Genomic DNA, 131,884 nt, shown 5'->3' on the forward strand with positions numbered 1-131,884 from the left:
ATTCAGGAATACAATTTTGCTCCACTTTGTCACGGTCTCACAGATATTCACTCTTGTACCATCTGCACAATCCTTTCTTGATGCGATAGCACTCGTGCTTTTGCCCGCCGGCAAAAGCCATGCTACACATAACGCACTTGTACAGCTTTTCACCCGCATGTGAGCGCAAGTGTTGCGTCAGGTTCTTCATCTCTGTGAACTTTGCCGGACAAAATTGGCAGGAGAACGGCAACTCATTTGTGTGCATCTGTTGGTGTTCCACGACGTCGGCCAGTATACTCGAGCGGTACCCGCAGAACCTGCAAGCAAAGCTCAAGGCGCACGGTTGGTCCTGGCCCAGAGAATGCTGTGAACCTCCTGCATACAGAGTTATGGCAGCTTGTCATAATGCTTACCTGCACTGTTATGTATTATGCCCGAGCAGACAAGTGCATGCAATTTTCCTTGTTACCTGAAGTACAACTGCGCCATAGCATAAATGATATCAGCGAACATGTAAGATTTGTTATTACTTATTCCTTGAAATTTCCAGTTATTGTCGTCTCACATTACAGAGACCTTACATACTAAGGGAAACTTACAAATTCGATTGATACTTTCGACACAGTGGAAAGCACTGACTTTAAAATTCTTCTTCAAGCAAGACCACACACTGTATGGGCTGATGACTCCCTTTTATTTTTAGTGAGATTTGTCAATCTGCCACATTAGGGAGTCACAAGAACGAAAACTTCAACAGTAGGTGCTGTCAAAATTGGCCTCTAGTGAATGTCACAGTTTTCTAAATGAACAGTACAAAACATGCAAATCAGATGGCGTCAATGCACAATTCTCAAATAGAGTCGATGACAAAGACTTAGTTCCATGTTCTGCTGCATTTCAAACTTCTCCTCTCCTACAACTACAATGGTTTTTGTTTGAGGCAATATTTCATTTCAACCTGCCATGTGCCGCTTTCATTCATTATTGTTTTAACAATGGACACACAATCTATTCGAAGCAGTGCTTCTTGCTATTCGGAGTGATCGCACAGTAAAGAGCGTATTGTCCTTTAGCAAAGCCTATGCAAATGGCCTTATCCTCTGCTAGTAATACTGAATTGAATTGGATGTATTCCTTGAAACAAGAGGTGACAAAGGCTAAAGGCAAATGAGTTGCAAAGGCCCCTGTCTCAACATATGCAGCAGCTCGGCAAGCACAAACAAAAAAATGTTGCAATAAGAACTAAAGTGCACAAACCTAAATCAATTTATAAAATAAAACAAACTATCCAAATAACTTGTTAGGAACACACAACGTCTTTGCTGAAAAACAATAAGGCAAAATAAGAGCAATGCCGTCGCCATGGAAAAAAAAAGATGTTTAAATGAGATAGAGAAACATTTAATGTTTCAAAGACCTGTATATTTTAAGGCACCCATATTTCCAATTCCAGTTCAACGTAGCCCTTATATAGAGCAATATGCCACTAAAGTAAGATTATATCTTAAATATGAATTTTCATGAAGGAGTATTCTTTATGTTTCTTAAACGCTAAAGGTCTTGGAGAGGTCTACTTTGCTTTCAGTTTTATTCGATAGTTCTTTGCGCTGATGTAGAGAGGTCTGTTTAGCGTATGTTTTTCTCATTAGGGAAGAACAAAATTTTTGTTTTGCAAGGAATATTGGCTTGACTGTTCACTAACAGCTGGCATAGCATACATCTCTCTATTTATCTCTTAAGTTATGATTTCAAGCATCACAGTACATTTCTCTCCTGAGGCATTGAGCCTATGAAAGTTAGGCAGAATGCTACAACTACATTAAAGGTGCCCTGTAACACTTTTCCAAGTAACCGTTGTATGGCCTCACTATTGGAGTTTATTGCCTCTATTGGAGTTTATCGGCTGCCACAAAAATTTTTAGAATCTGTCAAGTACAAGCGGAGTCACAGAGATTTGTCGCACCCTTTAAACGCTTTCTCTTTTTGTCCGAGCGAGCGTGCTGAAAGCCACAAAGGAGGGGATGACCAGGGGACATGAAGCTACGTCCGTACGTCATGACCTTGAGCACATTCTTTTCTTTCTTTCTTTGAATGCACGGCTCACTTTCAGCATGATGATGGGCGCGCTGGTGTAATTCTAGTGTGTAATTCTTGGACTATAGAGTGCAAGAATTAGCACCCCATGGTGGTCATAGTAACTATGCAGCTCATGAAACTCCAACCAGCCAATGGTGGCGTCCGTGAGCATAAGGTGCAGTCGGGATGGAGTCTACGGCATCGTCTGTCGAGACAAGAGTGAGTGATTTCTAGCTGTCCTTGAAACTTAATTGTAGATTCCATGCTGTGTGCTGCGCTATAATGTTCGGATCACATGTTCACGGGAGCCTCTTCTACCAATCAGCAGAATTTTCTGACCATGTTCAAAAAGTGTTGCTTGGCCCCTTTAAGTTGCTGGCAAGTTTCAGCAAAAGGCGAGGCTGTCTATTTCTGTAGCAATTATATTTTTTTATTATACAAGGTGCTCCATTCGATAACATTTACAGTCATGTCATCAACAGTGTGCTGCTGTCTCTCACAAGTAATTTGCTAAATAAACGGATGGTTGTATTAGATGGCTCCAAGGTTAAACATAGCAACAGAAAATGAAGACATGCCATTTCAACACGAAATGATGTATCACACTATAGCTTTCTCACAGCAGTTTTCCTTTGCACTAAGGCAATGTAACAATGGACTGAATGTTCCAACAGCCCCTGCATTAATGTGATCATGCATTAATTCACTGATTAATTAAAAGACACTAACAAACACAAAATCAAAGAGCACAGTGTTAAATGCGACACTTACACAGACTGAACTGGGACATAGGGGCACATATTCAAACAGTATATTTTACCACTACTTTGCATTTTCTTGAAATTAAATTCAATTGTTTAGATGTGGTAGGCAACAATATTTGTTAAAGTTTCACTCTACATGCATATTATGGTTTCAACACACTCTACCCCAATGAATGCTGTAATTAACATAGACAAGTTTCCGCTTAATGTCCAGATCTGCTGTCTCACACGAGTGGCATTCAATGACAGTGATAACCCCGGAAGTCCTCCCACGTTTTCTTGAGACGTTTAAAGCAAATGTGGATATACACAGCATACTAATGTAAGGCAGTGTCTTTTTCTAAGATAAAGGAAGTAGATTTATTCACCTATGAACAAAAATGGGCACTCCTTTTCGATCAACAGTAATCAAACATAGTGATGCAAGACTCGAAGAAACAGCCAACGATTGGAAAACTGGACATGAAGAGAGCCAAGGGTATGTAAGCTCCCAACACAATCAACAATTTACAGGTCACTTAAATATACAAGGCAAGAACATGCTTTGCTATACACTATACATTAAGTTCCAAAGAGCTGAAAAGCTAAGATGTTGTGACATGGCCAGGGATGTGCAGACACACAAATGAAAATAAAATAAATATGAAATAATATGCACACCATGAATGGTGCAGTTTGTGGGGTCACATTCACAAGGAAGGCAAATGTGTTTCACTTTCTTATAAAATGTACATTTGAAATTTAATTACCACTGATCTGTTCCATTTCCACCATAGGCATGCACAGGGTTCTTTATTAGGGCGTTCAAAGTATCACTGCAGAGTCCCCCTCCCCCCTCCGATTGGTTGGGTTCGAAAGAAAACCAGCTTTTCAAATGAAGCAATTATGTGCTTCTCAAAACGGCCTGGCTTAGGTCTCTGGCTTTCTGGGGGTAAAGTGGGGGTTGTAAATCACTCTTAGAATTCAACATCTGGGGTCCTCAGCTGCCATTATTGTCAAAAATCTGCATGGCCATCACCCTGCACTTTAAACATTGACGGGAGAGATCTGACTGAGCAAAGGTATGGGGCAGACTTGCCCCCCCCCCCACCCCTTTTAGATGAATAGTGGGTTGGTTGCCCACCCCTGTGTGCACGCCTATGATTTTCACTCTTTCGTGGCATTTCATGACTAATTAGAAGTTGTCAAATCATGCACCAAGATGGCTATACTCGTGTCTGTCTCGCGTGTAGCCTCTGAAGAAGGCGAGACCGCAGACACGGCACTTGTAAGGCTTTTCTCCTGTATGTGTGCGCACGTGTCGAATCAGGCAAGCCTTTTGAGCAAACCGTGCAGGACAGAGGTGGCAGGTAAACGGTCGTTCCCCTGTGTGGGTGCGCCGATGATTCACCATGACTGCCCATTTTTGTGTACGGTACTCGCAAAAGTTACAGGCAAAGGCCTGCTGGCTTTTCCCACCAGTGTTCTCGCTGCGACGAACAAGAGAGCTTGGAGAGACTCCTGCAGAAAGCAGACAAAAGAAAGAGATCATTTTGTGTGTTATATTTGCAAAGTTTCATAAGAACTCTGATTATTTTGCATAGAAGAACAAGTGCAGCAATACTTCAGTGCAGACTAGTTGGTTAATACTGAACTATTGACATGCTGTGCAAGCAGAAAGAAGGAAGACTGTGTTCTATCCCGGCTTCCTTTTCCTTCCTTCTGCTTGCGCAGCACGTCAACAGTTCAGTAAGAACAAGCATTTTGTGAACAGTAAAACAAACCTACTGCTAAATTTTACACACACACACACACACACACACACACACACACACACACACACACACACACACACACACACACACACACACACACACACACACACACACACACACACACACACACACACACGCACACAACCCTCAACAGGTGGATTTTCGTTACAGATGTGAGTCTAGGGAGTCTCAGTGTACTAGTCATATAAGTTCAATTGCAGAAACTGGCTGACAGGATAACCGGAGATGCAGTAATTTAACTAATATGGGAATGACAGATAGGCCTTTAATAACATGAAAACTGCCATAAAACTTTCAAAGCCTTAAGCATATTAGAGTTAGACATGAACACGCAAGAAACACGAGTTTAACATGAACACGCGACAAAACGCACTTCTGTCACATAGAAACTGAATGGCCACACCCCCTAAAGGGGTACTGACACAAATTTTTCATATTTTCGGATTTTCGCTCTAAATAAAAACACTGGTGTCGAGAACCCTAAACAGAGTATTGTGGTGCCTGGGAATGCATCGAATATATTTTTAATGTCGCTACCTTAAAAAAACACTTTCGGTTTCGATACCGAGAGGGTGGCTTCTTAGTGACCTGTCATCGCAGTGTGATGTCACGGGGAGACAGCAACTCGCGACATACTAGCAGCAGATCAGTCATCTGCTCACGGTGCACGTAAACAACGATGAGCGAACTGTCGTCCAGCGATCCTGATGTTGATTTCTGTGATTTAAGCTACATGCAGGACACAGAGTTCGCAAACTCAGGGGAATTGTGTTGACTTATCAGGATAATGTCCATTGCAGTGGGGCTGGCTTGCAGACGCTCAGCGACGCAAACTTTAAAATCAAAGTAAAATATTTTATACATGCTGTCTGACTCCGTTGTGTGGAGAGAGTTAACATTGCACACCAAGATAATGAAAAAAGTCGCTTTTACGATATCTCAAAATCATGTCAGTACTCCATTAAAAGAATGACGATAGGTAGAGCAACTATTTTGCTACAAAGCACGTTGCTATACACAGTACAGATGGAAGGCAGACAGTACAGGCAGACCTCACTTTGCTGGCTCCACAAAAATGCACTTGCATAGCACTATTTTAGAAAACTGATCTCTTTGTTTGGCTGTCAAACAAGAAGGAAAAATATCTCAAGCTTTCTACATGCTCTCTGACAAGTTAAGTTTGTGCAATGGAACATCAATTATGGCTTTGAGTGCCAGACAAACTTCTGTACTCTCTAATGCACTTGCACTAAAGTCACGTTCTACACCACTAACACTCATGTGATCCTCAAAGCTTAACCAGCACCAGCCAAAATTTAAGGCAGTCGCAATGTTTTTAATTCCTCTTTAGTCCCTTTCTCAGGGCTTGACTGAAGCAGTCAAAAGAAGCTATGTCAATTTTTCGCAATACAGGCTTGCCTTTAGGGCATACTGCTTGATGTGTATGTATTGTATGCATGCTCTTCATCGTTTTTGCTCCTTTCATTTTGCTGCTGTTTTCTTGTCTCCTTTGCATAGCGAAAGTTGTCGGCGTACACGGCGAGCAATTCTCCCAAGTGGTTGATGTTGCTGAGTCATAGTAAGATCAGAACACTTTGGCTGGCGCCAGTGCAGCATCCAGGATCTTCCACTCAGCCATAAAGATTTCTGTCAAAGATGTTTTAATTTAAGACCACACATGACGCATGATTGGAAGAGATTTGATGCCTCCTTTCTTACTGACCCTCCTTTTTGTTTTTTTCTTACCTACTGAGAAGTTTTAACATCCTGTGTTATATGACAACTGCTGTGCTATTCTAGTGCACAGGTGGAATCCTTCAGGCGGTCAATCTGCATTTAACCTTTTCTGTTCCTTAACTATGCCTGTAGCATGCAGTGCAACATATTTATAGGAGGTATGGTGGGCGCATTAATCTGCAGCCATAAGCAGACATGGGGCACTGGATGAGCTACTTGCTGTAGCCACAGTAAAGAAAGGCATCGCAGTTTCTGGATACAAACTGCACCACACATTACCATATTATATTACTGAGTCTCTTTTAAGCTACACCCTGAAAAGTCGGCACAAATTCCAAAAGCAATTATGCTTTTGTTACTTTCATTCTCACATACTAGCATGCTTTCAGCATACAAGCAGATAACTTCTATAAAAGCTTTATTCTGGCTCATGTGAATTATTTCTGTGTTTAAAATGTTTACTGTTGAGGCATTTGTTCTGCTGGGTAAAAAAGCTTGGCATGATTTACACCTTTCGTCGCAAGACAGCTAAAAAGTGAATGCATTTGAGGACAAGTTACACGTAGAAATGTACATTTACATTATAGTAATGGGCCTTCTTAAATGTACGCAGCTGAAGCCTTTTTTTTTTTTTGTACCATCGTTTTCGCTCTTCTTCATGGCAACTGAAAACGCCAAAAAACAATCGCATAACAAGAAAGCAATGCAGGTATTAGTCTCACTCTTGTCGCATTAGACCATTTTTTTCTTAATAGTAGCGTCACTGTTAAATCGGGAAGTGAACATGACACATTTAAAGAAGCGGCAATTCCACCACACGTGATGTGGCATGCGCATGCATAAAAACTGTGATCGAAAAAGAAACAAAGCACAAATATTTGCGACAAGCACACGAGAATAACGATAATCGTCACTGCTTGTCCACCAAGCACAATCACTTCGATATCGCCGCTTTCAAGGTTTCACTTTTTCGCAAGCACAGTCGTAAACGGGAGGCTACGCACGAACGCACGCTCAACACTTTGCTGTCAATGGAGTTTATTTTCTTAGTCCATGCTTCTATCGCTAGCTCAGCGATCACATATTTCAAGGGAACGCAAATTGACAAGACAGCCGTCTACTGCCAAAACCGCCGGCCGCACAACAAAACAACAATGATCTAATCGCGATGGCGATGATGGTTGCTAATGTGACCAATGTTCTCGAGTTTATCTCTCGGCTGAAAAATCTCTTCAACTGACGTTCTGAGTGATTTGGGTGACGGCCGCGAGACATTTTACTTCACTCTACACTCGAACTGCGCGTGGCCCAGTGCAAAATCGCACTGTCTGTTCTCCCGGTCGGTGTTTTCGCTTTTGCAGTCGAAAACAAAAGGGAAACGACCAGTCCACTTCCTAATTTCCAGCTCGCTCGTCGTCCGACAGCGCCATCTATTTTTGTTGCTCCTAGTTCTTGCTCTTCAACTGTGCCATCTTGAGCAAGTAAGTTCCGAAGATTGCTTTCCCGTTTCGTGCCACCGCTTTCGGTAACTTATCATTCGTGGTCACCCGGAGTTAATTGAATATGTGCCTCTGTTGCTCCCCGACGATGTGAGCCCCTCGCAGTCGCGTAAGAGCGCCGTGCTCCTTTCCAGTTACCATGTTAAGCCTAAGCTGAAAACGTGTTGATTTTGTGATTGCTTCCGATCCTCACTCGGCCTCAAATAGAACGCGAGCAAATGTTGCGTTGCTTCGAGAGTGTCGCCAATTTGACAGAAAGGTTTACGGGTTTAGCATTTCGGCTTCGCGAGCGATTGAAACTGCCACAGAGACGTCTCCAGACAGAACCTTCCAGTTCTTTATATTTTTTTCCACCGTGTCGTTGGACGAAAACATCTGTACCTAATTTCTCTCCCCGACGCCCGAGTTTCCCAAACTTCGCTTGCGCGCCTGGCCGACTGCCGTGTAAACTCGTGCGCACCGCACGCAAATGTCGCCGGCTGGTGTGGGCATTCCGCGGTAGTGACCTTTCTCTTCGCCACTCGGATTGAATGACGCCACATCGCGGCTGTGCCGACATTCGGCGGTCGTCGGGCGCTTCCTTTCGGCGTTGAGACGACAAGCTTCGCGAGGAACAGGATTTGCATTCGCACGTTCCGAGCCGTTCTATTCGGCGCAGTTCCATTGCGACAGAGCCAGCAGTCGGACGCTGTTCTGCAGCTTTCTACCACGCCTCTCTCTGGCGCCCTCTTGACGGTAATGTCGCGAGCTCACTCAACAGCACTTCATTGTAGTACAAGAATAGCGTCTCCGTTGTCTCTTTTCTGAAGCGCCGAACTGACACGGCGGAAACGCCTTTCATTAGTGAGCGTTCGCACGTCTCCTTTAGGTTTGAAGATGCATACGAGTACCGTGCTTGATTGCGCAAGCGCAGCTTTCGTTTTCACAGCCGGCACATTGGTTCGCGGAAGTCCCATGCCTGCGTGCTGCTGCATTGACTTAATTTTTTTAATGGCTACGCCGCTAGCCTAGCCACCACTTTTTGAAGATTGGTTTTAATGCGAGCTTGTTGCTACGTGATTCCTTGACTTTTCGAAAACTTCGCTATGAATGAAACCAAGCAAGATAGACACGAACGCAGTCTCCGTTCCAACGTGCACGTGGGCATCCTAGTTCCATATTCGAGACGCCGTTTGCGGACTGTATGGATTATTTTCGTTGTCTCCTGGTGCACTTCACAATTGCAAAATACCTATAGAGCTAGTTGTCACTTGAATAGTGTGTTTCATCGGATTGAGCAAGCGCGTTTTTTTTTTTTTTTTTTTTTTTTCATGGTTTACGTAGTGGACGTCTAGCAACGCACCAGTGTATGTCCAGTCGTCCTCCTAAACAGAGTCCAGTGTTATGGCCGATGCGTGAATGCAATGAGAATTCGCCTGCCGACCTAGGCACATAAGTATAAACAAGTGTAAACTGGTACTTTGGTAGCGGAGTTGGAAAAGCTTGTTAACTAACATTCACTTGTCTTAAACCTCTGCTGGTCAAAATTAATATGGAGCTTCTTGACTGTGGAATCCGCCATGCGGAGCAATCTCCGCAATTCAAAGGTGTTTAAAGCCTGCAATGCTCTATATCAACCTTGGATGACTTGTGCATTTTAAGGTGGAAAATCTGCCGTGTGGTAACATGGTAATCTCTGTGGAATTGATGTCTTTCTGCATCGTAAGGCTGAGCTGCTGGGAAGCAAGCTTATTATTTTAATTGAACCAGTCTTTGTTAAAAAACTGTGATCCTTTCATTCATACGCTAGTTCTTGACATTCATACATACTTTTGATGTACAAATAATATGAAGGAAATTGATACTTATCCAAAGCTGAGCTTGAGATGTGCAATAATATTGCTTTAAGGTACTGGGGGAGAAGCAGCTCATATTCTAGACATCTGGCACTATGCAACAATGGAGATGTGATACATTACTCTGATTAAGTTTTACTTGCCCACTGGGCTTTATACCTTTGATGAATGCTGTGTGCCTTAGCTTAAAGGAGTCCTGACACAAAAATTTTCTCACCGCGTTTTTTTGCTGCAATGTGTTGCTGGGGGCTTGTTAGTCGTAGCACGGCACATCGTTTGCTGCAGCGCACGACAGATAATTACAAGCTCCTCATTACCGACACAGCCTCAGTTTCGGTTTGAAAGAGCTCCAAAAACGACAAGCCGCCGGGTGCAACTATCACCACCTAGCGAGTGAAACACTCGGTCACGTGAGCACGCAGAACAGTGACGCATTTCCGCGTGGTCTGTCGTCGTCGGGCTCATCGTCGTCTGATGGCGATGATTTTCTTGCGGCGGGGATGGAAGGAATTTTCGACGTGGCGAATCACTTCAGGTTTGACCCGATTCGTCGGGAAGCGCGTCAAAACATAAATGGCGGCTACGAAGTCATCATAACTTGTACTGGCTGCAACGGTTACATAGGGGAGGGGGGTCACCTCGGGTCACCTCCAAGGGTGTCAATGCACTAGGTGCGGCCTATAATGCTGGATCGCGCTCGCGAACTTCAAAATTCATATAAAATACCTTCCAAGCTTTATTCGCTGTCGATATTTTGCAGATGGTACATGCACGTACACGGGAATCGATCCAGCAGGCTATCTCGGCCGAGAAATTTTGTGTCAGTACCCCTTTAAACACTAGATTTGCATTGCCTTGTGTGTATTGTCACCTCTTTGCATCTGTAGCAATTTGCCACAGGATTTGTCAAACCCACATTTCCCTTTGATTGCCATCAACTTGTGCGTGAAGTGTCTTTGACAGGCAACACCACTTTTTCTTTCTTTCTCATGCAGGCCGTTATGTCTCTTGGCAGTAACTAGGATGCCCGGCCAACTGCCGTGCCCACGTCACCCGCTGTGCTTTGTCGGTATTGACCTGTAAGCACTCGGCAGCTCCTGCTGAACATTGTCGTAGGCACACAAGACACACACTCACCAAAGAAAGGCACTTCCTGTCAAGTGAGTAGTTGTGGCAAGTCTTTTCCCTATTACTTCTAGGATTTCCTGTTTTGCTTGTTTGTGGAGAGTTAGTTTCTTTGATATGATCATATGAATTTGGCCCTCCGTACCTGTCGTTATACTCCTGTTAAATTCGCACTGGTGTTGCCTGAGGTGTGGCTTTTTTTTGGATAAAAGAACAATGTAATTTGCTTGACTCCAGACACACATTGCCATAGTTAGTGCCTGTTGACTTGAGGCGGACATGCATAAATTATTTTAAGGAGCTTTTTTTTTTTCTGCTTCCATGCATCCATGCACTTTTAAAGGGCCAGTAAACAAACTCGCGGTCAGAAATTTCTAATGGAGAAATAACTGCGCACTTCTACAATCTGAACATGCTGAACTTTGCGAATAAGTGCTGTATTAAGGTAGTTACATGGTATAGAACAACCCGTGTTGGCTGGCTTCGGTTTCTCACTCGTCCTTCCCACCCATCTCTCGCAGCAGAGAGGGGTAGGTGTAGTCCTTTGTCGGGACTATGCCCACTTTGTCAACATAACACGATGTCAGTGACTACAGTGAAACCTCGGTGATACAAATCTCACGGGACAACCAAAAATATTCGTATCATACAAAATTCGTATCACCAGAAAGCATGGCAAATTAGCATGCGATAAAAGAAAGCGGCGTATATTTTCATTTATTGTTTTTCAGGGCCGCAGGAATGTCAAGAAGAACCCTGAATGATTGTCAGTCAAGTTCTTAAGTGTCTGCAATCATACCAGCACTCTTAAATATACGGCCCATACGCGTGTATTTAATTAATGGACCAGGTGCATTGTTACCCGCGACGGCAGTAGCCCCTTTCAAATTTCAGTATGCTTTTCTGCATAACAACAGAGTACTGCAGCGAAAGTAACAAAAGAAGCGCTTTGACAAGATGGATCAAGGCCACAAAATTACAGAACCACGGTCCTGTGTTATGATTTCGTTATTGCGGAGGTGTTGGGAATGTTTTTTGGGAGATTACGGCCATGCCCGCACAAGTGCGACGTCAGAGGTCGCGCAAATTGACCTTGTGAGGCTCGACTCCTTCGCCAAGACCGTCCTTGCCTTCTTTCGTTCCTCCTCCACCTTTCATAGGATGTCTGACGCACGAGGCAGGCACATGTAAACACAGTAAAACGACAGCAGCCCGTGTCGACGCGTTAAAAAAAAAAAGCATGGCGTTCATCTGTAACCTAACCGCGAAGGCACACGGAGGCACATAAGAGCATTAAAGATTCGCGCAGACAATCTCGGAGGCCGTAACGCCTCTCTGAAGGTTTATTCTGACCGTAAGAAAAGTGTTTTGTTACACCGTGATTCTGACAAGTTGGCGGTGCGGCACGCATGCTCACGCTTGCGTTTCCGCGCTCGCACGTGCTTGGCGCGTCTTCCGCGACAGCGCGGACAGCACCTCTTCGTACCTGGGCGGTAGCGTACGTTCGTATCAAATGTCGCTGGGTGAAAATCGGTTCGCAACAACCGCACTCAATTACATTGGAGGCCAATGGGCCTTGGCCGGGACCAACGAAAAATTCGTATCACCCCTAAATTTGTATGAGCTGTGATCATATCACCGAGGTTTCACTGTATGTCATCAGGAGCAGCCAACGACCGACAAGGTTTTCCCCACGTGCGCACGTGTCATAATGGCATGGGGAGGAAGTGTGTTGCGAGGAGTTTGAGGCACTGACGAGGCATGCATCCTTCCCCTAGCAGTAAAGTAGCGAGCTGCCTCGTCATCTTGGAGGCTTCTGGCAATAACATTTGTCCTGGTAGTCTCGAGCTCTACAAAACTTCAGAGGGCAGCACAGGAAAATGAAAATTCGGACTGCGTGGCCGAAACTGCATCACCGCAGGGCCAAGGCCCGTTTCGTAGTGCAAAGGACCAATTGACAAGCTCAGTGGTTCGTCACTGCGCGTACAAGGAGGATTGGACAAGTGTAGGAAAAAGGTGCGGGAATTGTTTTTCGAAATGGAGGGTCTGCGCTGCGCGCAGCACTGTAATATTTGCAAAATGTGATCGCCGTGGTCTAGTGTACGAATTAGCGAGCTTGTTTGGGAGATGTAAAAAAAAGTCGGAGCCTTTTTTTACTGGGCCGTTAAGGTCACATTTACCATGCATTTAGCAGTATAACTGAAACTGACTGAAAGGTGCTTTTCCCACGTTGTGGCAGTTGCACAACATTGGTGGCCAAATCTTGTGATGAACGTGTTCTCCCTGTTTCATCGTTTGTTGATAGAGTCAAGCCTCATTAGTATAACGAATCCCTATAATTAAACCTAATGAAACCAACAGACAATGAAGCTAAGGAAGGTATAGGAAACATTACTTGTAAGTTTTAACTGCAGTTTTCACTAACTTTCATAGTGAAGGCCTCGTTGCGGCAGACTTCATGCCTTAGGTAGCATGCGTGGTTTTATTGGTCCGCTTCCAGCTCATAATAAGATCATGTGCTACGTGGCACCAGCTGGCAACAAAAGGGGGATGCCCACTAGCTGCCGTAGCTGCGAGCGGGGCTGGCCAACACCCCCGGAATTACACAAATATAAATACCCAATAAACTGGATGGGAAAGCGACTGCTGCTGTAGCTCAATTGGTAAAGCAACGGACTCATTATCCGGAGGTTGTAGGTTCACTCCCTACCTTCGGCAAGTTGATTTTTCAACTTTAATTCCTTTTCCATTTATGTGGTAATTATTGTACTGCAGTTAAAACGTACATGTCCCCTATACCTTATGGTTTAGTGAAGTACAGTCAAGGTCCGATTTTTCGGACTCCCTAGGGACCGCGAAAATTGTCTGAAAAATCGGGCAGTCCGAAAAAACGAATTCATGCTTTTTTATTCCGCTCAAGCGGTCAAATCGCCACAGCCACGTCCGAAATAGCTTTAATGCCTCCCAGTACACTTATCAGGCATTTTGGTGCACGCCCAGGCTCCTGCAAATACATTTGGTACCTGCCGCGAACCCCGCTTAGCTATATGCCAACCGCCGCTTGCAAATTTGCGTCTCGTGATTAGCACTGCTGATACCAGCAAAGCACGGAATCGATTACGGCTCTCTCGCATGGAACGCTTGGAAACGATGACGCGGAAAACAAAGACTGTGGTGGAAGAGTGGATGACTTGTCTGGCTTTCCCCGATGCGCACACACATTGCCGAATCTTTGCCAATATGCAGCATTTGCTGCCGTGTGGAGCCGATCGTTTCTAGCTGTGTACAGCACATCGCCAACTAAGCTGACACCGTCACTGTATTGTTGCTGTACCGTACGCACGCATTTGTCATGAAAGGGTTCGTGATGCCCACTGGATCCATTCCTGACCGCACGCGGGCAGGGCAATAGCGAGCTGGTTTCGTTTGCGAAGGCAACGCGTCTGTGCGGCGCACTTAGCGGTCTCGCACAAAGAGGCAGCATGAATGGCGGCGCAGCGCATTTGGGTTCTCGCCAATTAAATGCATGCAGTACGCATGCACTACCAAGCAGTTAACTGAAGACTCTTATCGTAAGGGTCGTCAGCGATTAAGCCACACTGGCGCGTTTGCCACCTGCCGCCATCACGCCTCCGTTCATTTCCACTGCTTATCCGTAAAGACATCGCCGCATGGCGCCGTGATAGCGGCCCCTTTGAATTCCTTGTCTGCTTCACCCCATAACACTCCGACATTGCAGCAAAGCTGACTTTCGGACTCGGCTACTGTCGCAAACAGATCGACTTGCGAAAGCGCTGGTTCGAACCTACTAGATGATAGATGCGGCAGAGGTGGGGGCTTCAATTAATGCCTTTCAGACCTGCAATTTGGGCAGAAAGTTCGAAAAATCGGATGCCAAATAGTTGAAGCGTCCGAAATTTCGGGCGTTCTTATACATTGGCGTCTATGGGGCTGGCGACGGTGCCGCGAAAGCGTCCGAATTTTTGAGCCTATCCGGAAAATCGGGCATCCGAAAAATCGCCAGTTGACTCATTTTTGTGATAATTTTGATTTGACAAAAACCTTGCATGTTGCATACTGGGCTCGGTCCCTCTGTCAAATGAGATTGGTAAGCGTAGAATGGAGGGAATAAAAAAAAAATTTTTTTCAGGCAACCTTGAGGATGCCAGTGTTGCCAGTGGGCGACAAGAAGCATTGTCAAGCAAACCAAATGAAACACACTGCTGCACAATCACTTTTTGTCGCATAGAAGTTAACTGTGCTCTGTTCAACTGGTGGTGTCGTCGACGCCAGGCGGTGTCGCAAAAGATCTGCATTTTCAATAGCTCAGGCTGACTGGCCATTAATTGTGACTTGGCGCAGTGTCTCAACGAATAAGCATTGGAAGTAGTGGCAAAATGCTGAAGCTTTGCATGAGCTTGGGCTTACCCGAAAGCTTAGACCTAGCCCAGTGCGCGAGTCTGTCTGGGCAGGGTAAAGTAGATTTCACAGCAAGCCTATGTTTGAGGTGGCTGGGTTAGATCGGGATGGTGGTGACTAGAAACAGGGTTTCCGCTTCGCTTGACATTCCTAGCTGTTCATGATATAGTCTGGTCAACAAACACTGCTATATTTCTTGCTACCTTTTCTTCTTGAATGGACAGTGGCATTGGTGTGACAGTTTTCACAAACATGAACATCATTCTCTTGCCAAATTTGTGCTATTTTAAGAGCTCACTAAGCGATGTTACTTATAGGGACCAATAAGCTGTAAAGCCACAGGGCAGTGATTGAGGGCCTATTTTGTCTCTGCATTCACTTTAGGGGGAAATAGCAAGGGCATTTAGCAGGCGCAGCTGTTTGTGTAGCTTACTTTGTCTGAAAGCATAAACTTCTGCATGGCATTGTTTAAAATGTAATCTTTCTCACTTGCAGGAAAGGAACAAGGCAGCCTACTCGAAACTACAACACAGCTAGGAAACTAACAACAGCCCAAGGTAGCGCCAAGCAAAAGTGATGGCTGCCAACCATGATAGAAAGAATGATGACTGCTACTTTTACTTTTACTCGACGTGCACCAAGGTGAGCCAATTGCGTAATGCCCGCATTTTCTCAGAAGGCAGTGGGTCTTGCTCGTACCATTGTTTTACGGTGTAGTTTATGTGCTCGCTACAAAAACTGTTTTGGGGGGCATCTGCCCGGCTGGTGTCCATAGCAGTTATTGTTTATGGCAAGAAAAATAAAAGCATCTCAGTTTCTTGTTGGAATTGAACTCAAGGAGGTAGCATGTTGAGCCTATCTTACTGCTGAGCCATGCCATTGGCTTGTATGCATGTTGCTCCACGAGGAGGCCCTTTTAGAGGTGTCCTATAGCACTAGGCATGGCATATGCAGCACATAGCAGTTGCAAAGCAAGATGGCCAGTTGGGCCAGTTGGTTAACGTTCGTGTTTGCACCATATTTTTCAAACATGAGCAGTTACGTAGTATTGCACCAGGTGTCACCAGTTGGCTGGTTGGGTGTAAACTGGCCAGTTCGGTGTGGGTGTGTTCATAGCCTGTTCTTGCCTCCTTTATAGCACTGCTTAGACTTGACTGTGTGTTTTCATTGCATGTTATGGCATCTCAATGTAATTTGTAGACTGCTCCTGAAGAAGCAAAGCTTACAGCTTCGTGCATGGTTGCAATCATGTGATTTTTTTGCTCCATATATCTGTTTGCGAGCCATGCATGCTGTCGAGCAAAGCAGTGTGGCAGCAGTAGTGGTGACAGTGTTGTGCCTCAAGCCTTGGTACAGTTGCTGCTGTAATAACGAGGAGCCTTTTAATAATAATAAGCCTTTATAGAACTTGCTCTGTGGCCACTGCAGCTGTGCGATTGGTGTCTGATAAGTACACATCTGCGGTCGTTGAAGAAACACTGCTGTGGCTTTTTCTTGTTTGGTGGAGTTGTGAATGACTGCTTTTTGGTGTTGTAGGGGGATGACTGTCCCTTCCGGCACTGCGAAGCAGCTCTGGGCACAGAAACGGTGTGCCCAGCCTGGAAGGAAGGCAACTGCATGAAGAAGTCGTGCAAGTTCAGGCACATGGAGAGCAGGGTAAGCATGACGGTGCAGTGCACTGTTCCGATCGGATGATATGCTAGTGTTCCTTTCTTTCTATCTTTATATCCTTTTGCACACATGGCAGGGTACTGAACTTTTCTTCGTGTGGTATGGTTTAACAAAGGGCAGGCTTCAAGGAGCGCATGTCAAACAAAGGTTGTATGTTGTAATAGTAGATTCTGGTTTTAGCCTTGCATTATTTTCTATTTTGTCTTTATTTTTCTATTATGCCTTGTGCATTATTGTATAAGTGTGCCAGTACAAAGGCTTCTAAATAAAATTGAACTGGCATTGGGAAGGTTGTTGCAAAACAAATCGCATGGGGCACTATTCACAACATGGCTGCATACTTGAATCTTAAGTCTGAGCACAGTTCATTGGACTAAATCTTCATCTAGTTCGGATTATTTATTACTGTGCAAGTTCAACAGAGTTTTGAGTCACCTTAAAAGTGAGTCACCCAAGTAGAATGTGATTGAACTTGCTGTTTACAGGATGTTTCAAATGACTTGAAAGAAGTTTGGTGAAATTGTATTACGCTATTGCTTAAGCCGTGCTTTTCATGTGGCAAGTGTGTGTGTCCATATCTCCCTGCTGTTGTTTGTGCTTGCAGAAGAACAGGTCACAAATCCCGTGTTACTGGGAGAACCAGCCATCTGGATGTCGCAAGCCCCACTGCGTTTTCCTGCACAGCCGGCCCCGTGCTGCCATCCCAGATGTGCTAGGCGCCCAGCGGGCACCGGGCTGTAAGTGGCATTATTTTTGTTATTTTCTTATCGCGGTGGTGTTGGGGACATTTTTCAGGATATTTACAGCCATGCCCACACAATCTGGAGGTTTGCTAAAAAATTTGGGAATCTGCCTTGCAAATCTGCGAGTTGACAGGCGTGCATGTCCACAACTATCGTGCATGTTCACGTTGTGAGGCCTAGCTCCTTTGCCAAGACGGTCCGCTTCCTCGTTCGGTCCTTGTCCACCTTTCATAGGACGTTTTATTGCGAGGACATGGCTTGCATCGACGTAGCAGGCACGTGTAAACTCAGCACAAGAATGCTGCCTCGAGCACAGCAGCACGTGTAGACGCACTGAAGAAGAAATAAAAGAAAAAGCGCAATAGCAGCGCCGTTTGTAATCTAAATACGAAGGCGCATTACGGCCTCCAAGGTTCGCGCACACAATCTCGGAGGCTATGACGCGCTGCTGATGCCCTATTTTGACAATCTGGTGGCACAGCACGCATGTCCGCGCTTGAGTTCCCACTCCCGCACGTGATTTTCGCGTGGTAGCGTACGTTTGTATCAAATGTCGCGGGGTGAAAATTGGTTTGCAAGATCCGTACTCCATTACATTAAAGGCTAATGGGCCTTGGCCAGGACCACAGAAAAATTCGCATCACCCCGAAATTCGTACGAGCTGTGATCGTATCACCGAGGCTTTACTGTAATACATTGACGTATTAGACATTGATGTATTGGTGCAGGAAAGGCACACATGCGTTTTGGGGCAGGGCTTTTAAGATAGGACAGCATTTAGAGACTTGTTTCAAAACAGGTGCTTTAGAGCAACACCGCTACTTTGCTCAGACTCTTGCCCAAATCTTGTTAGCTTTGGTGAAATCTTGTTGCTAGGTTTTGCTAGTGCTGTGCAGCAAGGTGCTTTAATGCTGGTTGTGTTGTTGGCGAGATAATTGTGTAGCATGTCGTATTCATCGCAGTTCTGTCAGTGTGTTTCTGCTTAAATACAGTAGAATCTCAGTGATACGAATCTGAAAGGGGAGCAAAAATATTCACATCACCAAAAAACTAGTGATATCCCTTTTCAAACCGCGATACAGTTGCAGACCGTTTACTCAAGCGCTGAAAATGGAGTAGAATCTCAGTGATACGAATCTCAAAGGGGAGCAAAAATATTCACATCACCAAAAACTAGTGATATCCCTTTTCAAACCGCGATACAGTTGCCGACCGTTTACTCAAGCGCTGAAAATGCAGTAGAATCTCAGTGATACGAATCTCAAAGGAGAGCAAAATATTCACATCACCAAAAAACTAGTGCTATCCCTTTTCAAACCGCGATACAGTTGCCGACTGTTTACTCGGATGCTGAAAATTCGGACGTGCTCGTTTGTTCGGACACCTTCACGGCAGCGCCACTCGTCCCATTGAAGTAATGTAAACTCATGACCAAAAATTTGAATGTCCTAAATGGTGCTGTTCAATTTTTCGGACTTCGGCTGGCTGATCGAGTGCGATGTCAAACGTCATGCCATGCCGTCAATGATGGTTACGATTATACAGACATAACTAACTAGTGCAAAAAACAACGGGACGAGGTGAAGGCAACGGACAGGTCTCGGCGCTAAGTCCTGTTTAGCGCCGAGTCCTGTCTGTTGCCTTCACCTTGTCCGTTGTTTTTTGCGCTAGTTAGTTATGTCTGCAGTCGATAGGCACTAACTAGCCCAACTCGCTTCTCTCATGATGTTTACAATATTTTTGCTAGGTTGCCAGCACTGAAAGGTTGCACTGGCTATGGCTGGAGGTCGTGTCAGTGTCAAATCCACACAGAAATTACAATTGCCAATTCCGAAAGCTGCACGTAATGGTTGTCTTTTGGCTTTATCCAGTCAAGTATCTGTTGAATGGGCTACCACGGCCAAACTGCAGGCCAAGGCAAGTCAAGCTGGAATCGTATTGGTTTGATGTTGAACAGTGCTATTGTCGTCCTTCAGCGATGGCCATACACTGGGTGAAATACAGGCCGACTTGGTCGCACTTAGGTGCGCGTGTGTGCAGACGTGCATTGACAAGTTTTGCTGGCCACTGGGCCAATAAAGGTGCTTCTTTTTTCTGGTGAATCCTTTTTTTCGGTCTCGATTATTCGGACTTGTCGGCGTTTCTTGTTGAGTCCGAAAAAACGATCGGTGTGTGCATATGCACAAAATATTTACAGTCGATCCCGGATATATCGAACTCGGATATATCGAATCATTGGCTATATCGAACAGTTGAGAAATCCCCTTGAATTTCCCAAGCAAAAGTATGGGGTTGGTGTGCACGTATATCGAACTCCCGCACAGCGAAACATCCGCTATATCGAACGCTGCCCCGCGCCGAAGCCTAGAAAGTGCATTTTTCCTAACAACTATTGATAATTTTTTGGCCGCGTTCTTATCAATCCCTCGTCGCGCGCAGGTGACGAAATTGTGTTGCTCTAGTTCGTTGCGCAGCGCTTGTCAGTTCACCGGTATATTTGACGCCCGGTCCGCAGGTTTTAACGCATGGGCTAGTGTTTTTCAAAGAGGCTGATTGCCGAGGGCACCAAAATGAGAATTCGAAGTGACTTGGCAGCCTTGTTGTAACGTTTGCATTCCCTTCCTTGTCTCTTCCCGCACGATGGCATGCGGGCCCGCAAAGCATGGCCTTCGAGATCCGCAACCTTGTGACATATTTTTAATGTTTTCGGTTTTAAAATACTGATCTCAGAGGCTACGCTTTTTTCGCATTTCTCGCCAAAGTAGCGGCTGCCTTCTGCATTCTGCAAAGCCACAAGTGCCATCAGTATCGCAAACATGTCGACGGTGGAGGAATGCTTCTTCGTGCAGCGTTGTCTCTTGCAGAATGTGTACTTCGCGCTTTGTTCTTGATAAATCGTCATTCGGGAGTCGAACTAAGCATTGTCCCGCTCGTAGCGATAAAAATGATGACCGGTGCTTGGAACGACGTCAAGTAAACACCGTCGTGCATTGTTTCCTTATGGGCCTTGTGCCAGGTGACGACTTCGGGCGCGTCATGACCGCCGACTACGGCGTACGGTGCGTCAGTGGATTTTGCGACTTAGCGTTTCCGGGCGCCGTATCCGACGGGAGCACAGCGAGTGACTTCATCGGTTTCTTACTGCATCGATGGCGAGGTCATAGCTGACGTTGCCGGTGCTGCGGAAATGGACCCGTGCGGTTTGAAGATGCCAGCCGCCGTTGCCACCGCTAAACCCTTTACCGCGCTACAGAGCTCGCATCAGCATTCATCGTCGATCACCGCTGTTGTGGCGGAAGGTGCTGAATTTACTTATTTGGAAAGCTTCAATAATGTTGACGATGACTTGAATTCACGACGCGCAAGAAGCAAGACAAGTTGAGACTTTTTTCATGCGAAATAAAAGTGCGCTAACTTGCAAAAGAAGTTCTCGCCTTGTTCTTTAGCATATGTGAGCGAATCGTCATGTTGGCGCTTTTTACGATTTCAGAAAACTGTGTCGAGGCCTGCAGTGCTTTAATTAAAGCCTTACATACGCATATTTTGTATTTCGAATTATCGATATATCGAACTATTTCGCGGTCCCCTTCGAGTTCGATATATCCGGGATCGACTGTATTTTCATAGAAAGTACTCGCGTATGTCTTTCTGGGACGCACGCAAACGGATCACTAAGGGACGGCGCAGCTGGCTGCTGCATATATGTGTGTGAAAGCTTCTCTTGAGGTTAACTGAAAACAAAGTGCCGAAGTCCACTCCTCAAAGTCATTGGCAAATGACAGGAACGCTGAAACACTTCGAGCCTTTTTATGACTTCATTGCCTTTAATCTACCGCTGCATTAGCCACGTACCTTTGGAGCTGCGTAGTTGCTATTGACGATTGCGTCGATAGCGACCGCAGTTTTGTGTGCAGCGGTTGCAGCAAATGGTTGTGACATTTTCAATCTGTGCCATCAGAACTGTGTCGCTGCTATCTGTGGTCACGTCTGCCGCAGTTTTGTTTACAGCGTTTGTGGCATGCAGCATCGCCTTGACTCAGTGGGTGTTGAATGCGCGTGTACTTCAGGATTCTTGTCGTTGCCGTGCGTGATCGCGTTGAAGGCGACAGCGGGCTCGTCCACAGCGATTGTGGCAAATGAAAGCACAGTTTTGACTTAGTGTGCTCTGGCCGTGCGTTTTGGAGCTTCCTGCTGGGCTCGACGGCTTTGGTACTTAAGTTTGTATCGTGTTGCAGAAAAGTGTTCGGAACATTAGAATTTTGGCCCATTGGACACAATGGAGTTCGGCCGGCGAATTTTACGAATTCATATCAGTCAGGTTCGTGTCACCGAGATTCTACAGTACACACAAGACAATCACATTACAGTGGCAAACACACACGTCCACATAGGCTCTCTCATTAAGCACATCTCCGTACGCCCTCTGGCCCTAGTCATGGTGGCAATACCATGCAAATCTTCTCTTCATGCCCCCCCCCCCCCCCCCCCTTTTTTTCTTTTTTTAGTGCGCTGCACGAGCCTCGCTTCTATTTTCTTTTCGTCCTCTTGAGGCACTCTGCGCTACTGTCTGCTCTTTTTACTCGCATTTGCAAATACTTCTTCATAGGTGTGTACAGTAAAAGCTCGTTAATTCGGATTTCTAGGGACCGGAAAAAATGTCCGAATTAACCGAATGTCCGAATTATCGAATGGTCGAAATAAACACAATAAATGCAAGTTTTTTCAACATACCTTTACTTTACAAGGTAATCGCGGATGCGTATCTGTTTTCGAGCAGAAATTCGCGTGGACACAATTTTTCTGAGCCCTTCAAGGTGCTCAGCAGCGCGCATGCTGTCTGCAGTGCCAAAACAAAATTCTTTAAGGACGATTCGTCGCCATGCATCACTTCCTTGACGATTTGCTCATCAGTCAGAGAGCCGGCAGTGGCAACGCCATCAATGCCGATATAATCGTCGAGTGTCAATGCATCAGGCATAACACATCCGAATCCTGCCCGTCATCGGCACCGTCGTTCGGCGACACTTCAGCCACTGCGGCATCGCTGGAGTCGGGCACAACAAAGCCACTGTGCCTGAAACAGTCCTTGGCCTCGTACTTGGGCCGCTTCGCCGGCGTTGGCATCGGCGAAGAGTGCGTTCACACGAGAAGTCAACACAAAAGCACCAGCAACGATCAAGCTAAAGGAGCCGTACTGAATTGTTCCTCGATAATACGGCGTTCAACGATGCAGCACACCAACGGAATCAAAGCAACAAAAATGACACCGCGCCACTCCATGCCCACACGCTATCACGCGCGAAGAAAAGGCGTTCAACCAGTCTCAAGTCAAGCCAAGCCGATAATTGATGTCCATGGCGATGCTGCGTTTGAGCTTCACTTTTGTTCCGAATGGTTCTTTTTTCGTTTTCGAGCCTCGCCAGCGGTCCGAAAGTCGCCGAATTATCCGATTTGCGGTCAAATCTGTCCGAAATAACGAGCGCCCAGTCTCATAGAGTGATGCATATATTTACAGGGACCAGATGACGTGTCCGAATTAACCGATTTTCCGAATTAACGACAGTCGAATTAAAGAGCATTTACTGTATTGATGCTGCTGAGGCCAAAAACATTAAGCTTTGCTAGAAGTGTGGTTTGTTTTAAAGAGGTACTGACACAAACTATTGAAAACAAGATAACTTGTGGGATAGGTGTGTGCGGACACACACACATCATCCACAAAATATCAACATATAATATAGCCTAGAATATATTTAAAATCAATTTTAAAGTGCGTGTTGCACCACTGCACTCGAAACGCGCCTTCGGTTTTTGTGTAAACAATCAACCTTGTATCACATTTGTGTTGGCTGCCACGATCCTTGCGAGCGCTCTCTCCTAGCAGACCTTTTCAATGGAAAGAGGGGGCAGACTTAATTGGGAGTACAAAAGCTGATGTCCTAGCTTCGGCAGTGCATTTTTGGGGGGTCATGCATATTTACAACGCCTCAGAGGGAATTATAGCAGCACCCAGGAAACCTTTGTTGAAAAGAGTTGTCAACACGGTGCTCATGTGCACGCGGTTTTGTGTTCTCACGTAGCCAGCAATGTTTGCACAAAAACCCCTCCAGGTCCCGCCTCACTCAGCGTTCTCTGAAACTGAAATTGCAATTGAGTGCTATGAAACCACCTCCAAATAATTAACCGTCGCGTGCTCGAGCAAACGAGCTTTCCAGCATGATGTAGGTCGTTAGCTACCTATTGCAACAGAAGAAAACAAGATGCAAAATTTTTGTGTCGGTGCTCCTTTAAGGTCTGCGTGAAGGAGGCACTTTGCGACACCCCATTTTTTACTATAGGCTAAACCCTGATAAGCCAGCAGATAAAGTGCTATTGAATAGACCTGTAGTTTCACCTCATGAAGTTACTGGAAGCAAATTGGCAAGTGACTTTGTCCGGCAAGACTTGGCTTGGGTGCGGAGAACATTTCTGTTGTGTTTATTTCTGAGACAAGGATGAAGTTAGGTTGTCCATCACACAACACCCTTCTTTTGTTGCTGTGGCGGCCACTACAGTGATCCTGCCGGTGCCTGCGGCCCCTGTGGTAGCCCCCGAAGCAGCTACCCTGGTGGTGGCCCCTGGGGCCAAGCAGCCTGACCTGACCGCCACCCTTCCCCAAGCCATTGAACCGGTGGTCGTCAACTTTGATGAAGGTCAGTAGCCTTGCTTCTCCTTTCAGCTCTGATAGGACTCTGTCATGCTTATAGACTCAGCAGGCTGCTACAGGGTCATGGATGCAAATGCTACAGAAATAAGCAGTGAAGACTCCGTACAACGTGGCAACCACTATGCTATAGGATGCCACTTAGGGGTGGTTGCTTGAACGTCCAGAATTTGTTGGGACCTTTTGGGAATCTGCTGCAGTGACCACAGTGCTTTGCTGCTGGACACCCAGTTACTAGCTTGATTCTTGGCTCTTCCAGGCACACTCTTATGTGTGCTCAATGCGAAAGCGCCGACATACAGGTCAGTCCACTGTTAGTGGGAACGTGCGACCGCATCTGGCACTCCGCTCAGGAGCATGCATAGGAAGCGGCATAAACCAAGTGCATGCACGAAACTATGCAGGGTCAGCACATGCTGCGTGCCGTCTGTGACTGAACCATCCCTTCACATAGCTCGCGCGCGGCCATGCTGTCTTGGCTCTGACGTGCAATTGCACGTCAAGAGGTTAATGGTGACCATGCAGTTCTGGAGGTCTGCAGCAAGAACAAAACTGGCGTTTGCTGCCTCTATGGATGATACCGTAATCGCTGTCGGTGTGAATATAAAGTTCATCCATGTTTTTTTGAGGCACTCGCACAACCTACAGTCATCGATTCAAGAGTAAGCTTCTGCTTGCAACGACCACTGCGAAAAATACCTGGTTCGCTGGTAGAATGATCATTAATGGCCACCACGCTGTTTTGAAGGCAACCGGCCATAGTGCTACAAGCAAAAAGGAAACTGCTGTTTTCTATTGTGGCTGTGGATTTCGAAGTTGCTATCGACATAATCGTAAATGGTCTTCACGCAGCTTTAATGGCACACAGCCAGCACGGTGTCACACTTGGTGGTAAATGCATATGGGTGTCAACATTCTAGCTTTCGTGTCGTTAATGTACTGTTCGGACTGCATCACATTCTTTCAGTTCATTTCAGCACTTCTGTTTCTCTCTTGTGTCGCACATTTATAGTTCTTAGCTCTCTACTTGCCGAGAGGATTGTTTGAATTAACTGGGGTGCAGCGAAGTATGCTTGAATTAACGAGATTTTGATGCCATTAAATAATGCATATGTTCGCTGGGTCAGAGGATGAGTCCGAAGGGTCAAATTAACGAGCCTTTGCGTTGTAACAAGCAGCTTTACTTTTTTTATGTTGTGCCTGTCTTGATAGCAGAGAATTAGGTGACGTAATGAAACTAGGAAAAGTACATGTATAAGGTGATGTCACTTGGTTCAAGGTAAGGGCTGTTGGAGAGTTCTGCGAGAGGTCTTCTTCCTGCATTGCACCGAAAATTGGTTGGTTATGATGATGATGGTGGTACAAACAGATGTGAGACATGAGATCTCATCTCTGAACCCACGTGTATTGCCGTATTATAAATGTAAACATTTTGGCAGAAATCTGTCTGACAGACTGAAAAAATTCCTGATACTGAAATGGAACCAGCCATAGTTTTCAGATGGACCCAACGTTTCGAGACCCATTCGGTTGCTTCCTCAGGTTTTGAATATTGGTTGTAAAAGTGGCATTGTTTCTCTCACCTTGGCTCCTCGTTTCCATTGCTTCACGAATGCCGTACACTTATACAGTGGGCATCATTCTCATTGAGCGGTTAATGTTTCCAGGTGTGTTCTGACTGTGCCAAGACTCGTGTAGAAGCCTCCTTTCTATTTTTCGTTGCGGTGCTTTATCACAAAAGCGCCGTTATTGCGTAATCACGTTTCTTGCAATGCTCGGCAAGAGTGCTGTGCTGCGCTTTCATTCTCCACACGTAGTTCTTGTGTTGACGAGTTCTGTCGTAAAAGCATGTGCTTTCACCTATTTAACTGGCTGGGCACTTGGAACATGACGCTTCGTAAAGAACCCCCCCTGGTATCTTTCTTTGGAAGGTCGATATTTTGGTCATTGCAGCAAGCGAGCGAATGTTGGACATCCGCCATTTCAGTCATCTTGTGTAGCGCCAGAATCATAATGAAATGAACTGTGGAATTGCTGCCTCAAGTTCAATAAAAATAAGGTTTTTGGGTGCCAAATATAATCATAGAGCAATATATGAAACCAAGCGACTTTGGATAATCTAAAGAACTACAGTTCCAGAATGAGAAAAATACGAAAACTTTTTTGCCTCACACTGACATGGGTCCTGGAATTTTTTTTCTAATTCTTTGTCGATTGAGATGAAACTTGTGGAGTTTATGCATATTTGTGTGCAGATTTCAAATATGCAATTATTTTTCTAGTATAACATGTAGTTTTTAAAATATCAAAGATTTCATATGCTTTTTGGGAGCCCCATTTTGCCTAAACTGAGAGAGTTACAAAGTAATTAAGCACATCAGAATGACCTGCAATGAGTACAGAGTGCAAGAAAACAAGAATGGATGTTCTAAACCCATTTGAACAAAAGTTATGGCACGATGAACATTCCAAATTAGTCTACTCCAAGCTGGGATTTCAGCCACAAATATTCAACATGCCACAACTTTTGTTCAAATGGGCTTAGAACATCCATTCTTGTTTTCTTGCACTCTGTACTCATTCCAGGTCATTCTAATGTGCCTAATTACTTTGCAACTCTCTCAGTTTAGGCAAACTGGGGCTCCCAAAATGGCACATGGAATTCAAAAACGACACATTGTACTAGGAAACAAATTGCATATTTGAAATCGGCACACAAATATACATAAACTCTTAAATTGGTAAAGAATTGTAAAAAAAAGTTTTCAGGCGCAGTGTCCCCCCTTAAATGTCACTATAAGTGAATATCAATTTAGCGGAATCCACATTGCAACAAACCATTTTCATTTCCCTAGCTTCATTGAAAACCATCTATTTTTTTCCTAATTTAGTAAAGTAACTTAGTGCCATAGTTTCTATTTAATGAAATCCTTGTGCATGTTATTGTAGGACCTGGTCCCTCTATGACGAATGATGAAAGATTAGTACAGTCGACGTCCGATTTCCCGGACCCTCAAGGGACCGCGAAAACGTCCGGAAAATCGGGCAGTCCGGAAAAACGAATGCACGTGAAAACGCACATTTTTGGTAGGTATTTTTCGCTGACGGAGAGGGTCACAGCCGGAGTACAAGATTCCCATAGCAATTCAGCCAATGCATTGTTTAGGTGGCTCTGAAAAGAGCCGTTTATAAAAAAAAATACGACGTGGCCGGCACTACCTCATAGGTCAGCACTTGGGCGCAAAGAAGTCGCTTATTTTCTTTTGCACGGTCCGCTTGCCCGCGATTATGTCTGCCTCAATTTCAGTCAACGTCATGTTGCCGCTGTACACCAATGACAGTGTCATCAGTGCTCGCGTCAACTCCGTGTTCGTTGGCTGTGTAGGAGCTGGCTCTTCGTTCTCAGTGTCGGCATCGGAATCCTCCGTAACTTGATGAATGATTTTGTCATCGGTCAACTCCGCACATAGCTCGAGGTCTTTGTCAGCGTCGGCAAAGCCCTCAAGGGTTATCTCGGCTGGAATCAACACGCCGCCAGCGCGCAGATCGTCGAAGGCAACGTCCGCGGATGGCAGTTCGTCATCATGAGCCTACGAGGTGGCTTTGTGCGCTTCGAAGGCGCGGACAAAGACGAAGGAGCAGTCGGTGCCATTGCTGTAAACGGCGAATCCGCTCGACGAAAAGCGCAGCACGAAACAGCTAGGAACTCGGTGGATGCTGAAGGTCGGGAAACGTGATCACTGAAGGTAGCGCGCAGCAGCAAACGATCAACCGCAGACATGACCGCAGAGCTGGCACAGCTGACAAAACAACACGTGAACGAACACAGTGAGGTTTGGCTTGGCTAAGCTACGGCTGGCAACGGATTGACACGTGCGGTTTCGAGGTTACGGCAGGCGCGGTGCGGCGTTGCTGCTGATGCGCGGGTTCAAGGATATGAAAATGAAAACAACCAAAATGGCGGCATCGGTGGTGACTTTGGGTCGGCGGTTAACAGTAAAAAGTCCGGGAAATCGGATGGCGAAGGCTATAAGCGTCCGGAATTTCGGACTTTTTAATACATTGACTCTACGGGGAACTTGATGGTGCCACAGATGAGTCCGGGAAATCAGGCATGTCTGGAATTTCGGGCGTCCGGGAAATCGGACGTCGACTGTAAACTTTTTCAGAGAGAATGGATCTTTTAAGGGCTACGTTTTGTGCAAAAACGTCGGTGTGCGGCAAGAAGGGATCGCACTAGGGATGGACGAATATTAGGGCGTTTCGAATATTCAAACGAATATTAAAGTATTCGAATTCGCTTTGATACGAATTTATATTATTCGAAATTTCGAAGTATTCGAAATGAACGAATATGCATGTTTGACTGCACATAACCCCCTGTAAAGGTGGTTTCACTGCAACATTGGGTTGCCGTGCCGTGAAACCACCTTTCAAGGCGGGAAATCTGCACTGCCGCAAAGCCACACTTCAAGGTTAAATGTACATTTTTTTTTAGTTTAAAAGCGTGTTATATGGGCTTATATGCACCAAGTAAAGTAATTTTTAAATTGTAACGTATTGTACCACTAATAACTTGCAGCTGACTGCTATTCAAATCTTGATACTATTCAAGGTTTCTTCCACTTCATTTCAAACCAAAAAAGTGACATTCACTCATACCTAGTTCGAATTCTTAAAAATATTGTGCAAGGGTCATGACGAAAATGCTCATTTTTCTTAATAATATGTGGTGAGTACTATTCGAACTATTAGATTTGAAATTATTCGACCAAATCACTATTCGCTTCGGATTCGCTTCGAACCTCAAATGTACTATTCGCCCATCCCTAGATCGCACCTTCATGTTATCATTTTTTATCGCATACCCTCAGCTCATTGTATGACTGTCGACCAGTCACGGTTACAACTTAGCAAGGTGCCTATACAGATAAACATTGAAACGACAGTGGCCACTAATAAGCATGCGAGTATGAATTATCGCCGACAATCCTACCACAATAAGAGCTTTCAGCTGCCTGTTTGACAGAGCGTATGGCATTGCTTCTCTGAGGTGTAGTGCCCTTGTAAGGTGTACTGCACACTTTTATTAGATAACTCAAATGCGCCGTGCAGTCGTTTGCTGCCACTTCCTTTGCGGCCGTGTTTCAAGTGTGTGTGACCTGCACAAACAAAAGCAGCGAATGCCTTGAATGTGAATCAGCAGGTGTGGACTGAAGGCCCGCCACACTGCAATGCACACTGTCGTCTGCTGCTGGGATGAATTTTTCATAATTTGCCAGACATTTCAGTTGCTTGCTTCTGTTCTGCACTGCTGACCACAAAAAAATACAGTCGAACTCCGCTACAACGAACTCCACTTCAACGAAATTTCCGGTACAACAAATAATTCTCGGTTCCCCGTCAACAGTCCATAGGAGTCAATGCATAAATATGATCGCCACATCGAACACTTTTTCTGCTGCCGTTCCGCTTCAACGAAATTTGACGATGCCATTCCGGGCTCAGAAATTTAATTTACCGTGCAATAAACACAATCTCGGACATTTTGGTGCATTTTAGAACATAAAAATACGAATTCAAAGTCTAAATCATGTGTTGGCACCACCAGAAACCGCCGCTGATAACTGAGCATGGGGGCCGCCATTGCTTGATAGCGACGGCGATGACTGCCCTGCTTTCGCAACTGGCTTGAGTTGCTTCTTAGTCGCAGACAATCCGAAGCCAAAGCTCAGTTGTCCACACTGGAGTACAATCGCGGAACGATTTCTTTTCCGATGCCTTTCCAATGCTTTTCGTGCTTTTCGCGCTTCGCTAGTGGTCAGAGTGACGGTACACCTGCGTTATCAACGCGAGCAGCCCTGGGGTGCAGTGGCGGAACGGTGCCTTTTCCAATGCCAATGCTTTTCGTACTTTTCGCGCTTGGCCAGTGTGACCGTTGGTCAGAGCAACAATTCGTCTGCGTTATCAACGGGATCAGCCAGCCGCGAGTGGTGGATAAGAATAGCATAGAATAAGGCGTAAATCATCGCTCCGCGGTAGCACGCCTGCATCTCGCCGTTGTCGGCAAATAGCTAGTGTTAGCGTATTAGTGCAACTGTGCAGTTCGTGTTGTGCGCCTGTGCCTCTGTTTCGTTCGTCCGCTGAAGTCGTCGTTTCTGCGTTTTTTCCGTGGCTTCGCTATGCATATATGAGAATCGCGTCGTGATGCTGCTGGGGACGCAAAGGAAGCAGCAGACACTTTTTGAATTTTGGAAATAAAAGTTTCTCTGTTCTACTAGCTCATGTCAGCCATATTTTTTTCGATTTCACTATAATGAAATGTTTGCTTGAACGAACATCTTTCTGAGCGCCGTCAATTTCGTTGTAGCGGGGTTTGACTGTACTGGATTTCTAGCTTTAGTTTTTGGGTACAAAACCGCAGGACACAAAAACAACCCAGACTGTTATACCAAATAACGTAAGCACTGTGCAATTGGTACATATAAACCTCTCTGTGGAAAGGTGCAACTACTCCACACTGAGCTCTTTCTGCTTTCACAGTGCCACCAGAACTGCTAGTCTCTGCTTGTGCAGTTCGCTTGCTCTGAAGCGTTTGGGTATGTTGGTGCCGATAGTGTTGGGAAAACAGAGGTGTGTTTGTTGGAATATAAGTGCAAACGTTCGTGCCCTTCCATTCTGACGCACAGCTTCCTTAATCTGTAGAACTAGTTTGGTTGTAGGTTCGACTTACCATAAAATGCAGAGCAAGTGCCCCCCCCCCCCTACAGTGAAGGATAGTCCTACCAGATTTGGAGAGGGGACACTTGCTCGGTCCCGGACCAAAATTCAAGATGGTGGCGGGAGAGCCTCTAAAAATAAAAAATGCCCATCCATGTTTCTAATGAAATGCTTTTTTTATTTACTGGTTTTAATTCCCCCTCGTCATTGTCAAACCATTGAAGCAGCGACCGGTTTGACCAATATACGACCGACCACATGACGACGGAATTTCATAACCAACATTAGATACGCATTCAGTGTATTCAATTTTGGGGTTATCTTTACACAAGCGACGCTAGTCTTGAAAAAAAATGTGGCCGCAGGGGAGGAGGGGAGCGCTTGCTTGGTCACTGGTGCTTATTTCAGATCTCCCGAAAGAGGGAGGGGGCGCTTGCTCGGCATTTTATGGTAATGAGCCATTAAAATACTGGCAGCTCTCGTGAGGCCCGGCCAAGGAGCAGTGATTTGTGCTGAACTAGTGTGACATTTTCTTGTCAAATGCACTTTTGAGCACATAACACTCGTGCTCACATCTTTTTTTTTAACACATAGATGGGAATTTCAGCTGAGTGTGACCGTTCAACTTTCCAGTTTTGTTTGATTGTCCCTCATACTCAGACAACTGGGGTAAACGCTGTAAAGAAACTGCTCTGTTTTTGCCACTGTCTTTTGCGCTGTCGTGTTAATGTTTCATAAAATAATGGAGTTAGGAAACGAGTTTTTGTATTCAATCCATGGTTGCCACTATTTGCAGTTTTTGTAGAGACGGCTCTATTTTCTGTCTAGCTGTCTGTCTTGGCTGGAGTAGACACACATCAAATGCCTTAAATAAGCAGGCACGCAGATATGCACAGACAGTTTTCCACGGAATGTGTGTCCTAACTTCACTTCAGCCAGGATGAGAGCAAACCGTACATTAAAGGCCAACTCCGGCGATATTTTGGCCATGTCAAAGTAGTGGTGCTTTTATGTTCCTGAGACGCTCCTGTTATGGGCCCGATAGCAGAAATACTCAGCAAATTGGAGAATAATTTTAAATAAGCAAAAAACGCGCTACACCGAAACCGAAACCCAACCGCGTGTACTGTCTACGTATGACGTAGACGTTGTTACGAATGAACGGGAAGTCGTGCAAGGCATGCCGGTCACGCCGGTCACGCCGGCGCGGAGTATGAAAACTGACAGCCAGGACGAGCAGGCGCACAGTGGAGAGGTGAGCACATCCCGCATCAGCTGTAATGTCTGCGACTGACAGTGCCACGTCTGATACTGACAGTGTCTCGGCCAGCACAACAGACGCTCGCTGTAGCGGCCGAAGTTAGCGGTGCCCTCGGCTGCATCACTTCCGCCGCCTTCCCAATACTGACGTCACAGACGCAATGTTGCCAATAATTGTGGGAAGCCAGGAGGGCGTTTGCAGACAATATTTAAAATTCATTTACAAACAATCTGCGCATGTCTCAAGCCTGTAATTTGGCATAAATGACGGAAACGTGCAAAGGAACGTACCCAGCGAATTTCATTGAGATCCATAGACCTCGAAAAATCTCCGGAGTTGGCCTTTAAGAGCAAAAAAAGACATCCTCGTGTAATTTTCGGACTGAAGGTACTGTAAAAGCTCGTTAATTCAGATTTCACAGGACCGGAAAAAATGTCCAAATTAACCTAATTCTGAATTATCGAAAGTACCAAGAAAACAATAAACAAATGTCTATTACATCAATACACTTTCATTTTTTTTATGAGTACGTAAATCCTGTACTTAGTTTGCATGAGAGCAGTGTTAAAAGCAGCAATTTTCGCTACTCGCAACTTCGTTCACAATGTGACCACAGCGACCTTCCTGTCCTAACTAACCCGAAATTAACCCGAAACGTTGTTACCGTACGGCTTGCACTGATGGCGATGCAGACTGCGCTACCTCGTTTAGGTTGTCCACCAACGCCGTTTTCGTTTCTTTGCATCGCACATTTGCGGTGCTTCGTGCTCTGCACGCTCCGAGAATCATCCGAATTAACCGGGTTGCAGCCAGATATGACCGAATTAACGAGAGTTTGATGCCACTGAACAATACAGAAGCTTGCCGGGACCAGGGAACACGTCCGAACTATCAGATTTTCCGAATTAACGAGCCTTTACTGTATAACCAGACTGTGTGGCTCAGTGGGTTTTAACGATGTTGCAATGCATGAGGTTGCAGTTTCAATTTCTGGCCTAGGAGACCACATTCTGCTGTATGTTTAAAGTACTCCAAGGGCCCATGACTAGGACAACCACCAGCAGATTATTTGGACAGCTCTGAGGACTGAAATGTATAAGGACTGAAATTTTGGTCACCTTGCAACACGCTGTGCAATAATTGAAGCTCCAGCATCATGACTGCATGCAAATTTTGGCCACGGAGTCTAGCAGAAATAGCAATATCTCGGTTTCGAAATGTGTCCAGCGCCTCTTGAAAACATAACTGCCTGAACTAATCAGTATAGTAACTATGTCCAGGGCACAGCACACGCCAAGCCACTGTTGTAAAAGTTGCATTTGTGCGATTTATCGTGCAAACTTCATTCTGTATATTCCTCATTTTTTCGATTTGTTGAGTAGTCACATGGTCTTCGGCAACTTTTTTCTAGCAGTCTCACTAGGCTTGTGCGAATAGTAAATTTTAAGTCCGAAGCGAATAGTGATTTGGTTGAATAAGTTTGAAGCAAATTTGAATAGTATATATCACATATATTATAAAGAAAAATGAGCATATTTGTCATGACCCAACTAACCTGCACAATATTTTTAAAGTTGGAACAAGGCATATGCAAATGTCATTCTTTTTGGTTCAAAGGGAAGTGGAAGCAACTTTGAGTAGTAGCAGGATTTGACTTCCGGTAGAATGCAAGTGATAACCTGTAAAATGTGTTACGTTTTAAAATTTACTATATTTAGAGCATATAAGCCGATATAACAAGCATTTAAACTTAAAAAATTATGAATCGATGTGAGGGTAATACAGTAAAACCTCATAATTCGAACTCTGTTATTCTGAAATCCTGCATAATTCTAAGGATTCTGCGGTCCCGTATTTTGCAATGTAAATTTGAGTGGATAATTTGAAGCGGCGGTCAGTACCAGCACGGTTAATTCGATAACTTTGGGTGCCATGTGCCGATTCCCAATCCAGATTTTGCCGCATGTACGCAGAAACGATGGCCCTTATGAGCCACAAGGCAATGCGCTGTAGCAATACTAATGAGTGACAAGCGAAGCACCCCAGCCTCCAGGGGCGTAGCCAAGGGGGGGGTTGGGGGGGTTCAGACCCCCCCCGAAATTTTTCAGTTTTGCTTGCGTATATATACAAGCACACATACAAACGCACGTACGAACATACATAAAGTATGGTTGAACCCCCCCCCCCCCCCGAAAAAAATTTCTGGCTACGCCCCTGCCAGCCTCGCAGCTCCCAGCGCCAGAAAAAAAAGAAAAAAAAAAACGATGCTCGTGGTCTGCTAAAATGTGTGCCTGCGGAAAAGAAGACGTGCTGCACTGCAACACAGTGGTGACATGCGGGCAGCATGACGCATGCTCCTCGCAACGTCAGCGCGTCATGATTTACCCATTCTTTCTGGGAAATTAGCGAAATTAATAAAGGGACGGTCTGACGGAATTCGCGATGTATGTGAACCTCCGATTGGCGGTTGTTCCGGCAATTTGCGCACTTGCACTGTTGCCGGAGTACTTGCCTGCAACTCCTACTTCAAGAACTCAGTTCGAAAACTTAAGTGATCATGTTTTCCAGCCAGAATACAACGCGAATTCCGTCACATTGGTCATTATTAAGTTCTTTATTTTACCAGAAAGAATGGTCGAATGGTCACATTATGACACGCTGACGATGCGAGGAGCAGGCAGCATGCTGCCTGCATGTCACCACTGTCTTGCAGTGAATCACGTCTTCTTTTGAGCAGACACTCATTTCAGTTGAACACAAGACTGATTTTTTTTTTTCCTTTCTTTTTTTTCTTACGCTGGCAGCAGCGAGGCCCGCCGTTTCCCCGGTTTAGCAGCAAAATTGGGACTGGGTATTACTGGAAAACATAACCCTTGGAGCCGCAATCTAGAAGGCACAGCAAACGACTACCTCTGGTTACTTTCAGTAATTCAAAGTTCCGTGCATCCCGCTTTTTGTATGTTTGGTTGATTCGAAAACCCACTTAATTAGATGATTTTTCAGTCCCAGTGACTTTGAATTAACAAGGTTTTACTGTATGTTCATTTAACCTTGAAGTGTGGCTATGCGGCAGCGCGGATTTTCCCTGGATAGGTGTATTCACGGTATAGCACCTCTCCACTGCAGTGAAACCACCTTTACAGGGGGTTTTATGCGGTTTATATATGTCTATTCTTTCATTTCGAATACTTCAAAATTTCCTAGAATTGAAATTCGTGTCGAAGCGAATTCGAATACTATAATATTCGTTCAAATAATCAAATTACTCAAATATTCGCACAAGCCTAAGTTTCACACATAGCCAACTCCACCTTGATTGCGATTTCGTAGCGATGCTTTCTGCTCAGTTTGGTGGCAATTTTAGTTAACCACCATTCATGGCCGACTAATCTCATTGATGATGCAACAGGAGTTTTGCTCCGACTGGCAATGAAGAGCAAAAAGCGCGAACGAAGGAAACTTTAAAAAGATGCGTTGCTACAAAACTGCAGTCACAGTGTGCCTAAGCCGTAGGCAAGTGTGTGTGTGTGTGTGTGTGTGTGTGTGTACGTGCGTGCAGCAAGGCGTTGACAAACTTGGGCAACAATTTTTAGTGCATTGTTATGTGCTGACCGTTGAGTCTGTACTTCACGAACTAAGGGGAACGTGGGGCTGCAGGCTATTCTTTATTTTTGTCTACTTTGTGAATGGGGCATTGCAGTCTCACCAACCTTTTTATGGGGGTTGACATCTTCTGCCTGTTGGTAACTGCTAACACTGCTGCACTGGGTTGCTGCACTCTGAGCGCTCATTTGTGTCGGCTTTGCTCAGGGATGTACTGGCAAACTGGCATTCCTCCAGATCTCCATCAGTCGAGCATGGCCTCAGGCAAGTGCGGGTGCTAGTTAGTGCCGCTTTGCTGTGGGCGTCACCGCTGTTCTCAGACCTACTAACACAACCTGTCAGTGCACTGGAAGACAAAAAAAAGCTTCTGCATGTGCAAGCACAGCCTTTGTCTTGCTTTGGGGTGTTAGATCTTGGCAGTCGTCAAATCAACTCGCCCACACATGCAAATATACGTACATCGGGACAACCAGACAAGTTTTGGCCAGTGAGTTGGATAATGGTCTGAAAAGAAGCTCAGGAAAATGCCTCACTTTTTCATGATAGTCCATTGCGATTGGTAGACATTACATGGTCAAATCAAGTGCCCATATTTTAGCAAGGTTAATTTTTGCACGAAATTTACAAACTTTACAACTATGCAAGTTTTCAATAAGGTTTTGAGATAGCATCAATGGTTTTTCTTCAGTAACAATATTTTTTCCACATATATAAGTTAAGAAGAATGGGAAACAATCTCTTTGTGAACTTTGTCACCTACCGTTATGGTTCATACACTCGACAACAGCCATGGAGCCATAAGGACAGGCCAGCTGGTCAGGGTCCAATTCCTGGACAGCTGTGCGTCACACCCATGATTACATGTTGTCATTGCTTGCTTGATAGAATCTAATGGGGTCAGAACTGATTTTGAACCCTTTTTGCTGCTGTATTTCACAATGGCAGTTTATTTTCAAAATCTTTAGCATAATTTTTAGTACATTTCTAGTTCTGTCTGCACCTGGATGAAATGTATCATGTCTTCATTGCTACATTTATTGTTAGCACTGGTCTAGTTCTTGATTATCGATTTAGGAATGCTTTACAAGTGCCTGGCAATCTGTGGTGTACACACACTTGCCACACATTTTAGCCTTTCCAATCGTTGAACCTCCATATATGATTAGCTAGCTTCATAATTGGGCAGACGTTATGCTAAAGGCAGTTATTCCTGCTTGTCTGCCATTTAAGTGAGGGGCTGGAGAGAAACAATTATGTATAATTAAGAGAATGGTAAGATTAGGAAGCATGGAAGAGTTCATATCGTAACTTCAATGAAGAGCAGGTTTGTAGAGAATGATGGATGTACAGGGCTGATAGACAGTTACGTTTATGTAGATACTAAAAGCAAAGAAAACTTCTACAGTGGTGGAATGGCAAGGTAGGATGTGCATCTGGCACGGGGCATTGGCACGTATCGATTGTGAGAGGCCTAGAGGATGTTGCACTTGCTTATCTCTGCTTACTGACCCATAACTCAGTGGGACATGCATTAGTCCTGTAAATGCAGTTGGTAGGGCCACAATATAATTCTTAAGCATATAATCTGGTTGTGCAGGTTCAGTTCAATCTCCAAGATTGTTCCATAAGCATTACTGAAGAATTTTTTGGGTTGGTAAGGGGATCGAGCCATATCTTATTTTGTATAGCTAACTTAATTTCATGGAAACATAAATTGCATGCCTATTGAATGGAAAAGGGTCAGCATGTCCTTCACTGGAATGCCATTTAGTCAAATGCCTGTTCTTGCATGACTGATTTGTCCTTTGGCTTGAAACATTTTGCATGCTAAGCTGTATATGTGCAGTGCATGTTCTTTATCTCTGTTCTCACTACTTGCTTGGCCTGTGCTGCCATTTGGTAGCAGGAATAATGCCGAAAATTAAAATTGATAGGGTGACTGGGTCTCTTTTGCTGCTGCTGCTGCTGCTGCTGCTGCTGCTGCTGCTGCTGCTGCTGCTATTTGTGTTCTGCTAATTTGCATGAGCCTTTTCTTCACTACACTGTGGGCACTGCTGCAGGATTTTTTTTTAACTTATGCCTTGCCTTGCATGCTGTGCATTCTTCCTGGCCTTGTTATGTGGCCAGACATTCCTGTGGGCTGCTCGCATGACATGGCCACAAACTGCTGCTGCTTTACGCAGTTGATGACTTTGTCCATCTTATGTATTGACTTGGGGAAGTCTAGAAAGTGGTGCGAGCTTTTGTTACTTGAGCCGACATTGCTGCATTATTAGGCATGCTGCTGTTTTGCTCTGCCTTTGACTTGTTAGTAAATGTGGCATGTAAACCTCTCAGTTGATTGTGTGTACTGTTTCGTTGGTTGGGCATGTCTTGCTTTAGTTAGTATGGTACTGCTGTAAGAGAATGCTAGATGTAGAACCACATTGGTTACAGCAAGACGATCACTTGCATTTCAGAGCGTCTATCCTGGGGAGAAAAATATTAATCAGCAAGGGCAACTTGAAAGGGTACATTCTGTTTGCTGAGCATGACAGTAACACTTTCAACAGCTTTAAACTGAGGCTAGATTTTTATCTCTAGGTCCTCAATACAAGATTCAACATGTGTCATCACCTGTGTGAAATTGACATGTCAGTGGGGTTTGGTACTTCAGACAACAAATTTAAGGACTATTCAGTTCAGAGGCTGAATAGGCTGAATTGAATGTCCATAATAGCGTGCTTTCAATATTTAAGAATACTGCTCCTGGCTCAAGCACCCTATGCCATGATGGGAATGCATGGGTGTGGGTAAGCAAGGCACATCTCATATGTGGCTTTGCTTTACACGGCCATATCTGCACAAAATAAATATTATTTAGGATGAGATTATGCATGTTTAACTCCAGTAGGTCCTCTCTTCATCATTCTTTATTACCGTATAGTAACAGTAAAGACAGACATGATTGAAACTGATTAACAGTGAAAGTATACCATGTAGCCTTTCTCTAAATTTAGTGGCTGCCAATGCTGTTCATGTTTGAAATAGTGGCACCACCCAGCATGGTTACCTGTAATTAAGGAAAAAGTAGTTTTTCATAATACACTGACATTTTCCTTGCCATTTTAGCAAAAAAAAGAGAGAGAGAGAGAGAGAGAGAGAGAGAAAATAAACCATTGCAGTAGACAACACTGCTAGCCGTACACATTTGTGTTGCAACTTTTCGAGGAGGATGCCAATTTGAAGCCACCACATTCTGATATTCCCATGCATATGGTAGCTCTAGTTATCCTTGTGTCAATGATGCATGGAAGCCTGGATATCAAAGGCACGTTCCGATTAACTCTAATGACTCATCATCATTTCTGTGTTGTTGCAGCGCCCTGCCATTTTTAAGCCATAAAACTTGAGTCACTATGTTTGTGGCCTACCAAAATGTTCAGATTAGTCTCAGCAATTCAGTTTTTTTTTTCTGGTTTCCACTTGTAAAATTAATGTATTGAAGACATGAAAGCATGCTATACACACAGAAAGACATTGCAGACTATTCTTCAGTTTGACTGCAGTTTTCCATTGGTGCTTGTGGAATCGACGAAGTGCCATTGGACGCAAGTGTAACTCAGCATCCACACGCACATGTATTGTAACTTTTAAGCATTAGGTGATGCTTTTGCCACACAGCACTGTGTTTGAGAAGAGTAAACCGATATTGCATTTAGCTGGCTATGTGTGCAGTGGTGGGAAGCCATATGTAAATGCAACCATGGATGGAACATAAAAATGCCTTATGTTGAGTCAAGTCGGATGAGGAAATTGACTAACAAGCTTCTCTCAGTTATTATAGCCCAAATATGTTCGCGCCCATATTTGTAGAAAACCTTTCTTACAACAAGCCTTTGTTGTTTCTTTCTTGCCTCTATCAATATCTTCTGCAGGAATAGTGCATAGCAAACTAGTGTATGTTTACACCTATGGTTATCATTAACCTATATGTATATGTACTGCAAACACACTATCATCAAAACAAGTTTTGTTAACAAGTACCTCTACCAGGCTGGGAACCGCTGCTACAGCATTGTTACATTTTTCAGTGTAGGTTGCGTTGCATAGTTTTATGTCAGGCAGGCACTACCATAGAGCTGACACATTCTGTGATACAGTAAGGGCTCATTCATGCTGGCAACTCATGGAGGTCCTGTGAACTTGGTTGAAAAGAGATTGTTTGCAAATGGCACATTTTGGGTGATTAGGCTTTCCAGTTGTGCAACTGCAGCCGCAAACCTACTGAACCAATCACTTGCACAGGAGCAGGACATATCTATGTGCCAGCTTGTAACTTATGTGGGAATGGCGTTCTTAGACATGAACAGTACCAATTGCGAGACAGTTTAGCGTGGCAACGGTCAAGTCTCTTTCACTGTTGTGTGCATTGGTTGTTGCGAGTCGCACCCTGGTCACAACCAAATGAATCGAACAGACAATTAGGCCAGGGAATGCATAGAGGATGTTAATTGTTGTCTTTAACTGTAGTGTGCTAATCATGATGCAAATTGAACGAGATTCGAAAGTTATGGTTCAGACTCTACTGACTGAAAAGGTGATTTTTCATCCGATTCATTTTGTGTCACAATTAGTACACTACAGTTAAAGAAAACAGTTAATGTCCTCAATGCTTTCCTTGGTCTAATTGTCTGTTCGATTCATTTCGTTGTCTAACATATAAACGAGCCCCCCCAGGAAAAAAAAATTCCCTTGGTTGACAGTTGCACAACCTGTGACAGTTGCCGGTGTGGGTGTTACCTTAGGCCAGGAAAGGGAGAAAGGGAGGAGACAAAATGATGAGAAGAATGTTGCGGGGTCGGGTTGTGGAAGAATATCGGGGGCAAGCTTTCCCAGAAGGGGGTCGCGCTGCGCTGGCTCAAGCCTCTTGTTTCCGGTCTTTGCAGGGGTGTCGACGTCTCGCTATTGCTAGAGGCAGGAAGAGTTAGGTCTTGGGCGCGCATGGTGTGCTTGGCTCCGGGGCCCTCAAGGCTGCCAATACTCCCTCCTCTGGCACCACCATTGCGACACGCCCGGATTGGCATTCTCCTCCTTCGCACTCTGCAGTTGCTACCCCCCTCCTTTATTGTTGTTGTTGTTTTCTCCCCCCTTATCTTTCTACCTGTCTTTATTTTCCCCATCAGTGTTGAACAGTGTAGCACAAGAGCCACAACAAAGACCTCTTTTTCCTCTTCTGTTCCTCCTGCAAGCTTCTCTTTGTTTGAAAGAAAAACACGCGTGGACTTGTGCCAGGCGGTTCTTTCTTGTTTGTTGGATATATTTAACTGTTTGGTTATTTTCCCCACCTTATTTTACCTGCGAACAGCTTGGCTGTTGGCTTGGATTTTGGGAGACAGAGTCAGGAAAATGAATTTATCTTTCATGCAGTTTAGGAGTAGCAGTTGTGTTATCATTAATTTATTGTTTGCGAGTGTGTCAGCTTTGTACAGAAAAAGATATATTGCCAGCTGGGGTGTTTGCTGTTTTGGCGACATGGTGTTGCACGTGTACCTGTGTGATTTTTTAATTTTTTTTTGTCCTTGGCTGGGGATCCTTTCCAGTGATAACAAATGGCTTTTTTTTTCTTTTTAATTTAGTCACATAATGCACTCATTCCGTACACCGCTTAGTCTTTTTTGTTTTCTTTTGTTTTACCAGCTCACGGGTGTGCACAAAAAATCGTGAAACATTTCCTGTTGCTTCTTTACTCTCCTGTGCATTTTGTTTGCCCGCTCCCTGTGACAGGGTCAATGTGTGCATGTCTCGTGTGGTGGTGTTTGGGACAATGCCTTCGTTCTGTTTTTGTTTGAATATTTGTTGCTTGCCAAAAACAGAGGCATATTTATATAATGTTTTCTTTTTCTCTGAGCATCCTGATCAGACTATGTCTGCAGTACTGTTGATAAAAAGAAAAAAAATTCTCGAAATAAATAAAGTTCTTGCACAAGGAAAGATCAAGCATGCATGTGTTGTCTCTTTCACAGTTTTTTTTTTTTCCTGTCTAATATATTTGGTTGCCAGAATCTTTTCTTTGACTGCTTGTTATTGGTTTGGTTTCCCTGCTACTGTCGTTAAGAAACAGCACAGGTAAGTTAATATGGGGGATAAAGCAGCTGCATTGTTGCTAAAAAAAAGGAAAAGACTAATTATATAACGGAGGTATGTCAAGGAGCCATGTACATCAGATGGCTTCTTTCAAATACTTAGTGCCTATGAATGCATCTCTGGCACCTTTTGAAAGGCGTGCGGGATGGTGCCTCTGGCCCTGAAGGTCACGGTGCTTTGGCATTAGTACTCCTTTTCCATGGACAGAAAATACACTTGCGAAGAAGTGATGTTTGAGTATCTTAAAAAACCGGTTGAACTTACAAATTACTTTAAATGTGTTCATTTTCTTTACAGGTATTGCTTTGTAATATTTCCATTTATGTAGCTGGTTCACTTTGAGAACAGACTACTGTGAGTGAGGCAACCTGCATAGTTAGTTGCACTTTGTGCCATTCCTGCTTTTAACTTGCACACATTCACACATACTGGTGACATTGTCCTGTTGCATATTGCTGATGAATGTTGGTACTTTACATATTGCACATACCTGGCTTCTATGAGTATTGCTGCATTCGTAGTACAATGGGGATGATTATGAAAAGCAATATATGGCCATTTAAGGAAAGCATAACAAAGTATATTTAGCATATGGCAATAAATGATTATCCTAGTTACTGTTCTTGATCATTTCCTTTGGCTTCACTGTTTCTCATTTTGCGATACTGTAGACAAAGCTCTTAAAAAAAGGGGGGTAACTCCAGTCAAGGGTCCACCTGCGCTTGCCTTTTAAAGAGAGCAATCTATAATGATATGCATCATTACAAGTAGACACTGTATGACCTTGTATGCAGTTTTGACTATGACCTCGTGAAATCATGAGAAATATTCTGGTGGTTACTTGGAGTCTGTAAAGGATGCATTTTATTAGGTGTTTGCAAATATTCGACTTTCGAATTTGAATAGAGTAATACTTAATCGAACAATTCGATTCGACTTTCGAATAGCTAGTATTCGAACGGTTCGACAAGAAGAATATCTCAAACGTGACAAAGGCCAATGGTGCAACTTGGTCAGGGCGGGGTGGTTAAAACTAATGCTAACATCGTTACAGTAGGCCTTTCGTTGACTTTCACTGATATCCTGGTTCGAAAGCGAGCGCATGCTTACTTTAAAAACGATTTGTGCCATTTCTGCACATAAAAAAACGCATGAGGAAACAGTCAAGCCCTAAAGCGAAGGCACAGACTCCTTGCGTAGTTCGGTCATGTACGCCGCATGCGCCATAAAACGTCCAGATTTTGGCCTGGAAACCCTCGGTGATTGGTTTCACTTGTGCAAAGTTGTTCACGCTGTGCAGTCGCCACTGCTACAGAGCAACACGCATTCAGAAACTCCCATTGTTCTGTGTGCAGTCGAATATTTTTGGGCTGGGAGTACTCATGACGATGAAGCACTACATCGTGGTCAGATGAGCCGTAAACACTAACATCACAGCGAGAGAGCCTGAAGCCATGTCATGTGGACGCAGCTTGTGGCTCTGCATGACAATTTAGGTAGCAGTCACTCACCGCGTTATGTGCTCGAGGGCAGAGCTGATTTCATTTTTTTTTTCTTTCTTTCAAATTTCAATAACATCTTTTGTACTCGATATTCGATATTTTTGGCCATTATTCAGCACTATTTGATTCGAATTCGATTCAAGATAAAATTTCACTATTCACACACCCCTACATTTTATTAGAAATTTATCTGCAATTGTTGTGTGTTCAGCTCTTGTGGTTATAACCACACACATTGGCTGCACCTGGGTCTCTGACACCCTGTTGATAGGAATTTATTTGAAAACCGAACCTACATTAAAAAAGTATGAGTGAGAAAAATGCAGATATCAGGGGACCTTGTGGATTTGTGCCATGTTTCTCAGGGGTGAAGTTTACCAAAACTTATACATATAGACGGCCCTCGCAAATAAGCAACATCATTTTGGTTAATCACAGACTCTGGCAGAGTGTTCTGTTTTCATAAATATATTTGTTCACTTCAAATGTACTATTATGGACAAAAGTGTCCGGGACATCAAATTTGCAGAAAGACTCTGTTCTCACTTAGCTTGAGAACATATTCTTTCATCACCCCCCTGTAAAAGTTCAAGTTCAGCACTCTTCCCAAAATCACAAAATGAACTGTATTTTAGTCTTGTTTGCTTTTGCATGACGCTTAAAGGAACTTATAGGAAGAGAAGCAGTACAGTGTCATTTTTCTACTGATATGGAATATTACATGAATGAAAAACGTGGATTGATGGAACAAAACTTGTTAACCGCTCTTCTGAGTTATTGCAAGCAGTATTGGAAAGCAAAAAAATCTGAAGGCAGCTCAACACAATCAATTTGAAATCCTGCAACAGCACTCTGGAAAGCATAAATATTTGGGGAAATGGGATTGGTATGCACTGCAACACCCATCAACCTCCAGATGGTAGTAATGGTCTTGCAATCACGGAAACTTTGTGGATTTTGTTCATTGTGGTGTTTCATGATGAAAATGAACCTTGAAATGGAGCGTTGGCATACGTAGCTTTACCTCCATCAAGGGCTGTTTTCAAGTGCTACCGAACTAGCCTTCGTGTTGGGATGGTTATCGGTCCACTGCACCAGGGGCGTAGCCCAGGGGGGGCGGGGGTTCAACCCCCCCCTTCCCCGGAATTTCTCAATTTTGCTTGGATATATGTGCACGCACACATACAAACGCATGCACCCCCCCCCTCCCCCCGAAAAAATTTCTGGCTACGCCCCTGCACTGCATGTGTGTGACTTTCAGAGTTGCTCTGTGTGATCGTGCCCAGCAAAGCTTTCTGTAAAAGCCACTGCAGTATGCGTCGGTGCCATATTCGTCAGAAACAATGCTCGAAGTGCCTGGTCTAAAAAGGGTAGGACGTTTGAGTTGGCGAAGGTGTTTTCCTCACAGAGTTCTATTGTGAATTGCTTTGGGTATTTTAATTGCTGTAAATATTTCAAACGTTTGAGCTTCACCAGGCAACAAATGTACAAAAGGCCTAGAGTAGGGATTGTTGCCTTGCGTACTTCAAAGTGCCCGTGCTCTGTTATAGGGTGGTGTCCGAACGCTGAAGTGTCTGTGTGAGTTAGAGATTGGCACACATTTAAGCAGTTTCGGTTGGTCAGACTGTAGACTTGCTTCCTGCTTGTGTTGTAGCTGCATGGGCAATAATGTAATTTAGCGGTCAAGGTATGTTAGGACACCAAGACTTAACAGCACAGTTTTGGGCTATGCATTGTTGCACCTTTTGTTGTGGTGCTAATATCTGAATCATGCATGGGGTAAAATCCTAATTTTATGTGACCGTTCAGGTGTATATTTATGCAGTTTTCATACATGCATGCAAGCGATTGTTATCTGTGCAAACACACCTCATTACTAAGGAGTGGAACTGTAGTGGCAGTAGGCAGCCTTGAATTTTCGTAATGGCTGTATTTGTGGTGAACCTGAGAGCCTGGATGTACGGTACTCATGGATTCAAACGAGACATCAATTTTTTTTTTTCATTATAACGATGGGTATGCACAATTGCTCGCGATAACTACGTCAAGTAGCGACGAATTTCGTCTCTAAAGATAATGTTGGCTGTGATCTACGCGTTCGAATCGAAATTACGTTGATATGACCTGAACTGAAGACGGTGGAAAATATGTGCGTTACTTAACCCTAAATTTTCCTATTTCAATCCATGTGTACTGTACTTGTCATTTGAGTTCCAATGACACTAAACCCATATCTTTAACCGGTTAAGGTGCAAAAACAGATGTTAGAACTAGGCCACATCTGACAAAGGGACAAGTAACAATACAAGTTTCCATTATTAGAAAGTACATTGAAGGTCGAAGTTTCGTTTTGTTTTTAATTTCGCGCCTAAACCTCCAACATAGATATGTGAGTGTGACGTCACTTATTTCATTTGAAAGTATTTGTTCCTATTTTGGCCGCACTGGTTCATTATAAGTTCCCGAAACTCGCTATGTCACTGGCTCTCTTGGAGCAGAAAGTTCACTTTTATGGATAAGGAATTATGTAGGACTTAGCAGGCCCTTCCATAATCGATGGCGTCATGGCTAGCCGATGCGGGCACTTCAAAGTGGCATTGCGATTCTTTTGTTCTAAAATTTTTGCTGTATGTGGCTTGCCAAACATCTTCAAGCAGCAAGAATGTTGTTTGTGTGGGAAGATAAGTGTACTATTGCAAATGAAATTATTCTTTATTTCACGGTCCCTTAAGACTAGGCCACAATCCATAGCAGAAAGATTTCTACTATAACTTTTTTGCTGTGCAAGGTCAACAAGGAGAGCGCTATCATTCAATATTGGTTTCTTGGCTAAGACAGAATTGAGCCTCCGGTGACTTTTTTTTTTTTTTTTCCGAAAAGCAGGTCGCAGTTGAGTTTTTTTAGGGTATGTTGGTGCATGTTGAAGTACATGGTCAGGACCAGAATAAATGTATGCGGTGAAGCATTTGCTTGATGCGGCATTACTGAATGTTGAAATGTGGATGTTGTTGGCATAAATGATTGTTTGTTGGTCTAGAAATGTACCAGTAACCTGGAATCTTTATGGAAGAAACAGACACATGCACCTCTGCATGGCAAAAGGCCTGGTTATGGCGACATTGAACAACTGTTTCTTTGATGCCAGAATATGGGTGTAATCATTGCGAGCACTTGGAAAGTGTGGTGCACTCACACGCATGTATTGTAGCGGCGCCTTGTCACATGGCCCGTGGCTGTAAACATGGCAACGAGGCTGCGGCCAACATGCAATTCATGTAAAGTTTTATCAGTGGCGCACCGAACGCAGCGTCACTTGGAATGAAAATCTGGCCTGGTCATGTCTTCACAGCTGCAACGACTCGCCAGTAATCTGAGCCACAAATTTTGTAATGGCCTCAGACAACTGTGCAAAAGATGGCAGGCCAGTAAGCGTGGATAGACTGCATGACCTGTGGCGACATTTTCGCCTCACTGCATTTCCCCAAAACTTGAATTGATTGATTGATTGATTGAGAACCTCATTGCCATCAAGGCCGAGCGGAGGCTCGTTTTTGTGTCTAGCAGCTGAGTGGCACTAGAAGTAGAGCCAAATGCATATCCGGTTACGGTTTTCGTCTTAGTGCCGGGGAAGTTCTGTTCACTATGGCCAGTTGACACTTTCTTTAGCGCTGCAGGCAAGTTGCGTTTCGCCCTTGTAACGTTGTTTACACGCTTCAAAAAACGGGAGTACCGTTACGCCCGATCTGTCCTTTGTATACTTCTTTGCTTCTGTGTGCTGCGTGTGTGTGTGTGTGTGTGTCTGCATGCGCGTAGCGTGTTCGCGTTCTCATGGGATCGGTGTGTACTTATGCGCGCGCGTGTGCACCCCCGCCCAGGGCGCCACCACGCCGTGTTCCAGGGGTTCCTGCGCCATGGCAGCGTCTACCTGGGTCGACCCGGCTGGCACTGAGCGGAGAAGCCCCGCAGCTGCCAGCTATATTGCTTCTCCTCTCGCCTCTTTTTCCCTCCCTCCTCGTACTTCCCTTCTAACGACGCCCTTTATTTTGTCCTTTCCTTTCTCTCACCTGTCCTTTTTTCTCGTCTTCGAATGATACCAGCGAACGAGCGCGTCAGTCTACAGACGCATCGCGCCCTTCTTTCCCTTCTGCTCCCTGCGGTCGACCAGAGAGTGCCGTTACCAGCTGGCGTGGAGTTCCCTGGTGGTCGGTGTGGTCTGCTACGGCCCGGAGCGCCGCGGTCGACTCGAGAACGTCAGCGGCGGCTGCTGTACAGGGACGTCGGCGCACTCGAGACGTTCTTGAGGCGACATGAGCGCGTGCGCCGATTCTGACCTTGTCGCTCGCCGCTGATGCGTTCCCACTTCAGTGGCTGTCGTTCTGCGGCGACTTCGAGCACGAATGCGCGAGTATGGCACGTTTAGCAGGCTCCGTAGCCGACGATTGACTCTGGTGCGCTCAAGCTCCGAGTGGGTGCGCTTAGCCGTTGCCAACTAGTAGGCCCACTGGCTTGCTGATGAGCGAGGCAGTTTCGACAGCTGCGGTGAAGGTAGCTGCTATAGTGGTGCCAGAGCTCCCGCTTCCAAGGGCGCTGCTTGTGACTGACGTCGAGCTCCGGCCAGAGTGCGGGCTTTTGTGTCCGCTCGCTGCGCTCGAAGAAGACCGTCGTGGAGTGGATGCGGTTGAAATGGAAACGCGTTTCCTGTTGTTTCGGCGAGCAGGAGGCTGCTCTGCCAGCTGTGTTTCGCACATTTTTTTTTCTTGTAGAGTTCCTGACGGAACTCCGAGATGCCTGCCTCGTCTGTTCCTTCCTTTCCCTTTTCTGTGCGCGTTTTCTTCTTTCCCCCGGGACAAGTGAGACGGTCCTTGAACCCGCGGTCGTGGTTGTCGAGAATCTCATGCGCGTTCCTTTCGAGCTTTCAACCAACTGTTATCGACAGCAGCTCTGAACGCTCATGCGGGTCAGCATTCCCCCCGACTAAGCGCCTCTACCTAACCCCGGTGGATGATTCTCGATTTTTTTTGTTTGTGTTGCACAGGCTGTTAGTCTTTTGTATGTTTCTCGTTGGGTCTGTTTTCTTTCGCGGTCCCTACCAACGCCCCGGCCCGACGAGCATCCCGAACAAGCGTCCGAGTTCACTGCTCTGTGCCTCCTCTACCTCCCTCTGCCCTCCCTTCTGTGTCACGTGACCCCTCACACGAAAAGACGCTTGCTATATGCTGGACGTCACTAACAGAACTGAAGAGAATGCAAGCTGTTTGTACATAACAATAAAAAAAAATACAAGATCAGACCATGCCCGTAGTTCATGTGATTCCTGCTGTGGTATGGAGCGCACTGGTGATGAAGCCTGCGGCAAGTATATATGATGAACACGACGGATGCCAAAGCGGCAACTGCGTCCGTAGAACTCTTGACGCTGTTTTCTGAAGTACGGCTTGAAAGTTCACACGGTGTAAACGCTCTCTATTGCGCTAACGGGGCTCTAGCATATCTTTGTCTCACTACCATGGTAACATATTGCTTATCATTAGCTGTTCGCTACCGAGTTTCTCCGAACGCTTTCCGGTATGATTGTCAAGCTGCCATTTTTAGGATGCATCGATGCACTATGGGTGCTGAACTGTTACGGATGGCCACTACTGATACTGGAGTGAAGTATGAAACTAAGCACGTTTTCATCGAAACTTAGGTCCGTTTTTCGACGGATGTTCAACGCAGGATGGCGCGCACTTCACCCAATACACAGCCGGTGTAAAGTCGTGGTCTTGAACCAAACAGCGCTCAAGCAACTAGTAAGTTGAGCGCTGTTTAATACACTAATTAGTTGCATTATTATTGTACATCTTAAGCACGTAGGTCATGCACTCGACTCTTCAGCTTGGTGGCACCGCGTGACACATGAATGTGCTTTCGCTGTTCCTTTCAGTTCGCCCTTTGCACGTCCTGTTTGTGCTGTCGTGGTGCCACCCAAAAGAGAAATCCTAGAATCTTCAGATAATTTGTCAATTTTGGTAATATCTGTGGAGAAACGGAGAACTTCCACCCCGGTTACCTTGAGTTAGGGAAATCTGTGTTTACAGCTGTGGCGAATGCAGTGGTGTTCCAGAAAGAAAGTTTCGTTTTTGATCTTGCCGGACATGTTTGAATACTGCCCACATCACTACGATAGACGTCGCCATCAGCTCGTGGCAGCAATCTGCGGCGTCCGGCATCTTTCAGTGAGAAAATCTTACAAGCCATCTCACAAGTCTTCCGCTGTACAGCACATTTGTCAATGTAAAGAACTAATTCAGTGTGCACTCAGCCCAATCCGCTTGTCCTTGTTCACTATAGGGCAACGCTGCAGAAGCCATTTAAGTATGGGTCATTGAATTTTCGTTCCGCGCAAAGTCGTCATTTACAAAGGTGCAGGCTGAAGCAAACGAGGCACAGAAATTGAGTTCGTCGCTGAAATCGCAAAAATTTGGAAGTGCACTCGTATGGTTCATTACAGCAGTGTACTACCCGTCGAACAAAATGCGGCTGGTACATATAGACGTTTTCAAGATTGCGATAGCAGGAGCACGTGGTGTACCCCAAGAAACTTCCGGTCACCTCATTTATTATTCTGCAACACCGAAGCGTAAAGCGTTTTTTTTTTTTTAAGTAAGGGAATACTCTTTTTTTCAGTTTCACATAAAAGAAAGGCGCTTATAGTTAAAGACTAACTCTTTTAGTGTTGTGTGTAGCTTAGAAGATAATTCAAATATTTTGCTAGACACAGGGAGAAGAGTGTTGAAACTCTACGGGCTACTCGCCAAGGCTTTCGTTCCCCGCCAATTCTGCTAGCCTACGCCAGCGCAGGAAACCGGAAGCGGTCCAGGGCCTGTGTTAGTAAACAGTGAAACCCTCTATAGGACTGTAAAGGTGCGCAACCAAGCGGCGGTGGCGGGGGGGGGGGGGGGTGATGCCTTTGATTCAGGCTACTTTGCATTCCAGCTAGCGAAAGACGAGTGCTGTGGTGGTGAACAGCTGGATGGAGTCGAGTGCAGCAAGCTCGGTTGATAATGCTTACCACTGCGTAAAAGGCAAATAGACGTGGCCAATTCGTGAAACTGTAAATATGAATGACGTTAGTGAGAAGAACACATGCTTAGAAGACGAGTAGTCTTTACCCCCTAAAACCCTGCGCACGCCTATGCCCATAATGCAAAACGTGTGACCTAGGACGTCGCCTTGGATACTGGGGGAGGAATACACGTGTTCTGGCTGTCTTCATTAATTATTTATGCTTGACTTTAATAGTTTTTCAGTTGCGCCTTGTCCGTGGTGGCGTAAAAAACGGAGGCTTCTTGTCTGATCACTTGCTTTATAGTGCCTTACACTTTCGCAATGTAGCAGATCCACTTGCATAGGGGTGTGTGCGTCATTGCAGTACATTTAACCTTAATTGAAGGAGGGGGATCACAACGTGGATACACGATAGAACGAATTGGAAGATTGGAACGCACCTATATGTAATACAAAAAGTGTGAGCTAAACACTGGGGTTGGGATACACGAGCACTGGCTGTCTTCATTAATTATTTAGGCCTGACTTAAATAGCTTTTTGTGCGAACTGGCCGTGGTGGCAATGGAAACGGAGGCTTCTTGTCAGATCACTCGTAGTATAGTTTCCCAATGCTGCATATCCATTTGCATAGGGGTATGTTTCTCATTGCAATAGATTAAGCTTCTTTGAAAAAAGGGTATCGCGCTGGGAGACATGCGCGAATCGCATTGGCCGTATTATGTATTCTGAGAACAACCACGTGTGCATCTGTATTATTTTGTCATTCTTATTTTAAATGTAAGCATTGGAATTCAGCGTCGTGATTTCTGCGTTGAAGTCAGTCGTGAATGAATTCTTACGGAATGTTCGCTCTCTACAGCAACTATTATCTGTACCTCCTAAAGTACAGCGAATACACATTGAAGTATTTTGTGTACTTCTTATGTGTATTTTATGAATTCAAATTGTACAGAGCTAATTGGCAGCTCGCTTGCTGTGTTTCCTTGTTTTTCAGTTCGCTGAAATAGCGCGCGCGTGAAATAATGAACGCAGGGGAGAAATGGTTTCTGTCGTCTAAAATCTGCCTTTTTTTCACGATGCCACGGCGCATCCGCCCTTTCCCAAGCGGAAAAGTCGCGAAACGCCTCTTGATCTCGGAGGCTTTTGTTCAGGCCTCCATGATTCAGGCCATACCGATTGTCCCGGCCTCTACCAAAAGGGCAGAGGGCAGCACAGGAAAATCTAAAAGGCAGATTGCACGCCTCCGTAGAGATACCAACATTCAGTGCCCATAATATTTTCTTACTGCTTCGTTTTTGGATTTGGCACATTGTAACGCTCAAACTGCGCACATTCCTCTCTTATTTAGAGAACAGGAGACTGCTTATTTTTACCGATAATAATGAAAGCAAAATGACGCTATAGATAAGTTAACAAAATATATTGCGAGTCCTTTTTCACCAAGCGGATAAAGTGAAGCGCTTGCACATCAAGCTACATCAATTACCATCATTCTTGAGAATGATGGTAATTGTCAGACAGTACATCCCTTGCCACCCGTCACGCACACACACGCGCACAAACACAAAGAAACGCGCATGTTCTGCCGCAACATGCGCGTTTGGGTCCTGCTTTTGTTTCTTGTTTTGTGTGCACCTGCTCGCGTGTGTCTATATAAGCGTCACGTGCATATGAAAAATAAACATTCCAGTTGAAAGTCAGCGCTGTGTGTGTGTTTGCGTGTTCCTTCTCCGTCCGCGTCCAGTCGCGCTGTAGAAACTAAGCATGAACAACCAACTAGCCCGCCAACGCACTTTAGTCAATTTGAATCCAGAGCAACGATTCTGAAGTAAGTTTATTGAAAAAAAAAATACATGTACATTGTTCGCCTAAAAAATTCCTACACAAATTTCGGCCGCCATACACAACCTTTGCGCCACTTTCGCAATTTCAGAATCCTGAGCTCACCTAGCGAAAAAGCGGTACACTTCCTGGTCACAAGTTCTATTCCCCCCCCCCCCCCCCCAAAAAAAAAAGGGCAAGGAAAATGCAATTTGATGTGTACTTCATTGCCCTTTGCTGTAGAAGGAATTTTCAGAAAAAAAATCACAAACATGGCAAACGGCCCAAAATACCTGTAGGTCAGGAATTTATTGCTGTTGACAAGTTAAACTCAGAAGAATGAAACTCTGTAGATATTGACATTAATGCTTGTGCTTTCCTGTGAGGTAATTTGTCGGGTTTTCCCACTCGCCGTTATACTTCAAAATGGTGCTGAAGCACGTGGGATTTACCGAAAACGCCGAAGCTTTAAGTCTGTTTTTTTAACAACGGCTATTTATATTTTATTTTTATTTTTTTGGAAGTCCCAGGACGTTGTTTGCCATTCTGAATGAAAAAAATAAAAATAAGGTGCATTATTTGAGTTCCTAACATGTTACAATGCGTCAAATGTGTTCAACTCAGCCCAGTGGCCGCGCCATTGATCTTGTGCTACAAATAGGATGCAGGTTGCTTCAAAATAATTGTACACAACATATTACGAAGAAGCTGGTAAAAAAGAACAAATGCATGGTGCGGCAAGCCTTGTCTTGCGAAACTTGAATAGACGATGCGTAGTGGTGGCCCCTAGCAGTTGGCGGGCGCTCACATTATACATCTGTGCTGCTTCATTTTGGAAGCGACGTTCAGACGGTGAATGAGGTAAGGAATGTATCACTGTGATAAGTGAAAAGGCCGTTAATCGCCAACAAGATCCATATTATGCAACAAAAACTATGCCGCTAGACAACGTCCTTGACTCCAGCCATAAAGATGAAAAAAAAAGGCGTTTTTTTTTTTTTAAACTATTTTCGGCCTTTGGCGTTTTCGGCAAACCACATACGTTTTAGGAAAGGTGTGTGGCGGCCGAAATTTGTATAGTTTTTTATGCGAACAAAATTTTCAGTAAACTAACTTAAGGATCGTTGTTCTGGGTACCGCACTTGCGCCGAAAGTAAATATAATCAAAATCGGGAATGGTGACCAGCCAAGCGATTTTCTAAGCTGGTGTTATCCACAGCCAGTTTTACACACAGCCAGCGTCGTAAAAGCCCTTCGTCGCCATTTCAACTTAGGCATGCGAGCTCCCATGTGCTGCATGCAAAATGGTACAACGTTACCCGTCGCTTAGTGCATTTCGTTCTGCATAAAGTGGCAGTTTTGGGTTGCGAGTGGTGCGCACCTTGTCTGCTGCGGGTCTGTGAGTCGCCGCGTAAAGTGCGCGAAAATTAGACCAAAGTGACAAACACAAGCGTTCGCGTTTGTCGCTTCCTTTATCCCGTGTTCACGCAGTTTGCGCTGAGATCGTAATATCAGCAAGCCCACCTAAACACACTTGCTCTGTAAGTCGTATTTACCTAGAAGCATGCGCATATACGGGCTGAAATAGACGTGCTCTCACTTGACAGACAATGGAGGAAACAACACAGAAAATCATTGGCTTGTACAGTTGAACCCCTCAATACCGAAATCCCTCAAGGAAAAAATTCTCGCGGCAAGCGAAGAAATCTGGCGTCCCCGGCGAGCGTCCATAGAGTTCAATGCATTTGCCCGCTCTCGACAGCGAAGAGATAATAATAATATTTGGAGTTTAACGTCCCAAAACCACGATATGATTACGAGAGACGCCGTAGTGGAGGGCTCCGGAAATATCGACCACCTATGGGATTCTTTAACGTGCACCTAAATCTAAGTACACGGGCCTCAAACATTTTCGCCTCCATCGAAAATACAGCCGCCTCGGCCGGGATTCGATCCCGCGACCTTTGGGTCAGCAGTCAAGCGCCATAACCACTAGATCACCGTGGCGGGGCAGAGCGAAGAGATTTTAAAAGCGCTCCCGCAATAACGAAAGTTTCAGGTAGTGATTCGCAACATTTTTTTTTTTTTCAACTCATGAGCTTGTTAAGAGCCCAGAAGTTCGAAAATTGCAGCACCACTCATTCGACAAGCATCGGTGCGACTGTTGCATTCGTGCATTCGGCTGGATGATGATGATGGCAACAACACTTCTTTTTTTCCCTGAGAACAGTTTTTTTTTTCTAGCGCCTCTGTTGGCAACTACGTCGGCACATGACGTTTCAAGTGACGTCACCTAGTTAGTTCTCATTAATATTGCGTCTGACACCCATGAAAGTGACGTCATGCCGACAGACATTCTGTAGATTGCCTAACTGCTTGCGGCCGCGCGTCTCTCCGTGTGCACGCCGAGATCTCCCGCGCCTATGCCCGCGCTTTGCTTAAGTGCAGTGGTGTGTGGCCCATAGGCGTGCGCAGGGTTCCCCATCATGGGGGGGGGGGGGGGGGCGAATGTTCATCGTAGTACCCCCCCCCCCTACTAAGTCAGTGTATGAGGCAAACTTTGCGCCCCCCCCCCCCCTTGTGCGCACGCCTATGGTGTGGTCTTTTGGAAAGATGCCGCCTCCTATTAAAAGGCGCAAGTTTTTGACGCTTCAGGAGAAGTCGGATCATCGCCGAAGCTGCGAAAGGCAGAAAAAAGGCGGATACTGCAGAGGAGTTCGACACAGCAAGATCAGCGACTTCTTTAAATAAATTTTGATTGTGCTAAGTAATTGGTCTGCGTTTCTTTATTATTGTCGCGACAACGAAATTCTCACGAGAATGAACAAAAATCGCTTCCCCGGCAATTTCGTTATTAAGGGGTATGACTGTATCAGCGAATTGGGCAATGCGTGTTTTCTCGTCCCATGAACGTCGATCTTAGAGCGAAAGCTTTGCTACGCTGTCTCCCAAGGTCGTTCATCGCGTCGCAATGACCTTGAACTGCCGGAGCGAAAGTGTGGCAAAGGAATGTTGGATCGAATTATCCAAAGTTCGAAGCATGCGTGATTTAGCATACATGACCACCTTTCCGGATATTTTTATGACCGTCGAATTGTGTTCTTAAAGGCACCAAAAGAAGGCAGAGGATCAGGGGAAAACGGAGCCTTCACATTCCTGAAAAAAAAAAAAAAAATCCCAACGTTTCGACAAGTCAACTTGTCGAAACGTTGCCTCCAGTGACATTCCCTGTCGAACGATTTTTTTACATAATTTGAATGTACCCAGATGTCGTGGTTTGCCTTCGTTAACTGAAAGTTCGCACACCTGTACAATGTTAAGACTATTAGTTCTCCATGAAAAGAAAACAGCTCTGAGACATTAGAGAAACTGTTATTTAACATGTTCTGATCTATTTGCTGGACATGTGCCTCTCCGAAAGCCATGGCGAAATTGTGAAAGCGGGGAATTCGTAATTACAGTCGCCTGGAGTTTGATTGCTGCCCATAAATCATTCATCGAGGGAAGTAAAGCAAACGAGTCGTAAAGTATACGTGGCATTTCTTTGACGCGTCTCTTTCAGAGTCTGACAACGAGAGCACCTTCGGAACGCCACAGAAAAGTCGCACTTCGCCTTCGCCCCTCTGCGGACAAACCGGAGACCGAAGTCCGTGTAGAGGTAAGCATCAAGCACATCGCATGCCTCTCCTGCAGGCACGATGTCTGAATAAGATATGTGTTATGGCTATTGTCAGCAAATGGTGCCCCTTCCGGTTAAATGGACACTAAAGTGAGACAGTGAATCGGTTTAGATTGATAAATTGTACTCTGAGAACTCTAATGTCGTTAATTCACCGTCATAGGCTTATTAATTGAGGAGAAATATCAAGGTCACAGTTTCATTTTTAAATCTCGTGCCGAAATCGCCGCACATGACGTCGCAGATTTCAAAGCTTACTTTTCGTATTTTGATGACATTGGCTCGACGAAATTTCCTGAAACCGGAAGTGTTAAGTCCATGGCCCCTTCAGAGGACTATGTACTTCATTTTTACTGTTAAGGAACTACGTAGGACCTGTAAGATGCCATCAAAATATATAACCTCACGGAGTTTGGTGCAGGAATTTCAAGGTGGCGCCACCTATCCCTCGTCGAAACACATCACCGACTCGCGAGGGGCCTGTCGGAACTGTGAGCTTGAGTGGGCTCCCCCGCTTGCTTAGCGCATACTGCAACCTAGCTGCCGATACCTCGATCCAACTCCGCGTAATCTGGTTTGGGTCCCCGGTCACCAAGGGCTCCAGGGAAACGAACAGGCCGATCAGGCCTCCCGCGCACTCTCTTCACGGGCTACCTCCCTGCATTTGCAAGCCTACTCCCAATCAGACAATTTGGCCCTTTCATTCAGACATCTCCGATTACTACAAGGAGGAGCACCGGCGCTATCCGGACCCTTGTAAGAGACTGGATGGCGCTGACGAGCGCCTCCTTTTAAAGCTTTTCACCAACACTGTACTGTGCCCGGCGGTGCTAAAACATTTCAATTCATCCTTTGATGGCGCGTGTCAGTTCTGTGGCGAGGTGGCTGACACCTTCCACATAGTCTGGGCGTGCCAATCAAACCCATCTATCCTCCCCCCCCCCCCCTCCCCTAACCCCAAATCCACGAGAGAGGACTAGGAGGCGGCCCTGCTCGGCTGTCAGGACCTCAAGGCCCAAAAGGCTCTGGTTCAGCGGACGCGGGCGGCGTTGCTTGCCAATGGAACCCTGGAATAGGGGCTCCACCTAGTACTACTGTGAGAGGAGGAGGCCAATACTTCCCCAACCCAATCACCTCTCTGTAACCATTTAATGGTTAATAAATGTTTTGCCCACCACCACCACCCGTATTTTCTTTTTGTGCGTCTTCTCGCGCCAAGCGTGGTGTTTTGGAATTGTGAAAGAGTAATTTACTAATATGAGAAAAATCGTTTTTCTCTGTAGTGTCCCTTTCATATGCATTCACTGGCATTTTGCTATTCCTTTTAATATTGATCTTGTCGTAATCAGATTTCTCGTGTGGTCTGTACGAATATAAACTTGCCACAGCTCTTGCCATCCGGAGTGGGATATGAAAGATCCGCCCTAAAAATCCGATTACTAGTAATCTTAACTACTTGGCAAAGTTTTTTTTAAGCTAGCCGTAATTTATGTGGCCTGTCAGAAGACTATCATCATCATGAACGAGTATGTGCCACACAAATTTGGCAAATCCCACTACTCACCACTGCTCCACTAAAAATGAAGAAGTCAATAATGAGCCCAAGAAATGGCTGTCGTCACGGGCATGTGCCACAAAAATTGGGCAAATCTCACTACTCACCAATGGTTCATTAAGAGAGAGAGAGAGAGAAAAATTGAGAGAAATAGCGGGAATAAAGACAAAAATATAGAAAGATATAGAAAAAGAAACACAGAGAGAGAAAGAGATAGAAAAAAGCAGAGATAAAGAAAGGGTCGTTCTTCGAGAGATGCGAACGCTCGGTTCTGTAGCTTGGACATCCTTGTCGTGACTAACCTAGCTAAAGACTAGCAACAACCTCGAAGCAACCAGATTAGACTTCAGAATCGTCCAGTTTTGCTGTTTCAAGCCTTGCGCGACTTAGTGCAAGCTTCGCCAATTTTTTTCTTTGTTCTTGACGTTTTTTGTCACCAGCTGTAGAAATAGAGAGGAGGTTTTCACTACAACCAGCAGTTCAGCTTATGCGATTTCCATAGTGTAGGATATAAAAAAAAAACATTTCTCCTTTACACTTCTGAAGATGTTATCAAGTTCAAGGGAAGATGGAGGCTTGCAGTGATGAGAAGTCGAAAAACAGCTGTCGCTGGAGGCAACGTTTCGATTAAGGGACATGTGTTCGTCAGGACAGCGACGGCTTTTCCTAGCATCTTTTCATGCGCGCCTGTGTCACTCTCCCCCACCTTGATTCGGGTGAGGAGGAGGAGAAGGTGTGCACGTCGCGACTTCTCATTAACAGACACAAGCGCGCGTTGTCCGCGAGACAAGCGAAAGAAGCAACGCACCGATAAAACCCGAACGCATGCAAACATTTCTCTAATCCTCGCACACGATTATTGGCCTATTTATATCCAATAAATAAGTTACCCTAAATGGCACCACCGCTACACGTCAGATACCCTGTCCGGCGACTAGATATGTTCCAAGTTGAAGCGCGCACATGATACCCCTGTTCGGGCGAAGCTTCGAGCGGGTGGCAATGAATGTTCCACCCGGATGACTTGACAGTGAAATATGGTCGGCGACAATTAGCATTTCCCGAAAATAATTCTGGCCTTTGTCACCACGACACGACGCTTGTCGTTTCAGGTTGCGAAGACCCGCTGCCGTTTCAAGTCAAGACGCTCGCCCAGATTCGACAAGAAAAGGCCATTGCCCACCCCGCGGTTACAAGCACGGAAGGTGAATGCCATTTATAGAAAACGTGCGTCATCATAATCATCATCCCGAGTGTACGCCCACTGCAGGGCAAAGGCCTCTCCCATGTTCCGCCAATCAACCCGGTCCTGTGCTTGCTGCGGCCGCGTTGTCCCCGCAAACTTCTTCCGCCAACCTCACTTTGTGCCTTCCCCTACCACACGCTTGCCTCCTCTTGGAATCCAGCCAGTCACTCTTAATGACCAGCGGTTATCTTGGCTTCTCGAGCTACATGTCCTGGCCATGCCCGTTTATTCCATTTGATTTCGACCAAGATGTCCTTAACTCACATTCGTCCCCTCTGCTCTTTTCTTGTCCCTTAACGTTACACCTATTATCTTCCCTTCCATGGCTCTCTGCGTCGTCCTCAAATTCGCTGTAAGCCTTTGATTGCCGGCACATGCGTATCATCGTAAGAAAAGGGCGAAAGCACGTGTGCATCAGACTGTCGATGTTTTCTTAATCGTGCACCTTTACGGAATTCGATGATATGGTGCAATTCGAGCGATGTCGATAGTAGTGCCCTAAAACTCAGCATTAAAAAAAAGCCCATATTTATGTGACACGCGCAGGGAAGCTTTGGGGAGTGGAAGCGGCCTTTGATATTGGACACGTGTGTCTGTGCACTAAGATGAAAAAAATCCGTAAACGGGGGGTGGGTGCTCGAGCCGACGTTTCGACAAGTGGACTTGTCTTCTTCAAGGCTGGAACTCTTCTTCGGCTCGAGCACCCACCCCCCGTTTACGGATTTTTTCATCGCAAGCTTCCGTCTTCTCCTTCCTGCCGTTTTGTGCACTGAGAGGCCACGCATAACTGGAGCACTGGTCTCGCACGTCGTGAATTTAGACAACAAACCATATATGTCTTTCATGTTCACGCTGCACTGGGAAAACGTATTATGACAAACCTTCAGCTGCTCATCGCGGAATCTGTACTTCTTTATTAAACCTTTATATCTCAGGTACTCAGTATAGTGGGAAATCTGTTTTAAATCGCCATGAATTGCCACCAAGTATAACTACAACACGCGCGGATTGCTCTTTAGACAGAATGTATACATATGTCTGACAACTTCGATTATTTCACAGAAAAGACGTATACTTGGGAGATTTTTTCCCCTGCACTCAGCTGCAAAGGTACTGTTGTACACTGCTTGGGTAGCTTTGGAGAGCAGTCGTATTCTCAAAGTGGCGACAGTGCTGTGTCGATGAAGTCGGGACAAGCAGCGCATTATAGCTTTTTTTTATTTTTTAGTTATTCAGAGATCGACAGCACATTCTTCCGGGTCGTCGCTGCTTCCGCTTAGTTATTCGTAAATCGCGTTTTGCAGTTTAGGTACAAAAGGGGGCAAAAGTGAGCGAACTAATTTTCATTGAAGGTTAAAACATTGGACTGGGTCGCCTTCATGTTTGTTTGAAAGCGCTAGAAGGCAATCTTCGCGTCGTACGCTGACTTTACAACTTATTTATTTGCGTCGTGCGGCGCTGCTACTCATTTCAGAGCTGTACCTTCCGGTCGCTGTTGATTCAGAGCGATTACAAGAGGAAAGGCTGCTCAAGCGCATCTTGGGTGTGGCTGAAGTCTACACTGCTGCCTTGGAGACAGAGAAGAAGTTAAACGGTGAGAAGCGAAAGGCTCTAACCAAGGCTACAGTTCACGTGTTGTGCGTTTACTCGCTAAGTACTGTACGTGGTGGGTCTCGCGATGAATGTGGTATACCAGAATTGCCAGTTCCGCTTATGATAAGCGGATTTGGGCGTCTTTTTTCGCCGACTCGCTTGTACAATTTTCCAGTCGCTTGTGACGTATTTTCGGCTTATTGGCGTTTTTCCTGCAAATGTCGTTGTTCTAGCGCTCATCACGTTCAGCAATATATGCACTTCAGTGACGTCACTGGCACAACCACGTTGGTGCACCAACATGCCGGGAAGCGAACTTTGTGATGCCACGTTAGTGTTATCAGTACATCGCATGCTGGTTCTTTTGCTATTCATGCACAGATGCCCAATAACGTTCCAGCGACGTCGTTATTACACTGAAGCAGGTCAATCGCCGTGTGATTATACTACCTTGACGTCATCTAAGCCACGATGTTGGACCCATGTTGTGCATCCATGACGTCATGTGCAAGCTATCAATAATAATAATCGAGCGCAGTCGAGCGCCATAACCACTAGACCACCGTGGCGGTGCAGCTATCAATAGCGCGTTTGTCGGTGACATTGTGTAGTTGAGTGTTACAATCAAACATACGTTGGGGGAATGAACAAGTGATGTTAATTATGCACTGGCAAGCGTGCATTCAACTGGAGACGTATGTTTGTGCATTTCGTTCGTAGCTGCGCATATTTCGCTGTACAAAATAATTGAAGTTATTTTTCCACCTTCTCTTCGTATTTGAGCGACCTTTTCCTAATGAATAAAAATATTTCCAAGAATGAAAAAAGATTTGCTAAACTACACCCTTTTTTTTGCTTCTTTTGGGACGATTATTTGCTTGCTAACACGTTGCTGAAACTCTGTGTGGGACACCAGCTTTGCATTCAAAGACATTAATTTTTAAGGCGAAAGCCTCAGATGCCTCATCAAACGCGAAAATTGATCGTCGGCGTCCCGCGGCATCGGGGACAACGCGAGTGATGCAGAAAATCATCATCACGTGATGACGTCACCATATGACGTCATCGTGGCGTCAAAGATCGCCGAAATGTGTGACGTAATGATGACGTCATCACATGACATCGTAGCTTGGTCAAAGGTGGGCCAATCGTGGAAGCAGTGCAAAACCATGGGTGAGGTGCCTCCGATCCTGGATGCATTGCAAAAAGCATTTTAGGTGCAGAAAGCTTTCGGAGGGTGGCGGGGCGGGATCACCACGTCGACTGAGAAGACAAAGAAGATGGCTTTCGCCTTCGAGTCATTTTAGGTGAATGCATAGGGACCCTGTCAATTTTATTGGTTACGGCACCGAAATTAAGGAAATTTCATGAGGAGCATCGTGCGGCATGACAGCTATACAGCAGTCGCTCTTTCAACATATACCACGTGTTCTCTTCTGTGCTGTGTTAAACAAGATAAGAGTGTACCGACATTGTGTCCTTGTATGGTATAAAAATCCGCTGACGGCGTCTGAATTTTCTTTTTTTTTTCTTTTTTTTTCTCCAGTTGCAGACGAAGTCGTGGACCTGCGACAGAAGCTCGCCAGAAAGAGAAAGCCAGAAAACGGTGAGTGTATGTAAATTGGCAGTTTGCCACGATTGCGCTTCTCTCTCTTCTGTCGTTCGTTTCTGGCAAGCACGTGTAAACGTAACGGTGTGGCACGTAAGTTTCGTGGAGCGAAATTTCGATTCATATCCTTCTCTTTTGCCCCCTCAGCGGATGACGTCGACAGCGGGAAAGGAAAACTATTGAAGCACGGCGAGGCGACTCCAGGTTAGTTTGATTATTTGTACTTGTAAAAATAAGAACGAAACATGCAATCATTCTTATATAATACTTTGCATTATAAAAGAAAAATATTAACAAAAGTTAGGTGGCTGTTGAAGTGAAATATATTTTTTTATTTATTTAAAGGCCATGGTGCAGCTGCAACAAAACTCTACTTTGGCCAAATAGGTCATAGATGCGTATAGACAGTTTGCGCGTGACGTCACGGAAGCAACTCCGTTCGATATGATTCGCTTCTGCAGCTATTTGATTCGCTCTCAGAAGTCACTATTTGCATACTCCTGCCCAGTTTCTTGTCAACAGCAATGAAAAAGAACGCCGAGAGGTGATGCTCGCACGTTATGTGGTCAGCGGATATGCTGCAAATTCCAGACCATGACGTGTGGTCATGGCGCAGCCGAATCTCGAAGGTGATATTGTGGTTGTAAGCGTTCCAAGTTAAGCATCGTTAAGCATCAGTTCTTAGGTTCGGTATTAAAAGCGTTCTTGTTCGCGAACTCTTCTCCGCGCATATACGAATATTTCACGGGTGAAAGTTTGTACGACGTCTGATACTTGAACTACCAGAACCGGATAGCCTGAACTTGTGCACTGTCTAAAATTTTGTTGCGCTTGGATTTAATCGAACCGGTGTAAACACGTGCGCCAGTTGGTGGTCTACCGCGTGCGATGAAACAACGTGAGGAAGAGACGACAGCTCAAGGGCACGTGTAAATGTCATATGGCAGCTCCGTGTCCACAGTCATTAGCCGTTTCATCGTCATTCATAAATCGCGCGCCTATGTATAGATTTTTGTTTGCATAATCACGCCTCCTTTTCTCTATTCAGTGGCTCCCGTACTCATCGGGCGTCCAGACTTCAAGGAAACGAGCCGTAGGATCGTCATCGGCAAACACTCTACGCGGCCGCGCAGGGCTACACTGTCAGGTACGGGTTCGCGCTTGAAGGAAGTGCACTCTCGCTAAGATCGAGGACAGCGCGAAAACAGCAACTTTTCTTTCTTCTTCTTTTTAGCGGTAACAAGCTTAGGACGACTAGTAAAGTTCGCCTCGCCTTGTTACCCATTGCCGGCCCGTCAATAGACGTAGACAACGGTAGGCATCTCTCTGTGTTACCTTGTGGTCCTTTATACTATAAAGGAGGAGTAAATCTATTCACAGAAGACGGTTAGATTAAACCGTACAATCGTAGCATAATGGGCTCCACAGTGTGAACCTCTCTATAATGCTACGTGTCGGCGTGCGCACGAGGGGGGCAGTGGGGGCCCCTCCTAATCATCTGCGGGGGTCGCCAAGTGTGCCGCATACATTTACTCATTCGGACTTGTCCCGTCATTGCTTAAAGGGGCCGTGACACCCAATTTTCGATCATAATCTGTGTTACGTGGGTGCGTTCACAAATGAGCTGGCGAAATTTTAGCGCATTTGGTCGAGCACTTAAGTTATAATTGAATATTATGATGAAGACGCGAGCCGCCTTAGAGTCGGACAACACTGGCGCACTTGCGAGCCATGACGTAACAAGCAGCTCGCTGTGCGAGCGTCTGCATTCCGGCGGACGATATTGTTCCGTGGTCAGATGCACGTGAAATCAAGATATTTTAGCTTTATTTAGCTTGGCACTGAAATTGAAGGATTTCCAGCAGCTGAAACTTTGGTAGGCTCCGCTCCATGTAGTGCATGACGTCACTCATGCAATGGCAAAATGGCGGTCGCCGGCAGTGGGCGGGGTTTATAGCCAGCGACTTCTAGTGGCTTGTTTTGCACTAAAATATTCTTTTAAAGTCTAGTTTTCATATATGTATAGGCATAATAAACCCTCTGCTTCTATTTTTCGATGAAAACCACAAATTGCTGGGTGACCGTGTCATGGCCCCTTTAAAGCGCAAGGTTATGGCCACACTGGCTTTTGACGACAATGGCGGCCGTGGACTACGAATGTTGCAGTCCAGAAGCAGGTTACTTTCCATTTTCGCGCCCGGAAAGCAGGGGACCGAAGGCAGGCCGTCGTGCGAAGCACGTCATCGTTTAATTTTTAATTTTTGCATCTACTGAGAAGTTCGTTTTCTTTCGAACTCGACCAACAAAGGTGGGCTGTGGTGAGACATTGCACTCACCCCCCTGATGGGGAACTCTGCGCACGCCTATGTGCATCGTATAGTTCTTGGATAACTGCTTGTGGAATACAAGTGGGTGCAAATAGATACAGAGACGTTCTACATAAGCTTCTGCAAGATTTCTAAGAAAATTAAAAAAAAAATGCATCAGTCGAATTTTGAAGCACTAATTTTTATTTCGCCTTGCGCAGTGACCAAGCGTACCGTCTTGGAACAGGAGACCGCCGTCAGTTCGAGGTAAGTCAAGCTGCGCTTTGTATTGTCCTTTGGTAACGATAACAAAAGCTTCCAACTTCAAAAACAGCAACTGGGTCAAGCTTCTTTTCTTTCTTTTTTTTTCGTTGTCTCGTTTTCAGGCTTAACTGGCAAAATCGTACTACGTGGGGAAGTGGTTGGGCACTATTATTATTATTATTATTATTATTATTATTATTATTATTATTATTATTATTATTATTATTATTATTATTATTATTATTATTATTATTATTATAGTGTTCGTCGCGTGCTGTGCATTGGCGGCGAGCTAATTAGTTCGTGTCCTTTTCATTTTTTATATTTATTTTTCGTTTTATATAACTGATGGCTTGGACATGGGTTCCTTCTATTTCTTTTTTTGCTTCCGTTACACTTTCTACAAAGTATACAGTTATTGTGGCACAATACGTGTTTTCAGAAGGAGGTTATATAATCTGCGTTGTTTTACAAAGCAATGTTCAACGTGTGCTACCTTATACTGCGCCGGCTGACGTACTTCTTGTTTTCCCGCGGCTCGCTGTCTACACCAAATCCTTCAGTTCGGCGCGTTGTGACGCATGGTAGGCAATGCGTGTACAGCTATATTTGTGCACTTGTTCGGTTGTCGAGTGTGTTCTAAAAGCGTTTCGCACTCGTCACCATAGTGTCAAACAAAACAAGAAGTGACTGCGGGCCGCATGGAATTTTAGTGAGAGTAGCTCGCTAATGCATTTATGTAATGGCACATTAGTAAAGAGCAGAAGCGTTCTCGGTGCTAACAAACTTAATTTCGCTGCCGTCATTGTTCACTTGTGTAACATTCGCGCACATATTTCGCGCACATAGGCCAACCGGCCGATTCTTTAAAGGGGTACTGACACGAATTTTCGAAGTTGATTTTACTCTGCCATACAAATCTCCTGTATACCGAGACGGCTCTGCGCAAGTGTGAAGGTCAGCAAAAGCTAATTAGATATTTTGTTTTAACATTAAAATCTATTTTCGCATGGCGCACCTACTGAAATCAACACCAGCGTGACTTCAGGCTACAGTGTCAATTCTGGTGACCTCACGCACCAGTATGGCTAGTTGTGATGACGTCAGGCTCCAAAACATTCAGAATGGCCGCTTGTGCGTCACTAGCGGAGCCAGGAAGGGAGCGGCCGTGGAAACGTCACGATATCTTGCGCGAGCACGTGACGAGAAGCTCATACCGTGTTGTGACGCCCGGGTACAGTAGGAACCGAAACTAGCCTTTAAAAACATACCGTAATCACTTTTTCAGGGTGCACTCACGGTTACCAGTACATCTTCTAGGCGATTGAGGGCTCGGCCTTTCATTAAACGCAAAAAAAAAAAGGCGACTGAAAATTTTCGTGTCAGTACCCCCTTTAAGCTGGGTGCCGTTCCTGGCCAATGAGAGTCCGTTAAAATGAACGGAGCAGGGATAGAATTGTCATTTGGCACCCGTTCATCATTCAGTTGCTTTTCGTTCCAGCACTCCTGACAGTGAGTTAGAAGCTGGCGACGTCGTCCGGAGATTGGACGACTTTATTGCCGGCGACGACGACATCACAGCGTCGGACGAACTGGACCTCTCCGCAACAGATGCGCTGGAAGACTTGGACGGCGACCTCGGCTTGCTCTGACACAGCTGGAAATTTCTTGACTGGTTTTGACTGCGGCGTTGTTGCACGGCATCTTTAAGAATCGTAGATGTTTCGCCGCCATGCGGCAGTGCTGTCCGCGGTTACTAGCGAGGCACGCATGCAAAGCTGTCATCCTCGTGCGTCACTTCCAAGACCTGTCTTTTTTTTTTCTTTGTTTGAGTGATGACGATGAAGAAAGTGCCATAATAGGATTGCTCAAGCTACAGAGGCAAGTACAACAACGCGTTCGATGAATCTTCAATTGATTTTGGAACTTACAACGCCCGAGGAACTGGAGTTCCCGCGCGTTGACCGCAGTGCATTTACGCGGTCGTTTTCTTTTGTATGTATATTTTATTTTTGTATCGTTTTCTCGGAATGAGCTTAGTCGTTTCTTTTTGAGCATCTGCTTCTTGTAACATAGTATTCAGTTTATTATTATTTTTTTTTACATCTGGTGTACATACTTGTACATACGTGCATATGCCACAGTGTTCCATTGTGTGTGTGAGGCTTTGAGAAGGTCTGCAGGCCGTTCTGAATGTTTGTATAGTCATTAATGTAATGTTGACGAGCTTACTTGGACACGTAATAAAAATGACGTTATATTTGATCGACAGGAAACGTATTCGCTTCGATCTGTTCTGGCTGTACGGAGAAACGATGAACGTCTCCTACTTGTACAGTGTTCAAGTTACACAGCGTGAAAATGGTCGCGTTTCGACCGCAGGTTTTGTTTGACCTAGTAATCGTTCTTTTTTTGTGCTCAGCGCAAAAAAAAAAAGAAAAAGAAATTGTTACAGAATCATGACTGAGGTGATGAACATCAAGATTCTTGATTTTTCTTTTTTTGCTGGAAATGTTACTTAAAACGAGTAAATTCGTTTAAAAAATTGCATTTTTGTTAGGTGTTGCTCTCAATTTCAAACTACGCTCGTGCATTCATTGAAGCGCACACCAGTCTGTTATTTCGTGCTGTTATTAGTTTTTTGTCGCGTGCCATGATTCGGCGTTTCACTGAGTGTAAATTGTCTGTGATTCGGGTTATTTTCGTCCGGTGATGAACGATGTTGAAGTTCGTCCTTATCTTAATTTTTCGTGTACTTTCTTTTTCTGCTGGATGTTGTTTCATTTGAACGAATGTTGTTTTCATTTGAACACGACTGCGTGTTCAGCCCGAGTCTTCGTCTGGAGTCGAGCAAATATCTTGAAACGGCTTAGACTAAGCTCGGTGGATTTCTTTATTGTGTACAAATAAATTACACAGTGCGCGTACCCCGTGTCACTTTGTTCGTGTACTTACATACAAATGAAACTATATCAAGAGGCGTCAAAAACAGCAGGCTTGCTTTACAAACGCGAAGAAAATACTACGAAGGCCATCCGACGCGTGCGATCCAATATTCGTCTCGTGTGAGTCGCAAGGATAAGCTCCGAGAAAACAAATCCAGGGTGGCCTCTGAGGTCAGCGTTAAGAACCGTCACTAATGCTGCTCTTTGAGAAGGGACCACCTGTTTTTATTGCCATGCGTATGTACAACGTAACTTAAAACTAGCACCACCGGGTATGTGTGAAAGAAGCGACATCTCGTGGCATTTCTCTTGAGAAGTCTCTACGATCAAAAAGAAACGGAAACCTGCAGAACGCATGAAGTGGTTCTGGTTGATGCTTGAATGCTCCTGGCGCTACATTAGCTTTGTGAAGTGACCACAATGTGTACAATTTTGATAAGATTTGCGAATAATTTGTGGCATGACGTCGCAGCTTAATAATACATCTTCTGATGCTTTTTTTTAAGTATTCGTAAGTAGATTGTGTGTAGAGCCCACGCAGAAAAGTGCCTCACAGAAGCGCGGTTCAGCCTGTGTAGCGAAGCATCTATTTCAGATTATCAGTTCTCGCAGCGACGTCGTAACGAAACTGGGAGGTGGTCCTTGTCGCGTTCTTCTTTCCCATCCGCGTTGATCCGTCGTGTGCTTACGCAGGGTGCGAGTTACGACCTCAGCGCCTTCCGGGTCCGTATGGGTCGTGGGCAAGCTTGAGTCCCAGGCGGGCTTTGGCCGCTTCGGCTCCGGACGCGCCTCGCGACACGCCGAAGTCCAGGAGGCCGCCGGCCCGCTTCTGTTGCTCGAGCATGGCGGGGTGGCTGCGTCACAAGGGACGGGAAAGGGAGAAAACGTTATACGAGGCTTACGTTTGCGCAGTACTGTGTCCGTCCGTTAAAATAGCCGTCTACATCGCTCGTTATGCGTTGTCTGAGATATTCTGAAAGGTAGCGATTTTGCTAACTCGAATGTTTCCGGCCCCCTGGATTAGACGGGAAAGTAAATGAAGGGAAGTATGATTTACTGATTGGGAAGTTGGGCTTGCTGATATGACATCGCTTAGACAGATAACATTTTTTTTTATGATGACCCCAGAGATGTTAGCCTGGTTTATCGCCTGGCTTGCTACTCCAGGTGTCGGGTGTTGACTGTCGTATAAACAATGATAACATATACGCACAAATATTTTGCGTATATGTGTGTGCGTGACTGTACGTGTGACAATGTTCAGTTAGTCTACACTGCGTACGGCTTTAACACCTCGAGTCAAAACCGACGGTCGTCTACATCAAGGTTTCCTGAACACCAAATTGACTTACACACTCCGAAATACAAGCAATTTTATGCACATTGTTGATTAGCCGTACAGATTATTTTAAAAACTGGCGCGAAATGCAAGAAGTCATTGACATAAGGACACCAATGCACAAATTGACACACGTAAAGGAAGGCGTGGACATATGGCCAAATATTTATGTAGTGACAAAACCACGCAAACACGAACAACAGTAGTTGTGATCATGTGATTCCACCAATTCTACTGTGTATATCGAATGCGAGCTCGCTTTTCACTGTGGGCAGTGCGGGTGCGGTTGCCTTGGCCGGCAGTGCTACAGATATGGTGTGGTATAAATACGCACGAGCAAATTTCATTGTCCCCTTCGTTATCGTAACTAGCACGCACAAGCTTTTACCACTCACGCTAGTGTCCCAAGCAACGTTTACTCTATCGGCAACGTTTACTCTATCGCAATAGGCCTGTAGCGAGCCATAGTCACAGATAAGGTACGGTCACCGTAGAAAAAGATCAGCACGAGGGACCATTGACCGGGACGGTCACTTGTGCTAATCGTTTTCTGTGGGGACTATGCGTAGTGCACGCGCATTGACAGGCACGCTCTTCGCGTACATCTAAGTGTGCTTACGTTTCAGATGGCATGACGTTGTAGGTAACGTGCTCATACGTTTTATTATTCAGAAAGGAAGCGCTAACCGGCGTATATTAAGCAAGCAGAAAACTCTTCCGGCATGTTTCCCTTGCTTCTTTGTGGCGAATGCGAGAGGTCATTTCGGAGAGCTCTAATGAGAGACATCCTTTTCGTGTGGTATAATAACAGAAAGGCGCACCGACTATTTATTTATTCAAATCGCCTCACACACTCCTACATCCGAGCATTGTGTGAGGGGAGACATCATAGGTAGAGGTAATATCAGGAGCTTGAGTACATAATTATGCAATGCTTATCGATTGTTAGTACCGAACACTGAAAAGGAAGAACATCCTTATAGAATAGTTAATAATACATTAGTAGTTAGAAAAGATGGCCGTTACCTCGGCCCTAAAATTGGTTAGGTTACGAATGTGAACGATGTGCTCCGGAAGACGTACCATTCCATTGAATTCGTCCGCTTTGCCTGCGGCAAAGCGGAATGAATTAAATTCACTGGTTCTACATGAAATGCGTTGAAAAATTAATGGTTCATTTAGACGACGTGAGATACGAGAAGGTTGTACAAGGGGCAGCATTAAATGATTAGCGCTATAGACGACATTAGGAAATAGATCAAACTAAGGCAATTAGTCTCCCTGATTGCAAGGTAGAATGAGAGAGTGATGATTCAATGTTCGTTACGCTTGAGTAACGGTTGTAGATCTTTCATATTGCTGACATCCCACTCGTAGCGCAAAAAAGAAAAGAAGAAAAGGCTCTTGTCGACGCCTTCGAATAGCTTGAAGAAATCCGTCCGGTTTCCGTCCACATATATGCGCGCACCTACCGTGAGCCCGCCTTTGCCGATGTCAGCTCGGCCGTACAGGTGTTTTTGCAACGGTACGGTCGTGCTTTGTGCATGCAACGTCGATTATGACGAAATGACAGCTTTTACATTTATCAGCGGCTCCTTCAGTTACTTTTGTGTGTGTGTGTGTGTGTGTGTGTGTGTGTGTGTGTGTGTGTGTGTGTGTGTGTGTGTGTGTGTGTGTGTGTGTGTGTGTGTGTGTGTGTGTGTGTGTGTGTGTGTGTGTGTGTGTGTGTGTGTGTGTGTGTGTGTGTGTGTGTGTGTGTGTGTGTGTGTGTGTGTGTGTGTGTGTGTGTGTGTGTGTGTGTGTGTGTGTGTGTGTGTGTGTGTGTGTGTGTGTGTGTGTGTGTGTGTGTGTGTGTGTGTGTGTGTGTGTGTGTGTGTGTGTGTGTGTGTGTGTGCGCGTGTGTGTGTGTGTGTGTGGTGTGTGTGTGTGTGTGTGTGTGTGTGTGTGTGTGTGTGTGTGTGTGTGTGTGTGTGTGTGTGGGGGTCAAGAGGCGAGCAGCGACATCATCGTTACTGTACACTGCTGAAAGGTTGCTGTGCTGGCGCACACTCTTCAAAAATAGGTAGTAACTGCAGCATTTACCAGGGCAACCGCATGAAGAGACAATATCATAAGGTTGTTTGACTTTTTGATTTGAGCTTGCCAGGTAGTAAAGTTACTCTTTATTACTACCTCTCTGTAGGTAGCAACTGTAAGTGTCATGTTAGAGTAAGGTTACTAACTTGGCATTTACTACGTAGGTAGTAAATGCCAAGTTACTGCCAAGTTACTGCGATTGTCACATTTGCTACATATGTAGTAAATGTGACAAGCGCTTACTAGCTCTAAGTTAGTAAGTACCACTACTCTTTTTAAGAGTCGTAGGACTGTCTTGCAAGCGATGTAGCGGTCGCTTCTGTAGCCCTTTTGCCTCACTCTCGCTATCCGTGATCCGATGTGATGCGGTGGCATTCACTGGAGCATCACCGGAAGTTCCCGTCGATTCTTGGTTCTTTTCCTCTTACTCCTCCGGAAGCTGGCTCTCCCGTTGGGATGGCGTGTGCTTTGTCTAGCTCGCATCTGGAAGTTGGAATGTCTTGCGATCCGACTCGGAGGACCGGATAGACCACCCGAGTTTACCATTAATACCTAATGCGGCACTAGTGACCCAACGGTCAACTCTGCCGCGTTCGGAAACGCTAAGTTTGCATGGTATGCATTACGGAAGCATTGTTATAATTTACTCACAATCTGGTTACTGAATTGTGACATACTTCAGTATCATTGCGGAGGGGTGAACTTTCTGTCGCTTTTTATTTGTTAAATACGTAGCTTCTCTGTGTGTGGCGTTATAGGGTCGGAGGAGAGACACGGGGGCGCGTCTCGTTCTTTTCGCTGTGCTCACCTGAGGCGGTTGCGGAGCAGGCCGAGCAGGTATTCCTCGCCGGCGTCAAGGGAGGAGTCGTAGTAGACGTCCCGCTTCGGCCTGTGTATAGCATACGTCAGTGTGGTTAGTGCTGCGCGTACACTGAAATCCAATCACATAGTTCCCCACCCCAGTGCTGGGTAGTATACCGGATTCTACCATCTGGTTAACCTCCCTGCCTTCCTCTTCTCTCTCTCTCTCTGAAATCTAAGTACGTGAATGTTTTCTCATTTCGGAATGCGGTCGCACGGGCGTGCGCACGGCGGTGAGGGGGGGGGGGGGGCAAGGTCTGCCCCATACTTTTGCTCAGTCGGACCTGTCCCGTCATTGTTTAGAGAGAAGTGTTATGGCCACGCAGGTTTTTGGCGATAATGGCGACCAATGCCCCTGATGTTGCATTCGAAGAACTGTTTACTTCCCATCTTTAGTCCCGGAAAGCCAGGGGCCAAGAACAGGCCATTGTGAAAATCATGTCATCGCTCCATTTTCATTTTATTTTCATCGATTGTGAAGCATGTTGTCGTTTGGACTCGACCAACGGGGGAAGGGGGGGGGGTGTTGCGATGAACAACACCACCCCCCCTTAATGAACTCTGCGCACACTTGCGTTACACAAGTCGCTAAGCTACCACTGCAAGTCCCCTTGTACACTTGGTAAAGTTGCAGTGCAAGGTGCAACAGCGCCAGAGGCGTCGCATACATTTACACAGGCGGCTCTACAGCGGCCATTCGTCGTGCTATGACGGTGCTTTGAGGAGATCTGAGCTTGACTGCATTAAGGCCAGTCACAAGGCCTTCATTTTTCACTCCGACCTAGTAGAGTTAATTGGGGTGGGTGGGGGGGTGGGGAATGAGATTGAAAGCGACGCGCTCCCAGTCGCTCCATGCATGCTGTGGGAAAAATAAGACCAGATAAATTGCTTCGTTAATGAAGAGTGATGGTGAAGATTTTGGTGACGCGTTTGCAATAATGGTAAAAGACGGAACCTGTGCGTCACTGTATGCTCGAAATGTAGTCAAATGACTCGCCGCTTCTCTGGAATGTTCCGAACACTTGTTTGCGTTCCATCTGCTGCAGAAACTGCGATATCGATACGTTCTGCACACAAAGCAAAAACACCACCCGCAATCTTGGTTCTCATTGTTGACTGAAACGAAGATTCCGCCTCTCTATAGGCGGACGTCTATAAAGCGCGATGTCCATGTTATCTGATACGCTTTTGCGCCCGCTATGGTGAAGATTGACTGGATAGAGCGTGCATGGGAGCATGTTTTTTTTTTTTTTGACGATAATTTATCGCACCATTTATGCTAGCACTTTGTTCGGAGTACCTTCGGGCTTGCGGGGGCCGTTAACGCGAGAATTTCTTTGCATGCTTTCTGTGCATCTTCTTTCAACTCTTTGCAGCTGCTGCGTGCTGCTGCTTTCTTTTAGAGGAAGTGAGTTAGAGTATGTGTAATAAATATATAGAGGAAAAGGGTAAGGGTGACGTCAGAAAGCATGACTCGTTCGGGCATAGTGGTTAAGTGCATGAAAAGGTATACGGTACAGTACATATGCTTGTTGTTTCTGAAACAAAAACGCCATGCAAATCTGTCCACGCGGTTAAGTGACACAGGTCGTGCGGACGTAAAATCGCATCAAAGCCCCGCAGCATCAAACGCTCACTACGCCAAGCTGCCGTCAGAAATTCAACACATGTCGCGATGCGACGCGCCGTGCAAACCGGACACTGCTGATATTTTTTCTGGCTACGAATAATGGCGCACAACAGCTGCTCAAGCTAACTTTATTAAGACGAATTCTCCTTGTCATATTGGTAGTTCGCCATTTTCCAAAGCCAAAATCATCATTATTGTTGCGATGAGACGCATGGTAAAATAACGTGCAAAAAGGAAGTACAGGTGGCGCCACCGCGTCGAACTTCCCCCAACTCCCCCTGACGTCATAGATTTTGAGGGTGTGGGCTATGACCTACGTAATTACCTGTAAAAATTGATTGCGCTGCGTTCTGATGGAGCCAGAGAATTAACATGGCAAGCTTAAGGAATTTTACTGAGCCAATGCGGTGAAACTACGAAAATGAGACTGAAATTTCTCACATCACACTGACATTCACCTGCTGACGTTCCGGCGCGAAATTAAAAAAAACACTGACCTTCGTTTTATCTCAAAATAATGGATCTTATGATCGCGACATTTAACGGCAGTAGAGCTCTCAAAAATTATTTATCTGCTTGAACAGATATCGTGTTTCACTTTAGCGTCCCTTCGACGCCACCGAACCACTCTTTTGTCGCACTAAGCGCTGAACAAATTTCGCCGCCAACACCATAGCCAGCTATCGCCAATGAACGCGAGAGCACAGATAGCTTCGGCTTCGCTTACAACTGTTCCCACACTGAGAGGGGGTCCGCATGTTTTCTTTCTTTCTTGTAGAGGGGGAGTATCTCATTCTTGTCACGACTGGAAATGTGTTGGAAATGTTTTCGTACCTCGACCGGGCAGGAGAGGACGCAGCGATCGCCGCCACGGCCAGGATGAGAATCCATGTTGCTCCGGGCAGACAAAGTTGCATCCTGTAGCAGGACAGGAGAAGGACGAGTGCAAGGACATGTCACGACATCGAGCCTTTTCTTTTTTTTCACGGACTTCCCTGTACGCGAAAGGCATCCTCCAATGAAATTTTCAAAAGCCTGAAAAACTTGTAACGGTCAGAAAGAAAGCTCTGAATTGTTGAGGGTATAGAGATAAGAATTCGTGGATTTTTAATAGGAAATAGAACTTTACTTTCGCATCGACCGTGCGTGATCAGCGGCGGCAAGAATAGAAAGCGTACGTGTGTACGATGAGCCTGAAATGACTGTGGTGTTCACAGACCTTGCTAATAATATAGCTTGCTAATAATATAATAATATAATAATAATATAATATAATATAATATAATATAATATAATATAATATAATATAATATAATATAATATAATATAATATAATAATAATAACTTGCTAATAATATAACTGAATTTTCAGCGCACTACTAGGAAACGAAAGATGAGGCAGAAGACACTACCCTGACTCTTCTAATATTATAATAACTGTTGGGGTTTTCCGTCCCCAAACCACGATATGAATATGACGGACGCTGTAGTGGAGGGCTCCGGAACTTTTTACCATCTGGTGTTAGTAATAATAATATCTGGGGTTTAACGTCCCAAAACCGCAATATGATTATGAGAGACGCCGTAGTGGAGGGCTCCGGAAATTTTGACCATCTGGTGTTAATAATAATAATAATAATATCTGGGGTTTAACGTCCCAAAACCACGATATGATTATGAGAGACGCCGCAGTGGATGGCTCCGGAAATTTCGACCACCTGGGGTTCTTTAACGTGCGCCTAAACCTAAGTACACGGGCCTCTAGCATTTCGCTTCCATCGAAATACGGCCGCCGCGGCAGGGATTGGATCCCATGACCTTCGGTTTAGCTGGCGAGCACCATAACCACTATACCTCCGTGGCGGATTGTCTAACTTGCTAATTCTGACAGCGTTCAAGATTTCTCTTTCGACCTTCTCTCTTTTTCATCATCAGCTTGTTCTACGTCCACTGCAGGACGAAGATCCCTGCAGATGATCCCTGTCTGGCAGGAGCTTTCATTTTATTCCTACAAACTCCTTAATTTCATCGCCCCACCTAACCCTGCCGGCGTCGGCTTCGTTTCTCATTCCTCGGCACATCCATTCCGTCGTTCTCACTGACCATCCGTGCTCACTGCGAGACTCGCCCATGTCTAGTTTTTTCTCTTATCGTCGACACGGATATCAGCTACCCCTGTTGGTTGGTTCTCGCATGCACTCTGCTCTCTTCCTACGCAATGTTGCCACAACGTTGACGCAACTTTCTCAATGTGGCGGCAACGTTGTGTCAACATTTGGTGCTACTATAGGCCTGTCATTTTTCGCCCAATTGTATTGACGTTAGGGATGCGGTGAGAATAATCAGATTCTGTTACACTAGAAGTTTGGAAGCGTAAACATATGGGGTTGATTGTTGCATCAGGTTTATACGTCCACCTGTTCACGTCTACAGGTTCGGCTGCAACGTTGAAAAATAAGCCGCGGAAGACAAGTTTGTGTAGCACGAAACGTCACGGCGCTGGCCAGGGGGCTTGCGAGGGCTAAGCAAGCGACGTGCACTCCGATGTTTCTATACAGAACTTTAAGACGTTATGCGGTGTAAGGTATGTGGCGCTAGCACGCGTAAAACAGGATTCCTTACTGGCGTATATACAGTATATACCCACACTTTCGCTCGGGCACACCTCTGTTATCTGAACTTGACTCCTCGATTGCACCCTTAGCGTCACGACCGTGTTGACCACACGTGGTGCTGTCAAAAAATAATGGAAAAGAACAGGCGGCCCCAATTTCGGGCGAAACCTGCAACGAGGTTGTGTTTTCCTCGGTAGAAAATGATGCGTCTCTACCGTTCCGGGACTGCGGCTGCTAACGAAGGTTTAAAAATGCATGCTTGGGTGGTTATCTGCTTCCACATTTTCTCAGCCAAGATAACGTTTTCCCTGGATAGCGAGGGCGTTCGTTTGCTCTGTCGAGTCTCGCAATTCATTCCAGTTTCGTTCCTGGGAAGATGCCTCTACCGGGAATTGTTTCGTGACTCGTGCCCTGATGTGCTCCGCATTTGCCTCTTTTTTTTTTACGTGCTCGTAGTTATTCAGTAATAGGAAGTGTGCAATACGCATGCGCGATCGTCTGGTTCAGATTTCACATATTAGTTATATCTTTCGACGTGTATTCAAGGCCAGTTCGTTCTTTATAGCAAACTTGGGTACTGTCGCTTATTCGGTGCGACTTTGAGTTGGTTGCAGCCTTCAACATCAAGTAGAAGGGCACGAAGTTTAAGGCACAAAACATTTAGCTTTGAGCTTTGGGTGGTCTTATACGCCATATTTAGTTGTTTAGAAATATGACAGCATCCACCGAATTCGTTTTCAATTAATGATTACGTGTGGCGTGTGAATTCCCAACTGACGGCATGCACCAAATGGCTCTAACGTTGCACATTTAATCTAGTGAGGTAGTTTTGCGTTCGTCGCAGACGTTAAGTTGCGATTGCCTCTTCATTGCAAATTTAGCTGTTATCCTTACCTATTATATAAAATTAGATTAACTTGAAGCAATTTTACCTGCCTGCGTCAAACTATCACACAGTGACTATATATATATATATATATATATATATATATATATATATAGTCACTGTGTGATAGTTTGACGCAGCACTATTTCAATTAATTGTTTTTTTTTACGTGCCAAAATTGTGCTTTGATTAGGAGGCACACGCTTTTGCCTTCCGCCTCCTTCTAAATGAGGCAGCCTCGGTCGGGAATCGAACACGTGACCTAGTTCTCTGAAACAGAACGCCACTGCGCTACCGGGGCGAGTGCGAGTCACACATACGCATCAACGCCAACATCGCACAACTTCGACTCACGCACATACTTCAGAATGGACTGGCTGCCACAGCGCGAGTCAACAAATCGTCCAGGTGTCGATAACTGCGGACGATGTATAGCGTTCCCCGTACAAGTTGCAGATCACGCTGACCGTGGCTGCCTTGAACAAATCCTCGTTCTGCCGTCCGTAAATTCCGCTAGCGGGCAGTGTTGATGCATGGCAGCCAAACAAGGTTACAGCTATTTTACATGATATAAAAAAAGAAAGTCGGCAGCTTCACTGCAGTGTGAAGTGCCCTTGGAACGCTCTGTAGCTGACCTACTATATGGGTAATCCCACCGGCAGCAAACCACGGTTCATTGCGCATATATATAAACCGTATGCGGTGGTCCGGACCTTCACGCTGGACAGCACAATGCCGCAAAGGGGTTTACGTGCGAGGTATTTCCATGCTGAGCGCGCAAACCCGCATCGGGGAGGTAAACAACAACAATTAGCAGAGAAAGGCACCTGTCTTTTGTGTAGGTCGAGGTTGCGGCCGGCTAAATCGCTACAGCGGTGTTTGGCAGTGCATTCACGCCGCCCCTTTGTATATAGTGTGTGCGGTCAGTAAGGCGAACCGCCCGTTGATCCCTTGGCCGCATTGCACGGTGTTTCAAGGTTCCGTTCTTGGGAGTTGCTCGACGCGTCGTGAGTGTCGCGACGTTGCCTTCTTTTTCTTTTTTTCCTCTTCTGTTCAGTTAGTGTGTGTGTGGGAAAGGAGAGGGGGGGGTCTTGTATTAGGAAAATGCTGCCCTTAATATCTGAGCTAATATTCAGTAACTGCGTCAATAGTAAGGCCGCAAATATAAACACTGCCGGGACACGAATGAGAAGGAAAAAGCGACACGTACAACTGATGAATAAAAAAAAAAGGACGCCACAGGTGTTGCTTGTTTGTGCTTCTGGTTTGCTTGTTTCTGTTTATGTGTCATCCGGTATAATCATGTCATAACGCGCTCATTAGTAGCTTTAATGAACCACAAGCATAAAGTCATACAGCGGGATAAAAATACCTTGAGCACCGTTTATTTGTTTCACCCGCCGCGGCAGTGTAGGGGCTGCACTGCCGAGCTTGAGCATTCAGGTTCGATTCCGGGCCATGGCGGCTGCATTTCGGTTCCAATGCAAAAATGCCCGTCTACTTAGATTTAGGTACACAGTAAGGAACCACGGGTGGTCACAATTAATCTGGAAGGTTGTCTCATAATTATATCGTTGTGTTGGAACGTAATATTGTAAAAGTTATTTTTTTCTTCAGTTTCATTCCCTCAAAAATGATGGACTATTAGGTGCACTGAACTTAGATAAACCAAGTTGTCAATTGCATATCATTTGTATAACCCTTCCAGTCACGAATTATGAAGCACTGTCTGCAAATGCATCAAACTTCCATGGCATGATTTCATGGCACTCAGTATTACATTTCAAGAAATAAAATGACGGAATGTGTTGTTTTGTGTGAGTTACAGTAATTAATGCTAATTAACGTGTAATTAAATATCTAATTATTCTGCAATCGGTCAGCTTCAATCCTTGTATAAAAGAAATTAGCTATTAGGACCAAAATGCATGCGCAGTTTGTTTTTTGGTTGTATGCTTTTCGAGTGAAGAAAAAAATACTCTTGACGTTGGTGTTGGAACGTCGCACGTCGAACGATCGTCGAACATGGTAGTGTCTCTAGCAAAGTGATCATCCGCAGAAATATACAGCATAATGAAGTTAAATAAGCGCTAATTGTGCACTCAGGAAGCCTGCACGAATGTGCACACCAAGTTTCAGGTCATCTGAAGAAACACGCGGTGCGTGATGCGACTTCGAAGTTGATGTGTACATATGTACACACCGTGACTGAAAGGGATAAATATGTGCGACCCATTGATAAGTCATTCGAGCGGTATCTTCCGTCTGTAAATATGTAGTGCCCGAGCCGCAAGGATCGCATAAGTGCTAGAAGTTTGTTATCAAATTTTGCCTCCGGTGCTCTGAAGATAACACGTCCAAGTTTCGCGCTGCAGTCATATAGCGCTCATGTAAAATCGAAGAAGTGACAACACTACAGTTTCGCAGCATTTGGTATGTGTGCATAATACTTAAGTGCCAATTTAGCTAACTGTTTCGTAATACACCTCGTAAAGTGTGGTGACTCTTTGTTCTCATCGTGCCGTTTATATGCCAAGCGGGCCTGTAATTTAGTACGTCATTCGCCGCTTGCACAACCACACTCTGATGGGAGGGAGGAGTGAAAGTGATCCCCCATAAACACTTTTATGGCATCGTTACAGACTTGCGAAACTTGGTGGCCGAACACTTCTGTGTCCCCAGAGTCAAAAGAAATCACTCTCGGACTCATTTACAGAGGCCCTCCTACCTCCCCCCCCCCCTTAAAAAGAAAAGCCCGTAATAATCGCAGCGATTCTGACAATGTATTAGAAAGACCCTACGCTCTTTTTCCCTTGCTGCAAATAAAAATGAAGTGTACCGGAAAGAACGGAAACAAAAAAGGGGCTCCCGTAATAAACGGGTTCATTTCTTTATCGGATTCATATTTTGTTATTCTACGCGCGGGTGCCACAGTGACGCCGTTTGCTTCAACTCGGTGAGAACGTTGGGCTGACGCGCCCACGAATCGAGTGGGCTGTTATTATCGCTAATTTTTGTGGCTTCCATGCTGCCCATGCCATGAAGGCAGCAAACAGCTGCAACCAACGACTGGACAATCAATGAGTGGGCGCCTAACGACTCGAGCGGACATCCAGAAGCAAGCGGACGCGAACAGAGCGCGCTGCATCTTCGATATTGTCCTATTTGTACGAATCTCAGGGGTTTGTAGACGGGTGATTGGCTCGAGTCGAAGTTGTACGATGTCATTGTTGACTCCTTTGGGGCCGTTATTAATAAAACGCACGAATAAATGTGGATGTTTACGATCCTCTCCGGAGGCACTTTTCTGTTTATGTGCTTTTGTGGCGAGTTTGCTGGCCTAAGTTTTGTGCCTGTGCGTTTCATACGGTGTAGTACAACTCGCAGTTGACATCACGGACAACTGTCCCTGATCGCCTTCTTTATAATAAGTGTGCCTCAAAACAGTGGCCTGATCACTTTCTTGATTAATACCGAAAAGGTTACATCTGCTGCTTCTAGGTTCTTCGTGTTACTCGTGAACGACACGAAGAATGAGTTGACGTGTTGTGGCTTCGCAATAAAGGAAGGTCGTAAAAGCGACTCGTAACATTGGAAAAGCAGATTGTTTGATAGACGTATATCGAAGCTATGCTAGGAACGCTAATTTTATTGCCTAAGCAGTGTGTGGTTGTACTTATACCACACGCTGTCTTCTGGTATCCTGATATAAACCCGATATTAGCAACCGTCAGAACTTTTAGCAGCTTCACCATTATAAGAACAACAACCACGTAGTGCTTGAAAGGATGGATTACTTATGTTATCAATTGTTGCTCGCTTTTTTTTTTTTTTGGGGGGGGGGGCTTTTTCATTTAGTAGTAGTGCATGACTGTCCGGTCTGATCGCGATGTCAACTCGCTGGGCATAGTAAACAATGAGAGGTGGATGTATTTTGTATTGGCTCATTCTTTTCGTCGAATTCTCCTATGCACACGCGCCATAGCCTCATTATGACGGTGTGGGGATCAGCACGCTTAATTTCCTCAAGGCTCCCTTCTCGTCACTTTGTGCCCAATTAAGCGCATACATGTGCGAATCCTCGTGATGACAAAGTTTAGATTACCACGCATGCGCAAGAGTCGCGCATCTTTAATGCAGCTCTCAGAAAATGGTGCTGCGCGCAGCATCGCGCGCATGCATGCTTGCGATCAAAAACTTTCCTGGTTCTATTCGTTCATTTTACGCAATATGTGGATGGCAGCTTTCCCAGGGAACGCAGAACACGCATTGTGATGATGATGATTATTGTGCAATGCGTACGTTTTTTCGCAACTCCTCTAAAGCGTGGAAGGCGCGACCCTGCGCTTTTCTTTTTGTTTACCTGTTCGCTATTGTGTTTCATCACTAACGTGACCTCATCGAAAACGTGCACGCAAAATTTAACACCCTGCCAAAACGTTTATGCCTGCTATAACTGTATCAGACAAAAAAGAAGAAATAAATTCTTCCGTTCGCCAAGTTTACCTAAGTGTAAACGCGCTTTGGCTGAATACTTCGCAGTGGAAGTGAGTTCTAGACTCTTCTTAAAGCTAAACGTTCATTTCTTTTCATTTATGCTGTCTTCTTTGCTGCATAATAATACCACACAGTCTGGATAGTAATTAATCCTAAACTCAGAAGTTCATTGTATATATTAATGGATGAACACTCCAATATGCCGGAGACCGATGTTGCTCGTGTACAAAACACAAATTTCTCATCTGCATTCATGAATGGATCTGACCGGGATATCCCTGATTTCTCTCATTTTGATTATCCACTGACGCCTACCGTTACTTTTGACCTAAACGACATAGCTAAGCTAATCGAATCACTTTAGTTTCCACATACGTGGGTGTTGAGATTAATGCAAATAGCTTAAACATAAAAGTACAGCAGTATTATTTTGGCCTATATAGTCACGATTATCTGGTGAAGCGTAGCACGACTGCAAGGTGGGTAAGGTCATCTTGGTCTCAAATAATGATCAATCATAATGGTATTATAAACATCGTCCCGTAGCCCTAACATGTAATTGTTACTATAGACAAGAAATCACAACTACCTGCCCTGACTCGACGGGAAGAGGTGTTGCAATGGGTCCTCCAACTTGGAGCTTCTTCTACGAACGCCTGCTCATTCCTACTTGGAATGGAGAACACTAACTGCAAGACGTGTGACGTAAAGGAGCTATAAAATGCCTCATGTGTGTTGGTTCAGCATACGCCGATGAGAAGCATGACCTTCTAACAACACTAGGGCAGTTGTATAATAGGGCTTTTACGGGAGATACAATCTTATAACCGTGGCCTTGTACGTCTGCGATGCACAATGCTGAAAAAGCGTTACTGCGCTTCTTGATATAGCAAAAAAACTATACGAGCGCTCGTGACGAACTCGACAATGAACGCTTTTTGTGTGCGTGTGTTGTGCAATACCCGAACGTCTCGCCTCAATGTTTATTGCTCTTTCTCTTTCCCAGTGCAGGGTAACCAAACAGGCTCAGTCTGGTTAACCTCTCTCCCATATGACCTCTCTCTCTTCTTGGTATCTATTAATCTCGGTCAAAAATTATAACAATAACATCTGGGGTTTAACGTCCCAAAACCACGATATGATTATGACAGACGCCGTAGTGCAGGGCTTCGGAAATTTCGACCATCTGGGGTTCTTTAACGTGCACCTAAATCTAAGTACATGGGCCTCAAACATTTTTGCCTCCATCGAAAATGCAGCCGCCGCGGCCGGTATTCAATCCTGCGACCTTCGGATCAGCAGTGGAGCGCCGTAACCACTAGACCACCGTGGCGGGGCTCGGTCAAAAATTGTGTCTCGATATTACCACAAGTAATGCAGTAACCACCTGTGAAAACTATCACCTCACAGTATCGCACGATCTCAGTTGGTTAACCCTCATGACACATATCAATAACAAATCTAGCGGCATCCTTGGCTTTTTGCGTCGAAACTTGCGTCTTGCTGCTCATTCCCTAAGAGCTGCTCATTCCCGAAATTACGAAATTAGAAAATGCATGCGCAACCTGATATCCCCATCGATCTGAGCTATCTACAGCTATCGAACTCATACAAGACCGCGCATCATCGTTAACTCATTATATTTCCTCTGTTTTTATTCTTGTGACCTTGCTTTTAGATGCCGTGCTAACCTTTATAAGTTGGAACTTTGAAACAGAACTTACCGGCTTTGTGTCTATTTCATAAGTTTTACCTTACGCAGCTTGTCTACTCTTTCATCCGTCCAGCGCACCATACGTCACATCGCACGAGTAATTTCAAAGGTCGTTTAGCCTCCTTGTGTCCGAACTTCAGCCCACGTTCGTTCATTATTATTTTTTTTGCATATTTCCAAGTTATGAAAAGCCTTCCCACCAGACGTCGCGCCATTCTCAAAATCCCAGCTCAGTTCAGCCACTTTGTCGAAAATATTGAGTAACCGTATCGCACTCCTCATGTATTACTCCTTCAATGGGCTGTTCGATGTACTCAGTAAATAATAAAATGTCTTATGGTAAGACTTGGAATAAGTAAACAATATGAAAGAATAATTTCAATACACTTCGCGTGGGGGGTCAAGAAAAATGTTTATTTTTTTTAGGTTCATTGATTATAGTATTCAAGAAATAAAGCCAATGCGATCTCTTCTATTCAGGTGTGCGTACCAGGGTCATGCCAGATGTAATGGCGCTCGAGTCTCGAGAAATGTGAAGCCCACGTGAAAGCGTTCGGGAGACGACATTTATTTGCGGTTGTGTTGGCTGGGCGCGACTTACTTATTACTATATATTGAATTAACGTCACGACATGAACATTTCTATATACAGAGGTTGCACTCGGAGATATGAAGAAACTATTCAAATCGTTTTTTATAAGCTTTTCATAATGATGAGTTAATAAATTTAAGCGATTCCATCAATGTTTTGCCCAAATGCCTTTTACTTATAAATGGAGTACTCTGTCTACTGCACATTTGAAGTTTACATGAATATCATTACGTGAAGAATCACGATACACCAAGTAACAAAATAACTCAGGTCCTTTATGCTTTCACTGAAGGCGACTCGGAGGTGAAAGTCATCTTCTTCTCACTCGATGTATTGATGCTGCCCCGCCACTCTCAGAAAGCTTTGCGCACCTATCGTGGTTTTGCATTGCCTCCAGGATCGGAGGCACCTCACCTGGCTTTGCACTGCCTCCATGATCTGCCCAATGTTGTCCAAGCTACGATATCGTATGATGACGGCATCATGTGACGTCATGATGACGTCATAGGGTGACGTGATGAAATGATGATGATTTTTTGCATCACTGGTCCCCGACGCCGCGGGACGCCGACACCAACCGTGAAATCTCGTGTTTGATGAAGCATTTAAGGCTTTCGCCTTAAGAAGAGTGCTACAGTTTGGCCTAGATTTAGGAACCTTGCCATAATGAATAAACGCGCCCGACGGTGTCCGCCTCCTGTGTCCTGTTGTCCGCGTTTTTTATTCAGTAAATATGTTCTAGTTGCATGCGAAACTTTCAGTAAATATGTTCTAGTTGCATACGAAACTTTAATAGGAATCAGTTAATAAAATATTGCACACATGCGAAGGTAGTTACCTCAGGTTCTTAACAGTGTACGAGCTGAGGTTGCTTAACCAACCATAGGACAGGAACACGGGAAAGCTATTTAGTCAGAAATTAAATTGTGATAGCTTAATACACGCTTCAACGCGATACCGACCTGTTCTGTGCAAGACATTGTACTCGGCGTAGAATAAGATGGACTGCATCAGCTTTACAAGTAAACACTTAAGAGACCGAGTTGTAAGTTATACAGACACGTCCTGAAGCAGCAGCAGGTGACATGCACGTCACGTTCACTTACTTTGCCAAAGTGTGGGGGCGTGTAGACCCGCGGGACTTGTGATGCCAGGAACGGGTCCTCGCTAAAATTCCGGAGTCTTCACTGTCCGTGGAGCGCGGCGGCACGTTTCGGAGAGCGCGGGCCCCGGTGTTTTAACCGCGGAGCCGCCGGCCCTCCGTCGGACTCTCCGCCAATCGGGAGGAGCCGGTTCGTCTGACGTCACGCGCCCTCCCACGTGCCTTCGCGTGTAGTGGCAATCAAAGGGATGCGGAAGAGACGGGAGTGAGTCGTTGGGACGCTGGAAGCTGTTGCCCTCGCATCTCTCTTCCCTAAAACACTTTGCTGTGCTGCCGAGATGCCTTGGTTGTGCCCCTCTTAATCCACCGTGGTCGAGCGGCGCCAGTGCCTGCTACGCCTTCTCTCCTCCTACTCCCGCAATCTTGTTGTTTTTGTTTGTGTTAGGCTCGTCCGCATCTTTAGCCTGGCCTCTGTCTTGTACGCGATGAGCCGTCCTCTCAATATGCGCGATGAGCGGGATTGCACTGAAGACACGTACTACTCTGGCGCGACGTATAGACATCTTCTCATGATCCGGCGTGAGTACGAGATTAAGGGTCGCTCAAAACTATTTGTGGAGCGCAATTAAGGGTCAGCAATGGGCCGAGAACGACGGGGAGCATAAGCAGTGGCACTCCGCATAGAGAGGACGTCTCGCTATTTTCTCGGGCTGAGTACGAGTCGAGCGCTGCGAGCATGCATAGACACACGACAGTTCGCGATCACTCCGCAGGGCAGCATCTTACTCTGTGCAAAGTAGTCGGCCTTGCGAGGCAGGTTAATGAGCAGCGTAGCACAAGTGCGATGCGTTCGTCATCTTCGCGTAGGACTCCGTTTACTTATAGGAGGAACGCTAAACGACGAGGCAAGAAAAGACTGCGCACGGGTGCTACTCTCTCTTTGAGTATTGAGGTTATGCCAACACCAGTTTCTTGGAAGAAATACGTAGCACGCTTGTTCTGAAGTGCCAGTCAACTTTGTTGAAATCTGCAGTTTCCTGCCATCATCATCATTTATGTGTTTTTATGCAAGACTCAAAAGAATCGAAATAAAAGGGAACAAAAAAGACAGTAAAAAGTTGATCGAGTAAACACCGATCTGGATGGGAAGCAGGAGATTACATTCGGTTTTCATATTCTAAATAGAGTCAGAGGAACAATTGGGAATAGATACCGCATTCGGCAAAAAACACATGTATTCTCAAGTCATCGACCATAGGCTGCCCTCAGCCAGTTGCTTCTACCCAGATATACTCAGCGACGCGGCAAGAACAAATATATATATATATATATATATATATATATATATATATAAAACAAAGACGAGGCTCTGTCACAACTTTGTCTTCAACATTTTATGCAAGCTGGCGTAACATGTTGAGGACACAGGTGAAACAGTCACAGTAGTTAAGGAAGCATAGCACTGTAAAGGTTACATCTGGAAGTTCTTTGTTATTAAATGCGAAAAAAAGAAGTGTGGCCGCAAGCAGGGCCGGATACAACCGCAACAATGATATAACAGCAACAACGTAAAGTACAATTAATAAAATGATGACGTAAAACATTTTCAGAAGTCCACAAGAAAATGAAGAAATTCTACCAAATCACGCCCGTAGATCAAGAGCAAAAAAAAGAAAAAGAAATTAAAGGAGGCAATTGATTGCAAAACAACACTAACAACAGCACATAGAGTGAACATGCAGGAAAATGGAAACGCACATTAACTGCCGTTTACAAGGAGTTGATCAGTTTAGTGCCTACGGGTGTGGGCGCGCCGGTATCTAACAAGTGGTTCCCAGAGCTCGGCCGCTCCATAGCTGGCGCACAACGCCACAGCCAGAACCGAGTGAAACTCGGGATTAGCCTTCCCCGGCGTTCTCTTACTGCACGGAAATCTTTTGCGAAAAAAGGATTGCCTGCTGTGCCCACCTCATTACCGCTGCTGTCTGGCGTGCGCTCATTCCGCTGTCTCCTTCGTTGCTCAGCGCTGGGCAGTGAGTTTTGAATCAGATCTGCGAGTACTTAGGGAAAGAAGCGGTTAGCGCTAATACACGGCTCGCTGCATGGTCTAGTTGCTACTGATACATGCGGGATTTGGCTCGCTGCCCACGACTCAATTCTTTTTGTGGCTTGGGCGGATTTCGGGTTCGCGTGGGGTAACCGCACCGCTCGCATCTACATACGTGTCTACGCGTACACGTAGAAACGCCCGCGCGCTTTTGTTTCGCGCCGAGGTATTTCTGGCGCCCCATGTGTGCTTGTTCCGAAATAAGCGCGTCAGCTCATCTCAGCGAAACAAAGTGCTACTTATGCCATAATGTGGGCCACTCTTTCGAGTTTGCTACGTTTAAGCAGTAGAGTCTAGCGCACAGAACAGGCGAAAGAGGTCATTAAATGCACTGAGCGCGCGCATTACACTCACTTTTACGGTATACGCGGAGAACCGGAACAGCGAAGGTAAGCTGTTTTCTTCTAACGTGACGTGTTGTCACGCTGCGTAAACAGATGCATCAACGCACGCGTCTGTGAAGCTTTCTCTTCTTCTGTTTATTCACTTCTAATCGTGATCGGTCCTGATGCGGATCGAGTTTCTTGATCGTGAATGGCTCCTTTACGGAAGCCGCAGAAGAGAGCCAATCACTGTTTAGAAAGTTGATTCCGATCGGGCTTAATCGCGACCAGCGGCGCACAGAGCGACACCGGTATTTTGCTTACAAGCTCTGAACCGACCTGTTGCTTTTTCCTGTTTCTATTATTATCAACCAAATTTTGCTCCTATGTACCGTTTTAATTTACACGTTTACAGTGCCTTATCATTTTTTGACAGACCCCTCTTTTGTCATAATAATCAATCCTAATTCTCATCATGACTACGCAGCTGTTGTTTTTATTGCGCAGCCAAGCCATTTAAATCTGTATTCTACCTCAGCTTCGACCCCAATTTTCACTAGCTTATCCATTTCCTCGAACGTTGTATAGTACATTGTACAGTACATATCGAAGTTCTACCTTTCATCGAAATCGTCGATATATCACATCGATATATCGGCGTTTGTGTTGTCTTGAGTTCTCTCTTGTGTCCGTGTTTGCATGCCCAGTCTTTCAACGTTGATATCAGCATGCATATTTCAGCCAGCAGAATGTTAGATGTACGCATCAAAATGGTCCTGGCTGCATCCGCTATCGCCAGTCGCACCACTGCCTTCTGCACTATGTAGGGTCTTTGTGCTTACCGGCATCTTTTTGCGGCGACGTGGTTCTCAGTCTTCGCTACAGATCATCTACCGATGCACTCGAGCACTTAAAACTAGTTTGCCGTCTTGGTTATCGTGTCACCCAGCAAGATGCCAGCGAGTAGGCTATTGTAAGCAGGGTGTCGGAACGAAATGTTTTTCGTTTCGGTTTTAGTTTCGTTCCACCGCAAAAAGTTCCGTTCCGTTTCTGTTCCGGAACGAAAAAATAATGTTCCGTAACGGTTCGTAACGTTTTTTTTTATGGAAAAATTTGAAGCTGGAGTAATCATAAAAAAAAAAACATTTGATTTGTGATGTAGTTACTTGCCTTCCTCTAAGAAAGCGGGACAAGGGTAAAACACGTTCTTCAGAGGAGCGGAAGTAACTGTACATATGAATTCCTACCAACTAGCACAAACCAGTATACCCTTCAAAGTCATAGTATTTATTTTTTCCAAATTCAATCACAATTTTAGTGGGCTCAGTGCTTTGTGTCAAGGGAGTGAGCACGATGCAGCACATTTAGCCACTTTGCTGAAGGCATAAATCCAGGATGTCCTAGCTGTGGGGCGGATAATTGCACACTCGCTCATATGCTCTGGCAGTGCCCGGCGTTACTTAGCGCAGAGTTCAGCACAGAAGAGGACTGGGAGAGGGCTCTTAATAGCCGCGAGCTCTCAGTCCAGCTGTCGGCAGTCCAGGAGGCCTGCGAACGGGCGGAGGGCCACGGTCTTCCAGTACCGGCGTGGGCGCGGCCAGCAACTGCGGCGGACCCCCCTTCGGGGGTTGTCTGATCGGGGTTCTCCAGGACCAAATAAAGTTCATTTCATCATCATCTCAGAAGCAGCACGTCACTGAGTGCACTCTGTGATGTGCGAGACCGCTGTTTTGATAAAAAGATTGCCAGGCCTGCGCGGAATGTGCAGCAGAGTCACAGCGAAAGTTGGAAGAGCGGACTTTGTAGAGCCCGTTGTAGAGTCTCTTGGGGCAGCTGATACAAGTACACATGCAGGGTACCCACTACACCATAAATCATCGTAATTTTTCTGAAGTACCGAAATTCCCACTATGTCATTTTTCGTGATTCTTCGGAGAATCGTGGTAGCCGCTACACATCTGTAAGGCATTATGTGCGCTTTGTGCTGTGGCTGATGACGATGAACTATGGCTGAGCACTTTGCAGTGGGTGGGAAGCATTAAACCACACACTCTTTGCGGAATTAGCATTGTGTGATGGCTGGTTGTCGTTTTACTCTTCTGCCACGCTGTATTACCTATGTTAACACGATTCCTTGCCCGACATGACGCCTGTATAGAGTATTTTTGCGAAGGAGTTACAAGCACCAGCGTGGCACTGCGGTGGAAGACTCGAATGCCACGCAGGGGGCGCGGGTTAAAATCCCATCCGATCCTAGAAATTTGTTTCTCATTTTATTTTTTCTTACTTCACGCGATAGTGGTCACGGACACGGGCGGCGGCGGGCAACTATTGTGCCAAAATCAGCTGTTCTGATCTCATAAGAGCCTTCGCTGTAACAAACTTCAGCGCCAACAATGCCCTCTCCACTTTGGCCTGTGTGACAGGCCCGCAAAAGTCCACTTGCGCTAATATCAACATCTCTGGTTGCCACTGTTTTCGTTTTTCGCACAATTTCAACATATCTTTGCTTTGGAATTGCTGCCTGAGGTGCGCGTTAATACTGTACCCTGAGATATGCTCACATTGCATGAGCTCAGTTGTTCCGGACTGCGAAGTTTTCTCGTGAACCGAAAAACGATTGAAAAAATTTCGGTTTCACTCCGGAACGAAATATATGCATTTATATACACGCGGTTGCACACGAAAAACGATGTCATTCGAATGACGGATGTCGTGCAGTGCTTTTGTGCAAAGCGCCATTGAAATTTTTTTAAATATATTATAAAGAGATGTACCGGGGCGTTCTTGTGCTAAATCTTCGAGAAACTCTACTGTGACACTGAACTTTCAGCAAACAGCACTGATAACTGGGTTTATTGGTATGAACTACGAATGCATCTTTTCACAAACTGCACTGCATGCGGGATAGCAGAACGCGATAGACGAAGGAGACAGGCTGCCCCCGTGTTCCCATCCTTCTCACGTGCATACTGCCTAGCTGCGCAGTTTGTGAATCTTTGAGAAGCTTCACGATTGTTTGAGATCATTCTGTTAAGATTACGCGCCGGAGGCGAATACTCAAGTTTATTCGAGAGCTTACGCGAGCACCAGCAATTGACGGTTTCAAGATTGCGATAGCAAGACCAGGTGCTGTACCCCAAGATACTTCCGGTTATTTCATTTATTGCTGTAGAACACCGAAGCGGAAAGCACATTTTTATGTTTTGTCAGAGTAAGGAAGTATTCTTTTGGCGCTTTCACATAAAGGAAAGCCGCTTAAAGTGAAGGTCTAACTTTTTCAAATGTTGTGTATATAGCATAGAAGAATATTTATTTGAGTTATTTTGCTAGACAGAGGAAGAAAAGTGTTGAAGCCATACGGGCTACTCGTCAAGGCTATTGTTCCCTGCCACTTCTGCTAGGCTACGCCTGTGAACGAAACCGGAAGCCGTCCAGGGCCTATGTTTGTAAACAGCGAAACCGAATGTTCGATGACTGATGTATAAAAGACGACGCGTTCCACCGATGATCGCATTACTCGACGGCCGACGACTGTTCTCGCCGCTATCAGTGCGCAGCGCGTATCACTTGTATTTTGAGTTTTGATTTTCTGGGCACAAGTTCGCCCAAATAAAGAGCTCCGTATTTTCCATCCTTGCTGCAGCATTCTTCATCGTCACAACCACGTGACAATGCTATCGGTAGTGGTGTGAATAATGATGCTGTTGCTGGCCGGCCATATTTCCAAAATGTTTGCGATAGCCTACTATCAGCTTCGCTTAATTTATGAACAATTTAGGCGACAGAAATAAATTATTTCCGCAGTGAAAATGGCGGAATATGTCCATTAAGAAATTCATTTCCAAATGAAACCAGTTACACCTTACAATTAACAAACCTAGTTCCTAATTTTTTTTATCTTGAAATAATAAAATGCAATATAAATTGGAAGCCGCGCCGTTGCACCACATGTAACGGCTTCCTTTCCGCTGCAGCTGAACAGTTTGACTTTATGATCATGTGTCAGCAAAGCACTCAGGTGAAGAACACAAGCATGTCAACCTTCTTGCCCTTCTGCCTGCTCCTTCGACTCCACTATGTACCACGCGCGCGGGGAGCCAAGTTTATTCTGCAATGAGTTCACGCTGTTGATACTATTGATAGTACCATTGAATTTATGGAAAACATTTTTTATTATCGATAGTTCGATAGTGACTCAACTATCAATAGTATCGATAGTAGTACCACCGGTAGTTCTGCATCGCTTATATGTAGGTATGTTCAAATGACATCTAACAGCGCTATTTTCAACAATGCACTAATTGCGGGCTCGTTTTTTATGGCTTATAAAAAAGCCCGCGGAATATGAAAAATAACACGTGACTACGCTCCAACCCGCAAAGGAAAGCAGCACCCTGAAATAAGCTTGCTGCAAGCAACTGCTTGGCCATGTTGTCCGTTGCAGAGACAGCGTTTCGCACTTTGGCAAGGTTACAGGTCGGGCGCCAACATGCGTCGCAATCTTGATTAGATTCATTCCGCTCGATTGTACGCCACTATCATTATCCAGATCTCACGGCCGACTGTTCTCATTGATAACGCGGCAGGAGCACTGTTCTGATTACGGCCTGACTCTGTAAGACCGAAGCGGCACGTTTCTTCGGCCGAGGACTGGCAGTATACTGGCTACCTCACTGTGAGCCTGTCTGAGGGCGCAGCTTTCTGATGCGCGCAATAGTATAGTCACGTGTCACTTTTCAGATTTTGCGGGCTTTCTTTATCAACCGGGGAAAAAAATGAGCGTGCAATTAGTACGTTGTCGAAAATAGCGCAGTTGGATATCATTTCAACATGCGTATACATACGCCTCATTGACATTTTGATAATTAGGCAAGTACTTGTCGAGTTACAAATATAATTATGACTAATTAATCAAACTTCATTAACGAAAAAAAAATGGTAGTGGCTGCACCAGTGTACGAACAGTATAAACGAGGTTTACTATGCGTAACTCCGTTCCTCTTTTTTTTTTTTAAATTTCCCCGCCACGGTGGTCTAGTGGTTATGGCGCTCGACTGCTGACCCGAAGGTCGCGGGATCGAATCCCGGCCGCGGCGGCTGCATTTTCGATGGAGGCGAAAATGTTTGAGGCCCGTGTACTTAGATTTAGGTGCACGTTAAAGAACCCCAGGTGGTCGAAATCTCCGGAGCCCTCCACTACGGCGTCTCTCGTAATCATATCGTGGTTTTGGGACGTTAAACACCAGATATTATTATTATCTTTTTTTAAAATCGTGCTGCGTGACAGTTGGGACGCCCTGTATATATATCCGTGCACTACATTTATATGATCAGCAGATGCGTCCGCCACACGTGAGCAAAAGAGTTTCTCGCAGTGGATCGATTACTTCCTCGCCATAGTTTGACACTTTGACGCCGTATAGTATCGCTGTACTCTTTGTGTTTTGATTGAGCGAGCATTAGCATGTGTATGCCGTAGGGAGGACCACGACCATCTCCTGCCGATGCGCTAATAATGCAAATACGCCGGGCGAACGGTCCGCATGCTTCAGCGACCTAACCGAAGCTATGCACGGCGTCATGCCAAACGCGGGCCCCGAAAGGCATCCGCGAAATGTTAAACACGAAGCAAAACTGTTGTCCAAACCGCTGCCGTCTTTCGGCCAACGACTGTCGTTCCAAGCTGTGCCAAAAAAAAAAAAAAAGAACGTAACCCCGTAGCTATACGAGCGATAAGTGGGACGCGTTTGCACTGGTATTGGCGCGTGCATCGCTTTCGCGGTCTGGCACGTTGCCCGTGCCCTGTAGCATGTGCCTTAGGAAATACCGCGAGTGAGATCTGAACTGGAGCGAGCGAGGCTTTGCTTTTCGTACACGAAGCTTTCCGCGGCAGGCTGTTCGGGAATGTTTCGCTTTAGGGACACGCTCTCCTCTGCGGCAAATTGACATCGCGGCAAATCATGGCAAGATGTCCGCATACGCGCGTCCGTTTACTCAGTTAGTCGTTAGCTCGTTGTTCCGCGCAAAATATTTGCCTTTCTCTCTACGTGAACTGTCTGGAAGAGAGTTTAGAATGAGCCGTCATAGGATTAGTGTCACGTTAGAGAGACGCTCGCCGAACCGTACGAAGAAATGTCATTTCATGCACACTTTCTTCTTGTTCTTGTTGCGAGTCGTGATTTCGCCCGTTCTTCCATTTTTTGGTGAAGTGCTGAAGACTCCAACACGCTTGAGCAACTGCCTCTGTTGACGTCATCGAACTACACTATTGCGAAAGTTTCAACAATGTCTTCTATTTTCACGACTTCTAATTGGACGAAGTGGAGTCAACTAGGCACCTGCACGCAGCAAAGTGCCTGCTCAAAATCTAACCAGATATCGAATTGTGCCGCCGTATGTACTTACTCACTTTTAATCTCTGAGCCCCGCCCCAGCACATGACAACTACATACTATGGCAAGTCTATGCTATACTGTGTAACTGCGTACGTATAGCTTCGACGTTGAACTCCTGTCGCGACTAAGCCGAAAAACCGTCACTTGAGTCGCAAGATACATCATTACCCTAACTATATAGTTCGGCGGCATTTCGCTACGGAAGCTTCCTATGAAGGAAAGAAGATGCGTAGAACAAATGAGCTTCAAACATCGGCCGATTCTCATTCAGTGGAACTTATTTTCCAACAAGTTCAGGGAATTGCGCTGAAAAAAAAAAAACTATACTGCAGCTTAAATATCACTGTGCTTCTACGGCAGGATCGCGTGGTGTTGCATGCAGTCACGAGCAGCAGGAGAGAGTCATATTTGTACTAAAGAGCAGTCAGCCTCGGCTACCTACATCTTCCGGAACCTTTGTCAGTTCCAAAGTCGATACACAGATAGTCCCTCACGATATGCCCCCACGTTGCTAAACGTTGCTTATATACTCCGTTCCGCACATCAAGTGCAACGCTGTGGTGGCTAGGGAGACTTCTTGCAGTAGATGCATTAAGAAATAAAGATGCATTAAGAAATTGCAGTTCGCATTAAGAAATAGTTTAATGTTCTTACCATCTAGAATAGAGCTTTCTTTTCGTGTTTAAGGAGGAGTAATTGACCAAGTTCTGTGCCTTACAAATAAACAAACGCCGTTATACGTCTGTTATTATGCGGCTGGATAGCTTAGCTTCTGTTCGGTTTCGTTTGTTCTTCTTTTTTTGTATTTCATCTGCAGTCCGTCGCGATGCGTCACGCGCAAGCTCGTGCGAGCGCTTACAACGAAGAAGACCGACCACAAGACGCGCGGAATTGCACATTTTGTTGACCGAATTTCTTGCATATCTTCCACAGCGACTTTGCCAGATGGACCAGGCAAGACCTCGCGAGTCTTGGTGTAGGGGTTCACAAAAGATACGTCGTATCAGAAAGAAGAAAAAGAAACACAAAATATTCGCGTGTTAGCTGTGTTTGCTCAACGATAACGTCGAGCCATTGAATGTCCTATAGGGAAGCAATGTAGAAGGACGTGCCGAGCACGCGACTTAATGTTGATGGATACGCACCCCCCCCCCCCTTTCTCCCACACACAAACACACACATAGACACTGCTAAATGAAAATTGACGCCGTGTCCTCAAAATCCTGGAAAATCCAGGTTTAATGCTACGAGATTACAAGCAAGGAGCCAGGTTTAGGCAATTGCGCACCAGCGAGCCATTGCGACTAGAAGCGAGGATAACAACTCCCAGCGTGTGATGCAGCCGCGCCATGGCCGACGTCAAGTGCGCTACACTTCTGATGCGCTTTCTACATCCGTATACCACTGATGCATAAGGCAGTCTGTGTATTCAGGTTTTCTTTTTTCTTTGACTTCCTTGACGCTGCTCCTGAAACGCAAGGTCGTAGGTAGGACGATGCAATATGCAGCGTACGGCAACTCGGTTTTTTCGGACCGCGAGTGACCGCGGGGTTGCACTCGCGCTGTCTGCTTTAATTCCACCGACTGCTATCTCTTCCTCCTTTCTGGAAGCCCAGGCGGCGCCATCGCAATCTTCCGTGCTGTTCCGGTTGGCCTCTCGTGGCTGCTATGCATTATTTATTCTCTCCTTTTCTTGTATCGATTTCACCTGCTGCATCGAACATCGTAAGGCGTGTTGTCTCATAAAACCAGAAAAAGAAGAGCAGAGGGGAATCACGCAACGTTTCCTTCTGAAGCATGCGCTAAAAAAAAAAGCTCAGATGTAAGAGCGCTGAAAACATCGCGAAATCATTTAGCATAAAAAACAAAGAAAAAGGAAGAAAACATCGTTTACACGAACATAAGCCACGGTATCTCGAGGGATTCGTACTCTCACTTTAGTCATCTGCATGTGTACGCTTCCAACACACCCGCAACAAAGTGCGCAGGAAGCGCACGACCTTTACAAAATGAAATCCTCCTTGAAGAAAACCACCTTATATTTGTTTGAACCCCTATGGGCTGGTTGTTTTCAAAGGTGCATTACAGCCACCGCCAACTAGTATCTAAACAAAACCTGGGAGACCAATAGAAAGTGCCCAGTCAAGAAAGACTTCGAAATGCTGCAGAACGGAGCTTCGCTGCATTGCACTGTCGTCCTTTATGAAAGGGAACACGCGAGCGCGCCGTCAACCGACAGCTAACGAAAGCACGCCCGCTTTTGGCGTCATTTATTGGCAAACAAAGTAACAATTCATGACCGATGGACAAGCGCTGCTAGATTACGCTGCCACTCTGCTCGCTCAAAGGGCGATGCCGGCAGCTCGCGCCGTGCTGGCGCACTGCGCTCGATTTGTTGGCAGCAGACGACGCGCTGCAGGCATCGCCCGTTGCGCGAGCAGAGAGGTAGCGTAATCTAACAGCGCTTGCCCATCGGTCATGAATCGTTATTTTGTTTGCCAATAGATGACGCCAAAAGCGGGCGTGCTTTCGTTAGCTGTCGGTTGACGGAGCTGTAGGCAGCCGCCGCAGAGCGCAGGTCACACGCTCGTGTGTTCCCTTTCATAAAGGACGACAGTGTAGATTCCTATACAGGAGCTGTTAGGTCTGCTCCCATTTTATTGCGATAGCAATTATATGGACACTCTCGGCTGGTTTTTGCCGTTGCCGTCGCCGTCTTGCGCCGTGTATGTATGTATGTATGTATGTATGTATGTATGTATGTATGTATGTATGTATGTATGTATGTATGTATGTATGTATGTATGTATGTATGTATGTATGTATGTATGTATGTATGTATGTATGTATGTATGTATGTATGTATGTACGTACGTATGTATGTATGTATGTATGTATGTATGTATGTATGTATGTATGTATGTATGTATGTATGTATGTATGTATGTATGTATGTATGTAAATGCCACAAAGAAACATAATTAAGAAAAATATTTTCCAAAACGCGGATTCCGCATCGCGCGGCGTTAAACGGCTAGGCGACGGAGCGTACGTTCCTCAGCGTAGTAACGGCGAGCTATTTATATATACGATTTACCGTTGGCGGTACGCATATCTCGGGGGCATTTCAGCGTGTTCTCTGCATTACCAACGAGATGGCGCGAAGGGCGCGCTTTAAAGGTACAGGGTGTAGTCGTTTAGTAGTTCGTGTAATCGTGTAGTAGTTTAAAGGTACACATACAGGGTGTAGTCGCCCGCGCACGCGTGCGCTTATCTCGTGATGGGGGCAGTTTGGTGGTCTTGTGCTTTCACCGGAAAGCTTGCGTTGAAGTTACAGAGTGTACGAATGTCACTTCGCTCGCTGCAGCGGCCGCGTTTGCGAAAGGATCGCGCTGCTCAAACACAAAGTTAGAACTGTAACAGCTGTAAGTTGGCGCTCGTCATGTGTATATACCTGCACGTTCGTTTTGTGCGTCCTTCTTTGTGTTTGAGCAGCGCGCTTTAATGTCGAGCTGTCAACGTTGTTAATTCGCGCTCGTCCTGCGTGTGTTGTTTTCGTGTATCGTATGTGCTTGAGCAGCGCACTGCACGTTTTGAGCTGCTTGCCGTTCTTCGCGTCACACTGCAATTTGTTGCTATCGCATTCATTGCTTCGGCCTTGCGGCGACAGTGTGACTTTCTTTATTTGTAAACCACAGCGCGCGGCCATACTTACTCGCTCGACTCGCACGAGAAACCAAAATGGTTTCTGTAATGCGAAGAATCATTGGCCTCATCTAATTCACTTTGTGATAGGTATGTTTCTGTCTCACAGTGGTTCGAGCACTCCAATTATATAAATATTCGAATGCTCCATAGTAAGATCTAACCTCAGTCCTCCAGAACAGAAGCCAGATATTGCAACCATGCATTAGACCACTACCTTCAGACGCACCCCCCGTCCTCCACACACGTGCACACACACACGCTTTTGTTTTGTGATTGCAGAAATACATACCTTGAGCGGGAGGACTTTGAGACGACTCGCAATGCGCCACCTACCGCTTCAGGTTTTTGCACGAATATTCTACTAGGTCACATTGTTAATAAGGACGTATTTGGAACTATGCTAGACTCTTAATCAGGTACCACTTAAAGTGGTAGATATAGCCAGAAAACCGAACATATTTCGTCTAGTTTTTTGGATATAGCCAGCATTTAAGCAGGACCTGATTAAGAGAGTGCTTCAGTAAACGAAATACCTCATTTGAATCAGCAAGAAAGTTTTATACGCGCATCAATACGCGCACGTTCGCGAGCAAATTAAGTCCATGAACGACATAGATGTCTATAAAAGCATTGTCTTTTTTTGTTTTGTTTTTCGTTGCCTATTGACATGCAGGTTGAAATGTCGGCCTACGTGCGCCTGGGTGCTTCGCTCAATCCCGACTCTGGCTACGGCTTGCTCGTTTGTGCACTCAATTCTGCGCATGTTTCGCTTCTTCGGAAAGCGGGACACCTCACTCACAACGTGTGGGCCTTGCGTTCGCCTGGATGCTGTGACGATGGTGGCACGAATCCTCAAGCTTTCGCATCGTGCTATTGAATTAAGTTTCTAAAAAATATGTAAAGAATGCTTATTCGCATGTATGCACGGCAGCTCAAATTACGTGTACTAAAGACGCTGCAGAGCAGCCACGAGCCAGCATGCTCCTGGAGCTGCAGAAACTCTCGCGCTGATTTCCGAGCACTTGTGCAGTTTTCATATCAACCCTATATACTGCGTCTTCTTGCACTCTGAAAAACTATGTGCTAGTTCTTGTTCGATGGGCGAGCCTTTCGCCATATGCATAATGGATCTGGTACGCGCGTATTGCGACGTTCGCTGTACAAAATTACGACTACGGGTAAGCAGTGCCCCTAATGTATGCAGCATACGAGGGTCTTTACGCGCTCGTCGTGAAATGCGCGATAGAATGCCTCCAGCATCCGTATGGCGTGTAATATGTCGCAGCGTTCTAGCTCATGACGGGATCAAAAAGAGAAAGAGCTTAATCTGATGCCCATTTTATTCGAGTGAGAGTTCAGAAGTATATCGCCACGCGGCCGCCCACCACGTCAGGCGTCGCTGCGTCCCGACCTCCACCGTGCGTCATCGCTGGCGTCATTTCTCCAGCACCTCCTTGTCATCTTCCTCCGTCTTCCTCCAATGGTGTGCGCAACTGCGGTGCGGTAATATTCGCAAGAAAGGAAACATCACCAGACACATTCATGTATGGACGCGTTGAGCGCAATATGCAATTAAATATTGTGCTAGAAAACTATTAAACAATGTAATTAAGTCGCTGCATTATATATTAAGGCGAAGGCCTTAGATGCCTCATCAAACGCGAAAATTGACCGTCGGCGTCAACACGAGTGATGCAAAAAATCAACACCGCGTGGTGACGTCACCATGCCGTCACAGATAGCCATAATTTGTGACGTAATCATGACGTCACTATGGCGTCGCATAACGTGACGTCACATGATGACGTGATCACATGACATCTTCGCTTGGTCAAAGATGGGCCGATCACGGAGGCAGTGCAAAACCAGGTGAGAAAGCTTGCAAGTCGTCTTAGGCGAACGCACAAGGGACCCTGTGGGTTTTTTTAACAGTCTAACCAAGCACCCTTTCGAGCTGGAATCGCGTTTCACAATGCCTGGTCGGTGATGACGATGATTAAAACTTTATTACTCAACAGAGGATTGTAGAGGTGACTGACTGGGTGCTTCCATTGTGGCGCTGCACGGGACTGGTGTAGCGAGTAGACAAACATTTCATATGAATGCACGTTGCGTGGGTTTAACATAAACACAATTGCATACATCAGACTATAGATGTATCATGGTGTTTATTCAAACGCTGCACTTCGATTTCGCTTCACATGTCTTCCCCAATCTCGTTCTGCTGGCCGCTGTTCAAATGTCAGCAGCCGAGTTTCCGACAGTTTCTTTTGAAGTCAACAAATTACTAGCAATGGGGCGTAAATAGCAAACTTTATTAAGGCGTAGGCGTCAACACGAGCGATGCAAAAAATGAAGTGATGATGTCATCATATGACGTCATCATGGCGTCATTGATTGCAAAAATTTATTAAGTCACCATGACGTCATGGTGACGCAACTATGGCGTCACATGACGACGTCATCACATGGCATCGTCGCTTGGCCAAAGGTGGGCCGATCACGGAGGCATTGCAAAACCAGGTTTTGTGCCGAAAGCTTCACTGCCTCCAATCCTGGAGGCTGTGCCAAACCACGTTTGGTGCAGAGAGCTGTCGGAGTAGCGCGTGGGAGGATCAATACATCGACTGACAAGAAGAATAAGATGGCTTTCGCCTTCGAGTCGTCTTAGGCGAATGCATAGTGGACCCTGTGAGTATGTTCAGTACTGCTCAATGTTTGCTGCACCGCGTGTTTGATTTTGCCAGTTTCGCAATAATGCAACTGTGTAGTTATGCTCAATTTACCAAACCATTCAAAAGCGATACCCTGCAAAGAAATCCGTACCTCTGGACCAGCTCATATTTACCAGATTCCTGTACAAGTGAAATACAATACATGTTGATACATATTTGGATGAAATTCGTTAAAGGGGTGGTGCCGCCAAATTTGTGGCTTGCGCGTTCTTTGCTGTAAGCGTTTCCTATAGCTCCAGGAAGCATGATACACACACCAAGATTCATGTATTCTCGCTAAATAATTTAATATCGCCTTTTGATGTGGACAACTTTTGGTTTCGGTTTCTGGGCGCCGAGGTTGGGCAGTGACGTAGTAGTGTAGGGGGCTTGATCACGTGACCACACAAGGCTGTGACGCACTTAGCCAGGAAGCGATCGAAACTCGGCGAGTGATGTAGCAACCGATGCTTTGCCGGTACTATAGTGAACTAGAATATATTCCAGTTCACTACAGCCGGTACGTACGTTGCGGAGGTGGCGGAAGTATGGAGGTCACTCACGTCACTGCAGAAGATCTGGTTTGACGTCACTACAACTTTCGTTGCCCCTCCTATAGAGCTACGTCAGAGTTGGCGCGCTATAGAGATGGGTTTCGATCGGGAGAATGGGCGTTTAGGTACACTTTGGAAGTGGATTAAAATATATTCTAAACGTTTGCTGTGTCCGACCCTTCGTGTGGAGTGTCCTTGCATACAGAGGAAACCCACAGCAGGCTTGTTATAGCCTCGAAATTTGATAGCACCACCCCTTTAAGAGGGAAAGGTACATTCCACGGGATGCTTCAAAGCAAAATTGCTGTAAGGCCTCGAACGTTCCGAACAATTTACTGGAAGTGGTAAAGGAATACGTCTGCTTAGGACAGGTAGTGACCGTGGTTCTACCCCCCCCCCCCCCGACACCTACAAACGCACGCATACATACAAACGCACGTACGAACATACATAAAGCATGGCTTAACCCTTCCCCTGACAAAAATGCCCTCTAGCCTGGCCGTTAATTTTCACAGGGCGAGCGGGGAAGGCAGTGCGACAGCCAGGCGAGCGTCGGAGACCTATTTTTTTTATATGAATGTATGCTATGAGCGAGGCTTGGCCTAAAGCCACCACCTCGCGGTGTGTTAAAGCGTTGACGAAATTACACTTCTATTGTAAACGCACCGAATGGGATGGTCGTAGCAACTGCGCGTATTTCTTTTTTCGAGCCTGGTGGCACACATGTCACAGCCCCGTTATAAAGGGGACGCCCATAGCATCCATCCATCCATCCATCCATCAATCCATCCAATAACACTGTGAGAGGAAAGTGTGAAAGATAAAAGGTGCGTTCATATCCCCCCCCCCCCCCCCCCCCCCCCGTTACGAGTTTGGCGGTAGCTCTTAGCTGACTGCACGTTAAAACTTTGTAGTCAGCTAAGAGCTACCGCCAAACTCGTAACGGGGGTGCTGACAATGTATCATTTTGTACTGTTCCGTGGTTTACGATTAGTGTGTGAAAATACTTGTGTGAGGCAATAAAGAAAAAAAAAAAGAGAGTTTGGCGGTAGCTCAGTGGTCTGAACGCCCGCCAGCCATCGTTGCGGACTCCTGTGAACGGAACTTTATAGTTTCTTTTTTTGGCATCTGATGGCGTTCATTTTGTTGACGTATTTCCGTGACGGAAATACGTCATGAAAGTCTTGGTGGACCCCGGCAGAAAACACTTTCATGTTAAAAAATCAGTTAAATTCTGGGGTCTTACGTAAAAATCACGATATAATTTCGAAGCTTCTTCCGTTCTTTAGAGCATGCTCAATTGTCTCCATATTATACTTTCTTCTCAAAGCTATGAAGACAAAACTGTGCATAGGCAAAAATCAGATGTATGCAATAAGGGACAAGGAAGGCAAGGTCACAAACAATATGGATAGAATAGTTGAGGTAGCGGAAGAGTTCTACAGGGATCTGTACAGCAGCCGAGGCATTCAGGATGATAACGTAAGAAGAAGTAATAGCGCAGAGGAATCTGACATCCCACCAGTATTGACAGGAGAAGTAAAGAAAGCCCTAAAGGGAATGCAAAGAGGCAAAGCAGCTGGTGAGGATCAGGTAACATCAGACCTGTTGAAAGACGGTGGAGAGATTATGTTAGAGAAACTGGCCACCCTGTATACGAAGTGCCTCTCGACGGGGAGGATACCAGAATCTTGGAAGAATGCCAACATCATCTTGATCCATAAGAAAGGGGACGTCAAGGACCTGAAAAATTACAGGCCCATAAGCTTACTGTCCGTTGTCTACAAGCTATTTACAAAAGTAATTGCTAACAGAATTAATACAACATTAGAGTTCAATCAACCAAGGGACCAGGCAGGATTTCGTACAGGATTCTCAACAATAGACCATATTCATACTATCAATCAGGTGATAGAGAAATGCGCGGAATACAACCAACCCCTATACATAGCCTTCATAGATTACGAGAAGGCATTTGATTCAGTGGAGACATCAGCAGTCATGCAGGCACTGCGGAATCAAGGCATCGACGAAGCCTATATAAACATAATGGAAGAAATCTACAGCGGATCCACAGCCACTATAGTCCTCCATAAAGAAAGCGACAGAATCCCAATAAAGAAGGGCGTACGGCAGGGAGACACGATCTCTCCAATGTTATTCACCGCGTGTTTACAGGAGGTTTTCAGGGCCCTAGATTGGGAAGAGTTAGGGATAAGAGTTAATGGAGAGTATCTCAGTAACCTACGATTCGCTGACGACATTGCATTGATGAGTAACGCGGGAGACGAATTGCAGCTCATGATTACTGAACTGGATACGGAAAGTAGAAGAGTAGGTCTGAAAATTAATATGCATAAAACTAAAGTAATGTGGAACAATCTTGGCAGAGAACATCGCTTTGCGATAGGTGGCGAGACACTGGAAGTTGTAAAGGAGTACGTCTACTTAGGACAGGTAGTAACCGCGGAGCCGAACCATGAGAGTGAAATAACTAGAAGAATAAGGATGGGTTGGGGCTCATTCGGCAAGCATTATCAAATCATGAATGGTAATCTACCACTATCCCTCAAGAGGGAGGTATATAACAGCTGCATCTTACCGGTACTTACCTACGGAGCAGAAACCTGGAGACTTACAAAGAGGGTTCAACTTAAATTGAGGACGACGCAGCGAGCGATGGAAAGGAAAATGATAGGTGTAACCTTAAGAGACAGGAAGAGAGCAGAGTGGGTCAGGGAACAAACGGGGGTTAAGGACATCATAGTTGAAATCAAGAAGAAGAAATGGATATGGGCCGGGCACGTAGCACGTCGGCAGGATAACCGGTGGTCATTAAGGGTAACTGACTGGATTCCAAGAGATGGCAAACGCGTGAGCGGGAGACAGAAAATTAGGTGGGTAGATGAGATTAAGAAGTTTGCAGGTATTACGTGGCAGCAGAAAGCACAGGACCGGGTTGATTGGCGGAACATGGGAGAGGCCTTTGCCCTGCAGTGGGCGTAGACAGGCTGATGATGATGATGATGATGATGATGATGATGATGATGATGAATTTCGAAGCACGTTGTAATCGGGGACAGTGGATTTCTTTTGACCACCCTGACGTTCTCTAACGTACGCCTAAATCTAAGTGCACGCTAGTTTATGCCTCATATTTATTGAGAAAGAAAAACCCAGTAATTAAATCGCACGCTGTGTGCACAAACAATACCCGCCGCGGTGGTCTAGCGGTTATGGTGCTCGATTGCTGACCCGAAAATCACGGGATCGAATCCCGGCCGCGGCGGCCGCATTTCGAAGGAGGCGAAATGCTAGGGGCCGGTGTACTTATACTTAAGTGAACTATAGAGCACGATATGATAAAAATTTTCGGAGCCCTCCAATACGGAGTCCCTAATAATCATATCGTTGTTTTGTGACGTAAAAGCTCAACAATTATTATTATCATGCACACAAACAATACCTTTAACGTTTGTCGTATATAGTAAACACTTGGCGCCCATGCCTTTGAGATTGCCTCACATGTTGTTCTGAAACTGCTAACTCCGAACGAGATACAGCCTACAGACGAGCTACAGGGCGAATGTTGTAGTAAGGGCGCATTCGTAAGACGGATGTTTATAAATAGACATTCGATATCTGAGGCTGATAGTGGGTTAATATACGTGCAAGCTTAAGGAATTTGGTGCTCCGTCTGCCTCGCGGGCAGCATAATCTGCGATCATGTGGAGTTAATCACTTCTATATACGTCACACAGGATGCGGTCGAACGTAAACGACGTCATGGCATGCCGAGTAAACAACGCCAGGCCAAAACAACCTCCCGCTGCCGAACGCATACCATGGTCTACAACACAAAACATATGCCGAAGCAATATGGCGACAAAATAAGTCTTACAGGCGGCGCCACTGCATGCGCCGTCTATGAGAAAAATCAGTATATAGATGACTCCATCGCAAGTACCCTAATTAACGATGGCAGAGCTCGAAAGGGTTCTTTTGGCAACAAAACTTAACAAACCTCCAGGCCCAGTTCGGCCGAGACAATTTCACACGTCCTCCCGTATACGACGCACGATTCAGCAGGACTTCGTTTTTTTTTTAACACGAAAGTGTTTTATGCCGGGGTCCACCACGGCTCCACTGACGTATTTCCGTCACGGATACGACGTTGTAAAATATACACTAACAGATGGCAGAGAAAAGTCTAGAAGAAAACGTTCCTTCACCGGGGGTCGAGCCTACGACCCCTCGCTCCCCAGCACGTGACTCGAACCGACTCAGCATACTAACGCAGAGCTATTTATATACACCATTTACCATTAGCGGTACTCAGAGATCGGTGGCACTTCAGCGTGTTTTCGTTATCACTAGCGACATGGCGCGAAGAGCTCGAAGGGCGCGCTTTAAAGGTCGTCGCCCCGCGCGTTGCGATGCGCGCTCGTCTCCACAGGGCGTAGTCGCTCGTGCGCGCGCGCTTATCTCGTTATGGGGGGTAGTTTGTATGTCTTGTGATCTAACCCCAAGTTTGCGTTGAAGTTACAGAGAGCACGAAGGTCACTTCGCTCACTGCAGAGGCCGCTTTTGCGAAAGAAGCGCGCTGCTCACACACAAATAACTTACAACTGTGACAGTTAGTTCGTGCTCATCCTGTGTATACTTCGTGTTTGAGCAGCGCGCTTTAACTGTCGAGCCCCGACAGTTAGTTTGCGCTCATCCTGCCTATGTTCCTTCCGTGCGTCGTTTCTCCTCGAGCAGCGCGTTGCGAGTTTCTAGCTGCTTGCCGTTCTTCGCGTGACATTACAATTTGTTGCTATAGCATTCATTCCTTCGCCCTTGTGCCGAAACAATGCACAATAGCTCAACTACGTCTGTGAAGACACGTTTCACTTTCGTGTTATACCGATTCCTTTGACAGAGGGATCAACCATGTTTTCTTTATTGAGTGACCAAGACTCAACGTTAATAATGGGAGGTGAAGTGAAAACCGCAAATGAGAATATGAAGAGGCCAGAAGTGAACGTAAGACTTCCAATGCTTACCCGGAAGTCAGTTTAGCAATTGTTAGAGCCAGCAGCAGCCACGGTCAGCAAAACCGGGCGAGGTTCAGAAAGAAATCTTCACTTTAAAAGGAAGAGCAGTCACTATGGGCGTGTTTTCAAGGTGTCCTGGAGCCTTGAGGAGGATGCCAATTTGAAGTCTCAACCCGTTAACCAGCGTTCCCACGCAGAGACATCACCACTGCACCACTTTTTCCTCTATGGTAATTGGAAAAAAAAAATCTAGATAAGAGAAGTATTATAATCACACGTTTGCGCCTGCAAACTCGGTGAGGAAGAAGACGATCATGGCGGGCCGTTCTATTGGCTCCGCGTTTTCGTCTTCTTCGCATTGGGTGCTGCAGCGCCTACGGTGGTGCCTGCAACCACAGCGCGTCCCTTGCAGCTAAGTGCGCACATCAGTCGAGGGCCCTCGTCACCATGCCTCCCGGTGGGCATCCTAGTCCCGGAGGCTGAGGTCCCTGGCGGACCTACGAGGGCCCCGAACAACCGCGACTCCTAGCGGCACTTCCGCTGCTCACCACCACAAGACCAGCGCGCAATGACTGAAATGACTGAAACGCGAGGGCAACCGCTGGAGCCCGGACTCGCGCGGTTCTTCGCCCGCAGCAGCGTCCTCATCACGGGCGTTACAGGCTTCGTTGGCAAGGTGAGCGTGTCGTTCCCTGTGGCTTAAACAGCAGGCCGGCATCGCGGACGGTCCCCTGTTTGTTGTCGAAAGACGATGAGTTGTAGCAGAGTTGTTGAGCCGTGTGCAGGCACGGCACCCGATGTGGTGTGCTGGTATACTTTGACGTAAAGCACGCTAGTTTAGGCGTTGTCTCCACCAGCCAATTTGCCGTGTCTTGCGAAGTTCCTGTTGTGAAATACCCCCCCCCCCCCCCCCCCCCCAGCGTTGTGATAGAGACATGTTACTATTGTGGTGGGGGTGTGGTTGGTGAACCCAAAGTTAATGCTAGTCCATTCACCGTGGAGTCACGCGGCAGCGACGGTCACTGACGCTTAGACCACCCGAAGACTCGAGCGCGATCGTACATGTTTGGTAATTCTGTCACTGCCACAGAAGTGCTAGTAAACACAATGCCCGATTTTTTTTTTTTTGGGGGGGGGGGGGGGGGCAGGGACGTCCGTAATCACATGAACTCCTGTCTATTAAAATGAAACTCCCCTGCATGGTGAATAGCATCACGCCTATTTACTGTCATCGCAATTGTCGCATTGTCACGGCACCTTTTCACATGTCCTCCGCTTAAACTTTTATGGCGCACACATAACTTCTGGTAACCTTTAACAGGCGTGAATGAGATGTTACGTGCGTGCACTGCTCTCTCCAGGTAGTGGATGGGGGGGGGGGGGGGTCAGGTTGGTTTACATTGACATAAGGAATTACCATCGCAAACATCCACAAGAGGGACGACACGTACACACAAGCGACACGTCCATACAATTGCGGTTATCGTTGCAGCAACCCTGTTCACTTACACCAGGCACGCAGTTCGTGCTGCTTACCAGACATAGCGTTTAATCACGGTGACGAATTATGTGAAATTAAGTTTACATGGCCTCTACACCTGCGCTTTCAAGTATTCGGCGAGAGCATGAACAGAAAGTCCGGGCATGTTGTTTCGAGGCTGACCAGGGGCACCTTTCGTAATTTTTCACTGTTATCTACGTGCATAAACTCAATGCCAGCGTGACCGTCGCCGGAATTATGTTCCATACCCATAGGTCGGCAAACTCACTCATGAGTCGACTCACTCAGACTCGGATTGAGCCATGAGTCTGAGTGAGTCCGGCTGAGTAATATCTTGGTGACTTTGAGTGCGAGTGAGTCCGATTGACAAAAATGTTAGTCAGTCTGAGTCCGAATGAGTCCGGTTGAGGGAAATTTTGGTGAGTCTGAGTCCGAGTGAGCTGTAAAGATAAAATACACTTCTTAAGTGAGTCTGAGTGAGCTCCAAATTTTTTGCCGACGTATGGTTCTACCTACACAACTCCAGCATTACTACCAGCCTTATGTCGGCTCACGTTTATACTCCCGTCGACTCACACATACTTCAAAGCACTAGCGTTCATACGCCAGCTCAATATTGATTGATCCGAGGCGTGAGTAAGGAAGGGGGGTTGGGCAGCTGCTGTGACCCCCCCCCCCCCACCCCCGCAGACTCTTTCACAGAAGGTTCTTTATAAAAACATCCCGTGTGAGTAATATTGTCCAATAAAAATGTCCTTACTGAATTGCAACCATTGATAACTCATATTTGAAGGTACGAGACCAAAAGGCGCCAAGTACAGCACCAATTATGCGAGATATTGGTGTTTAAGAGCAATGGCACGATGGTCCGAAAAAGCAGTATGAGTCGACTCACTCATACTCACTCAGACTCACAGCCGTGAGCCTGAGTCTGAGTGAGTCCGAGTGAGTAATATTATGGTGAGTTTGAGTCCGAGTGAGTCCGGCTGAGAAAAATGTCAGTGAGTCTGAGTCGGAGTGAGTCCGGTTGAGGGAAACTTTGGTGAGTCTGAGTCCGAGTGAGCTGTAGAGACAAAATACATTTCTTGAGTGAGTCTGAGTGAGCTCCGAATTTTTGGCCGACCTATGCCCATACTACATATGAAGTACCTGCTTCGACCTGTCGCTTTCTTTTTCTGTGTACTTTGTTCCTTTCTGGTTTTCTTTTTTTCATCAACAATCACTTATGAAGCTTTGTCTGCAGTATAAATTTCATTGACGCCTCCGTCTCCGAATTCCATTTAAAAAATGTGCCTAGAACCTAACTCAAGTGCTCTGATCTTGTTCGTTTGACATATGCGTGCCCTCTTTTTGCCGCCAATGGTGTTCAAATTGCTGAACTTCGGACGTTCATAGAGCGCTGTTGGCAGAGTGTGGTCTCTAGATTCTTGCACGAGGTTGCACGTGCTACTGTTGCACGAGTTAACTGCATGAAACAATCCCGTAAAGAATGAAGGACTGAGACCCTCCAAGTAGCATCGTTGTTCATCGATGGACCACTCCACATCGATGGACCCTATCCACAAACGCTAATTTCTCGCGAGGCGACGTTTGCTGGAACCGCTCCTCGTCTTCTCAACGCAAAAGTGGTCCGGACCATTATGAGACTTGTCGATAAAAGTACATCTTGAAAGGCCTCCTTCCGCGTTTTGACATCCTTTTAGAAGGTTGCATTTGTTCCTGGTCCGTTAATTGACGCTTTTTCGGCGAGTGATCACTCTCGCGTTATCTGAGAACATTTTTTTATCTCGACGGCAACCTTTGCGTGCTGAACAGCGACTGCGTGCCCTTACGCGGTATGCGTAAGGAACGTCCTTTACACGGGGAGGGGCCTTCGGGGAAACCTAATGGACGCGTTATCTGTTTACCGCAAGTCGGCTTGCTGTCTGTGTACTTCGACGTATACAGAAGCACCTCAGGGCTGATTTTGTTGTTGTTGCTTTATTATTTAACGACAGGAAATAGAGAAGTCAGGCCGCGGCCTTAGCGGTCTCGCCTGTCGGTAGACGCCTGAACTGATCCGCCGCCAAGAAAAAAAAAAAAAGCTATGCCGAAGTGCACGAAACAACGAAGTAACTTTCGACAAAGTGGACGCGGAGGGTGCATAAAAATAAGAATTCACAACGAAAAGAAAATGTGTCAAATGCATTACACTCTGTTGCGTAGATGCAAAGGCGGAAGGAAAACGCATATATTAGACCAAGCTTGTCTGCTCAAGCCTCGTTGGTATTATAAAGAGCAACATTATTAACGAACACACTGTAAGCACAAATACCATGTGGTCACTTGTAAATTTGTTTCAGTATTCTTTATTTTATTTTTTTTAACGTTTATTGATTGATAAATGTGTTTCATCGCTCACTCAAGCAATCTAACATGAAGCGATACCAAAGACAGCTGGCGCGAATTTAACACCATTTTCGATGCCTTTGTATATGAGCGCATAATGTAATAACATCGCGACGAAAGGAAATATGTAGTCGCGTTCGTAGCAGCTCCAGAGGTTGCTCACGACGACTGTTAAGGTCAGGTGCCTTCACTGTGTCGCATACTTCGAAACCTACAGTCATCAATGCTGTCACCTTGATTTTTTTTCTCCAAACTCTGCGAAAATAAGAAAAGGATTGACGATTTTGAACAGTTTATAAAAACGTTATTTTCCATCCACTATTCTCATCATTTAGCGTATTTAGTTCAATAGCCTAACTCAGCACATTCTCTAACCTTTGTATAATTGAATGGAGTGCATGAATAGGAATGCAGAAGCATGGTAAGCTGGGCCAGTTGGTAATGATTCCTGGTATAACAGCGCAAAAAAAAAAAAAATGGACGAGAACAGCGAAAGAGGATACGAAAACACAAACAGCCGCTGGCTATCAACTGATGGTTTATTAAAAACAAAGCAAAAAACAAGCCAATATAAAGAAAAAGTAAGAAAAAGTCCGCGTAGATTTATGACAGGGGAAGGGTTGATAATCGGCGCCTGTTTGTTACACCATGCATGAATAGAATAGCAATATAATGCTCGTATTTACGCGCAGCAGATTCAATATATTCAAATAATCTCAAATAAACATCTCACCATAACGACATCTAATGCACCGCACTTTCTGTATTCCATCAGTTTTACTCCAACTTACGATGGCTGGCCATTAAGGCCCAATATTCACCTTATTCTTATTTGAATTGCGACGTTTTGCAAGTCAACTATTTCCCGACATTTGTCTCCATTGCGGCAGAGCAGCGCAAAAAACAAAAAAAAACGGGACAGTGAACACACAGGACACAGCGTGACTATCAACTTAATAGCTAACTTCATGGTCAGTGTTGTGTTCTGTATTTTCGCTGTCACGTTTTTTCCGCTGCTCCGCCGCAATTTCCATGAACCAACTAGCCCACCTAAGAACCCTTGCGCATTTCTCTCCAATGGCGGTTTAGTTAAAGCAGCAGCACCACCTTGACTGCTGGCATTGACAGCGTGACAACCGGAAGAGAAAGTCAAGTGTCCACGATTCCACTTTCGTGTTTACACGAGGAGAGCCGGCGTTACGTCGACCCCGTAACCGCTGTCAACTCGGCAGTCCCGCCCTGCCAGACACCCGCGAGCGGTGCTGCGCGTGCCCGTCATAATAGGGACGGCTCGTCCGCTCTTCTTGTCTCCCTTTCCTTTGACCTCCCCAGCTCGCCGTGTGCCACATTCGGAGTAAACTTTTCGATCTGTTTACGGTAGCACAGATCAAGCACCGCTGTGAGTTCTATGATCCTTCGTGACAACGCAAACAGCTGCCCTCGCGCTTCTCGGACTTTTCTTCGCAGCGGGCGTCGCGAGGTGGAAGTCTTTTTCGTGGACTGCGACCCCAAGGCCTTGGGGTCGCATAGAGATAACATATCCACGCCTCCGTTAGTGTGCATTCTGTGCCGCTATAACCACACAACTTGATTTCGGGTGACAGTTTCTCGAAATCACGAGACTTGGGAAGTTCCGCTTCTCATGCACAGAGCAGTGAGTGACAAATACGGGCTACTAAGGTCACTAAGCTGACAGGGAACGTGACCATAGTAACCAAAGCCTGCTAGGGCCTTAATGAAAGATGAGGCGACATGGCGCACATCACTGTTCCCACAGAATTAGGATGTATACAAAGGAAGCGCTGTGCTGGCTTACGCTACGTTTCGTCCATTTATTTGCGCTTGCATTGTAAATCGTTCACGTACAGGCGGGTGGAAATAAGTGTATACGGTGCGTAACACGTGGCAGAATGCCAGCCAGTGACTTCTGACGGCAGGCGCCTGGTCTCGAGACCGCACCGCGCTCGCATCCTGTCTCACCGGCAAGGATGGCAGTTATAGAACTTCCGGCTGCCACGGATTTTTCACGAGTGGGAAAATGTCGCAAAGAACCTTCCCGCTGCACCAGCAGCGAATCTTATAGGTTATGTGCCACCACTGGTTAAAAAAAGAAAAAAAAAAGAAAAACACCCGACGACATCAACATATACAGGAACAATGATCAAATCCAAAGAGCGCGTTAAGAAAGCAAGAACCGAGAATCAAGACCTCAATTTCTTATAATAATTATTGGATGGCATATTTATGTAGCTTACGACAATAACTAAATACCGCTATCGATGCGCATTTATCGTTTTTAACGTAGATACGGGGGGAAATGAGCCTGTTCGCATAGGACTGAAAAGTCACTTAAATTTGGAAACATGCTGGATATGGTTAAGCAGCAAAGTTGGTGTGCTTGACGGGGATTTATTTCTTTGTCTTCTTTTTTTTTTTGCGAATGTCGCGTTTTGTTGTTATTTTTTTAAAGAACAAGCATAATGGAAACCTACGACGAGTGAAGGCACCATTTTTGGTAAATATGAAGCGCCTGTACGTACAAACACTGCGTACAGAACTCGTGTTTCCCCTTGCATCATCATGATCATCCGCAAATTTACTCAAGCTAGCAGGGTTACACGTCGTGTACACGTCCGTTCAGGCTTTGGGCACCCACGGCGGGGTATGTGTGTGCTTGCGTCGGCATGCTGGCGGCTTGCGTAACTTCTCGGGTGCCAAGAGCCGAGTTAGCGGGTAGCCTGGAAAGGGGCCTCTTCGACCACTCCGTCTCGTACTCCCGTGTGCAGTTCGTTTTCACTTTCCCTCGCTGTCGAAGCTGCTTCTCGGGTCGTCGGTCGCGACAGCGGTTTGTCATCGAGGAACAGCGGCGCGCGACACTGTCCTTCTCCCTCACCCCACAGAGAATGGCTGGGAAAACAGCTGCTTCGTTTTATAACGACTTCTTTTTCGCTAGAAGCATGCAGCCCTATCGGAATCTGCAGCCATTATGTCGAGTTGGGGACCGCACATCGCTGAAATGAGCACGCTCGTCCAGACGGACTGAGAGTGATCGGTGTCTTGGTCAATACTGATCGAGGCTATAGGCGCCGTGTAATCGTGCATCGTAAATATATCTTATTGAATCCGGCTTCCGGCTCCTTCATCCGCTAGCTATTGTTTTGCAAGCCCTGTCAAATGATAATCGAATCAGGAAACGATATATATCGGGGGCTGACAAGCAATTCAATAAAAATTATTAGTGCTTTACGTCCCAAAACAACGATGCGATTATGAGGGATACCAGTGGAGGGCTCCGAAAATTTCGACCACCCGGGGTTATTTAACGTGTACCTAATTCTAAGCACACAAACCTCTAGCATTTCGCCTCCATCCAAATGCGGCCGCCGCGGCCGGGATTTGATCCCGGACCTTCGGGTCAACAGTCGAGCACCATGCATAACCACTAGACCACCGCGGTGGGTGACAGGCAATCCACGTACTCAGCGTTGCTGCTGGGACAAACGCATTCTCTAAATTGTGAAAACAGTCTTTCATCTTCGATATGAACACACAAACGATCACGTTCACACAGCTCTCCCTCACCTCCTGCTTCTAAATAGCTACCTACTCTCACAATAGCTTGACTGCGCCAATAGTTGCGGTGCCAAAACATCGACACAGACGAAGACGCAAGAAGGTAACGATATAAGTGTCATTATTGGTATGCCGCAGGTGAGAGCTGACAATGCTGATGCCCTCTCCTTGTTAACCTATAGGGCTGTCAGATAGGCGTGACATGGAAGTTATGATTGTGAATATAACTATACTCCGAACAGTGCAGCGGTGAAAAGGTAGCCGTTGTGCCTCTCGTCATACACCTCTCAAGCTGCTCCGACCCCCTTAACCTAAGCGGGTGCAAACGCTGCACAGAACTAGTGCGACAGAAGAGGAACGCCGCTTCCTGCCTTTCACCCTCCGCTCTTCTGAGTGCTGCCGCAGCGGTCCGCTCTCGGCCTTGCGTCCTCCACGAGAGACACCGCCCCATGATGGCGAGTAAACAAAAGACTGGCTGCCGCCATCGCACGGGCTGTCGGCTCTTTTTCCCCGATTTCGCTGACGTTTCTGCTTAGTGTACGCATGCACATGCCGCAGATATTTGGGGTCTTTTGTCTCACGAAACGTTTGTAGCACATTTCTGCAAAGTCAGGCCGGATTTCGAGGCGTGCTTAGGCGGCGAAACTAAAAGTGACCCATGAGGTTTTCCTGACATAGCGTGTCTTTGTCCTACGAACATGGCAACGCCATGGACAATAGGAAATTGAAATGTTCATTCGAGGGCAGCAATATGAGAAAGGTTTTCGGAATGGCAGGAAGTTGAGCTGGTGGTGAAGATGGATTCATCATCACCATCCTCATATCTCTCGTCCACTTCAGGACGATCGAACGCCTCTCTCGTTGATCTCTAACCAACCCTGTCCTGCGTGAGCTGACACCATTTTATGCCTCCAAATTTCTCAATTTAGTTGTTTCACCTAACCATTTGCCGTCCTTGGACGCGTTTCCCATTTCTTGGTATCCATCCCGACGCTCTAAGTGCAACCGTTGATTATCTGTCCTTTTCATGACGGCCTGCCCATGTCGATTTTTTTCCTCTTGATATCTACTATAGGATATTGCTACTCCTTTGATATTTTCCCGGCTGAAGTGCATAAACGGTTTTCACTTTCTTTCTTTCTTTCTTTCTTTCTTTCTTTCTTTCTTTCTTTCTTTCTTTCTTTCTTTCTTTCTTTCTTTCTTTCTTTCTTTCTTTCTTTCTTTCTTTCTTTCTTTCTTTCTTTCTTTTCGACAAAATGAAAGTATGGGAACTGCGTATGGTAAGAGGAGGAACCCACTAGCCAGATCTGAAAGAGACCAAGCTACGTTTGGAGTGATATAACGAAACCTTTGGTAAGTTGAAAAACTTGAATAATCGTCCTCGAATCCTCGAATGCTTGTTACATGAGAACGGAGAATTGATTGTATCTCTCACTTCAAGTCGGCGTACTGCGAAGGAGAGTACCATGTGTAGTTGGCGAGACGTACCAGAGGCATGTCTGTGCGAGTCGGACCATACGTACGCGGCATGAAATTACTCGACTCTAGTAAGTGATCGCGCGACCCAACTACTAAGCAGCAAGTTAAGGTTTCGATATCGTTATGGACGCGACGCTACTCTGGTCTTCAGATGTAGGTGTGTGGTAATGAACACGCTTTAGTTAGAACTATACCAGGAAGCTATGCATAAAGCATCACCATTGCTTTGGTCTATCAATTTTTCAACAAATAACTACGATACGAAATCTATGACGTCTGTAATTTGCGTGCTAAGCTAACATGATGTTGCTGGTGTGCTACATAATAGTGAACAAGGAACGACACGTGAATGAAGCAACCCCCTTTTCCGGGTATCCTTCAATGCGGCCGATTCCAATGTTAAGCAGTTATCTTGACCTTGCTTCGCAACGGCGAGGCGTGTGGTTTCCGCGTACGGCTGTGCGCCACCTGCAGAAAAAGATTTGTACATTGATGATGACGTCATCTGCCGGTTATATGAAGAAAAGCTGACGTGCGGGGCAGGTAACGTGTGCACGTGCCTTCAGTCGGTGACCTTGAACATAAGTAAGATAGTAAGCTGAGCTAGTTTGTAATTGTTCACGATGTTCGTGCAGCGCTCACGAGTAGGACCAAGGACGAGAACAAACGAAGATAGGTAGGGCTTGATGGATTGGTGAAGCACGTGTTTAGGTACGTAGATGATTCCGTCATGTTTTCTTGCGGCCTAGACTACAGCCGACAAAATGTGTGTATACTAAAGGTGTTCAAAGAAAGTTGGCTGGCGTTGAAGTTTACTGTAGAAATGCTGGAAGGAAGAAAAACCCAGTTTCTGGATTTGAAGGTGAAATTTCTACCAGCTCATTTATGCTGGTGCTACCACCTCAGAACGCTGGAAATGGTTTTGAATTACGGTTCGAACCACTCCACTATTAAACAACAAGGCATAGGGCTATCTTGTATCCGTTCTCCCTTGAAAAGATCGTGCGCAGAGTATCTACGGGCCAGCTTTGAAAACTAGCTTCTTGGCTTTAAAGTTTAAACGCTCTGGGCAGGAAGGTAACGACGATGACGTAACGACAGGGACGGACTAACGGCTGCCGCCAACTGTTCCATGTTCCAAACAGCTTTCGCTGTGTCAAAGGATAACGAAGGTTTGCAGCAAAGGTTTACTCGTCGCATTAACCAGAGGTGCATAAAAATAAGTGTAGCGCTTCTCTTACGTCAAAAGGGGTTATGAGAGATACTTAGCAGGCGCCGGACTCCACAAAGCTGCCCTGGCATGTTTTTCTCTCTCTTTCTTTTCCCCCTCTCTCTCTTATGTTTTGTACAAAACACATATCGATCTTACATAAAGCCGAGTGATGTATGTGGGCGCAAGCTAGCGTTTACGTAAAAGATAAAACTTCCCAAAAATGGCGAAAGGCCGTTTTTATCCGCTCAAACACGTGATGGCTTGCGACACCGCCTTACGAAACGTGTCAGCAAAGACTGCAGCCAAGCGGTATTCGCTATGCGGGCGCCTTGCGTCGCGCTATCAGCGATAACACGGTGGTTGTGGTATATAATTTAGTTACACTTGTTTTTCACATAGGAGAGCCGGTGTATTAACTCGATCAAGCCATCTATGAAGGATTCGCCAGCATCGCTCGCCGCGTTCTCGAGCTACAGTGGACTCGTGCATAAAGCTGGTCACGAAACACCACCTTCGCGCTATGGGAGGGCATCGTACGCTGCCGATCGCGACCGCGCGACGACCCCATCGGTTTTAAAGGCTATCTGCATAGGACACTTGGCAACTCTTTTTGTACACCATTGTACTCTCTTCGGAGAGTTGTGGAAGGCGCGACTATCCAAAAGAGAGCTAAGCTGTTTCTATAAAGAGAGTTATGTATGTGGAAAGTCTGGACTTACAAATAAGAATAACAGGTAATATATTTGTTCTTAAAGTGCTGCCCCTTTTTTTATTTTTATTTTTTTAACACGAAAATGTTTTATTCCGGGGTCCACCACGGCTCCACTGACGTATTTCGGTCACGGATATGACGTTGTAAAATATAAAGACTAAGAGATGGCAAAGAAAAAACTAGAACAAGTTCCGTCACCGGAAGTCGAACTTGCGACCCCTCGCTCCGCAGCGCGAATCGACTCGGCCACAGACGGCATGTTCTTCGCCATACTAACGGCGAGCTATTTATATACACCATTTGCCGGTGGCGGTATTCAGAGATCGGTGGCACTTCAGCGTGTTTTCGTTATCACTAGCGAGATGGCGCGAAGGACTCGAAGTGCGCGCTTTAAAGGTCGTCGCCCCGCGCATTGCGATGCGCGCGCGCTTATCTCATGATGGGGGAGGGGGTTGTACGTCTTGTGCTCTCACCGCAAGTTTGCGTTGAAGTTACACAGAGCACGAAGGTCACTTCGCTCACTGCAGCGGCCGCTTCTGCGAAAGGAGCGCACTGCTCACAAACAAAAAAGTTACAACTTTGACAGTTCGCGCTCATCCTCTGTATACTTGTGCATTCGTTTCGTGCGTCCTCCTTTGTGTTTGAGCAGTGCGCTTTAACTGTCGAGCTGCGACAGTTGTTAGTTCGCGCTCATCCTGTGTATTCGTTCCGTGCGTCCTTTCTGCTTGAGCAGCGCGTTGCAAGTTTTGAGCTGCTTGCCGTTCCTCGCGTGCATTATTATTTGTTGCTATAGCATTCATTCCTGCTGCCTTGGATGAAACAATGCACAACAAACGCTCAACTACTTCTGTTAAGACACGTTTCACTTTCGTGTTATACCGATTCCTATGACAGAGGGATCAGCCATGTTCTTTTTTTACTTGGCGCTAACAGGAAAGGCGGTGAGCGTTGTATTAACGATGTCAGCGAACTAAAATATAAATAATCCATCTTTAGCTTCGAACTCGGTGTGTAAGAGTTCTCAGGAAACGGGTTAGGTGATCTGTTGCACTGTATATATACGCAAGGCGTTGAAGATTGAATGCAATTCACCATGGACCTGCACTTGGACAAGCGATGAGTCACAGCGTGTTCCTGTTTTCGTAAACAGCGCGAGTCGCGTTGATTGTGCGATGAAGAGCGTTGATTGGCGAAACTGCTTTGGGGTGCGCAAGTTTTTCACGCTGGTAAAGCAGGAGGACAGCGATCCCAGCTTTTCGGCGACGTCAAAAGCGCGGGAACTTGACGCGCTGCCCGGCGTTAGCTTCGGAGGCTTCGTAGGTTCTGACGATTATGTGCGCGCTGATGTTTCCACGAATGAGTGAACCACTTTTCACAATTTAATCATAATTGTTGGGGTTTTACGTACCACAACCACGATAAGATTATGAGGGACGCTGTAGTGGAAGGCTGCGCAAATTTTGACCATCTGGCATTCTTTAATGTGCGCCTAAATCTGGTTACACGGGCCTCGAGCATTTCGCCTGCACTGAAATGCGGCCGCCGCTGCCGAGATTCGATTCCGCGACTTTCGGGTCAGCAGTCGAGCACCGTAACCACTTGGAACACCGCGGCGGGTACACATCTCACGATGTAATGTAATCGGAGGATGTTGGTAACAGGTATACATTGCCCAACCACACGCAAACACATAATCAAGACAGCCGCTTTATGCAAATACTGGATAAAGCAAGTGCAACCTGAGGTCGTTCACTTATTTATTTCACGATGACGAAAGCGATGCATGTGGTGCTCGTCAAAACACGGGGATATGGAGGCAGTAATTTACACTACGATATAAACACATTTATTGTGTCGTGTGCATTGTGAAGGTCTGTTTGCCTCTTCCGTAAATATGGAAACTTTAGTTGCCTTCCGTTCTAAAGGAGTCAAAGAAAATGTTACATTTAATGAGTCTTATAGTGTACTTTAATAATAACAAATATCTCAAGTTAAAGAATTAAGCCTCGATGCTTAGCGATTTCACGAAGTAGAACGTCTAAACCCGTGTTTTTTTTTAGCTCGGGGGTCGGGGGTCGATCGGTCGAGCGCTCTTCTTTCTTCTTTTCTTTCTTTATTTTATTTATTTCTTTTCTTTCTTTCTTCTATTTCTTTCTTTTTTCTTTTATTCTTTCTTCTTTCTTTCTTTCTTATTTTCTTCTTTCTTTATGGCGTTCTTCTTTCTTTCTTTCTTTCTTTCTTTCTTTCTTTCTTTCTTTCTTTCTTTCTTTATTCGTTAATTTAACCCAGCTCTGAGCAAATAAGGCACCTATAGCATGCTACATGTGAAGGTGAATCCCGACACATGGTATGGGCCGAGCCCAATTAACAGATTTAACCGACCGCTTAGCGTTACAGGTAAGGCCCGCGGGTGCGCATAAGCTAGTCCATTTTCCTTGCCACTTGTACTTAACCGGGTGATTGTGAAACGTGGTTATCTCACACATCAGATAGTCAAGGAGTCGCGTCACAGTTTTTTCCTGCACGAACGAAGGTAACGCAACCCCGGAGCGAAATGGAAGCGAGTATGTACGTATAATTTTACCGCTTTCTTTTAATATTTACTATACTGGACACACTTGTATACGCTGCTTTATGTTATCAATGTTTGCTTCGCGCGTGGCGATGCGGGCCTTCGTTTCTCGGTCATCGCGTAACACCTTGAAGAACTTGGCAGTGAACCGCCCGCTGTCTGGGCAGTCTGCCGCAGCACCAAGGTAACGCATTCACGCGTGCCATTGAGATGGCCGCTGGAAAGGTCGAGAGATAAGAGATCAAGCGATCGCCTACGCTGCCGCGTTTGGGCGCTGCTTCGTTTTATATCGCGACTCCGTCAGTCGTTCTCAATGCAGCGCTGCTCTAATTGCTCTGTTTTCTAGCACTACTATAATTCCCGATGCGACCGGGGATTAATTTTCCGGCTACTTCCGCTGCAGAGCGGCGATGGACGCGTCGTGTTCGAAACTTGCAATCAGCCACGACAACAGTTTAGGAGCAGACATCTGTCTGCCAATCCAAAGCTTCCTCTAGAATACTGATAGGTCTGACTTCTGCAACCATAAGAAAGAAATTGATAATGAAGCATGAATTAGCCCGAGGTAAATTATCTTTCTTTCTTTCTTTCTTTCTTTCTTTCTTTCTTTCTTTCTTTCTTTCTTTCTTTCTTTCTTTCTTTCTTTCTTTCTTTCTTTCTTTCTTTCTCATTGTGCAATGCTCCCTCCTAACTTTATAACTTTTTCCTTTCTCCATGCCGAGAATGGGGCCTTTGCTCACGTACTTAGCAGCGCAACACTTCAATCGCTACAGGCAACAAAGACGGCCATGCGTTTATATCCGGGCAACAATGCAACGTGAAGTGACAAGTCACTTCGATAAAATATCACATTGCCATATCGGAGATCGCCGACGAGCACACGATCGCGAGAGCATCGACTATAGGAAAACTGCGCATACAAATGCGCATGGGAGCGGTGGGCTTTGAGCTGCGATGTCCCGCGTGAAGCTGAAAAGCTTACCGAAAATTATGCAACCGAGAAATAAAAGTTAATCGCGCTAGGTCTCACCAGCGTTCCCCTCACTTAAGTTTGCGGGATATTGGAAACTGCGTGTGTTGGCACACCGCTGAAAGCGTGCGAACTTTCTATTGAAAACGATTGGTTGAGGCTGGCTTGTTTCGTAAACGTGCCTAAAGAAAACAAAAGAGCGCTAAAGTTAGACTCGACTTAATAGCATGCAGGCTGGCTGAGTGAAATTCTGCTTGACGCGTAACAATAATGAAAGCAGACAAACAGCTAAAAAAACATACAAGGTATAAAATAATAGAGACAGAACGTCAGCCCGCTCCCTTGCGCAGCCACTCCGCCAATTAAGTCGGCTGACTGGGAGGTTATAGCCGCCAGTGTCTCCCGGTTAGCCGCCAGTGTCACGAAAGCTAATCAGCCATGAGCTCGAATCGCCGAAAGCCAGAACTGCGAAAAACAAATGAAAATATCAAGATGGAGGTGGATTCGTGAAAAAAAAAATCATTTGACCTCGTTACAGCAGATTGCTTCACGATGGCCTGGGCGCTTGCTTTCACGTGCGTATGGATATAGCTCCGTTTTGCAGGCTCCGAACTCTCTTGACTATCTGATCGATTTGAAAGTAAGACCTAAAGAAGTGCGAAATGCACTATATTGTCCAACCTTTACAAAATCGTGTGCGCGATGTTGACGCGACTGGTTAAAAAAAAATCCCCTGGTTTTACGCAATGCTAAAGGAGCACGCCGTGTACTGAGGCATCGGGTAACCAGAGAGTCGGAAAAAAAGTTGAATATAACAACCGACTAAACAGTGCTGTAAGGCACAGTCGTCGTTCAGTCAATCAGCCGCATATCTAAGTGTGGTGGCAAGGCCAACCACTTCTGATATTGTGCATGTAGACCGGCGCTTGCAGAACTGCCCTTGAGCAGAAAAGGGGACCTCCTCCATCAGCATCTGTCCTGACTCGGCTACTATAAGAAATAAGGTTTTAAAAAATATGTCTATCTAGGTACAATCTGTATGTCCTTATCTCGCCGCTCGCCCCACTAGAGCACTACTCCAAACGCTACTGGCGTCGCTTATGTAACGCCAAGGCGCATGCACCCAAGCTCGCCAAACGATGCCCTCCTTCCACGGCTGGCTCGCTTTTTGGTGTCGTAGCCAGTTGGAAGTCTACATTATTTTGCGTTATATATGCTACATATCTCGTTATGGATGCAAATTTATCTTTCTTTTTTAGCGTTCCGGCTGAAAATGTGTATAGCTGTGTCAATCTTCGTTTGGACGCGACATCCATATATTTAAGTTCCCATGTTCTTCATATATGTTTACGTAGTGACAGTCAGCGTTCTCAGACCAACTATTCAGCTGCATCGGGGCAAATTTTCATATTCTGCTACTATATGGTTATCTACATTAGAGCTGTGCACGGGCCGTATTTCGGAGCCCGAGCCCGGCCCGGGCCCGCTGACTTTGTCGAAGGCCCGCCCGAGCCCGACGGCAAAGGGCTGTGAGCCCGCCCGGCCCGGCCCGGCGTACGAAAACCCAATCCCGGGCCCGGCCCGGCCCGGCTTTTTGAAGGTTCGCTGCGAAAACAAAACATCGTTTTCCGGTAATTTGGCATTTTATTGAGCATATACAATATGATCAAACGACACACGACGAACAGTCTCTATTCCACAGATTCCAAATTGTCGTGCAAAAACAGCAAGCAGTCCAACGATTCCGGCTTCAACGAAGTGCGGCGCTTTTGCATTATGTAGCCCGCCGAACTGAAGTTACGTTCGCTGCTGCACTCGTCGCCGGAATTGCCTAATATCTTTTTTGCCAGCCTGGCAAGGCTTGGGATATCTCTGCTGCTTGTTTTTCCAGAAGACTAAAACTTCAGATGGACAGGAAGGGCGATTCCATAGAGAGATAATCGGAGAGCTGATCTTTTTTAACTGCTACATTCTCACCACTGTCGCTCCACTCGCTAACAACTGCAATGGAAAAGAAAGCGGTAACGGGCGGGTCGCGGAAAAGGCGATGCATGCGTGCTGGAAAACAGTTCCCGCTCATTCTCTATATTTCTGGCTTGAGTCGGGCTTTGCGCCGGGCCCGAGCCCGGCCCCGATAAAATCCAAGTAGCCCGAGCCCGGCCCGGGCCGAGGTAAAAATACGTCGGCCCGCCCGAGCGGCCCGACCGGGCCCGGGTCGGGCTCGGGCTTTCGGGCTACCCGGAGCCCGTGCACACCTCTAATCTACATACCAGGGGCGTAGCCAGAAATTTTTTTCAAGGGGGGGGGGGGGGTTCAACCATACTTTATGTATGTTCGTGCGTGTGTTTGTATGTGTGCGTGCCTATATACGCAAGCAAAATTGAAAAATTTCGGGGGGGGTTTGAACCCCCCCAAACCCCACCCCCCCCCCCCCCCCTTGGCTACGCCCCTGCTGCATACTTTAGCGCTGTGTTCTCTATGTTTCTTGATATCATCTGACGTATTTTATGAGCTATAGTTACGTGTTCATCAAGTCCCGAATACTAACTAGCCTAAGTGTCCTGCTAAACTTTATGCAAGCAACTATAGCGACATGAAGTTCCTTGCAAACACCCACATTATCACCGAGTGGGGTTGTCTATAAATACCAAAGGACCCCAAACGGAAATAAAACAACTTAAACAAGGAGGTGTTAAGGGTTGTATATGATAGATATGATACAGGAGCATAAGGTTAGTGCAGAAAAGGGCATATTGACTACCCAGATAATTCCTGCGAATTAATTGAACGGTCATAAGTGCGCATCGAAACTGCACAAAGGAACACATTGTTTAGCTTTTAGTGAACGTAAGAAATTGACGTTTGATGAGCACGTAGTACCTAAATGTAGAACTTGTGTGGGCCTCACCTCCCCCTCGCTCCGCCGCGCAACGGCTCCGTGGTAACGTGCGCTTCGCGCGGCGCTCGCTTGGCGGCGCGCCAGTCTCCTCCGTGTGGCGGCGCTCAGTTCGCGCCCTCCTCACTCTCCTCCGCGCACCTAACTCTAGTGAGCATTAAGGTCGCCTAAGATTTTTTATTACTTGATGCGTAAATTTGTATATATGTTTAACTCGATGGTGTGACAACATAATGGGATTAAGGGAGCGAAGGTCACTGGTATCATGATAAAAAAAAGTAGGCGTGCAGACAAAAACAGAAGAGATCAGAAAACTATTTTCTTTTCTTTTCCGTCGCGCTTTCTTCTTCACCGCAGTGAAATTTTCAGTTGATAGTCGTCGTTTTTGTTCTCACCTCTTGTGTCCTTGTCTGCACGCCTCTTCTATTACGAATCCGTACCAACAAGCTCAAATTTCTGTCACATGTATATGGATAAAAGAAAAGAAAAGAAAAGAAAAGAAAAGAAAAGAAAAGAAAAGAAAAGAAAAGAAAAGTCTACTGTTTGAGCTGTAGTATAGTCAGCGTGAATTATGTGGCGTGATGATTTCTCGAGTTCTTCTCGTGATGTTACTTAATCGTAACTGTCATCGAGCTTCCTCTGTATCCTTGAATCTACACTCAGGGACAGCCTTAACGCTTTTGTTTACTCTTTCGCATAGCCTTCTGGCTTTTCTGTCTAGAAGAAGCGTCTCGCACTCGGGTAATGGTGAAGGTAATCGTTCCGATTCTGAATGATAAACGCATCAATGCAGTTGTATGGTTCGGTAAATGTTCTTAGGCTCTATTAAGGATAGTCATGTCACCGCCTAAGCTGACATGAAGGGCTCGCAATTTTCCTTATCCGTTAATGAATACTATATGGCAGGGGCGTAGCCAGAAATTTTTTTCGGGGGGGGGTTCAACCATACTTTATGTATGTTCGTACGTGCGTTTGTATGTGTGCGTGCCTATATACGCAAGCAAACTGAAAAATTTCGGGGGGGGGGTTTGAACCCCCCCAACCCCCCCCCTTGGCTACGCCCCTGTCAACGTGCAAGTACGATAGCGGCAGACATGCATGGCTGATTTGGGCACCTTTCGTTACACGCTCCTCTCTTGCATCTGCAGGTGAGACCAGTTTAAGTTCATGCTGTGACTGCATTCCCTCGTAGTTCTTGATGCAGTCGCTTTTTGCTTTATTTGCCTGCACATATGCAATACGGCACGCGCAAGTTCGTCAACAGGCTGTTTAATTATGATATGGAATGACCGTCGCCCAACCAGAAAGGAAAACAATACGTGTTTGTCAGACAGCATGCTGGCTTCGGCTGCAAACCGATGACTACGCAATACGTCGACTAGCGGACAACTCGCTGTGCGATCGTCTTTTTATACGACGCGCAGGTGGTTCAGACTTTATGGATGGCGTCCAGCGAGATGCGCGCAAGGCTTTCCTCATTTAGATCTTTGATCTTTTTCCTGTATTCAACGTCATTATTATGACGGGAGGAGTATACAAACGCTTCGACGAAGAAACACTGCCGCTGTCAAAAGAGAGCATGATAGGTCTTTTAATGATACTGGTTTGGGCCAGTTGGTTTGCATAATACTAAGTGGTGCAGCGATGAGGAAGGCAGGGGGACGAGGAAACGTTCCTTCGCTTTATCCTCGCCTTTGCACTCCTCGTTTCTTGCTCCCCTTGTCTTGCTGCGCGCTTTAAGAAATGAGGCTTGTATTGTAACGAAAGATGTATAGAAACAGAAAGAAAGAAAGAAAGAAAGAAAGAAAGAAAGAAAGAAAGAAAGAAAGAAAGAAAGAAAGAAAGAAAGAAAGAAAGAAAGAAAGAAAGAAAGAAAGAAAGAAAGAAAGAAAGAAAGAAAGAAAGGAAGAAAGAAAAGGCTGCTGAATGAGGCAATAACTTCAGTGTCGGTGATGTGTGGGGGATCCATATAGCAGGGGCGTAGCAAGGGGGGGGGGGGGGGGTTGGGGGGTTCAACCCCCCCCCCGAAATTTTTCAGTTTTGCTTGCGTATATAGGCACGCACACATACAAACGCACGTACGAACATACATAAAGTATGGTTGAACCCCCCCCGAAAAAAATTTCTGGCTACGCCCCTGCACGTTGACCTTGCTCTGGGTGGAGTGACGACAGCACGCGTAATGCGAAGGCTCTGGGTTCGATCCCCACCGGTGGCAAGTTAATTCGCCCACTTCCATTTCCGTTCATTTCGTAGTACCTCAATTAAAAACTGCACGTGACTTCCCTAATGCTTTCCTTGGCTTCGCTGTCTGTTGCCTTTAGAAGGTTGTATGTAACCCCTTCGTTCATTCGTGACAATGTCTGGTATCTAAAGTACAGCTGTGTCAACGTGTGTTATGCGTTTCTCATAACGATATCGTTATGATATCGCTTTGGCACTGAGAACCTCAAATTTAATTTTCCCAGTGAGATATAATGCAGACCACGAAAATTAAACGCATGGATGAATGAGGACGTGTATTTGAACACGGAGGTGATTTTTGCGGGCTAGGAGGCGAAATTTGAGGTGGGCAGTACAGAGGTATTTATAGTCCTGTTACGAAGTTCTGTGGACGGAATGTATAACATGGGTCTTAAAAAGTCTCTTACTTTCGACAACGTCAGTGGCAGCTGCTGTCGCGCTGTATGCATTCGCTAAGCATCTGCGAATTTCTCAGCGCTTGAACTTGAGTATTGTGGTTGCACTTGCTCAGCCGCCTCATCCGAGGAAAGAAGAGTGGCGGGGCAAGAAGTGCGTAACACCGCAGGGTCTGGAAACGTTAGCGGCGTTGCTGCCGTGACGTGTATAATTTGTTTTCTAGAAAACGGCGGCTAGCTTTCCACGCACCCCCTCCGCCACCGGCGTTCAGAGTTCAAGGTGACCCAACGCGCCTTCCAGCTTTGTTGGTGTTGCGCATGAATGTCCTTGATGAAGGGGGTAAATAGCGGCAGCTAAAAGAGTTTAACGTCCGGAATTACCTCCACAACAGAATCTTGTTATTTTTGTTTTGCGGCACGCATAATTTTGCGCATGTGGTGGCATAGAAGGGGAACCACAAATAAGACAACGGAGCGCTTATTTTGTTGTTGTGCGCACAAGTGAGTTCTGAAGATCAAATCATTTAACGACACGATGCTTTCAGATAACGTACATTTGGACTGCAAGACAAGGGGAGAGCCTCCGGTGCAGTCGCGTAGCCAGAATTTTTTTTTCGGGGTTGAGGGTTCAACCACCCTTCATGCATGTTCGTGTATGGGTCTGTATGTGTCCCTGTATATATACACGTGCAAAATTGGAAAATTTTATGTGTGTGTGTGTGGAGGGGGGGGGGGGGGTTGAACCCCCAACAACCCTCCCCCTCGGACTACGTCAGTGCTCCGTTGGGGTGAGAGGACCGGATGATACGTTAGGGAATACACGCATAGAACACGACGTTCTTTTCTTAATTGGGCGATGTACTGTTGTAATGCACAACAGTTGTAACAACAGCCCACTGAGATGTGATTTTCGCAGTGCATGCGATATTTGGGCCATGACAGATGCCGTCGTAGTCTATAAACTGTTTTCTTGGCATCACGTTCTCTAATATATGTGCACGGTTTTCTCAACACTCTCTAAAGTGCTTGCATTCAACGTCCACGTCTAATGTGGCCGCTACTGCCAAATTCAGACTTTGGGTTCGTCGCCGGTACGCCATAACAACGTTCAATCTGGGTATGGTCACTCATATGACGCAGGGCATCCGGCAGGCAATGCTTCTTGTGCGTCACTTCCTCTGTTTTTATAACCTTGAGGAGTTTCAGTTATTGCTCTACTTTTCGTATTACGCAGCCGTTTATTATAGGTTCAAACTTCTGCGAGGGCAGATATACCCCACTAACTGCTACGGACATTTTCCTGAAACACTAGTAACAAAATGCGGGTATTTGGTGAAAATGAAAGAGATCTGAGTAGAAGAAACCCGGCCACACCCGGTCCTCTCTCTTTTACCACGTGTGTGTGTTACAGTGCGCGATGCGATTCCAATCAACTCTGCCCACAGCCGCCTAGCTCGCAATGACGCTCACCCTAGAGCGTAACTCACGGTCGCCTTATCCAGTTCTAGGAATGGGAGAGAGTGTCTTAGATGTGGCTGCGGTTGTCGCAAGAGCCAATGCCCTGGCAAATTTTCATTGACGCACTGCCAGATGTGTGATCGCCAATCGACCGCATCGCACGCAGGACGGCCCCGTCCCAGATCTGGCGCGCGGATGACCTTTCGATCGCCACTGCAGGCAGCGTTGAGATTTGTTTCCGATGAACACTCCTCCCCTCTCACGGAAGCAGGAATCGCCTGGCGATATTGCAAGGGCGCCCTATCGCGGTATATACGTTCCAGGGACGTAGATTCTCAATCAGTTTTGCAAGTCCCCCGCCATAACCAGTTTTCTCTGTAAGGATACGCACCTCCTCCCTCGTTATTATTAACCGGCGCGGCGTTCTCATCTTATCTCCGATCTCAGGTGCCGCCGCGTCGGAAACCTTGCCCGTGTCATTGGCACGCTGTTTCTCAGGCCTTCCCGCACTGCTTCGACCGAGGCTGTCGCGGATGTCGCCAATGTTTCTGTTGTTTTGCTCGGCGTTGCGAGACGTTGCATGCGCTTGCTCAGACTTTAACTATTTTTAACCGCGCCGACGTCTTAAGCCTCACTGTGCATAGTGAGCTCGCTTCTGTGTGTCTAGCAGCCTCGCAACCACTGTGCGCAGTGAATGTATGCCTGCTATTGAGGTCGGTGACCGAATTCACCAGTGTTGATGCGGCTCACAAGTGTGAAGAATCAGTGCCTACTGCAGGTGTGCTCTGATTGCGCACTACATAGAATAGCGGGTATACATTGTCGAAAGAATGAGGAAAGCCGGTTGTCAACAGGGTCGTCTTACGCCTGTAATTATGCCCAGTTCCGCTACGTAGACCTTGGGTCCCCTTAGTGCAGCTGGGCATAACTGCAGGCATAAGGTGACCCAGATGAAGTCGCGGCGGCACTCGTGTCGTCACGTGCATGCCGTACATGAGTGCCGCCATGACATGCAAATCGTTCATGCTGCATAATTCGTAAGCCGTATGAACCCATATTAAGTTCCGATATTCGGAATATTGAAGTCGTCAAAGCACTAGTAATGTAATAATAATTGTTGCGGTTTAACGCCCCAAATGCACGATATGATTATAAGAGACGCCGTAGTGGAAAGCTCCGGAAATTTAGACCACCTGGGGTTCTTTAACATGCACCTAAATCTAAGCACATGGGCCTCAAGCATTTTCGCCCCCACTGAAAATGCAGCCGCCGAGGCCAGCATTCGATCCCGCGACCTGTGGGTCAGCATTCAAAGCACGTTTAAGCACAAATCTTGTCTAGTTGCCTTGAGTAATTAACATATTAGGCTACTAGGAGCACGAAAATAACGCAGACGACATGAAAAGACAGGACTCGTTCGCCAACGCGGAGCTCTGGCAATCCAACAAACGACGCCATAATTCCTACCCTTATGTAACAGTGTGCAGAACCTGCAGGTTGAATGTTTGTAAGTGCCTCCAGTAAACTGCGTACCAACCCTTGGAGGTTAATTTACAACCAATCAATGTCGCTGCTCCGAAATCAGATGTATCCCAAGACGATAAAAAGCTCTTGTCATTGAAGCAGCTGACCAGCTGACTCGAAAACGGTCACCAGCATCCAGCATCCACGTAATCCGATGATCCCACCAGCACAGTTGTATACATCCATGAAAAAAATATCGCAGCGACCGTGTTTTTGTCGATGTCAACACCAATAACGACTTCTCGCGCTTATCGAACATTTCTTTTTGGCCTAGTGTTATGTTATCATGGAGCGATCAGCAGAAGACATCTCACCGTGTATATGTAATTCACATGTGCTTAGAGGGTTGGAGAAAGATCAGGCAAGATATTTCCTTCAGCCACGGCCACCTAGTCATAGAATCCATCCACGGCCACCATATAGAATCATACAACACCTATTCATAGAATCGAATGTAGGCGGAACGATTCGCGTGCCTGCACTAAATATAAGTCGAAACAAAAAACGCTACGTTCTTGCTTAAGCCTCCGCGTGACGGCGCGACATGGGGCACACAGGTGAAACATCGTCAAAGTCCATCCAATGCATTACGTTCGAAAACGCGCGGGGTCTCACCTTTAATGACCCTCGTGCAACGGCTGCGCAAGCAGTACCCTCGCCCTAGCCCAACTGTCTATATGCCTTCCTCTCTTACAACCGGATTAGCTTACTGTAGCCAATATCCAGCTCTACCAACGTTGCCTGCAGGCAGGTATACGGTTGACTATGTCCTTAAGTGCCTGTCAAGGTTGTCCGACACAGCCTAGACTGAGAGCTCCCCAACTTGGCACTACGTTGATGAAATCAATGTATTCGCCGTTTATTCAATTCATTTTTTTTTTAATTTCATCTCGGGAGAAAAGTGACGTTTGCCACTTGAGGAGGACCCGAGCCTCCCTGATACACGGAGAGCAACGAGGACGTATGGGTGATGGATCAACCAACGTAGACCATCGAAGGTTTTGCGCAGTACAAGTGAAAATATGCATGCACAGACGGGTCCACTGTTAAACGGAACACTTCCGTGCAGGGCATGTTTGGATTACGCTCTCTTCCAAAAACATAGTGGCTTAGATTTGCGTAGAAATACTGGTGTTTGACAGTCCTGCCTCTTTTTGACTGACTCGTGCAGTGCATGAACAATGTTTACCTGTCCACTTGCTGTTAAAGGGCCAGCAAAGTGAAAGGTGCTCAATGCAGCCTTCCCTTTAACAGTGGACCGTATTGTACAATTATGTTATGCACAGAAACTCTAATATACGTAAGCAGTTTGTGACTGCTCAAATTCCAAAGTACAATGCAAAATATATATATAACAGAACACAAAATACTATATACATGAACAACATTGCTATGCAAATAAACTGTAACAAACATGAACGGCCTCCCCGCTATACCCGAATTGCAAAGTACAGCTTAAGATGTGCATCAACACAAGCGCGATACTGTATATATAGACAGTTCCACTAATGTCTGAACCACGACTTCCTCTATTTTCACGATAAAAGCGCTTCCCTAATGTCACGTGGAGTGCATTTTTCAATTGTTATTTTTCTCTGAAGGAAGTTATAACAGAGGAACAGTAAAACGCCGCATTTGTCGCCCAAAGTTTGTTCTACAGAATGGAATGTTCCAGTGTTGTTGGTGGCGAGTAGGGTTAGGGAGTAACATATGTTTCCAGAACAAGGATATCTAGGAAGATTATAAACGCAAAGTCTAAGCTATCATTGAGAAAAGTAGAACAGATTACAAATATTAATTTGTGAAATTACGCGTTTCACCATCTGCGTCGCTTTATGTAAGATGTTAGTTACTTCTGATAATTCCTACAATACCGCTGGTGAACGTATGGTCTGATATTTGGTTTGGTTTAGTTTGGTTAGGTTTATTCAAGGCAAAAACGATACAAAATTTCCTTGGAGCGACACAACTAAAGGCTTAGTAATTGCCTGACTGGGACGTGCCACCCTGCAGCAATACATACTATATGAAGCAAGGAATTTTCCTCTTTCACATATCTCGGACTTGGATAAAAAAAAAGAGAAAAATATTCCCTCGACTTTATCGCACAGCTGGCGATAATGCTTGCACGAGCCGCACGGAACGACCTCGCACGCAAAATTTGCGCGGCCGAAAGCGGCGCACACTATTGCGCGCGTTATGCGGCAAACTATTCTCACCTTGGCGGTGCCTTCCTTGCGACCTTTGATCGTAACTCTTTCAGGGAAACTTTTGCTGCCACCGAGGGCCCTGCGACGGGCTATCGCCAAAACACGACCTCGATAGAAGGCCATCATTTCGCTCAAATCGGCGGGGATTGCAAGACCGCTGATACAGAGACCGCACCTTGCAACGTTCGAGAAAAGTGGACACGGGCTATGCGTTATGCCTTGACGTTTGTATAATACCTGCACATGTCTGCGTCGATAGAAAGCGGACATCTTGGTGCTTTATGGGACCATGCCATTTGCACTAACGCGTTTCTGTACGTTAGCGAACAGATTCGTCGTGGTAACTGGCTCTTAGTTTCGATTGCGAGGGAAAATGTGTAATGGGACAATAAAAGTCGTTCATCGCTATAGACGCACAACCATAGGCGCGAACGGAATTCCCCATTATAGGGGGCAAAGTGTTTCATGGTAGCCCCCACCCTCCCCCCTTGGTCGAGTCCGCAAGACAATACGCTTAACAACAGATAAAAAAAAAAGTGAAAATGACGCGATGACGTGTTTCTCACAATGGCCTGCCTTTGGTCCTTGGCTTTCCGGGAGTAAATATGGGAAGTAAGCAGTTCTTGGAATGCAAAAAGTTTCAGTGTTGATCTCCGCCGCCATTATTGTCAAAAACCTGCGTGGACATAACCCGGTTCTCTAAACAATGACGGCCTATAGGTACAACTGAGTAAAGTATAGGGTAGACTTTGCGACTACCCCCCTGCCCCCTCATGTGATTAAGGGGGGCGGTCGAAAGTGTTGGTCGCAAGCTGCATTTTACTAGCATACGTTGGAAAGAAATTTAATTTACTGCTATATTCGTCATTTTAGCGTAGCAGGAAACTTGCACAGATGTCATCGTGGATCAAAGGAAATGCGGAGATGCTCGCATCTAGTGGTAAGAAAAGCATGCACGTTGAAACAGGTCTCGTACTGTGATTATAG

At 45.8% G+C, this 131,884-nt stretch overlaps 2 protein-coding genes across 9 annotated transcripts; one reads left to right on the plus strand and one right to left on the minus strand.

The window, feature by feature from the left end:
- Positions 1–7,659: 7,659 nt before the first annotated feature.
- Positions 7,660–67,591, plus strand: LOC119382547 (zinc finger CCCH domain-containing protein 11B). Of its 7 annotated transcripts, none has more exons than XM_037650289.2 (14): positions 7,660–7,815; positions 10,664–10,828; positions 15,708–15,854; positions 16,749–16,868; positions 17,488–17,620; positions 24,181–24,318; positions 55,976–56,071; positions 58,760–58,852; positions 60,368–60,487; positions 62,033–62,092; positions 62,243–62,299; positions 63,144–63,242; positions 64,623–64,668; positions 66,167–67,591. In XM_037650289.2, exons 3-14 carry the CDS (start codon positions 15,789–15,791, stop codon positions 66,315–66,317), a joined length of 1,179 nt encoding a protein of 392 aa, XP_037506217.1. In that variant the 5' UTR covers positions 7,660–7,815; positions 10,664–10,828; positions 15,708–15,788; the 3' UTR covers positions 66,318–67,591. The 7 variants fall into 7 exon arrangements, with proteins under 7 accessions (XP_037506217.1, XP_049268191.1, XP_037506221.1 ...); XM_037650290.2 differs by having other exon boundaries at positions 7,775–7,942; XM_049412233.1 differs by lacking the exon at positions 7,660–7,815 and adding an exon at positions 7,900–7,923.
- Positions 67,592–68,139: 548 nt separating this feature from the next.
- Positions 68,140–86,987, minus strand: LOC119382548 (U-limacoditoxin(8)-Dv66-like). Of its 2 annotated transcripts, none has more exons than XM_037650295.2 (4): positions 86,891–86,987; positions 74,351–74,434; positions 71,834–71,914; positions 68,140–68,464 (listed from the first exon to the last, which is right to left on the minus strand). In XM_037650295.2, exons 1-4 carry the CDS (start codon positions 86,920–86,922, stop codon positions 68,320–68,322), a joined length of 342 nt encoding a protein of 113 aa, XP_037506223.1. In that variant the 5' UTR covers positions 86,923–86,987; the 3' UTR covers positions 68,140–68,319. The 2 variants fall into 2 exon arrangements, with proteins under 2 accessions (XP_037506223.1, XP_049268192.1); XM_049412235.1 differs by lacking the exon at positions 86,891–86,987 and adding an exon at positions 84,927–85,045.
- Positions 86,988–131,884: the final 44,897 nt, after the last annotated feature.

The sequence above is a fragment of the Rhipicephalus sanguineus genome, chromosome 2 (assembly GCF_013339695.2).
Source record: "Rhipicephalus sanguineus isolate Rsan-2018 chromosome 2, BIME_Rsan_1.4, whole genome shotgun sequence".
In the NCBI taxonomy this organism is placed as follows: domain Eukaryota; kingdom Metazoa; phylum Arthropoda; class Arachnida; order Ixodida; family Ixodidae; genus Rhipicephalus; species Rhipicephalus sanguineus.

Excerpts from the sequence above, each read along its gene's own strand:
- LOC119382547 (XM_037650289.2), top strand. The coding sequence starts at position 15,789 with ATGGCTGCCAACCATGATAGAAAGAATGATGACTGCTACTTTTACTTT. Across the intron at positions 56,072-58,759 it reads AGACCGAAGTCCGTGTAGAG|GTTGCGAAGACCCGCTGCCG; the intron begins GTAAGCATCAAG and ends TTGTCGTTTCAG. Across the intron at positions 58,853-60,367 it reads CGCGGTTACAAGCACGGAAG|AGCTGTACCTTCCGGTCGCT; the intron begins GTGAATGCCATT and ends TACTCATTTCAG.
- LOC119382548 (XM_037650295.2), bottom strand. The coding sequence starts at position 86,922 with ATGAGCGCACGCCAGACAGCAGCGGTAATGAG. Across the intron at positions 74,435-86,890 it reads CAGACAGCAGCGGTAATGAG|GATGCAACTTTGTCTGCCCG; the intron begins GTGGGCACAGCA and ends GTCCTGCTACAG. Across the intron at positions 71,915-74,350 it reads TCCTCTCCTGCCCGGTCGAG|GCCGAAGCGGGACGTCTACT; the intron begins GTACGAAAACAT and ends TGCTATACACAG.